Here is a 122,045-nt window from a genome sequence, read left to right on the forward strand (position 1 = left end):
CATATTTTAAGAGTGAAAGGCCAAAGCCCCGACCACTGCCCGCAGTGACCTTCTCCCAAGGCAAGCGGGTGGGGTTAAGTCAGGGCACCCAGGGGGGCTTGTCCAGGTGCAGGCTAGTAGGAGTCAGAACAGGGGGCGTGTCTCTGGCTGTGGAGCAAAGCCATTGGATTGTTTTTCTGCTTTGTTTCTGTTAAGCTACATGTGCAGTGCCCCCAGGAGGGGGACTGCTTTGCTGTCACTCCCCACTGCACAGCGCCAGACATGAGTCTGTGCAGAGTGAAAGGGACAGAGAGTCTGGAGGCAATTTGTCCCAAAGCCTGTGGTGAACGTCCTGCTTGAGGGGCCACTTCACGAGGACAAGGACTTGGTTCTGTCTGCTTACAGCAGAATCTCTGACTCCTAGAACGACTCCTGGCACCTAGAAGATTCACAGCAAGTATGTGCTCAGTGAATGGACCTGTCCTATTCATACTTCTCCAGGCCTGGGGAAGGCCTCCCAGATGTCAGAATTCCTGGGAACTCTGCCCAGCGTTTGGCCTCAGAGGACTTCCTTGGCCTCCTTCGGGGAAGAGTGTCCATTAATCCAGCACCTCCTCTGGTGAGGCGCTATGGGGAAGAATGCCTTGGGGTCCATAGGCAGGCTTGCTTGCTTTTTTAAAGAAAATTATTTACTTATTTATGGCTGCATTGGGTCTTCGTTGCTGTGTGCGGGCTTTCTCTTCGTTGAGGTGCTTGGACTTCTCATTGCAGTGGCTTCTCTTGGTGTGGAACACGGGCTCTAGAGTGCAGGCTCAGTAGTTGTGGCTCATGGGCTCCAGAGCGCAGGCTCAGTCGTTGCGGCGCATGGGCTTAGTTGCTCCGCGGCATGTGGGATCTTCCCGGACCAGGGATCGAACCCGTGTCCCCTGCACTGGCAGGCGGATTCTTAACCACTGCACCACCAGGGAAGCCCCACAGGGAGGCTTTCTGATGATGATTTCACAGCAGCAGAAGCAGCAGCAAACACCAGGCAGAGGAGTGAGACAGCGGGCACTCAAATCTGTTTCCTCCATCTCTCAGCCACTCAGCCCAAGTGAGGCTGTGTGAGAACTTCTCAGTGCACATTGTAAATACCATCTGTCACACTGCCTGCCCAGACGCGGCTTTCCTCCCTGGAAGGGAAGCATTCTTTATTATTTATGCAGAACGCACCCTACTTAAGTGCTGTGCCACCAGGAGAGGGAGAGAAAAGCCCAGAAGAGTCGAAGACTCCAGGGACCCGCCCCTCGGACAGCAGCTGGTCATGGGGGCTTGGTCATCCTCTTTCTGGGGTGGGGGTGGGAGGTGAGCTCTCAAGTCTCCTGGGAATTAGGAAGTCTGCATTCTCGTCCTAGTTCTGCCACCAGCTGCTGTGCGACCTTGGGCAAAGCGCTCAACCCCGTGGGGCCTCTATTTTCTCATCTATAAATGCAGAGGTCAGATTAGATGACTTGTGACACCTCTTCCAGCAGCTCTGCCGTTCAAGTGTTCTCACTCTAATCCTTTGCTCTCCTGCTGTTTGCTCAGAAGCCTGTTCATTTTCAATCATCCCTTCCACCCAGGCTGGCCAGGGCAAATACAGATCAGGATGTGATTCCTCCGCACTTGCGAGCAGGCCCAGGAGTCAGCAGACCTGGGTTCTTGTCCAAGCTCTGCCACTATTTAGCCATGTCACCCTGGGGAAGGCACAGTTTCCTAACCTCAGTTTTGTCTTCTGTGAAACATGTGGGTGGGACTAGGAGATTTCAGTAGGAGAATCCACCTTGAAATTCCGTGATCTCTGATTTCCCCTCCCAAAACACTGCTGATAAACATCTTGACAGCCTGAGGCTCCAGACACAGAGATGAATTAGACCCTCATTGAGGTCTAAGACAGGTGGAGAAGACATGCTAAAATGCTAGGAAAAAAAAAAAAAAAAACTGCAGGTACAATGTGATGGGTACTGAGTAGAGATATATACAAAGCATGTGGCGGCAGAAAGAGGGTCCAAGTAAATGATGCCAGAGCTGAATCTTAAAAGACCAAGTAGGAGTTGGCCAGGTGGATGAGGCTTGACGCGTTCAAGACAGAGGGAACTGCATGTACTAAGGCAGGAAGGTGTGAATCTGCATAGAAACTGCCCGCTTGTTGTTACGGTGATGGAGACATTCTGGGAGTCTTTGCATTGACTGCTTCCTCTCCCACCCCTTTGGAACAATCCAGTACTCCCTGGATGGGGGTGAAGGGGCTTATGGTTGATGGCTCAGCTTGGCCTCCCTGTCCATAAAGCATATCACCAAGGAGATGAGAGACTCATAAGTCTCCGCTTCCATCTCCTGCCTTTATCAGTTCTCTGAATTAGAATCAGTAAAGTAGGCTGGAAATAGGGGGCTGGCTCCAGGGGCTCCAAGGTGACCCACAGTTCTCCAGCCTTGTACACCATCAGGCTGGGTCAGAGGAGGAACGTGGCTTTGTGCAAAATGGGGGCCAGCGGCTGGCTGGCATGGGCAGTCTGGGTTTGCTGGGCAGCCTCCCACGTGCGGCCAGAGCATGTGATCTGTCCTACAGCTGTGGCGGCCTGTTGTGGCTCCTTGGGGAGCTGTCCAAGTCCTCTGCAGAGAGATGGAGTTGACCTGTCCCTTCTCCGTGAAGGACGTCCTGCAACAGAAATGTGCTTTCCCCCCCCCCGCCGGCCTCTCAATCTGGCTGCTGCGGCTCCAGTCTGCAGCTTGTATGCCTGCTCTGCATACTCCCATAGACACAAGAACAGCAGAGAGGAGAAACGCACGCATCCAAGGCATCCATTAGCTGTGAACAGCCTCACAGGCTGTGAGCCATGGGGTTAACCAGGCTCGGGGAAAGCCTGTGAAGCACCAGTAAGCATTCTGCTGGCTTGGCTTGCTGCAACAATTTATATCCAAGAGAAAAGGGCTGCAAGTCAGGGAAATACCAGAACCGCTGAAGGAACGGGCACATTTGCCAGATGGTTCCTTGGAGCACAATTGTATCTGCAGAGTGACGGTCTGCAGGGGGTGGGGTCCTTCCATTGGAGAGCAAAGACACCGGCTGATGGCTCATTCATTATCCTAGGCCTCATCTGGAGGAGCTCTGATTGCCTGAGGTTGAGGTGGTGATGGGGACTGGGCCTCTCCAAGTACTCCTAGCTCTGTTTCTTTAGATACCTGCCACCTGTATCTTCTTTCCCAGCTTAAGCCACTCAGTCCATTCTCCTAACTGCCAGCTGTCATTCTCTCTCCTTAATGTAACTGTCGGCATTTAGTCAATTATACAGCTTGGGCACCTGTGATGTGAGTTTGGTTGTGCCGCCAGGGCTGAACTGTGAGGTAATGGGGACTTGTCTTCCCCTGCTAACACATGTGTCTGCCTTTGTCTTCCTCCGTGAAACTAGATTGTGAGCGGTATGTGCTATGTCTGTCTTGGCTTTGCTACATATTCCAGGTGGAGCGGTCATAGCCTGAATCCCACAGATGCTCCTGAAAGCCTTGGTTGCTAGGCAGATGGGGGGAGGGTGAGTGGGCAGTCAACACAAAGGCATCCCTACCGCAGAGCCCGGTGTTGCCCTTTTACTTGTGGTCAGTGGCCTCCCCCTGCATAAGGACAGCAGCAAAGCAGCGGCGTCTGTATGTCGTGAGGATGACCACTTATTGGGGAACCTGTAACTGTCCATTCGCTGTAACTTCCGTGCTAGATCATGACCTCCACAATGACAGGATGCTTTTGGAATCCGCTCCCTTTCTCCACCTCTTAGAACAATGCCTGTCGGCGTGGTAACTAGGGGGCTTAGTGGAAACCACATATCTTTATTCATACAGATCTCTGTTTGCCTCCAGCGGGTTAGTTCACTTAGGCTCAATGAGCCTCAGTTTCCGTGGATATGAACGAGGCTAATAAGACACAGCTTGCCATAGTGTGGGTAAAAAGGATGAGACAGTGCTGACACACAGTACCTCTCAGTCAGCACCAGTGCCCCTCCCTTTTCCCCCTGGATACTCAATACGTGGTGCTGGTGCTGAATAAATGAATACATTATTTCAGAGATGAATATACTTTGGCATCTTTCTTGGATACATTCACATTCCAAAAAGCCCATATATTGCAGTTTTTGTTTTTGTTTTTTCCCCCAAACCAACACCAAGGCACCAAATTTGCAGTTTACAGCAGGAGGCAGCCACCTTGTGGAGGTCTAAAGCGGTTTCCAACAGATGGAGAACTACCTAGGGTCGTTTATTTTTAAAAGAGAATACAAAGAAACTAGCTCGGGAAACAATGCCACAAGACTGTGTTTGACCTCTTCTCACCTTGATACAGGAGGCACACAGTTGGTGCCTAATAAATGCACACCAAAGCCTTGGCCTTCTGAGAGGCATGGGAGTTGCAAGACTGGTGGGGAACCACATGAAGTCCTGGAGTCAGAGTGTCCTCTAGTGGGGAAAAATAGCCAGAGCACCCCGAGACCCAACCGAGACATACAAAGCCCAAGGCTGGTGGTTCCCTAAAGGGCTCCAGATCAGCCCCAGGGTGCAGCCTCCAGGACTTCCAGGGCTGTCTTCATGACTGGGAGATACCAAAGAAACGGACAACACATTTTCCAGGAAATGCCTTTCTGATTGTATTACTCAGAGACAGACATTGCAGCCACGCTTGTTCCTTAAAATGACTAGGCATTAGTCAGTGAATGGGGTCTAGGCAATGATTCTAGGCTGCCAACATCACAAAAAGAAACCAGTCATTCGCTGCCTCTGAGGGAAGTACACAGCACCACCTGTGAAATATTCTTGCCATAGAACTGAACCTGAGTCTGACCCAGTCTCTAGATTTAACCGCCAATTTACAGGAAACAAATTGGTAGTTAACAAATAAATTTACAGAGGAATATGTTGAAAACCACCACGGAGATGCAGTCAGAAAAATTCAGACTGTGGAAAACTCTACAGGACAAATGACCTCCTTTCTTCAGCAATAAATTGCAAAGAAAGAGGGAAAGAGATGAATCTTTTCTTCGATCCTGATTTAAACAAAATGGGAAAAAAAACACAAAAACTTTAGAAATAAGACTGGCCACACTGATAATTGTTGAAGGTGGCTGATGGGTACATGAGGATTCATTACGCTGTTTGCTTTATTTCTGTTTTTATTTGAACATTTTCATAATTAATTGTAAGAAAAATCCCTACTAGAAAACGTTTCCACCATGATTACCCTCAGGAGAGCCCGTAGAAGACTCCTTTAAAGCTTTATTCTCTCCCTCTATGAGGAAACAGGAGCCCACTGTTGGACAACTTCTGTAGGATGGGGTGTTAGGGATTGCTTTCCCCTGAAACATCAGAAACATGCTCAGAATCAGACGAGCTGCCGTGCTTTACAGCTGTACCATTTGAATGAGCTTCTGTTCTTTTATTTACTCCTGGATAATAGGGTGGGAAGAGGCCAAGAACCAGTGGACACATCTTCTAAGAGACCACTTCGACAATGCTCTGACATGTGGGCCGGGGGGACCGTTGCTCCCATGCTCTCTGCAATCTCCAAATTATCTGCACAACCCTCTCTCCTCAGTGATAACTCTTGACCCCTAACTTCCCCCAAAAAAGGCACTGGGCATCAGAGCATCAGCAAGTGTAGAGGTGGATTCAGCACCTCCTGCCTCCTTTCTAACCCTCACACACTCCTCTGTCGCTGGCTTACATAAACACAGCTGTATCAGCAGCCCGCCAGTTGCCAACTCTCCTAGAAGATATTCGGCTTTTTTCCTATTCTGGCTAAAAATAAGTCGCAGGCTCTCCTGGGCATCTGCAGGTGGTGTGCTCACTCTGTCATGCTGGAGTTTTCTTAGGATGCTGTAACTCAGAAATGTGGTGTTGCTTGTACGAAGTGCATGTCAGAAGCTCTGCTCCTTCTTTTGGGAAATGGTCATACGCAAAATCAAAGCTGAAAGGAGCTTAAGGTCTGTCCCATAGGGCCTTTGCTAACTGGGTACTAATCTCAATCAAGGCATCTGACAGAGGGCATTTGTTCAAGTCCCAGTCCTGCTACTTAACTGGGTCTGTGACTGGTTACCCAAATTCCTTTAGCCACAGTTATATATATATTTTTTCTGTTATATTTTTAATGGGGATGATGATACCATACCTCTTGGTTTTGAGAATCAAATGATATGTGAAAAGGACTTTGGAAACAGCTCTATAAAATGTGTTAATTTTCCCTCCTTTTTATTACACTCTCCCATCCACCCCCAGCAGGCTCTCTTTATGCATTCACTAAACAAGTATCTGAGTGTTTGCTATGTGCCAGGCACTGTGCTGGAGCTGAGAGTAAAGCAGTGAATAAAACAGACAAAAATTCTGCCCTCACAGAGCTTACAGTGTTGGGGAGACTAACAACTAACAAAATTAATTATAAAAAAAGTACAGTATGGGGGCTTCCCTGGTGGCACAGTGGTTGAGAGTCCGCCTGCCGATGTAGGGGACACGGGTTAGCGTCCCGCTCCGGGAGGATCCCACGTGCCGCTGAGCAGCTGGGCCCGTGAGCCATGGCCACTGAGCCTGCGCGTCCGGAGCCTGTGCTCCGCAATGGGAAAGGCCACAGCAGTGAGAGGCCCGCGTACCGCAAAAAAAAAAAAATAAAAGTACAGTATGTAAAATGGTGGTAAGAGCTATAGAGAAAAACAAAGCAAGAATTCAGGCTAGGAGAGCTACTATATGATCTAGCAATCCCACCCCTGGGCACATATCCAGAAAAGATGAAAACTCTAATTCAAAAAGATACATGCACCTCAATGTTCACAGCAGCACTATTTACAAGAACCAAGACATGGAAGTAACCTAAGTGCCCATCAACAGATGACTGGCTTAAGAAGATGTGGTGTGTGTGTGTGTGTGTGTGTGTGTGTGTGTGTGTGTGTATGTGTGTGTATGTATATATATGTATATACATACACAACACATACAATGGAATATTACTCAGCCATAAAAAAGAATGACATATTGCCATTTGCAGCAATATGGATGGACCTAGAGAAGACTATTCAATAGGAAAAGAATAGTTTTTTCAACAAATGGTGCTGGGACAACTGAATATCCACATGCAAGAGACAGTAGCTGGCTCACTAGCTCACATAATATACAAAATTAGCTCAAAATGGACCAAAGGTCTAAATGTAACAGCTAAAACTCTTAGAAGAAAACATGGGTATAAATTTTGGTCACCTTGGGTTAGGCAACAGTTTCTTCAATATGTTACTGAAAGCACAAAAAACACAATAAATAAATAAATTGGACTTCTTTAAAATGAAAACTTATGTGTTTCAAAGGTCACTATCGAGAAAATTAAAAGACAACTCACAGAATGAGAGAAAATAACAAACTTTTACAACCTGACAATAAAAAGATAAATAACTCAATTTTTATATAGGCAAAGAACTCAGAGACATTTCTCTAAAGAGGACATACTAATGACCAATAAGCACATGAAAAGATGCTCAATATCACTAGTAGTTAGAGAATGCAAATCAAAACCACAATGACATATCACTTCACACTTACCAGGACGGCTATAATAAAAAGATGGACAATAACAAGTGTAACGTCAGGAAAGGATGATGGGAATGTAAAAATGTTGCAGCCACTTTGGAAAACGGTCTGGCAGTTACTCAACATGTTAAAAATGAGTTACCGTGGACTTCCCTCGTGGCGCAGTGGTCGAAAGTCCTCCTGCCAGTGCAGGGGACATGGGTTCGATCCCTGGTCCGGGAAGATCCCACATGCCGCGGAGCAACTAAGCCCTTGTGCCACAACTACTGAGCCTGCGTGCCACAACTACTGAAGCCCATGCGCCTAGAGTCTGTGCTCCGCAACAAGAGAAGCCACCACGATGAGAAGCCTGTGTGCTGCAACGAAGAGTAGCCACTGCTCACTGCAACTAGAGAAAGCCCGCACACAGCAAAGAAGACCCAATGTAGCCAAAAATAAATAAAATTAAAAATAAATTAAAAAAAATTGTTCTGTGAATTCAGAACACCATGATAAAAAAAAAAAAGGTACCATATGATCCAGCAATTCCACGCTTAGGTATATACACAAGAAAACTGAAAACATGTCCATCCAAAAACTTGCATACAAATGTTCATAGCAACATTATTCATAATAACCAAAAGGTGGAAACAACTCCAAAATCCATCAATTAATGAACGGATAAATGAAATGTAGTATATCCATGCAATGGAATATTTTTTGGCCATAAAAAGAAGTGATATACATGCAATAACATGGATGAATCTTGAAAAAAAGAAGTGATATACATGCAATAACATGGATGAATCTTGAAAACATGCTAAGTGAAAGAAGCCAGACACAAAAGGCCACATACTGCATGATCCCATCTATGTGAAAGATCCAGAATAGGCAGATTCATAGACAGAAAGTAGATTAATGTCTGCCAGGGCCTGGAGGGGAAGTGACTGCTAATGTATATGGGGGACGGTCTAATATATATTAGACTGCTAATGTATATGCTAATGGATATGGGGGGCGGTGATGAAATGTTCTTGAATTAGATAGTGGTGATAGTTATACAACTTTGTGAATATATTAAACACCACTGAATCCTACACTTTAAACAGGTGAATATTATGGTGGGTGAATTATATCTCAAGTTTTTAAGTGACAGAATAGGAGAAGACATTGGAGAAGCTTTCAAGAAATGCTACTGTAAAGGGGAACAGAAGAATGAGGACAAGATAATTTTTTCAGAAGGTAGAAATAACAATATGTTTGTATAAGAACATCCAGGAAGGGGAATTCCCTGGCAGTCCAGTGGTTAGGACTCCATGCTCTTACTGCCAAGGACCCGGGTTCAGTTCCTGGTCAGGAAACTAAGATCCCGAGAGCCGCGGAGTGCGGCCAAAAAAAAAAAAAAACATCCAGCAGAAAGTGGAGAGAGAGAGAATTGCTGGAAGATGCAGATGAGAGAGGATGGAATCTAACGCTGAAGTAATTGGGCTGCCTTGTGGACAGTTTATCTATAGTAACAGAAGAGAAAGGACAACAGATACATACAAATGCAGGTACAGGTATATATGGTGTGGGAGCTTGAGGAAGTTCTCTTCCAAGTGCCTTCCTTCAGAGAGCTCAGTCTATTTTCCTTGAACTTCTTGCTTATAGCCTCCTGTCTCAACACATGCCTTCAAAGAAAGCAAACTAGCTTCAAAGAAAATTAGCAAGCAAGCAAGCAAACCAATCCCCAGAAATCATCTACCCCAGTAGCTGTTTAAAATTCATTCCACCCAAACTGGTCATTCTTTTACTCTGAATTCTTGCAATGATGTTATTTATTTCTGTTATTTTAATCTATTTTTAAATTAAATTTTATTTTATTATTGAAGAGTAATAGTTGCACAAATAAAATTCAAAAGGTACAGAAGCAAATCTCTCTCCTACCTCGAGGCTAGTTTATTGCATATCCTCTAAGAGATAATCTATGTATATGAGACCATATGTGTGTATATTTGCATATGTATCCCTCATTGCTTTTTTAAACTACAAATGGTATCCAAACTTACTGTTCTGCATCTTGCTGTTTTCACTGAATATATCTTGGAGATTGCCTCATATCAGTACATATAGCACTGCCTCCTTCTTTTGCATAACTACTATGATGTGATGGTTTTAGATTATGTTCACAAGTCTTTGATAGTCCTACCTTCAAGAAGTAGAGCTTGATTCCCTTCCCCTTAAGTGTGGGCTGGATTAGTGACTCACTTCTGATAGATAGAATATGGCAGAAGCAATGTGTGTCCTCTGAGACTAGGTCATGAAAGAAAATGCAGCTTCTCCTTGTTCTCTAGCTCTTCACTCACTTGCGCTGTGGTGAAGCGAGCTGCCAAGTCACTCAAGTAACCTTACAGGAAGAGGCCCATGTGGTGAGGAACTGAGGCCTCCTGCCAACAGCCCCCTGCCAACAGCGAGCCATCTTGGAAGGGGATCCTCAAGCCCTAGTCAAGCCTTCAGACGACGGCGACTAATTACAGACTCTGAACCAGAACCACCCAACTAAACTGCTCCTAAGTTTCTGACCCATCAAAACAGGGAGACAACAAATATACATGTTTAAAACAAATGTGTCCTGTCTCTTGCATCATCCTATTTCAATCTGAAAATCCCTTGTCAACCATAAAGCCTGCCGTGAATATAAAGCGTAACCCTCTCCCGTCCCACTGCCTCTCGCTGCGTCTCCAATGACAATCAGCACATACATCTGAATTTGCTCAAACCACACTGCTCTGTGGTAAAACAGTGCGGCGTGTGGGGCTTTGAACCATGTCTGTGCTGGCCCCTCTCATGTGTTCTCAGGTGATGATTTCCCCCAAGGAAGTCGGTATTTTCATCAGTGCTTCCACCAGCAATTCTCTGGGTCAGTGTGAGAGCCATATAATTTTAAGTTTTTGAAATGGTTCTACTTTGTTCAGAAAGTGAAGTTAGCTAAGAAACAAGTCTGACTTTCTGGGCTTTCCGGTCTCTACCCCTGACCTGGGCAGGCCTCCCTGCAGTGTAGAGAGGAACTGTCAACTGTTCTCTGAAGATGAAGAAGGAAAAAAAAGAATCTAGTCTTTTTCCTGGAGTGGGAAAGCAGCTAATAGCATTCAGATATTTTGAGATGAAACTGTTACCATGGGAATGTTTCCATATCTCTCCCTTAACAATGATGGGTAGAAACAATGAACAGTACAGCTCTCAGAATTCTAGAAATAAAGGAAACAAGGGAAGGAAGATGAAGCTGGAAGAACAGGTTCCCAAAGAAAGGACTGATGAGGAGTTCAGTCAAAACTCTGCTCTGGGTGCATTTGAGGAGAATGGGGGGAGTTCATAGGTCAGCATTTTTTCCTCAAGGGTCAGGGTTCCCATACAGGCTAGAGGTGGGTGATCTGGAGGTGGGTGGGGGTGACTGTTCAGTATTGCTGGTAGGGGGGCTAAGCTGCTCTTTCCTTCTGGGGCTTTATGTGGGAGGCAGGGAGTGGGGGAGGAAAACGAGACCTACCAATTCCTGACACTTCTGGCCACTTTTCCATTTCTGTCCTGGCAAGAGGTCAAAGCGCTTTGAGGATCCCTCCATCCCCAGGTCCTCAGACTGGACCCTGAAGGCAGAAGCCTGCTGGTGCACACATTCTCATCTTGCAATCCAGAATTTCCTATTCTGTACTGCCCTGTACAAGGGCTCAGGAGTTATTTCTTAACCAAAAAGGGACCGCTACCTTGCCGTCCATCCCAAACTACCCACCTCTTGAAGCACATGTAGGGGTCCCAACTAGCTCACAGCCAGCTGAGCTCCTGTTTCTCCAGGACCTTGAGAAGTCAAAGGACAGATGAGTTATTGATGAGCAAAACAGGTTATCTTTTGTGACAGGCATTTTACCCTTGTCTGCTATAACCCCATACCCGCTTCTCAGGATTCGTTGCCTTTTTTGTTGTTTCTATTTTTTTGAGAAGAGGCACCCTAACAGAGCCATCCTACCGACAAGATGAATGGGAATCCAACCTGCTAGTGGGGAATTTAAGAACTCATATCGATAAGTGGGTAAAGATACATGCAGATTGGGTGCCCCCTTAATGTAAGCACCTTTTAAATATCACACAAAGAGGAAAGAAACGGATACCACCCCACCACGCACCCCTGCACACGTGAACTGACCTAAGGTGAGGTGGGATGACAATGAACTGTCTGCTCACCTAAATGCTTATCTGTCAACTACCCCAGGCCCAGGTTTGCTTAGAGTATCGGAATCTATATTTTCCATTTTTGTTGTTGTTGTTTGTTTGTCTTTGGCCACGCCGCACCTCACCTCACGGCTTGAGGGATCTTAGTTTCCCCACCCAGGGATTGAACCTGGGCCCTCAGCAGTGAAAGTGTGGAGTCCTAACCACTGGACCACCAGGGAATTCCCTCCATTTTGTTCTTGAGATATTTAGTTAAAATACAACATAAGCAGCACTTGAACTGTTGCTTGGAGGTAGCAGGTAGAAGTTAATCCTTACCAGAATGCAGCATAAAGACCAGAAACCATATGGGGCTGGGTGAACAACCAGAGGACACCGTCTTCCATCTCTAAACGAGCACCCAGTGAAGCAACACATACAGCTGTCCCTGTTTCTCACACCTTCCAGAACCACACGTTTTCTGTTGCAGAATTTGTTTCACAAAGTGAAAATCAGCTGAAAATTTTGGTTTAGCATAAATGTAAGCCGAGCAGAGAGAGTGCAGCAGGGAGCTCTAAAGACAGGTGGCTCCACTGGCACAAAGAAGCCAGCCAGGAGACACCCTAAAGCAGGCTTCCTTGCCCGACTCCCAGAATCCTTGGCTTTGGGAGCTCCATAGTCCTGGCCACATGAGGAGGGCTCTCCCTGGCAGGTGACATGCCTCTCAATTCTTTCCCACTGACTGCTGGGCAGGCAGAGCTTCTTCATTTGGGCTTTGAAGTTCATTTCTGATAAACAGTAACTCTCACTTCCAAAACATGAATTCTAAAATGTGGCAGAATCCTGACTGCAATGTAAGATGGTACATCTGCACCTGGCTTATAACCTGGTCATGTTTCAGCTGCCACTGACACCTAACAGGTGACCAAAGCTTTCCTGTTGCTTGAGATGAACACCTATGTTGTTTCAAGTGCATTATTATTATTATTTTTTTGCGGTATGCGAGCCTCTCACTATTGTGGCCTCTCCTGTTGCGGGGCACAGGCTCCGGACGCGCAGGCTCAGCGGCCATGGCTCACGGGCCCAGCCGCTCCGCGGCATGTGGGATCTTCCCGGACCGGGGCACGAACCCGTGTCCCCTGCATCGGCAGGCGGACTCTCAACCACTGCGCCACCAAGGAAGCCCAAGTGCATTATTTTAAAAATGTATTTATTTATTTATATAGTTTTTATTTTGGCTGCTCTGGGTCTTAGTTTCAGCATGTGGGATTTTCGTTGCGGCATGTGGGAGCTTTAGCTGTGGCATGCAGGCTCTTAGTTGCAGCATGCAGACTTCTTAGTTGCAGCACGCAGACTCTTAGTTGCGGCATGCATGCAGGATCTAGTTCCCCGACTAGGGATCGAACCCAGGCCCCCTGCATTGGGAGCACAGAGTCTTACCCACTGGACGCCCCAGGGAAGTCCCTCAAGTGCATTATTATACAGTATATTTTTCAAACTCAGCAGCTACCTTGACATTTTTTAATAGAAATGTGTGTCAAAAATGTTTTTTACATACCACACTGAAGGAAATTCCTTTAAAGAGGTGATTGCTGATCTCCAGCCCCAGAAGCAGGAGGTACACAGGAACTTGAACTCCTTCAGCCTGAGTGAAACTAACTAAATACTTTTTATATATGAATTGTTCAAGGTCCAAATGGAACACGACCTCCTCCATAAAGCTTTTTGGGAGCTCCTCAACTTCAGAAAATTCCCACTTTGCTTGAATCCCCACTGCACTTGATTTTATCTCTTACAGTTCTTATTATTTTCCTACTTGTAGTAGACACTTATTTACATATTACCTCTTGGAAGATAAAAATCGATCTCACTATAGCTATCTTATCTTTAGTTCTCACAACACCCAGCTCAGCACTTTATTCACTCACGCTTCTGAATGAATGAATGACCAAGCAGTACGGAATCCCTTGTGATAAAACTAAGTGCAGGGACTTCCCTGGTGGTCCAGTGGTAAAGAATCCACCTTCCAATGCAGAAGACACAGGTTCAATCCCTGTTCAGGGAACTAAGATCCCACATGCCACGGGGCAACTAAGCCCGCGCGCCACAACTACTGAGCTTGCGCGTCTTAACTAACACTTGCATGCCACAACTACAGAGCCCACACGCCCTGGAACCTGCGCTCCACAACTACAGAGTCCATGCGCCCTGGAGCCTGCGCGCCACAGCTAGAGAAGAGAAAACCTGCAGGCCACAACTAGAGAGAAGCCCGCACACCACAATGAAGAGCCCATGTGCTGCAATGAAAGATCCTTCATACCTCAAACGAAGATCCTGCGTGCCTCAACTAAGGCCCAATGCAGCCAAACAAACAAACAAAACAAAACAAAACAACAACACTAAGTGCAGCAGGAGAGACATTGTTGAGCTCAGGCTAAGGAGGATAGTTGACCAGATGACTCGAAGAAAAGCTTAGACCCCAACTCTGAGGCCCGTGACCACTATACCTGAGTTATCTGAGTCCCTGTCATTCTGTAGTTGATTTTGCTGAGGCCCCTCCCCACAGCGTCTCAGCTGCCAGAGCTATCTCAGCAGAAAGTATTTGGGTTTCCCTTTAGTTTTACTTCCTCACTCAGTCCAATAAGCTGCACTGACTTCTGAAGAGTTTTAAGGCAAGTAACCTTAAGTTCGTTTATTTGCCTGCTCATTCATTCATTCATTCAAAAAATATTTACTGAGGGACTTCCCTGGCAGTCCAGTGGTTAAGACTCCGCATTTCCACTGCAGGGGGCACGAGTTCGATCCCTGGTGTGGTCGGGGGACTAAGATCCTGCATGCTGCACAGCATGGCCAAAAAAAAAATTTATTGAGTATCAACTATGTGCCAAGTATTGATTGTTCTAGGCTCTGAGTATACAGTGGTGATTAAGACACCCTGACATCAGTCTTGGTGATGATTTTTTGGATCTGGTTCCAAAAGCAAAACGAACAAGTGGAACTACATCAAACTAAAAAGCTTCTGCACAGCAAAGGAAATCATCAACAAAATGAAAAGGCAACCTACTGAATGGGAGAAAATATTTGCAAGTCACATATTTGATAAGGAATTAATAGCCAAAATGCATAAAGTACTCGTAAAACTCAACAGCAAAACAACAATTTAAAACTGATTAAAAATGGGCAGAAGATCTGGATAGACATTTTTCCAAAGAAGATATACAGGTGGTCAACAGGTACCCGGAAAGATGCTCAAAATCACAAATTAGGGAAATGAAAATCAAACCACAGTTAAGATATCACTTCACACCTGTTAGAATATCAAAAACACAAGACATAAATGTTGGCAAGGATATGGAGAAAAGGAAATCCTTGTGCACTCTTGGTGGAAATATAAACTGGTGCAGCCACTATGGAAAACAGTAGGAAGGTTCCTCAGAAAATTAAAAATAGAACAACCTACAATCCGTCAGTTCAACTTCTGGGTATCTATCTGAAGAAAACAAAAACACTAACTTGAAAAGAATATGTACCCCCATGTTCATTACATTGTTACTTGCAATAGCCAAGATATGGAAACAACCCAAGTGTCCATCAATGGATGGATAAAGAAGATGTGGTGTGTGTATACACACACACACACACACACACACACACACACATATAAACAATGGAACATTATTCAGCAATAAAAAAGAATGAAATCTTGCCATTTGTGACAAACATGCATAGAACTTGAGGGAATTATGCTAAGCAAAATAAGCCAGAGAAAGACAAATATACAATTTCACTAAAAAACAGCCCCCCACCATCAAGCTCATAGACACCGAACAGATTGGTAGTTCCCAGAGTTGAGGGGTGGGGGTGGGTGAAATGAGGGAAGGGGGTCAAAAGGTACAAACTTCAAGTTGTAAAATAAATAAGTCATAGGGATGTAATGTACAGCATGGTGACAATAGTTAATAATACTGTATTGCATATTTGAAAGTTGCTAAGACAATAGATCTTAAAAGTCCTCATCACAAGAAAAAAATTTCGTAACTATGTATATGATGGATGTTAACTAGACTTATTGTAATGATCATTTCACAATATATACAGATATTGAATCATGTCGTGCACCTGATACTAATATAATGTTATATGTCAATTTTAAAGAAAGAAAAATCGCTACTCTCACAAAGTTTATATGCAAGCACAGGGGAGACACTCAACAAATGAAGGAATACACGAGGAAAAAAAGGGATGAAACACAGATGGTGAGATGCTAAGAATTCGGGGTGATGTTTCTGTGAGCTTTTTTTTTTTAGATTAGATGGTCTAGAAAGGTTCCTCTCTGGGGAGGTGACATTTAAACTGAGATATGAGAGAAGAGCATTCCAAGCAGAAAATAGTCAGTGCACAGGCTATGAAGTAGGTACACAATAGGTCTAGGAACAGGGTAAGGTCAGGAAGCAGGCAAGGAGCAGCTCAGGTAGACTTTATAAGGCAGGGCAAGGAGTCTAGGTTTTATTTAAGTGTGATTAGACATCAAAAGAACTTAAGCATAGTCATGGCAACATAAGAGAATGGATTTTAGAAGGAAAAGAACGGGAGTGGGAAGCCAACAGTTAGTTAGTGAACTTGCATTTAGTCCAGGTGGGAAGTCACGGCGGCCTGAACTTAGGTGGTCATGGCGGAGATGGAGATAAGAGGACAGTTACGTCTTTTGGAAGCACAGTCAACAGGACTTGTTGACGGATTGCAGGGGTGGGGAGAGCAGAAGATAACTCCCAGATTTTTGCTTTGAGAATGTACTCAGCTAAAGTGGGAAAACTGGGAAGGGGGTGGTTAGTGCTGGATACCAAGGGCTCTGTTTAAGGGGCCTCAGATATCCAAGAGGTAATTACAGGCAAGAAACAACAGAAGCGTGGATTTCTGGAATGAGGTCAAGGCTGGTAATACTGATTTGGGAGTCACTGGATGAATGAATGAATGAATGTATGTATGTATGTATGTATGTATTTGGCAGCACCGTGTGGCTTGTGGGATCTTAGTTCCCTGACAAGGGACTGAACCCGGGCCATCAGCAATGAAAGCACGGAGTCCTAACCACTAGACCGCCAGGGAATTCCCTGGAGGACTGAATTTAAAGTCAAGGGGCTGCTAGTTGCAATGAGCTATACCTAGTTCCGAGATCTTGGTTTCTAATAGAATAATAAAAGGACCAGTGTTCCTTGGAGAAATGGTTGGTGTCAGCACCAGGACAGGGAAAGTACAGGATGATGCCTGGGAAGTACGTAAGTACAAAGGTTGCCTGGAACTTTTTACAAGGCCAGAAAGTAAGGAGGGCTCAGAAATAATGGGCACAGGCTGAAACGGCACATGAACCAAGCTGAAGGCGCTGCCACTGGCCAAACCTGAGAAAAGAACAATGAGCAACACTGAGCAACGGAATAAATGATAGTAATGGACTATGATGCAAAGAACAAAGTAAATATTCACAAGCCCATATACTGATACACATAAATCACTGAATAAATATATGGGGGAAAGGCACTGTTCTCTCTCACAGTATAATTCCAATTAATAAATGTAGAAGAAATGATAGAAGTAGAAAAGCTGGCAAATATTACAGTAATAACTGTTCGGGGCAAGATCAGCAATAGTCAAAATCACAACGAAGGTACCACTTCACACTCACTAGAATGGTGACAGTAAAAAGGACAGATAATAATAACAAGTGTCAGCAAGGATGTGGAGAACAAGAACCCTTAGATGCTGCTGGTGAGAATGTAAAACGGTGCAGCCACTTTGGGAAACAGTTTGGCAGTTCCTCAAAGTATTAAAACTGAGTTACCAAATGACCCCACAGTTCCACTCCCAGGTATATACCCAAAGGAAATGAGAACATATGTTCACATAAAAACTTGTACACTGGGAGTTCCCTGGTGGTCGAGTGGTTAGGACCTGGCACTTTCACTGCCGTGGCCCAGGTTTGATCCCTGGGCGGGTAACTAAGATACCTCAAGCTGTGAGATGCAGCAACCGCCCCCCCACAAAAAAAACAAAACAAAAAAGAAACACCTTGTATACAAACATTCATAGAAGCATTATTCATAATAGTCAAAAAGTAGAAACAGGGGCTTCCCTGGTGGTACAGTGGTTAAGAATCCACCTGCTAATGCAGGGGACACGGGTTCGAGCCCTGGTTCGTGAACATCCTACATGCCACGGAGCAACTAAGCTCGCAAGCCACAACTACTGAGCCCATGCGCCACAACTACTGAAGCCCACACACCTAGAGCCCGTGCTCCGCAACAAGAGAAGCCACCTCAATGAGAAGCCCGCACACCACAAGGAAGAGTAGCCCTCGGTGGCCACAACTAGAGGAAGCCCACGTGCAGCAATGAAGACCCAACGCAGCCAAAAATAAATAAATAAATAATTTATTTATTTTTTAAAAAAGTAGAAACAATCCAAATGTCCATAAACTGATGAATAAACAAAATATGGTACAGACATTTCACGGATACTGCATTTTTTTTTGTTTGTGGCAACCCTGTGTTGAGCAACTCTATCCGTGCCATTTTTCCCAATAGCATTTGCTCACTATGTATCTCTGTGTCACATTTTGGTAATTCTTGCAGTATTTCAAACTTCTTCATTATTATCGTATTTGTTATAGTGATCTGTGATCAGTGATCTTCGATGTTACTATTTTAATTGTTTTGGGGCACCATGAACTGTACCAATATAAGAAAGCAAACACAATCGATAAATGTGTGTTCCGGCTGCTCCACCAACCAGCTTCTCCCATCTCTCCCTCTCTTTAGGCCTCGCTACTCCCGAGACACAACAATATTGAAATTAGGCCAATTAATAACCCTACGCTGGCCTCTAAGTGTTCAAGTGAAAGGAAGAGTCACACGTCTCTCACTTTAAATCAAAAGCTAGACATGATTAAACTCAGTGAGGAAGGCATGTCAAAAGCTGAAACAGGCTTTTGCCAAACCGCCAAGTTGTGAGCGCAAAGGAAAAACTCCTGTAGGAAATTAAAAATGCTACTTCAGTGAACACATGAGTGATAAGAAAGCAAAGCAGCCTATTGCTGACATGGAGAAAGTTTGAGTGGTCTGGATAGAAGATCAAACCAGCCACCACATTCCCTTAAGCCGGAGCCTAATTCAGAGCAAGGCCCTAACTCTCTTCAGTTCTGTGAAGGCTGAGAGAGGTGAGGAAGCTGCAGAAGAAAAGTGTGAAGCCAGCAGAGGTTGGTTCATGAGGTTTAAGGAAAGAAGCCGTCTCTACAACATCAAAGTACAAGGTGAAGCAGCAAGTGCCGATGGAAAAGCTGCAACAAGTTACTCAGAAGACCTAGCTAAGGTCATTAATGGAGGTGGCTACACTAAACAACAGATTTTCAGTGTAGACGAAACAGTATTTTGGAAGAAGGTGCCATCTAGGACTTTAATAGCTAGAGAGTCGTCAATGCCTGGCTTCAAACCATCAAAGGACAAGCTAACTCTCGTTAGGGGCTAATGCAGCTGGTGACTTACAATGAGATTAATGTTGTTTTCATGTCTGCTAATGCAACAGCCATTCTACAGACCATGGATCAAGGAGTAATTCTAACTTTCAAGTCTTATTATTTAAGAAATCTATCTTGTAAGGCTATAGCTGCCATAGATAGTGATTCCCCTCGTGGATCTGGGCAAATAAATTGAAAACTTTCTGGAAAGGATTCTAGATGCCACTAAGAACATTCATGATTAATGGGAAAGGGTCAAATTATCAACATTAACAGAAACTTAGAAGTTTATTCCAGCCCTTATGGATGACCTTGAGAGGTTCAAGACTTCAGGGGAGGAGGTAACTGCAGATATGGCAGGAACACCAAGAGAACTAGAATTAGAAGTGGAGCCTGAAGATGTGATGAATTGCTGCAATCCCATGAAAAAACTCTCATGGGTGAGAAGCTGCTTCTCATGGATGAGCAAAGAAAGTGGTTTCTTGAGATGGAACCTACTCCTGGTGAAGACGCTGTGAAGACTGTTGAAATGACAACAAAGGATTTAGAATATTACATAAACTTAGTTGATAAAGCAATGGCAGGGTCTGAGAAGATTGATGCCAATTTTGAAAGAAGTCCTATGGTGGGTAAAATGCTATTAAACAGCATTGCCTGCTACAGAGAAATCATTTGTGAAAGGAAAAGTCAACTGATGTGGCAAACATCATTGTTGTTTTGTTTTAAGAAACTGTCACAGCCCCACCCCCTCCACCTTCAGCAGCCAACACCCTGATCAGCCAGCAGCCAGCAGCCATCAACATCAAGTCAAGACCCTCCACCAGCAAAAAGATTACGACTCACTGAAGGCTCAGGTGATGGTTAGCATTTTTCAGTAATAAAGTATTTTTAAATTAAGGTACACACATTGTTTTTTTAGACATAATGCTATTACACACTTAATGGACTACAGTATAGCGTAAACATAGCTTTTATATGCACTGGGAAACCAAAAAGTTCAAGTGACTCACTTTATTGCAATATTTACTTTGTTGTGGTGGTCTGGTACCAAACTCACAATACAGTATCATCGTGGTCTGCCTGTATAGCCATACAATGAAATATTATTCAGCCCCCTCTCCAAAAAAAAAAAGGAATGAAGTACTGACACATGCTACAATATGGATGAACCCTGAAAACATTATGCTAAAAAGAAGCCAGTCACAAAAGACCACATATTGTATGACTCCATTTATATGAAATGCCCAGAATAGACAAACCCTATTATTTTTACAACTTTTAAAATGTTTCAAATTATTCCAAAATAAAAATTTAGAAAAATAAAATCAGGGCACTCGATGAGATCACCTAGAGACAGTATAGGCAGAGAGGATAAGGAAACTCAGGACAGAACCCTGGGATATGCTAACACTTTAAAGGTTGAAGACAGGTTGAAGAGTCAGCAGGAGACTGAGAAAGAGAAAGCAGCCAGCAAGATAGGCAAGTCAGCTATTTGTGCCGCCTGCCAAGACAACAGGGGTGAGGGACATTTTACTGGCCCCAATACTCAAGAGAGCTTAATCAAGACATTTGTCAGATACACGTAGAAAAAAAAATCTGGCTGCCACCCAAGCGTAGGAGGGGCAGAGCCTTGCCCCCCAGTGGTGCTTGCTGTGGGGATGAAGATCTATTCTCCTGGGGAAGGAGGAAGATGAAATACCACCAGAGCCCTGGTCCGAGAAGATCCCACATGTTGCAGAGCAACTAAGAAATAAAAAAAAAAAAAAAAAAAAAAAGAAAGGGTTGGATAAATCAAGAAAATTAAGTTAGACACAAGCAGATTGACGTGTATTCCCCTGGGTACTTTAAGGTTAGGTAGGCACACAATAGTGGGGGGCTGGGAGGGCTGCAGTGCAAAGATTTGGGACTCAGTTCACTGCCAATACGGCAGGACGGAGACTGGTCAGCTACCCCAGGTTCAGTTCCCCAGGGACAGGGGAACAGGCAATTTGTCAAGACCTGCCTAGTACATCACTCCCCTGCTTAAACCCCTTTAATGGAATCTTTAGAGAGGGTAAAAGAGACAGTAAGTGGACAAAGCACAGGTGAGGGCAGGGGTGTCAATGCCACGAACAGGAGGATGAAGTGGACACGTATCTTAAACACCAAGACTCAGCTCCTGGACACTGGCATCCTGGCCTTGACCCTCTGGGACCCAAAAGATGAGAAGCTGGGAGGACAGGGTTTTAGATAGAGGGAGCATCTGGCAAAGCACTCCACAGAGGCAAAGCACTCCACAGAGAGCAAGGTGCATTCTTAGAACCGAAAGATGATCTCTTTGACTAGAGGGTAGTCACGTGGGACAGTGTACATTTGGCTGCAAAGAAGGTCTGGGGCCGGGTCTTTAGGGCTTTGTAAACTACCTTAGGATTTGAATTTTATCATAAGAGGAAAGGGAAGATGTTAAGTTTATTCCCTTTTTTAATTAAAATTATACTTACACATAATTAAATTGTCTTTAAAAAAATTTAACCACTGTTAACTTAGTTATCCAAACAGACTATAACCTCTTTGAGGGCAAAGCCATTGGATTGAACTACTTCTACCTCCTTAGTATCTAGTGCAGTGGTTCTCAAACTTTAGCAGAATCATGGGATGGGGCCGTGGGTGGTTAACACAGATTTTGCTGGGCCCCAACCTTCAAGTTTCTGATTCACTAGGTCTGGGGTGGGACCTGATAACTGTATTCCTTACAAGTTCCCAGGTGTTGTGACCGCACTTTAAGAATCTGGGGGGAAAGTAAAAGATCCTAGAGGGAATCAGTAGAAAGAGTAAGAGAGTATATGAAGACACACTGAGTTCCTGATGCTCTTCTAGACCGTATACAAAACAAGCTGGGATAAAAGAGGCTGGAACTATAGAAATCCCAGAGGCAGACTGGAAAAGTAGAGATAAAAACAGTTAATGACAAAACTTTAGCCTAAGGAGGTTTCCCCTCCATTAAAGCCCCTGTCCCAAGATACTCTTCCATTTATAAATAAAAAGCAAAACAGTAATTTTTTCAAAATTAACAATTTTAGAACAATTAAACAAAAACCACAGAGAATGCTCTTAAAAGAGTAGTTATACATCCTTACCTTCCCTCAATTATCTATACCTGAAATAAACCTAACCGCCAAGACTGCACTCCTCTAAATAGACATCATCAATTGCCTGGTGACAGCTACAAGAAGGGAAGGCAAAATGCCTCGGAGGAACTGAAAAGCATCCAGAAAATTCGCTTTGCCAACTTTAACCTTTCTTAGTAATAGAAATGTCAAACTCTTTATTGGTTTATTTTTTTCTTTCTCTCTCTCTCCTCTTTTTCTTGCCTGCGTTTTTAAACTGAACACACAGCATATTTACTAAAGGTATAAAATCAAGGCAAGTTGTTAAGGCTGGCTCCTACAGTGGAAGGAGTGCTGAACTGGGAATCAGGACATCTAGTCCTAGCCCAGGCACACACTAATTGTATGGCTTTGTGCTCAGTTTATGCTATAAATGTACAGAGTTGGACAGATGGTCTTTGTGGTCTATTTAAGCTCTGATATTTTGACTTTCAAATCTAAAGAAATAAGAAGCATTATCACACTGTCAGGCACACAAGGGGACAGTCCCCAGATAAGGAGAGTTCAAACGAAACATTCTTGTGGGATTCCTTCACCTTCCACCTATGTCAATTACGCAACTGGACAAAGGGAAAGCAAACATGGATCAAGTATCAAAAGAACAGCTCCAGATGAGTGCTCAGAGGAAGTGGAATTGACGCTCCCTTTACCTTCTGAGTGCCACGCTGCGAGGTGGGTGCCAGCTCAGCCAGAGCACCATGTTCTGGTGAACAACAGGACCATCAGTAAGAGTGAAAGAAATCAAACACTTTCTGCAGGTCCAATCTTGGTTTCCCTATAAATAAAACATGACTACAGTAGTTTTAAGTTCTTCCTAGTACTGTACCTTTTCAAATTCCGAAACAATCAGGTGAATTTTTTTAACCTGCTATGCATTTACTACTTGTACTTTCATCAATTACACAAAGGAGTTGGTCAAATCTGGCCCACAGCCTGTTTTCCTGCAGTCCATGAGCCAAGAATAGTTTCTACATTTTTAAGTGGTTACAATAATCAAAGTAAGAATACTTTTTGACAAGTGAAAATTATGCAAAATTCAAATTTCGGTGCCTATAAATAAAGTTTTATTGGGATGCAGTCATGCTTATTTGTTTATGTAATGTCTGTGGCTACTTTCTTGCTATGACATAGTTGAGCAGCTGCAAAAATCTCGAATATTTACTATCTGACCTTTTACAGAAAAAGTTTACGACCCCTAAGTTACACCACAGCCTATATACCCATGTCATTTTAATAACAAACACTTCCAAGGGTTATTTAGATCATAAAAGACATGGGTAAAGTATGAATAGGAAAACACTGAAAGAGGAAAAGTGTTCGTACAGAACTTGAATTTTTCAACAGATGAGGATAATACTGGCAAGGCCTCCTTGTTTGTGTGTCTCTGACATGCAGCTTTCAAACCCAGAAGGAATGACAATCTCTCAATTTTACTGTCTTTCTGCAGCTCTCTATGCTAAAGGAGAAGAGAAAACGACAGAGTAAAACATTATCACTGGAAAATACAGCTAGGAACCAGAATGGCACTACGAAGTTAGGAAGTTTCCTAATGATGTCAAAATCTCACCTTTTAGTAAGGTGTCTGTGCTTTCTGAACCAAAAATAACTGAGACAAATGGTATGACAAGTGTAAACATGCCACAGGGAGGCAAGGGGACATCGTTTTTGAATTGGGGATGCACTAGAGAGATCTGAGACACATTAACTGTGATACTCACAGGTCAGAGACTTCCAAAGAGCTGAGAGCCAAACAGGTTAACAGACATTCACTCTTACTGATGGAGCCTTTTGATAAATAGAGTTTAAAAGACAAGAAGTACTTGTAAGATTAGAGGTTTTAACAAATGGGTTATTGGGACTGTGAATCTGGGGATCAAGGTTTTTGGTTCAGGCTACCTGCATGGAGCATTCTCATCCTACAAACATTAAATAAATTTAGAATCTTGACATGGGGTATTTCTCAAAAAGCATCTAGTCCCGAATCAGCTTCCTAAAATCACATGGACTATTAAAAATTCGAGGATTATGCCAAATAAATGTGCTAATGAAAATTAGGTCACATATTCATTTTTAAGATTTGCACATGTATTTTAAAGACACTTTTACACTGATGTTTACTAGTACAATTGAGACAAAAGGGGCATCAAAGTTAACACCAGTTGCATTGTGAGGGTCTGTTTAGGAAAGGTTTATGCCCTATACAGAGTTTGAGCACTTACCTCTGTTTCCCCTCTGCTAGTCATTATTCAGTTGCCTTCCCTCAGGTCAGAAAAGTTCTCCTTTCAATCAGGACTGGCTCAGCAGTATACCTCCTCTTTGGTGCCTTCCTCTGACAGAGGTGATGTACAGATCTGCACAAACAGATATCCACAACCCTCCTACCTCTTCTCACAGGCCATTTCAGAATGGTGATGTGCTTCCCAAACTCCTAACACCAGCCCACTCCTACTATAACACTCATAAGCTCTGCCAGTGTGGGACATGGCCCATTTTTTGGTCAAATGTGAAAGAGAAAGACAGATGAATGGCAAGAAGCAACAGACCACTGATGTGCTAATTAAGGCTAAGTTACTACATTATGCCAAGGGACTACAAACCTTCAAAGTGATGTTTCTTCACGGGACCGCCTCGAAAATTCGTTAAAATACTGTAGCAGTTTCAGAATTGTCCATTTAAAATATAATGCAGTTGGTGCAAAGTGAAAGGTTTCCTTTCAACCCTCAAAGTCCTATTTTCCTCATTTTTCCTTAGTACTCTTACAGCTTGCACCTTCGAGTAAACTGTAAAAGCCAGAAGAGGCCTATTACTGTACTGATTCATATATTTCCCCACATTAACTAGTCCCTAACGTGGATATGAAACAAGGAGAAAGATCCACATGAGCCTGTACATTAAAGAGCAGAAAACAGTGAGCATTTCCTCTGCAAACCCACCCTGCCTGGACTGAGAGTGGAGGAAGGCTTCTTCCAGGGAGGGAGACGTGTCAAGAGCAGGTAAAGAAATAGGGCAGGTGCCTTCTTGTGAATCAGACACTTAGGCCTCAAGCGAAAAGATTAAGAGAGAAAAATCTAAATATGTAAACATACTACTTTTCACCTTTGGGCATACTCATTGAAAATAATATTTCAGTCTGAACAGGGAAGAACTTGGAAGGAAAGAATTAACTGTCATTGGAAGCTGTGTAACTGAAATTTATTTGGTAAATGAGAAACTCTCAGAAAATAATGAAAATGAGGAGCCACCAGATTTTTTGCTCAATTTTCCTTTTCCTCAAATTCAGAATGGAAATGGGAGGGGGGAGGGAGACATGGAATTATGAAGTGAACGTGACACACATTAGTTTACAAGCTTATAGCTAATAAATCACGTTGTTCCTAGCTGCTCAAGGGGTGTGATCTTAGGGAGAAAACACCCCTCAGAAGAACAGAGGGGAAAAAAAATCCATGTTAAAGGAGAAAATAAACATGTAAATCATAGCAAAAACCACATTAGTTAGGTATGTGTAGGGGAAAACAATTGCCTTTTTCTAAGAATAGATTTCCCCACAGCTTTAAAATAGGTTTCCTCTGATACATACAAATCATACTTGTCTTCTTTCCTAATAAGTATTATCTTTTTATATAAAAAATAATTTTCAAGACAGGAAAGACAGAAACCAGAGGATTTCATTCACATCTGTACAGAAATATTTACTTTTGTTAGACAAAAAACTCAAGATCACAGTACACAGTGCTTATTTATTTAAATACTTGAAAAGGTCAATGATGGAAAAAATAGGTTCATAATGAGAGTTTTATTCATTAGATTTATTTTACCATTTAAAAAAGTGCTGCTTCTAGGTTATCCTAGCCAGATATAGAACACTTCATGACACATGCAGCTACTGTAATATACTATAATAGACACAGCCATTATAGAATGATTTACACTTTGGGAGGAAACTCAATAGTAGTAATGGTGACTATTTATTTAAACTAAAAACACTGATAATATACAAATCTTTTTTCTCATTTGATTGAAAGGGCTATAAAATTCAACATACTGACAAAGGAAACAGAATAATCACACAGGTGACACCTGTGCTAATCGCCTTGAGCTTACTCCTTCCTTAAAGGAGAGCATCACACTCAGCTATACAATTTTCTAGACTGAACGATGGCTTCAAGGCTGGCCTACCATGAAGGATGGGACTGAAAGAAAGTCATGTTTTTAAAAACGGAGAGAAAAAGGCAAATTGTGCCTCGTGTACTTAAAGTACCCAAAGAGCATTCTGAGTAAATGTGAAATAAATAAGTGATCAATGAGTAAATAAAGTCTCTGAGCTGACTTCAACCTAGGAGAGTGAGCCAACTGAGCACTAATAATACCATGTAGAAACGTCTAGAAACATCATTTCTTGAACTCAGTCTGGGAGACCATATCTTGCCTGAATATGTACATTATTTACAAAATATTCCCTTTCGGCCTCTGAAAGTTAGTCATTTTAGTTTGGCTGTAAAGCTGTCTCCTTCCATATGCTAGCCAATACTGCAGTTATAACTATCATTAAAATACTCTTACGCATGAATTACAAATATTAACAAAGTAACTCTGCATGTATAAATATCTCAATATTTCTAGCGGAATTTAAAGCATTCAGAATGTACATAAAAGTATTTGTTTTTGGTAGGGCCAGTATTTTTTTTTTTTTGAAATCATCGCTGTTTCAATAATGCTTTGTACATAGCAAAGCCCAAAACTGCAAAAACAGTAGCACCAAAACTTGCTCGAAGCCAAAATGTGGAGCTCTTGAGGTCAGCTTGTGTCACGTGCCTGTAGTCAAAAAATATAATTAATGTTTAAAACATGATTAGTATGAAAAAAACAGTTATATGAACAATCTACTTTTAGGGAAGTATTAGCACACTTGTCAGGCTAATTGCATACAGTAATGGTCACCAAAAACATTTATCAATGAAGCCACATGTACATTGCTTAGATAATCATTATCTTAAGACATACTGTAGACATTAATAAAGAAATATCTATAATTAGTTACTATTTGGGAGTAAACAACATCCAAAATGTTATAAATTTTCTTCACATGGGAAACGGAGAACTTAGACAAATCAACCTGCCACTTTTTAAAACCAGTAGGGTCCTTCAAAATGAGAGGTAAGACTGAGACCTCACAATTTTAAGAGTCAATTTCATGGAACTTAATGTGCAATCTCCTGTCCCCAGGAACCAAAAGCTATCTTGTAAGCAGTTAAGTGACAAGTGACAATACTTTTCTAAGAGCAATGCTTAAAATCAACTTTGGAAACACTGAGTCCCATAAAAATTTACCAAAAAAATCCCAAAGGGGTGGGGGAAGATTTACAAGTTTGCATTAATTTGGTTACTGCTGATTAAAGAAAGAAGAAGAAAAAAACAAACAGACGAACCAAACCCTGGTATCAGACAGGCAGTGACATTGGTACCAACTAAAGGACATGATGTAACATGATGGACTGAAAGGTAAATGACATAAAAGAAGCCATATTATGCATGACAAGAACAGGGACAGCCTGTATCACAAACTGAGTTTGTGAGCATGCTCAGTTAATAACACTGCTAAGCACCCCCAAGGGTCTCAAGTATGACAGCTTACCATGAAGAGGATACAGCTTTAAAGCAAAGGTTGGAACATTTTATTCAGCGTCACTGAAGTTTTAGTTAAGTGAACACAATTGAGGTGATGCAGAAAACTTACAGAATTAAGAGCTTAGAGAGACTGTCTAGTTTAGGTTATTTCACAACTAAATTAAACAAACAGAGTTGAAGCAAGAGTCAGACATCATTAAAAGACCAAGACACTGACATATGCAAAAGAGTTAAGAGCCAAAAATCTATAAATTATACAAAACTACTGTCTCAGTAATAGTCAAAGAGAGAACAATCAGATTAGTTATCACAAAATGCAATCTGTACATCCCTAAGAAACAAGTTTACAATACAAGCAAAGTGCTCCATGCTTATCACTATGGTAAAACAACACAAAGCACTCCAACTTATCTTACCCAGTTTCAATTAAAAAAAAAAAGTCACTCCTTAAATAATTATTATTTTACAAAGCAAAGTGATAACACAGGTTCATGCCACCTTGCAAGTTAGTTCTTCCAACAGGTAATGTTTCATTTTTTTAAAAAACAGTTAGGGAAGAAAATACTTAGGTGTTTAGTTTTTCCACTTGGAAAAACTCCAACAAAGGCAACCCACTGGTTGTGGGAAATGTTACCTGGCTTCAAGAAAAAGTGGACCATGAGATGACTCCACGAAGATGGAATCTTCTACAGAGCTGATGGCATGCACCTGGTGAATAATACTGCCTTCGTCGTCTGCTAACAGCACGGCACCCCACTCAGCTACCCGGGCTCTTAACCTTTTATACACATGCACACAGTTTGCAGTTCACAGCACAGCTCACAAAAGAAGGGGACTGAAAGTAATATCTCTCAATTAAACATCCCACACATAAACTGAGTTGCCACCCTACACGATGCATCTCATGCTTTCTATATTTAAAATAAAGTTATTCTATAGAAAATTGCCAAACTTAAAAAAATCTATCTATATATACTCTTTTAAAACACTCACATACCAGGCAGGAAACCTAAGGCTGTTATATACGTTCTCTATGTATCCCCCAGAGGCTGGTCTTGGTATATCTGAAACACTAAGAGAAGCCCTTGAAACCAATACTATAAGCAGTACCTGACAATATGCGGTGACTGTAAGTATTTACTCAAAATGAGGCTAACAACTATTAGTCATGAAGTTTAGAAATGCTTCTAGTTTCTGACTACTAAAAACTACAAACATACATCTGTAAAAAAAAAAAAAAATTGAGTAAAGCATCCCAAACTCAGAGGCTGTCATGGCCCTATGATGAGAGTTTCAAAGTTTACAACTCCAAGTCAGCAGAGATGTACAGAACTTAAAGTGAGAACACAGGCTAAAAGTGCATTAGAGTTTTGCTTCAGATTTGGTCTCTGTGATTTTCATGCATCTTCACTAATGGAGAATATTTTTACACTTATTTTTTAATTTAGGGGAAAAGGGGGTTAGGATTAATATTAGCTATAATGACATTAAAATCAGTCAAAATGATTTCTCATCAATATTCGTCACATATGGAAACTGTTAACACAGCTTAGCTCCCTTTGTTGAATTTTGAGAAAGTTATTACCATTCATGAAATAATATATTCTAACTGACGTTATTGCTTAGTTTTCTTTTGCATTTCAAGACAGTAATTATTACTTTCCCTAAGCTATAGTATAGTCTTCAATAGGCAAAACAGTGGTTCATATATATAGATGGAAAACAATACAGATACATGTTCAATATACAGCTAGTTTAAAACTCAAGGCAACCATAGACTCATAAAATATATTTCAATGACTCTATCGATGTTATAGTAGTTGTTTAACATACTTTTAGACATGGAAAACTACTTTTAGACAGAAAGCTACTTAGAGAATTATTTTATGTCTTTACCATATGCATTTAAAAGCTACATCATCAGGCTCTATTTACAAAAGAGAACGCATTTATAACAGATGGCACATTTGCAGTGCCTGCCTAACTGACAACACCTGAATGGAGAACAGTGCAATCTTAATTGTAAGTATTAAGAACTGAGCCATGTTTGTCATTTCGGATCTCAAGCAGAAGCAGAGTAACAGTTTCATAAGGCTGCTTCCTAGTTCATGCCTATAAACTCAAGCAAAAGGAATGCTTCCACAATTCAAGCTTAATTCTTGCCAAATGATTCACATAAAACACCTCAGAATAAATTTTAATATCTTACTGCATATTTTTTCTTAAGTTTTTTTTGACTATTAAAAAAGTAATACAGGGAGTTCCCTGGTGGCACAGAGGTTAAAATCCCGCTTGCCAATGCAGGGGACACAGGTTCGAGCCCTGGTCTGGAAAGATCCCACATGCTGCGGAGCAACTAAGCCCACAAGCCACAACTACTGAGCCTGAGTGCCACAACTACTGAAGCCCGTGTGCCTAGAGCCCGTGCTCTGCAACAAAGAGAATCCACTGCAATGAGAAGCCTGTGCACCGCAAGGAAGAGTAGCCCCCGCTTGCCGCAACCAGAGATAGCCTGCGTGCAGCAATGAAGACCCAACGCAGCCAAAAATAAATAAATACATAAATTTATATTAAAAAAGTTATACAGGCACACTATATGAGGAAAATAAAAGAAGGAAGGAACAAAATCACCTAGAATCACCTGAGGCAACTAATTAAAATTTGGGGTATTTCCTTTTAAACTTTTTCTATGTATTTCTAACATAGCTACAAATACAATGTGTATAATTTATATACTTTTATATCTTTTAAAAATATTATACAGGCACTTTTACATAAATTATAGAGACATCATTTTAAATAGCTGCTTTATATTCCTACTGGTGGCTATCACCATTTACAGGTGACTGTAACTAAAGTGATGAATACCTTTCTACATTAAGATTTTTCGCTATATTTAAAATAGTTTCCTTAAGATAGACTACCCCAAAATGAATATTACAGGGTCAAAAATGTGTGTGTGTGTGTGTATGTATAAAAAGGTTCTTTTTTTCCAATCTACTGATATATCAGAATCACACATTTACCTACTCTACGCAGAATAAAATAATTTAGGTTCAGCAGTATCTCTTTTTAGAACATAAGAAAGAACGACTAAATGCTAAAATATAACCTTAAAAAATCGTGTGAAGCTTGTCACAGCTTTCGAGTTCTTAGGTAGAAAATTCCTGTGGACTGGATGCTGGCTTCCTGTCTTAGAAGTGCTGAGGGCCCAGATGTCGATTAGATGACAAGTGCTTTTTTTTTTTTTTTTTTGCGGTACGCGGGCCTCTCACTGCTGTGGCCTCTCCCGTTGCGGAGCACAGGCTCCGGACGCGCAGGCCCAGTGGCCATGGCTCATGGGCCCAGCCGCTCCGCGGCATGTGGGATCTTCCCGGACCAGGGAACGAACCCGTGTCCCCTGCATCGGCAGGCGGACTCTCAACCACTGCGCCACCAGGGAAGCCCAACAAGCGCTTTGTGACACAAGTGTGGGAGCAAACCAACAGGTTTGGACCTGGGTATTACTAAGGCTGCTACTTAACAAGGCAGAGAGAAGATAATGTTTCAAAATTCAGGCAATAAAGAGGCACATTAAAAACTGTTTGTGTGAAGGTCACATAGGCATATAACAACGGACAAAAATTCCTATGTACCTTTGCACAGAATGCCTTAAAGAAGGCATACAAAATGCTTTGATTAACTCTACAATTTATGGTAAATATAAGAACATGAACTAAAATCTTTATTGGTTCAGTGTATTTAACCAATAATAAAGGGAATGTTATCCTCTCCCTGCTTTTTGTTTCTACCACCTGGTGAAGTATTTTTTCATATCTACCTCCAATAATAATGCCATTACTGCTAATAATAATTTTAACAATGACAATTCTCCTAATTGAACTAGTAGGCATGAAACATTTTAATAAGCTATTTCTCGAAATAGGTTAAGAAATAAAACCATAGTGTCCAACAAAGATGAACTATAACACAAATCATACGAAAGCTGTTAACTGAGCATGCCTAAACAGTAACATACTTAGGAAAAGGACATAGGTGTGCATCAATGTCAAGAAATGCTTCACCAAGCATTAGAAGAATAAAAATTCATGGATGATTGTAGATACATGGGAAACACATAATGTCTTCTACATGTTAACTACAGATACTTAAAGGTCAGAATAGGCAAACTCCATCCTGTTTTGTCCTTTAATATACTAAACCAAACGGCAAAAATTTTTTAATTTACAAGCAGCAGCAGCTTACTTGAAGAGAATCTATAACACAAGCTCTCATATAATTTTAAACGTATGACTATGTCTATGTATCCAAATTCAAAGAAAAGTCTTGTAAGGACCTTTCATATGAACACAGAAGTTTCATATGAAATTAAAACAGAGGATGCACTTCCTTAAAATACAATATTTTACTGTAACATAATATCCTGAGAACTCTTACATTCCCTACAGAATCGCTATAGCATTAAGATTTCTAGGAAACTATCCTCTTCATAAAGCAATCCTGTGAAAAGACAGTTCATTTTAGCGTGACAACAGTGAAGTCCTTTCTTCAAAAACAGGGCTCATATATTAAGTAACATGATTTCAAACAATGTGAAGGAGGAACTTAGGTGATTTTTAAAGTAATACGGGCAAATGAAGTGAGTAATTAAAGAACAGATTAAAATAAATGTCACATATATCCAATTTTTAAAAATACATTAATAAACAGGATAAAAAATACAATGGGTATGATGACTTGTCCATCATACCTTTGCGTCTCGGTAAATACTCAGTGTGAACTACGCATTTTGTTGCTAAAGTAAGATGCTGTTACCAAACTTAAGAAGTAACATGAACAAATAACCTATACGGCTAATCCAAGTACTAAAATGTGGTGAAAGAAATACTAAAACCAAGATATGCATCAGAGAAAACCACACCAAAATAATAAATCGTAAAATAAACAATTTGATTAAATTATAGGTTAGGAAAAATGGGAGGATTATACACTGAAACACAGCTGGGAAACGGCTCAAGAGGAGTTAAAAAATGACTAAGTGGCACAGGCAAACAAATGAAAATGAACACCTAAAGGAAGGGACAAATTAAAGTGCACACACACTACAGTACAGTGACATCCTCATGCAAAGCAGGAGTGTTCTAAAGTCAGAATAATAAATACTTAATAAACTAAAATCCTGGGTAGTTCAAACCAACAATCAAGCCCACTCCTACATAATCATTTTAACACCTTCAGATTTAAGAGGTATTTATAATTAAAATATAATCAAAAGGTATTTTTCTCCAATAACATGATTTTCACTATTTGAAATGAAAGCATTGCCAGAGACTAAAATCACCTGGCCACAGGTTAATAATCTTCCAAATGTATTTAAATTCAAATAATTCCAGCTATTCATAAATTATTCCAAAGAAAAACATAAACCTATCCAGATCTAAAGGCTGAGAGCATAATTACCAAAGAACAAAGTCACACGTCAGCTATGTAGTTAAACACTTCTCTCACATGTTGAATATACATTCAATTAAACTGGAAAGAAAAAAATTTTTATTACTACTTTCTACTTAAAATACATAGTGTCAGTAAATAAGCTAAAAAAATAAAGACAATCTTTTCTGGTCAAAAACAGATGGGGAAAAATGGACAATTTCAGAAATGTTGGAACTGTTGAAATTGCGTGAGTATAAATTAATTAATTTGGCATAGATCCTCTCATGATCAGGTTACAGCACTTCCTTTGCTAGCATAAGGCACTAAGGTCACTGAAAATATAACCAAAAGTTAAAAAAAAAATTTAACACAATATTTAGAAAGGTATTTAAACACAGGTCTGTATCTTCTTCATCTTGATATTTTGCCCCCGCTCACAGCAGGATCCTATGTAAAGCAGGTACTTAAGTATTTGGATGAATAAATCAAAGTGGTAGGAGGATGACATAAGGGGAGAGCGTGGCACCAAACATGTATTATCTCTGGAAGTAGTTTCTACTTTGGTGATCAAAATTTTTACAAGCATGCTAAAACAATGTACTAATTTGAGACCAACATGTATGTACCAATATTTGTCTATTAATTTCTTTGCAGACATTTAACAAAACTTTTCGGTTAAATAAAAAAATTTAAACTGCTCATTTATACTTCTAAATCAAACGCTAGGCACAGCAGATTTCTAAAATGAGAAGACTTAAGACTTACTGTTGAGTGAGAACCGTCCCTATTGAATTACAGTGAAAAATTCTTATATGACTTTTACTCAATTAGTGAATCCTTTTTCTGTTTATGTAACATTAAGATACACCTAGCACAGCAAACCAGTGGTGACCAACCACCAAAAGGTTGCCAAAACCCAAGACACGGTAGGGAAAGTGGTTCCATTCTCACCCCACCAACCCCATTACTTTTTCAAGTTATTAAAGATAAAGGAGTAAAACTGTATGTGGAGGTGTTTGTAAGAGACATTTTCCTTCCTCAGGTGCACCTTTTTCTGGCCTGCATTTTCACAACTTTAGGCTATGTCTTAAGACTGAAGTTGCAAACTGGTGGCCTGTAAACATGCTTTCTTTGTTCTGATTAGTACTTCAGATTTTTAAAATTTAATTGCCTTTACTTAAATATCAGGAAATTTTACCTAAAAAATCCTGACTTCTAGTGTCTCAGAGAATCAGAAGTCCTGGCAATACCACGCTTGCACAATAACCAACAGCCAGAGCTGAGTGGTGGCTGCCTCTTGCAGACAGGACCTGTCGTAGCTCCCACCTCTCTTATTTCTCCTCCTTGGCCACCTTCATTCATTAACATTATCCATCCAGACCCTGTAGGTACTTAAGTTTTTGGCCTCCATCCTCACCTACCTCATCTATAATCCTTTTGTGAATTAGAAGAAACTTCAATATAGAGCTCCTAAATTTCCACTGGACTTCTATAAAATAATTTATTGAAATACTACCAGGGAAGAGGAAGGAGTTCTCTGAAAAGTATGCTGGTTTTCCTCCTCATCTTTTTCATTCTTTCCTTCTTGATTACCAGACATCAGTGATGTATGCTGACATTACCATTAAATTATTTCTAGCTTATAATTAGATATGACAAAATGTACTGATTTCTCTTCGAGGATCACTGTACAGAGTAATTTATGATGAGCAATCTCATCCATTAATGCACACCCAACCTATTTCATTGGGAAGCTGACTAAACCAACCTAAAACTAATATTGGCACTAAAGATGCAGACAACGAATCAATCTGCAATTATGGACGATCAAGAGCTTCTAGAATAAAACTGATGGTTTGCGATCAGCAATTACTAGGAGCCAAGGTGAGTTCACCAAGAATAAGACACCAAATAGATGTCACTTTCTATTTAGATAAAATTAATACATTGGTGGATCAGAGGAATGTGGTAGAAATTATATTGATTTCAAAAGAGCCCTCCAGGAAATCTCTTATAAGACAGTAAGATACAACATGGGCTGGATAATAAAATATTTTTAATTGACAGAATAATCTTTCCCCAAGAATTCTGAATCTGTGTCACTGGGAAGAGTTCTCTAGTGGAGCACTAAAGGGCTTGCTTGCTTGAGCAATCTCGCTCTCTAATCTCTGGGTATTCAACATTATTTTTTAATCAATAACTTGAAAGATAAAGAAGACACAGCTACCAAATTTGCAAATAACACAATGCCGAGAAATATATATAATGGGACAAATGACAGAAATAATGTTTGAAATGACTGAGCTAGAACAATGGATCAAAAAGCAGAATATGACACTCAATAGAGATATATATGTATCCGCATTTAGATACAAAGAGCCAACTAAAACTGTCAAATACACAGAGAGGAGGGCACACTGCCTTAATAGCATTTTGTATGAAAAAATCTGACTTCAACCCCAAGATTAATATGCATCAACAGTGGGCTGGGGCTGCTAAAAAGTTAATTCATGCAGTAGACAGGTGCTGTCCTAACTGTGGAATATGACCGCCCACCGTTATGGACTAGTCAGACCACACCGGGAGCACTGTTCTCCATTCTCAGTGGCACTTTTTAAGAGGTACTCTGAACAACTAAGGGGCTTTCAGATGAGGAAAACCAGGAATGATGAAGTCACTAAACCATTTAAGAAAAGGCTGAAAGAAATGGGGATGTTCTACCTGGAGAAGAGAAATTTAGGGGAGACATGATGGCCGTCTTCAAATGTCTGAAGGCTATGTTGAAGAGGGAGTAGAATAGTCGTATGTTGTTCTAAAGGGCAGAACTAAAGCTAAAGGAGAGAAAGTTATAGGGAAATAATTTTAGTCCAAAAAAAAAAAAAAGGCAAAAGCAAAAACCTTCTCCAATGAGGAAAGCCATCAGCAGATAAACAGTATCTCTAAACTCTATCAGGAAGGCTCACAGGAAGGCAATCTAATGGGAGGTCAGGCCAGATGAATTCTAGAATCTCTTCCAACTCTACCATTTCCAACACCGGAGCTCCTGAATGTTGTCTGGTTTGAACTAGCCTTGCACTTTCTCAGACAGTTGTCATGAGCAAATCTGTCTGTGTTACTCTTTATAAGATGCCATTCAAAAGACAGAGGCAGAACTTCACCACCAAGTGAGCGCGGTGATCCCTTCAAAGCAATCACCTATGATGGCTGCATTCTTATTCCAGAGCTACTAGTGCTCAAAGCATCACTGAAACTCTTTTAGAATGCCTTCAGAGTCAGTTTCTGACTCACATAAGATACAGCCTCACTGTTTAATAGCCATGTCTACACTGCTGGTGGACACAAACTATCCTACTCATTTGGTACAGTTGGAGCCTAGCCCTCAGTAAGAGTCCAACAGGAACCCAAATAAGATCCATTTCTAACCAAAATCTGTTTAGCTTGATCATCTGTCTTAATCAAGCCCTGGTCCCAATGACATCTGAATGACTTCAAAAACTTAATTCATTCATAGACACATAAAAATTTGACATTAGATACAAATTAATATTACACAGGCTCTTAAATGTTCACAAAATGTAAAATCGATTTGAACAAAGAAAGGTAGCATGACCAGAATAAGAACATAACCTTCCAAGTTTATTGCTCTGAGGGAATGTATACAACCTATTTTTTTGTTGTTGTTTCTCTTTCTTTTTTAAAAGCATATTACTTTCTAGGCATACTTTATGTTTCGGGTTCAACTGTAAAGACCTCAAAAACTAGTACTATAGATCTTTTTCTTTTCCATATTCCTTTGAATCCTTAAAGTTGGTTATGATCTTCATTTCAAAAAAACATTCCAGGTACTTAAAAGTAAAAGTACATTATAACTATAAATAATTTCAATAGGGAAGTTGTTCAAACCCAAGATAAAGCTCATATAAGTATGGTTTTAATAAGCTGTACTATTTGAATGCAAGCTGAGTACAGTATAACATGTGGAATCAATGTGTCTTTTCCTTACTAAAGCCCTAATCTATTTCTACAACTCTCAGCCAAAAGATTTTTAATCTCCCTACATATATTATCCCCTAATATAAAAAATACTTTAACTTCCTTAATAAAAAAAAGCTAAAATCTTACTTTATAGTCCCCTAAATATATCTATTAATTTTTAAACATTAAGGATGATTCCAGAACTAAACATTGTCACCATAGTGAGAATTTTAGTGGAAGTTAGTTGGGCATCAGTCAGCTTGTTGTCTTTGTAGTACTTGTATAATAAATAGTTAACCACTTTTTTCTTTTGTATTTTAACAGAATGCCTGGTACCCAGTAAAGAAAGTTAAGAACCTGTTAAGAACTGCAGTGAAGATTTTGTTCTTTACAGATTGCAGCAAGTCTGAGTTGAGGAAGTTCTGACAGATGCAAAATGTACACCTGTTGCAGGTGCACATACAGCGTAACCGGGCATGGCTGCGAAAACACACAGAAGGACAGGAGTTGAGTTCTTACTTACAAATATGGCACAAGTCAGAGTGTGCCAACTTAAAAAAAAAAGATTTAGGCATAAGCAACACTAAGGAAAAGGACAGTGTGGGGCATGCTAAAGTTGTGCAGAATTCCACATTTACCAAAAATATAATGAACAGCAATAGCTCCCTCCTCCCTCCCTATAGAAAATCTAAGGAAAATTAGCTAACACTTTTGCTTTTTTGGAGGGAGGATAGAATTATTAGTACAAGGGTTTTAGTGGAATAAATATGCACAGCAATAGATGGCACCCTCATCTAAATTAATAAAAGAAAAACTGGGTAAGCCACAGCACCCACCAAAAGGTCAGAGTTTGCTAGCATTTAAATAACCATCCCCTCCTCCTCCCTCAGTATATACACATGCCTGAAAACCAGGAAGGAGAAGAGTGACAAATACACAAAAGAGTCAAAAGACGAGTATGTTCAACCCTGAGGAGATATGAACAACATCGTCTTTAATTCATCAAGCACCATGGCTCCCAAAGGAAATCAAAGTGCTTCATAAATTTCTACTTGAACCCAAAATATAGGGTTAATTTCGTCTGCTAGCAAAACACACCAGCTAAGTATGATAATATGAAACTCTGGGTAAGGGTGTAAAAAATCAACAATGGATCCAATTGATATTAGATATGAAATTTAGGGAGGCTTTCTGACTCCTTTCTGGTTGAGTGAGTTGCACTAGTTGGTACAGGCACGTGGGGCAGCCCATTTCACCTCCAATCTAACAACCAAAGTAGGGGGTCTCCAATGACTGCTCAGTGGTCAGAGCCACTCAGACATACAAGGCCATCACACCACCCCTGGAGAGGTACTGGCGCAGAACCCACTCAGAAGAGCGCCACCTGAAGAATCAATTACATCACTTCCTGTAACACCTGAACATTTTTTAGAGGCTTCTCAGTCAATGGACTGGCCCAATCTGACTTGGCTTAGCTTGTGAGATCTGATGAGACCACAGCACACGGTGGCATGGTTGTGGAGATTAGCAGCATCCCAATAACGCCTAATTCCCAACATGAAGAAAAACAAGAATTAATTTTTTAAAAGACTCTTACAGGCTCAAGACATTCCATTTTAAAATCTGACTTGTGATGATGAACATATCACTGCTACTAAGTCACTGCCAGCTGTCATACTGGAATCCATCTGTTATTTTATAAGTTGAATCTGACTCTTCAACATATACAGGCTCCACCCACCAAAAAGGAGGGATGCAAAGTATGCTTAGCAACAGGGAGATGCTTCATGAGAAGTAGTTTCGGATTAACCATAAAAACAAGTGTCCATGTATGTACATTTATCATATACACACACACACACTCACACATATTGCAGTAAAAGTTTAAAGATGCAGATCTAAAAACACAGTTGCAGTCATTTACAAGATTAAGACAGTGCGTTTACATATTAAAAAGAAAGACACCATAGTATACAGTTAGGCAGTAAGCCTGACCAAGCAGTGCGTTTCTGGATAATTACTAAATGTGAATTATGGAGAAAAAGATTTGGTCATCTATAAGAGAATGTCAACAAAATGCCATAGAAGCCATAAAGAAAAAGTAACTTACAAAGCAGTTTTTAGAAAGACCCAGATTTTTCTCAAATTCTCTATTCTATCAGTGTTGCCCATGTCTCGGGAGAGTCTGTCTCTGTAATGATCCTCTCTGTAGATAACATACACGAAAGTTTTAAAGCAAAGGTAAACATAAAAAGTAAGGTTTTGCTTATCTAACAGTAATAGGAAGGAATGACTTCTCTTCCAATACAAATAGAATTTCAAGGGTTTGCTGCATTTTTTTTAAAGTACTAGTTAATGGAACAGCAATAAAGTTAACTGATTTGAAAAATCTGTACAAATTAACAACCTTTTGAAAAACCTTAGCTTGTAGCAATTTTTGAGTATTACTCTATGCTATACTGTACTTTTCATAAGAAGAAAAATAATTTAGAGAATAACATAATAATAAATAGAATAAACTGTAAAGTCCTGAGAAACGCACTGCCTGAAAAACTATCTTATCACAAAACAGAATTTATACAAACACCGTACTTGAGGAGAATGCCATTAAGAACCATGCAATTTTAAGGCAGTTAGTAAACTACAAACATGACCACAGTTATGTGCTTGTGCATATGCATGTAGAGATATACAATAAATGTACATAAAGTTTGTGGCTCATAACACTTAACATAAAACATTTATATAGAAGGAATCCCAATTACAACTACTTTTTATAGCACTAAAAAAAGCCATTATATCCTGAACTCAAACATACCCATAATTTAAACATAAATTCATAAAAGATTTTAGAATCCTTCACATACTCAAGGTCAATTAATCAGCAGAAAAAATATAAAAGTTAACTTTTTGTTCATATGGAAATGCCTTATTAGCATGATGTCAATTCCATTTTACTGCAGTAAGACTATCTTTTTAATGATGGGTGAGAGGCTGAGTGTTATTGCACTATCCTATTAAGATAGTTACAGCCTGCTCAAATATAGTCAAATAGTATCAGAAGCACCATTGATATAATTTTCTTCTGGTACCCAAACCAAACCTGCATTTACTCAAACTTGTCCCTTCTCATTACAAAGTCTCTTTCTGTTGCTGAACAACTTCTATGTGACAGAGATTCCACCCTCATGGCTAATAAAGGCATGCAATGTTACCACAAACCATGCAAAATGAAAATCATGGCAGAGCAGGTACTTACGGGTACATGGCCATTGTTGTCAATTTAACAAAGATGTCTTTACTGGGTGCATCAGCAGTATTGCAAGTGAAGGCTTGTGGTGGAGGCATTTTGTGTTTCCTGCAGAAATCAGTAGGTGAAATGCTATATTCTTGTTTGACTTCATGCAGGTCTGACTTTGCAGCTACGATTAAGCAAGGTATTCTGCTGTCCATAAAGTGTTGCTACAGAATAAAAAGTGAAATCAAAATCTGATGACAAGTTCAAAAATTACTAAACTTAATTAAATGGGCACTAAAAATTTCCTCTAGATAGGCAAAGCATCAACAGTTTCAGGGAGAAAGTAAACTAAGAGGCAAAGACCGGCAGTTGTCTAGGTCAGTAGCATAATAAGACCAGGGCCACTTTTCTAATGCTGGTAACAATATAACAATTCTTCAAATTCACTACAATTTGAAAAAAAAATTTTTTTTCAAAAAGAAACAATACTTTGAAATAAAAAGAAATCTACCTAAATTCTCCCTCCTAGAGCACACTATTTTCATTTTTTAATATTACCTCTAGTCCTTAAGTACGTGTATCTATATATGTTTACATAGTTGTAGTCATGCTGGACATAACCATTTAAAAATATAATACTGAATTTTCCATGTTTTCAGAATTCAAAACCATTATTTTTAATGGCTACATAAATTTCATAGGATCATTTTGTCTCAATTCGGTAAACTATCCTCCTCTTGTTAGACATTTGGATTATTTCCAGGTTTTTGCTATTAAAAACAATGCTAGAGTAAATTCCTTCGTACATACAGTTTTTTTACTCTTATTGAATCTTGTTGATAATCTCAAAGTAACTGATAACTTTTCAAGCCTCTGGTTTATCCCCTTGCTCTATTATTATTCTTGGTATAACGGGCAACATATAATCCATGTGCATTCCTAAGACCTTCCATTAATGCAGAGGTTCTTAACCAGGAACGCACATCAGAGTCACATGTGGAAAAAAGTACTTTTAAAAATACAGATGTCTGCGACTCTACCACCTCAGAATGAAACCAGAACCTTTAGGGATAGGACACAAATGTATGTATTTTTGAAAAGCTCCACAAATAATTTTCTTGCAATTCCCTGGTTAGAAAACACCACATTACAATTCCATTAAACTCCTTATAAAGTTAAACTTGGTTTTAGACCAAAAGAGCAACAAACCTTAAAAATCCTGGCACAGTATTCAAAGGATTTAGGGTTACTGACATCATATACCAGGCACACAACATCACAAAGGATCTCAGCCTCAGTTAGAAATTCCGATTCTGAGATATCATGCAACTTGTAAAAAGAAAAAGACAGAAACATAAGTATCATAACACTGATGTAAAATTAAAGTCATGATGTTTTATTATTTGCTTAACTTGACTTCCTAATTTAAAAATGCTAGTTAAGCATAAATTTTCAGACTATTTTTGGAAGTAAGACATATAGATAAACAAGTAGTTTCTGATTTTTGAAGATGAAAAATGGTGATTAAGGTCCTACAGAAACTAACATTTAGTGAGTGACTAAAGTGTGCTAGGCAGGCCCTTTACATGCATTCTCTATATACTATAGATAAGAAAACAGGCTAAAGAGATTAGGTCAACTGCCAAAGATAGCACAACTAACTAGCCATCAGACCAAAAATTGAACTCAGATATGATTCCCAAGTCTTTTTTCTTTTTACCACACCACCTTTCCTCCCCAATCAAAAACACAAAGCAAAAAAAAAAAAAAAAAAAAAAAAAAAAAAAAACCCACAAAGCAAAGGACGGTACATTAAGGTTATTTTGTTCTACTTCACTGCCTTCTCTTTTTCAATGTTTATTATAAAATCTCTAAAGAAACATCCCATCTGTGATATGATAATGATCCAACAAGCGTAAAATTCAGTACTGAGCTATATAAGATAGTGCTTCTTTGTTGAGGAGAAGAAAAGGGAAGAGTAAAGTCAGATGTGACTCAATATATTCCAAATAAAACACTAATAGAGCATGGATATTCAGAGACATGAAAGACATCAATTTGCAATGAATGGTTGTAACAATAAAACCGGAAAGTTAACAATCAGCAAGATTTACTGAGTACCCAATATACAGAATTATACTTAGGAGAAGAATGAGAGATAAACAGGTTTAACAAGAAACTGACAAAGAACTTTTATCATAAAGAGCAAAATATGCATAAAATTCAACGTGATTATCTGTCTAGCAGAATAAACTACTTCCAAAAAGAAAAAAAAAAAGGGAACGAACTTTCTTTAGTATCTATTATTTGTCAGGAGCTTCTCATATTAGTTAACTTAATAAGAAACTCAGGCTCAGAGAGAATAAGCAATTTGCCTGAGGTCACACAGCTGATTAGTGGTGGACCAGCATTCAAACCAAAATCAGACTGGATCCAAAAAGAACATAAAACCTGAGGGAGGGAGACGCAAGAGGGAAGACATATGGGAACATATGTATATGTATAGCTGATTCACTTTGTTATAAAGCAGAAACTAACACACCATTGTAAAGCAATTATACCCCAATAAAGATGTTTAAAAAAAAAAAAGAACATAAAACCTCTTTTTACTATTTCATATTATCTTTTCAGTCATACCATTCTTTCAATCATTTTTTAGGCTACCACACTTGTTAAATACACTCTTCCCTGCTAAATAGATACAACCTGATTCAATTACAGATTAAACTACCCCACACCTGCACAAAGGTCTTCAAACTAATTTCTAGTCAACAATAGAGGACATAATTTTTAAAATAAAAGTGGAAGAAAGAGCAAAGAGGATTTAATTTTTTTTTTTTTTTACTTTCTTATGGTGGTATAACATACAATTAAGCACACAGATAGATGAATTTTTACTTATATCTACACCCATGTAATCACCACATGGATCAAGGGAATTAAAATTAATTCTAATGAATAAACCAGGTAAAAAAATAAATCACACAAAAACCATTAAATTAAATCTAATTATGTTTTCAAAGTGTCATTTAAAATGTACCCAATAATTAATAATCTTTATATGCCAGAAAATTTCTTACCAACAAGTATTTCTCTTGTCCATATACATAAACAGTGTTAATTGCATAGTATGATTTATGGTCATCATGAATTTTCTTCTGCCTCTGAAAACAACCGAAAACATCTCAGTATTTATAGTAAGAAATTACAGGAACTAGTTTTCATCAACACATGTGCTCTGCATGTACGGTGTGTTACCAAAAAAAGGACATTCTTCCCTACACTATGTATTATTTATCAATACAAAGGGGATATTGATTTTGTTTCTTAGTTCTTGAGGCCTAAAATAAAAGATGCATTTGTTCTGCATACAGGGAAAGCAGTAGCTGAAAAGGAAGTAAACAATATCACTGAAAGTGTATTCCAGAGCCACCTGCTGGCAATTGTCCTTACACTATAATTTGGCCTGCTATTTAATCTACAAATATGTCAATCTCCTTACTCAAGTCAGTAGTCAGAATTAGGTATCAGTATTCGGTTCAAAATATTCACTGTACATTTACTTCATGCCAAGCACTGTGTCTGATGCTTTCATATGTGTATGTATTTAACCCCCATCTAAAAACTGTTTAAAAAAAAAAGGCAAATGATAGCTAACATCAATGAAGCAAAGATAAAGCTAGTTCAGTGAGATTATTGTTACACTTTAGTTGTACCTTACTATTATACATAGGTCACTCAGTTCTACTAATCATCTAAAAGGGTAAATGGTTATGAAAAAATTATGTAAACTCAGTGACTATAAAAATCTGTTGAGTATAGTTCTATTTCTTGAGAACTCTCACCATTAAGTTTCTTCCAAGAAGAGCCTGAAGAACTCCACTTTTCCCACAGTTTTTCATCCCAATTACATTACATCTGAACACATTTCTTTGAGTCTGTTTTTTCTGAAGGTCTATCTTTTTATCTCTTGTTACTAAAAAGAAAAAAAAAGCTAATTATGTACTGCTTAGATTTACTGAGCCTTCATTTCACATTCTGCAAAATAGCGTATTGCTATTTATCCTTTTTACAAAGTGTTCGATCAATAAACATACTGTACAGTAGTCAAGCGGTATGTGAAATAAAGTACAAAATATAATAAGAAGGGCCCCACTTAGTGAAAATGATGCATTTCTGAAAGTCGGCTGTAAACTTCTAGTAACCAAATGATATTCATTTCATCATAAAATAAGTAGTACGTTTACATAACAAAATGATATCTGAAAAATGAATGAAAATTACAATGAATACAGCCAATACTATATCCCATCTTTTTTTCTGTTATAAATTATTGTCATAACAAATTATAAACTAAAAGATGCTATCTCAAAACTGCACTCTCTTGGGTCTATAAATGGAAAGAGGATATGCACGCTAGGGCTAACTGGCCTTTCTAAGGTAAATCTGTAAAAGAGGCAGCCCTGAAAACAATGTTGTATCAGCAGAACAATGAGGCATGTCTTCTTTTTTTTTTTTTTTGCGGTATGCGGGCCTCTCACTGTTGTGGCCTCTCCCGTTGCGGAGCACAGGCTCCGGACGCGCAGGCTCAGCGGCCACGGCTCACAGGCCCAGCCACTCCGCGGCATGTGGGATCTTCCCGGACCGGGGCACGAACCCGTGTCCCCTGCATCAGCAGGCGGACTCTCAACCACTGCGCCACCAGGGAAGCCCGAGGCATCTCTTCTTGAGGTAAAGAGACCTCCTTTAACTATACCCAAAGATTCAACTACAAGAAAGCTCACCAAGAGGCACTATTTATAGCAAAAAAACCTGAAAGTGATAAAAAACAGATAATAATTATGGGGTAGTTAAGTTATAGAATATCCATATGATGATACTTTATCTAATATTAAAGATATAATATTATAAATATTATAGATATATTAGTATACTTATTGATTATAGAAATATGGCCACAATATTTTGTTGAGTAAAAGAACCTCATGCTGGCTAATTAGTTCCTTAGTCTTTGGTGCTGCATTAAATACTGTCTAACTGGTTAAGTACTTTGAAGGGTACTTGCTCTGTCAATTTCACAAAGGCTGTCTTCCTGTAATGGGGCTTCCTGTAAGATATGGCATTTTCCCCCGCAAATCAGGATATAAGAACTTCTTGAAATGATCAGTTCCCTAATTTGTTATTTCATATTATATCTATGGGTTTTCTTTAAGTGGAGCACATTGCCTGGCAAGAATGCCTGGTTAACATTACAAGATATGTGAAAGATTTTTTAATGTGGAAAAAGGTTATAAAACCGAGAGATGTACAATCAGCTGAATACCAGGATCATGTGTTAATAGGCACTGTTTTTAATGTTTAAAGAAAATTAAAACACAAGATAGACTGGTAAATACTTTTCATGCCCATAGCCCTCCCTGATTTTCATCAATGAAGTACCCTCAGGGGGAGACTAGAGGTAAAACCTCTACTCTTTCCTTTTTGATAAACAATTAAATCAAGCAGCTTACCTCAAAAGTGATTACCAAATCAAGGGAAAACAAATAGTATAGACATGGAAGACTAATGAAGATGCATTTATTTTTACTCTTTTTACATATGAAACTGGAATCCTAAAAAAATTTTTTTCTAATTAAATAGCATTCAGATACTTACCTGTGATGGCTGAAGCTTGAGACTCTTGCTCAGTCAATATTGAATAGCCTAGATAACCCAAATACTCCAGGCACCGCTGCACATCTAAATAGGTCGTGAGCCTAGGAAAGGGAAGAGTTTAAAATGTGAAAAGTTCCTAAATGAATATTTATTTAAAAAAAAATTACAACAGCTCAAATAATTTTACCACTAGACCCAGATAATTTTTGTCAGACTGCTTTAATTTCCCATGTGCCCAACAATGGCTTTTCCTACAGTGACATCCTTAGGGCAGAAATGAAAGGGAGGAGAATGCAAGATGGGGGGTGGAAGGGGCTCCTGTATCTATTCCACCTGCCCGGAGAGAGCAAGGCCACACAGATGAGCAGTGAGCAGCTGGTAAGATCTAGAGCAGGGATATTTTATATTATTTGCTTCCCAAGTTACATATTGTACTGCAAACACTGGCTAGTTAAGGACTTAATGATAATTAAATCTGAAAAGGTTTGCAAAAGGTGCAAAAAATAACTGAAAGGCTAAAAGACACTTGAAAATAGTTAGCCTTTCGTATGATCTGAAAAAAGAACAGATCCTGGTGTTGAGAAAGTTATTTTCGCCAAGGCTAAAGTAATTATGTCATTATGCACAACCAGAGAATTTTTTTAGCACCCTAGACAATAGGTCAACAAGACTGCAGACACCCTCACTAAGTCTAAGAGTTCACTGAAAACAAACAACAACAACAAAAAAACCCTCCAAGTAAGAATTCAGTGTCAAGTAAAATATGCTCTCCCCGTATTCTGAAAATACAAGATTTGTACAATAACAATGATGTTTCCCTTAATCAAAAGTATTAAAACACACTGTAAATCAACTATACTCCAATAAAAAATTTTTAAGTATTAAAATTTACTTCCATTTTTATATGACTTATTACTGTTTCCCTGTACCTCATCCAAAAGCAAACACATCCCTTCCTGATAAATTTATAGAACATCTATAGTTCATCTCAGAGGTAGCAGCAGCACTATAAATCCTGCTCACAGGCAGCTATCATTGAAGCACCTCACAAGATCTGACAAATATACAAAACGATGAATGTAATGCACCATAATTTCAAACTAGCTGTAACTCTAGAGGAAAGAAGCGAGCTCTATACTCACGTCCACTGGGAAAGGAATCCCTGGTAGGTTATCCAGCCTTTTTCATTCGTACAAACTGTGTTATTCACATCTGGCCCCCAAGGTATGTAAGGGAAAACTTTAAACAAGTCTTTAAGCTCATCAGGTGACAAAGCACAGTCTCTATCCTGAAGATACACAAGAAAGTATACATAACATTTAGATATCTAAGAGGATAATTCCCAAATGCAAGAGCCCCCTAATCAAGTAAAGCTATGTTTCTAAAAACTAACAAATGAAAAGAAATTTTACATTTTATCAAGAAAACTCCTTACACACATATAAGGAAACCTATGCAAGGGTCTATCAGAAACTAGACTTTTTCATCTTGAGAAAGTAATAAAGTAAATAATATGAGAAAGTATCTTTGCTAGTTTAAGAAGTTTGGGTAATTTTTGGCTATGTGACAGGAATACCCAATAGCTCAGGGATCAGAGTTACATCATTCACAGGAAAATATTTTATCATATATCATGGAAAACTGCAGCTAAAAGCTTACCAAATCATGCTTGTCAAAAGTACTTTGGAGAAACAAATATGCATGATGATTTAATTCAGTAGTGCAATCAGGAGGTATTTTTAGCCTGTTGATGAAAAAAAAAAGTAAAATAAATCATTAACCAAATATTAAAATTTAACTGGAGAAATGAACATGAAATTGCAACAAGTATTTTTGTAGGATGACAGCATTTACAGAACATGTTTTCTGTAGCCATTTAGACTTGCCCAGGGAAAGTCACTGCAGTGGTATGGCAATTCTCAGAAGAGTCATAATAGTGCTCATTCCAAGGTGACAGTTTTCTTAACTATCTGAAGGGCAGGTTGTATTAAAAAATTTACAGACAATACTGATTAAACTGTAATGGGTTGTTCTTCCTACAAACCAATTATAAGTCAAAATTATGAGCTTTAAACAATGTCAACATTGTAATGAATTGAAAATGATGTGAAGAGATGTTATTTCTGCCTGATTTGACCTTTGACACACCCTAAATTCGAGTCAATAAACATTTATCAAATGCAGAGAGGTACTGGGGACATAAAAACAAGACAGGCTCCCTACCTCTAAGGAACCACATTCAAGCTGGAGACAGACCACAAGTAGATAACCTCACTATCTCAACAGAATGAGGCAACTGTTGAGTAGGGTAAATTACAGATGCTAGGGGAACCCCTGTGAAAGGGAACACCTTGGCCTGGGGATGGGAAGGTGTCAGCACTGCTGAGACACACTGTCACCTGTATTGAGACTTGAAGGATAACAGACATGAATTAGGTTGGGGAGAGAGGGAGGAAGAGAGTAAAAATACCATGGGCAAAAGCCTGGAGTGGGAAACAATATCTGATTGGTGGACCAGAAATAGTTTAGTATTTACTTCTAGAATGAAGGCAGGGAGTGAGCCGGAGTGAGCAGATCATGAATGACCTCCTACGCCAGGTTAAGAAGCTTAGGCTTTATCCTGTCTTGAAGGGTAAGTGACATGGCAAAATCCATGTTGTATATCTATTAATCTAGCAGCAGTGTGAAGGACAGGGGCAGAGAGTTTAATAAGAAGACTCAAGTGGTGGCTTTGAAGGGGCTCTTTACAGAAAATTAAAGGTAGAGCGCAGAAAGAAATTAAAAGAGATCTTAGTGTAAGTCACAAAGCCATAAAAGATGGAGTTTCCTTATTGTCATACTTTAGAAAGCAATAAGCAACCTCCCGTAGAATTTATCTACCCACATAAATGGCACAGAAAAGAAAACTTGACAAAAAAAGTCCTGGGACAAATGCATTCATTCAATATATATCTACTGAAAAACCTGGGAAATTACTTGAGCCAAGATTTAATAACTTTGACAAGGGAAGTTTTAACTTAGAACTGATTAATGGACCAGGAATCCAGCTAGAAATTTTGCTTCCTTAATGATGGGGAAGGAAAAACAACAACAAAGTTTTTCTGAACCCTTACATGGATAGCTAGCAGTGCTATGCTAAAATTAAAAAGGAGAACATGAAGATAATGTGCTACTGAAAAAGCGAAGAAAAAAGGCGAAAGGCTCAAAGGCCAGATCTTGGCAAGTCACTTCCCTGAAAAGCCTACTTCCCTTGGGTATGGGAGAGGCATCCTATAGCAAGGCAGTCTCCTATTTCAGGGTGATGCTGGGTTCATCATTAAACATACAAAACTTAAACATATCATTATCTAAAGAAAAACAACCACAAAGAGACTGGTCGTTTAGGAAAAATACTTATTTTATCCTGAGCTGAGAACAGGCTATAAAACTTAGGGAGGAGCAGGACTAAAGAAAAGAAAAATGCTAACCAATATATTTCTGATCCCTTGACTCTAAAAACAAGTTCGTCTAACATCTTTTATCTCCTTCCTCAATAAAATGAATAAAAAAAGATACTTGTATTCTTCATTAGAAGAAGAGGAAGAGTTTGAGCCACGCTATAAATCAGTGGCTCTCAATTGGGGATGATTTCACTCCTGAGGGGACATTTTTGGCTGTCACGACTGGGGGAAGAGGTGCTACTGGCATCTAAGGATGTGCTAATAAACATCCTATAACTCGTAGAACAGGCTCTACAATAAAGAATTATCTAGTCCAAAATGTCAATAGTGCCGAGTTTGAGAAACCCTGCTATAAACGGCTCTATAAATGTATAAATTATTCTTGAGTAGCTCAGAGCTTACCTACCAATGTGCTAAATAAAACTTTAAAATACTGGCAAGTGAAATCAATTAGAAGCCAAAGGTACATACAAGGGAAATAAATATTCGGGTGTCAAATCCAGATCGTCATCATAACCAAATCGTCGAAGCACAGTCCAAGTAGTTTCATGTCTCCCTCTCTGAATAAAAAGTGTGTGTAAAAAAAGAAAACCTGAAATAAAATAAATTAGTAAATACAGCTGATGTGAAAATGGGTAGAGTCACAAGGAAGAAAAGCATGTAACACATAACGGCAAGAGCTAGACTCCTGAACATATGTGTACTAGTTTTGCATATGGAAGGTCAAACCAAAACAATGTTCACAAGTGTCTCAAAGAGTTGATTTCAGAATCATTTCACAGATACACCCAGGTCAGCAAGAGATGGCACTACATGAAAGGACCAAAAACATATCCCAAGGAATATGTTTCATACCTATATGTTTACTGACATTCACATGGTTATATGATAAAAACAAATGAAATCATTTTAATTTTAAGATAAATTTGTTTCTGAAATCTCTTACCCTCAGATGGACCTCTGCACTCCTGAGATCCAATCAATTTCCCTACCTCTAATTTATACTCACAGTAAATTATCCCCACCAATGCCTGCCTCTTCCAACTCTTAAACATCCAGGTTAGATTTTAGGTATATTAGTAAATACAAACATTTCCCTAAATATAGATAATATAGACTTTTGCCTTCTGCTAAATTTTGAAAATATTAAATTCAAAAGGGGGAAAAAGCACCATTCACCCACCTTTCAGTGTCAATCCACTATCAGCCACACCATCACTTATATGTTTTCTGACTACATTTTTGACATCTTCTAGAGCTTGAGGAGCTAACGGAGTGTTGAAACAAATTCTCTAGCAAAAAACATAAAAATAAAGTTAAAAACAAATCAGCATTAAAACCACAAATAATACAAATATTAATACACAAAGCAACATTAAATCAAAGAGTTGCAACCAAAGGAAACATATTCTGAATTAGCAGAGCCTCTACTTTGTATTAAGTAAAACATGTCATACTTAGGACATGTTTTCCCTACTCTCCCCATCATGTTCCTAAAACACAGAGCTCTTTGTGTAGCTATGTTATACAAAACCGAGAAAGAAAAATTATTCAGAGTTCAGACATCAAGTCATCCTTAATAAACCCACTGTACACCATGAAATGACACTCTCAGAGTCCCCTCAATTCCTAAGCATAAGAGAGTTTTATCCCCTAGGTAAAGATTAAATAGCCTGATGTGAAAGAGAGTTTTTACATGAAAGAGATGTATGTTTATCAAAATACCATTGTTCAAGCCAATAAATTTTTTCTCTTCTCAGCAAAAAAAGACCAAGATACACAAATATCTGAAATAAAAGGCTACCTGAAAGAAGTTGAGTTCAGCATCATTGAGAGTACCATCATTATCTTGATCAGATATTTTAAATATACGAGTAAGGGCTTTTATACAGGCTGGTTTCATCTATAAATCATTGAGAAAAGAAACAATCGTTTTAATGTAAATAGCTGGGATTTTAAAACATGATTTTCATAAATATGCTGAGAAGAATTCTGAACGTTTTCACTGCCAAATACATAACATCAAATACAACTAACATGAAAAATGAACTAAAGCAAAGCCATTTCCTTTTATACCCAAGCCACTTTAAGTAAATGAGGCAATATTTACTTGGACCGATCTGGAATGGTTAAACTCTCCCTTCGTGACCACACACCCTCTGAAGATGGGCAAGAGAGAAATTCATCTTTAGGGAAGATTCATTCTTCCAGTCATATAAAGAAGAAATGCCCTCTCTCATTCCATAAAGAATTTGAGCTGACATAAAACTACAGTAAAGGCTTTTCCCCCCCAACTTCTCTGATTTTTGACCTTCTAGCAGCAAAATGGGACTAAATGTTTTGGTCTGTCACGTGTGTGTGTATATATCAAAGCTGGGATATAAAATGTAATGATTCGCAAGCAGGTGACAAAATAGCACTGGTCGATAAGTGTACAAGTCTTTTACTAACTTCCTATTACGAGATAAGAATTACATTTAAAAAATTACATTTTTGACACTACAACTTTTATAAGAAAAGCTGCTGGAAGTGTACTTTGACAACTTTTATTTTAGGATTTATAATGGATAGAACAAATATTTGACTATTTAAAAATAAGCCCCAGGGGCTTCCCTGGTGGCGCAGTCGTTAAGAGTCCGCCTGCCGATGCAGGGGACACGGGTTCGTGCCCCGGTCTGGGAAGATCCCACATGCCGCAGAGCAGCTAGGCCCGTGAGCCATGGCCGCTGAGCCTGCGCATCCGGAGCCTGTGCTCCGCAACGGGAGAGGCCACAACAGTGAGAGGCCCGCGTACCGCAAAAAAAAAAAAAAAAAAAAGTAATTGAAGAAAAACAGTGATGCATTTTTCATTAAAGCTTGAAATGCATCAGAAGCAAAAGTGCTCTAAGGTACTAGCTCAATACAATATTTAAATATTAACCTCTTAAAATATAACACCAAAAAATGACTACTTTTTAAAAGTATTAAAAATTATACTTTAATAAAACTAAAATATTTTGGCAGTAATAAACTAAACTCATTTTGCATATAAAGTAATCTAAACCCTCACACAGATCTTTTTCATTGTTAGGTAAACAGAGGACTCCATGAGTCATACAGAGTCCGTCATCACTGGAAACATTTCGAATTCAGGCTTTAATTTAGAATATGATCTTTTTGATGATCCTACCTCAAATCTGTGTTAAAAGCTTATTAATGTTGTCTAAATAAAAGATTCTGTTATAAGCTTAGACTCAAGGCTTGTATTTGTATAAATCAAGGCATATAGTCTCTAAAAGTTACAGATTTTACCTTAAGCAGGTCCACCTAAGAAATGACTAACAGATGGTAGTAGGTGTTTTACAGGGAAGGGAGGATTAGCAGATTAGCAGAACTAATAATAGGCCTAAGAAAAAAGTAGCAATTAGAGAATTGAGAACAAACTAACAGTGGGGATTTAATGTACTGCTAGGCTAAGCTGAGAAGTAAATCTCTCCAGTATGAGACTGTTTCCCAAATTTTCTTGATCATAAGATATAGCACCTGGCTGAATCAGAATGGAATCTGTATTTTTTTTTTTTTTTTTTTTGCAGTACGCAGGCCTCTCACCACTGCGGCCTCTCCCGTTGCGGCGCAAAGGCTCCGGACGCACAGGCCCAGCGGCCATGGCCCACGGGCCCAGCCGCTCCGCGGCATGTGGGATCCTCCCAGACCGGGGCACGAATCCACATCCCCTGCATCAGCAGGCGGACTCTCAACTACTGCGCCACCAGGGAAGCCCCTGGAATCTGTATTTTTAACAAGTATACCTAGTGACTATTATGAGGTGAATTTGGGAAATACTGAATTAAGAGCAAGTTAGAAGTAAACACTCCAATTAAGGAACAGTAAACCAGGATTAAGGAAGAGTAAATCAGGGTCAGATTAAGGGATAACTCAGATTAATATTTATACCAGGGGTCAGCACTTTTTTGGTAAAGAGCTACATAGCAAATACTTTAGGCTTTGGGGGTCAACAGGCAAAATCAAGGATATCATGTAGATACTTACATAGCAAGAGATAATCAAATTTTTATTAATGAAATGATAATTAATAATTTATTAATGAAATTAAATAATTAATAATTTATTAACGAAATTTAAAATATAGTAATAACTGAGTATACCTTTACTATACAGGTCTACTAATGAGAAGGATGGAATTCCTCTTAGAGGGATAACATTTGGCTTAATTAGGGTTCAAAGTTAATGTTCCCTATCTTGTAATAACCTATAATGGAATATAATCTGCAAAAAAACCCCACAAAAACAAAAAAAAAAACAAATCACTATGCTATACACCCGAAACTAACACAATATTGTAAATCAACTATACTTCAATTAAAAAAAAAAAGTCAGCATTCCCTATCATGAAAATCAATTGCAAGTGTTCGGCTGTTAATGCTGATCTGTAATGAGATTTTACATATTTCATCTTTGAAAATGTCTTTTTGCACAGATACACACTGCCAATAGTGACACATATCTGTAAACATATAACTTTAATGGAGCACATTCATCACTTGGAAGGCATTTACAGAATCATATTTGATTTTTTTCTTGATATTGCCTGTTAACACATCATTACACTGCAGATTGATCAGTTCCAGCTGAAGGCTGCGTGGAAGCTCCTCAACTGCATGGTCAAATGGATTAGGAAATTTCCTTTCGGCGTGCATTTAGGTACAAAAAAACCAATGCTGAAATTAGAGCTCAGAATATATATCTGTTTTGCCATCTGAAAACCCACTTTTTTCTTTTCTTCTTTTGGCATGATAGGTATATACTGATAATAAAAAAATAAAATGCCGCAGTACAGTGGTACTACATGGTACATGAAATGCTGCCGCATTTGAACCGTGTCAGTCCAGTTAGCAGTGCACTGAGCAGCAGTGTTATGACAGTTACCATATATAAGCTCTGTTGCAACTATGCAACTCTGCCTTTGTAACAGGAAAGTATAGACAAATATAAAGGAATGAAGGTGGTTGTGGTACAATAAAACTTATCAATGGTGAAAATCTGAATGTCATATAACTTTCCCATATTTCAAAATATTATTCCTTTTGATTTTTTTCCCCAATCATTGAAGAATGTAAAATGTATCTTAGCTCATAGGCTGTATAAAAACAGGTGGCAGGCCAAATTTGGCCTGTGGGTCAGTTCTACAACCACTCACCTACACTAGAAATAAATGCTTTCAGGAAACTTTCTTCCCCCCAGCAAACTGTCATTTCTTAAAAACTCAAATACAACAACAAAAGAAACAAATAACTCCAATAAGAAATGGGCAAAATACTCAAATAGACCTTTCTCCAAATAAGATATACAAATGGCCAATAAGCACATGAAAAGATGTCCAACATCATTAGCCATCAAAGAAATGCAGTTCAAACAACAATGAGAGCTTCCCTGGTGGCACAGTGGTCGAGAGTCCGCCTGCCGATGCAGAGGACACGGGTCCGTGCCCCGGTCCGGGAAGATCCCACATGCCGCGGAGCGGCTGGGCCCATGAGCCATGGCCGCTGGGCCTGCGCATCCGGAGCCTGTGCTCCGCAGCAGAAGAAGGCCGCAGCAGTGAGAGGCCTGCATACCGCAAAAAACAACAACAACAACAACAACAACAACAAAAAAGAGATACCACTCACATCTACCAGGATAGCTATAAACAGACAAACAGACGTGGGGGCTGGGGAATAACAAGTGTTGGAAAAGATGTGGAGAAATTGGGACTTTCATATAGTTTAGTGGTTCCTCGGTAAGTAAAACAAAATTACCATGTGACCTAGCAATTCCACTGCTAAATAGACACTCAAAACAGGGGTTCAAACATATGTGCGAATGTTCTTAGCAGCTCTTTTACGATAGCCAAAAAGTGGAAGCAACCCAAATATCCAACAACAGATGAATGGATAAACAAAATGTGGTATATCCATAAAATGAAGTATCATTTGACCATAAAAAGGAATGAAGTACTAATAATGCTACAACGTGGATGGATGTATCTTGAAAACGTTACACTAAGTGAAAGAAGCCAGACACAGGGACTTCCCTGGTGGCGCAGTAGTTAAGCATCTGCCTGCCATTATGCAGGGGACATGGGTTCAAGCCCTGGTCTAGGAAGATCCCACATGCCACAGAGCAACTAAGCCCGTGCACCACAGCTACTGAGCCTGTGCTCTACAGCCCACAAGCCACAACTACTGAGCCTGCGTGCCACAACTACTGAAGCCCGCATGCCTAGAGCCCGTGCTCCACAAGAAAAGGCACCACCATGAGAAACCCATGCACCACAACAAAGAGTAGCCCCCATTCGCCACAACTAGAGAAAGCCATGTGCAGCAACAAAAACCCAATGCAGCCAAAAATTAATTAACTAATTAATTAATTTAAAAAAATAAATAGGCACAAGACTCTTAGATAGCCTCATCCACCAGAGGGCAGACAGCAGAAGCAAGAAGAACTACAATTTTGCAGCCTGTGGAAGGAAAACCACATTCACAGGAAGACAGACAAAATGAAAAGGCAGAGGACTTTGTACCCGATGAAGGAACAAGATAAAACCCCAGAAAAACAACTAAATGAAGTGGAGATAGGCAACCTTCCAGAAAAAGAATTCAGAATAATAACAGTGAAGATGATCCAGGACCTCGGAAAAAGAACTGGAGGCAAAGATCGAGAAGATGCAAGAAATGTTTAACAAAGACTGGGAAGAATTAAAGAACAAACACCTAGAAGAATTAAAGAATGAACAAACAGAAATGAACAATACAATAACTGAAATGAAAAATATACTAGAAGCAATCAATAGCAGAATAACTGAGGCAGAAGAACGGATAAGTGACCTGGAAGACAGAATGGTGGAATTCACTGTTGTGGAACAGAACAAAGAAAAAAGAATGAAAAGAAATGAAGACAGCCTAAGAGACTTCTGGGACAACATGAAACACAACAACATTCGCATTATAGGGGTCCCAGAAGGAGAAGAGAGGAAGAAAGGACCAGAGAAAATATCTGAAGAGATTATAGTCAAAAACTTCCCTAACATGGGAAAGGAAATAGCCACCCAAGTCCAGGAAGCGCAGAGTCCCAGGCAAGATAAACCCAAGGAGAAACATGCCGAGACACACAGTAATCAAATTGACAAAAATTAAAGACAAAGAAAAATTATTGAAAACAAGGGAAAAATGACAAATAACATACAAGGGAACTGCCATAAGGTTAAGAGCTGATTTCTCAGCAGAAACATTACAAGCCAGAAGGGAGTGGCACGATATATTTAAAGTGATGAAAGGGAAGAACCTACAACCAAGATTACTCTACCCAGCAAGGATCTCGTTCAGATTCGATGGAGAAATCAAAAGCTTTACAGACAAGGAAAAGCTAAGAGAATTCAGCACCACCAAACCAGCTCTGCAACAAATGCTAAAGGAACTTCTCTAGGTAGGAAACACAAGAGATGAAAAGGACCTACAAAAACAAACCCATAACAATTAAGAAAATGGTAACAGGAACATACATATTGATAATTACCTTAAACGTGAATGGATTAAATGCTCCAACCAAAAGACACAGGCTCGCTGAATGAATACAAAAACAAGACCCATATATATGCTGGTTACCAGAGACCCACTTCAGACCTAGGGACACATACAGACTGAAAGTGAGGGGATGGAAAAAGATATTCCATGCAAATGGAAATCAAAAGAAAGCTGGAGTAGCAATACTCACATCAGGTAAAATAGACTTTAAAATAAAGAATGTTACAAGAGACAAGGAAGGACACTACATAATGATAAAGGGATCAATCCAAGAAGAAGATATAACAATTATAAATATATATGCATGCAACAAAGGAGCACCTCAATACATAAGGCAACTGCTAACAGCTGTAAAAGAGGAAATCAACACTAACACAACAACAGTGGGGGACTTTAAACCTCACTTACGCCAATGGACAGATCATCCAGACAGAAAATTAATAAGGAAACACAAGCTTTAAATGACACAATAGACCAGATAGATTTAATTGATATTTATAGGACATTCCATCCAAAAACAACAGATTACACTTTCTTTTCAAGTGCACACAGAAAATTCTCCAGGATAGATCACATCTTGGGTCACAAATCAAGCCTCAGTAAATTTAAGAAAATTGAAATCATATAAAGCATCTTTTCTGACCACAACGCTATGAGATTAGAAATCAATTGCAGGGAATAAAACGTAAAAAACACAAACACGTGGAGGCTAAATAATACGTTACTAAACAACCAAGAGATCACTGAAGAAGTCAAAGGGGAAATCAAAAAATACCTAGAGGGCTTCCCTGGTGGCGCAGTGGTTGAGTCCGCCTGCCGATGCAGGGGACACGGGTTCGTGCCCCGGTCGGGGAAGATCCCACGTGCCGCGGAGCGGCTGGGCCCGTGAGCCATGGCTGCTGAGCCTGCGCGTCCGGAGCCTGTGTTCCGCAACGGGAGAGGCCACAGCAGTGAGAGACCCGCGTACCGCAAAAAAAAAAAACAAAAAAAAAACCTAGAGACAAATGACAATGAAAACACGATGATCCAAAACCTATGGGATGCAGCAAAAGCAGTTCTAAGAGAGAAGTTTATGGCAATACAAGCCTACCTCAGGAAACAAGAAAAATCTCAAATAATCAATCTAAACTTACACCTAAAGGAACTAGAGAAAGAAGAACAAACAAAACCCCAAGTTAACAGAAGGAAAGAAATGATAAAGATCAGAGCAGAAATAAATGAAATGCAAACAAAGAAAACAACAGCAAAGATCAATAAAACTAAAAGCTGGTTCTTTGAGAAGATAAACAAAATGGTAAACCTTTAGCCAGACTCATCAAGAAAAAGAGGGAGAGGACTCAAATCAATAAAATCAGAAATGAGGACTTCCCTGGTGGCGCAGTGGTTGAGAGTCCGCCTGCCAATGCAGGGGACATGGGTTCGTGCCCTGGTCCGGGAAGACCCACATGCCGCAGAACAGCTAGGCCTGTAAGCCACGGCCGCTGAGCCTGCGCGTCTGGAGCCTGTGCTCCGCAACGGGAGAGGCCACAACAGGGAGAGGCCAGCGTACCACAAAAAAAAAAAAAAAAAAAAAAAAAAAAGAAATGAAAAAGGAGAAGTCACAATGGACACCAGAGAAATACAAAGCATCATAAGAGACTACTACAAGCAACTCTATGCCAATAAAATGGACAACCTGGAAGAAATGGACCAATTCTTAGAAAGGTATAACCTTCCAAGACTGAACCAGGAAGAAATAGAAAATATGAACAGACCAATCACAAGTAATGAAATTGAAACTGTGATTAAAAATCTTCCAACAAACAAAAGTCCAGGACCAAATGGCTTCACAGGTGAATTCTATCAAACTTGTAGAGAAGAGCTAACACCCGTCCTTCTCAAACTCTTCCAAGAAATTACAGAGGAAGGAACACTCCAAAACTCATTCTATAAGGCCACCATCACCCTGATACCAAAACCAGACAAAGATACTACAAAAAAAGAAAATTACAGACCAATATCACTGATAAATATACATGCAAAAATCCTCAACAAAATACTAGCAAACAGAATCCATCAGCACATTAAAAGGATCATACACCATGATCAAGTGGGATCTATCCCAGGGATGCAAGGATTCTTCAATATATGCAAATCAATCAATGTGATACACCATATTAACAAATTGAAGAATAAAAACCATGTGATCATCTCAATAGATGCAGAAAAAGCTTTTGACAAAATTCAACACCCATTTATGATAAAAACTCTCCAAAAAGTGGGCACACAGGGAACCTACCTCAACATAGTAAAGGCCATATACGACAAACCCACAGCAAACATCACTGTCAATGGTGAAAAACTGAAAGCATTTCCTCTAAGAACAGGAACAAGACAAAGATGTCCACTGTCACCACTATTATTCAACATAGTTTCGGAAGTCCTAGCCACGGCAATCAGAGAAGAAAAAGAAATACAAGGAAACAAATTGGAAAAGAAGAAGTAAAACTGTCACTGTTTGCAGATAACATGATACTATACATAGAGAGTCCTAAAGATGCCACCAGAAAACTACTAGAGCTAATCAACGAATTTGGTAAAGTTGCAGGATACAAAATTAATGCACAGAAATCTCTTGCATTCCTATACACTAACAACAAAAGATCAGAAAAAGAAATTAAGGAAATAATCCCATTCACCATTGTAACAAAAAGAATAAAACACCTAGGAATAAACCTACCTAAGGAGGTAAAAGACCTGTATGCAGAAAACTATAAGACACTGATGAAAGACATCAAAGATGACACAAACAGATGGAGAGATATACCATGTTCTTGGATTGGAAGAATCAATACTGTGAAAATGACTATACCACCCAAAGCAATCTACAGATTCAATGCAATCCCTATCAAATTACCAGTGGCATTTTCTAAAGAACTAGAACAAAAAATCTTAAAATTTGTATGGAGACACAAAAGACCCTGAATAGCCAAAGTAGTCTTGAGGTGAAAAAAAAGAGCTGGAGGAATCAGACTCCCAGACTTCAGACTATACTACAAAGCTACAGTAATCAAGACAATAGGGTACTGGCACAAAAACAGAAATATAGGTCAATGTAACAGGATAGAAAGCCCAGAGATAAAGCCACGCACCTATGGTCAATTAATCTATGACAAAGGAGGCAACAATATACAATGGAGAAGAGACAGTCTCTTCAATAAGTGGTCCTGGGAAAACTGGACAGCTACATGTAAAAGAATGAAATTAGAACACTCCCTAACACCATATACAAAAATAAACTCAAAATGGATTAGAGACCTAAATGTAAGACCAGACACTATAAACCTCTTAGAGGAAAACATAGGAAGAACACTCTTTGACATAAATCACAGCAAGATCTTTTTTGATCCACCTCCTAGAGTAATGGAAATAAAAACAAAAATAAACAAGTGGGACCTAATGAAACTTAAAAGCTTTTGCACAGAAAGGAAACTACAAACAAGACAAAAAGACAACCCTCAGAATGGGAGAAAATATTTACAAACAAATCAACTGACAAAGGATTAATCTCCAAAATATATAAACAGCTCATGCAGCTCAATATTAAAAAAACAAACAACCCAATCCAAAAATGGGCAGAAGACCTAAATAGACATTTCTCCAAAGAAGACATACAGATGGCCAAGAGGCACATGAAAAGCTGCTCAACATCACTAATCATTAGAGAAATGCAAATCAAAACTACTATGAGGTATCACCTCACACCAGTTAGAATGGGCATCATCAGAAAATCTACAAACAACAAAGGCTGGAGAGGGTGTGGAGAAAAGGGAACCCTCTTGCACTGTTGGTGGGAATGTAAATTGATACAGCCACTATGGAGAACAGTATGGAGGTTCCTTAAAAAACTAAAAATAGAATTACCATAGGACCCAGCAATCCCACTACTGGGCATATACCCAGAGAAAACCGTAATTCAAAAAGACACATGGACCCCAATGTTCATTGCAGCAGTATTTACAATAGCCAGGTCATGGAAGCAACCTAAATGCCCATTGACAGATGAATGGATACAGAAGATGTGGTACATATATACAATGGAATATTACTCAGCCATAAAAAGGAATGAAATTGGGTCATTTGCCAAGATGTGGATGGATCTAGAGACTGTCATACAGAGTAAAGTAAGTCAGAAAGAGAAAAACAAATATCGTATATTAACGCATACATGTGGAACCTAGAAAAATGGTACAGATGAACTGGTCTGCAGGGCAGAAATAGAGACACAGATGTAGAGAACAAACGTATGGACACCAAGGGGGGAAGTGGGGGTGGGGGTGGTAGTAGGATGAATTGGGAGATTGGGATTGACATGTACACACTGATGTGTATAAAATGGATGACTAATAAGAACCTGTTGTATAAAAAATAAAATCCAAAAATAAATAAATAAATAAAAGAAGCCAGACACAGAAGACCACATATTGTATGATTCCATTTATATGAAATGTCCAGAATATGCAAATCCATAGAGACAGAAAGAAGATTACTGGTTGCCAAAAGCTGGGGTAAGGAAGAAGAGGGGAATGGGAGTGACTGCTAGTGGGTAAAAGGTTTCTTTTGAAACGCTCTGGAGTCAGACAGTGAGGATGGACACACAATTTTGTGAATACATTAGAAATCACTGAAGAGAACACTTCAAAAGGGTGAACTTTATGGTATGTGAGTTACATCTCAATTTAAAAATTAATTTTAAAAGTCTATGGTAGGGCCTCCCTGGTGGCGCAGTGGTTGAGAGTCCACCTGCCAATGCAGGGGATGTGGGTTCGTGCCCCGGTCCGGGAGGATCCCACATACCGCGGAGCAACTAAGCCTGTGAGCCATGGCCGCTGAGCCTGCACATTGGAACAGGAGAGGCCACAACAGTGAGAGGCCTGTGTACCGCAAAAAAACAAACAAAAAAAGTCTACGGTAAAATATTGTTAAATTTTAAATATTTCATTAAGGAATTACTGTGTTTCTAAGCTATGGAACAAAAGGGATTATTCAAATTGTATTACATATTGTACCCATTTCAAATAATTACACAAGTTTTTTGCTTGTATGTGTTTTTAAGTTTGTGGATTTTTTTTGATTTGAATATTATTTTATTTATTTATGTTTTATACAGCACTTTCTTATTAGTTATCTATTTTATACATATTAGTGGATATATGTCAATCCCAATCTCCCAATTCATCCCACAGATTTGTGGATTTAATTGTAGCAAAGCAAGTAGACCATTAGTTAAGTCTTTGGACTTTTTGTTGTTACAATTGCCAATTCTTCTGTTTGTTTTAATGGCACTTCCTGAAATAATATTTGATCTGGAATATTATTCTGACTATTTAACATGAATGTCTTTGAAGAAAAGTACCTAGAAAATATAACAGTATAGTAAGCAATAAATTTTAATTTTAGCAGTTCAGATGAATACTTCAGAGTTACTAAAAATCGTTTTCATAACGGAGTTACTACCTACACATTCCAGCCCCTACTAACACAGCCTGATGGGATGGAGGGTTTACCTCTTTCTCCTCTGGGCAGTACAGGGGCCCTGTAGGATGAAGAACAGCTTTCTGTGCATAATAGAAAAGCTCCGATATGTTCTTCAGATTTTTTGCTGAACACTGAAAAGAAAGTTTAAAATTTTTCACTCTGAAAGCAATTATGAAATCTAAAAATATTTTTTAAACTATCAACATTCCTTGAAGAAACTGAAAAAAGTGCATTTTTCTTACTGGATATCACAATATGACTGTTTACAAAGAGCTCAGAGGCCATCTCCAAGTTCTCTGTTTTATTTGGTTTACAAGACTTCACAAACAAATTTATTCCACCCCACATCTTCCCTCCCTCCTATTCTGAACCTCAATTTAGTGAGAATTCACCAACTGTAAATTTCAAAATCCAATGATAAGGCATACCTCCACACAGGTTTCTATTTCTGTGTACTGGTTCATAATAGGAAGGATGGTCTCCATACTACTGTATTCCACCAGATCAGATTTGTTCCCAACCAATATCAAAGGCAGCCTGAAATAAACAGGGCACATTGTAATAATAAGGAAGGCAAAAGACATTAGATTTATATTTTAATGTACATTGTAACCTAGTCTAACTAATAAGATTTACTTAATCTCCTCAATATGAACCCTCTATCTTAGTCAGCCCAAGCACCCTGGAAAGCATGTTCATAATCAGCAAATATTTACTGAGTTCCTATTATAAGCCAGGGACTGTTCTAAGCATTACAGACACAAGACAGAAAAGGTCCCTGCTCACTCTCATAGTGAAAATCAGAAAATGGACAATAAGCAAATAAACAGACAAGACACTTTCCAATTCTGTAAGTGCAATGAAGGAAATAAACAGGGATATATGGGATAAAGTAATGGGAGGGGGCTAACTCTACATGGTAATCAGGGAAAATCTCTCTGACAAGGTGGCATTTGAGCCAAGGAGTGAAGGATGAAATGGAATCTGTTATGTGAAAATCCAAGAAAGAGCTGGTTGGGAAGAAGGGACAGCATGTGCAAAAGCCCCAAACTGAGAAAACATTCCCATGAGTCCAAAGAACAGAAAAATGCCAGAGTGGCTGAAGAGTACTGGTCCAAGGGGAAGAGGTATGAAATGGAGTTGGAGAGAGGAGCAAAGGCCAGACACAAAAGGAATTACAGCTGCAGTAAATAGTGTGTGGTTTATTTTAAGTGTAAAAAGGGAAGCCACAGAAGGGTTATAAGTAGGTGAATGATATGATCCAAATGATATTTTTAAATGCAGTCATTTGTTATCTTTGAGAGATACATACTGAAATATTTACAGTACAATATGGTATCTGATTTGTTCAAAATGATCCCAAGGGGAGGGGTAATAAATGAAACAACACTGGCCATGAGTTGTTAATTACTGAAGCTGGATGACTGATACAGAGGGATTCGTTATACTATTCTCTCTACTTCTGTATATGTTTGATTTTTTTTCAATAATAAAAAAGTTTTTTATGTGATATCTTGAATTAGGGCAATGAAGGTGAAGAGGAAATATTCAGATTTGAGATATATTTTAGAAGTAGAACAAACAGGAGCAATGGGTAGATTAGAGATGGAGATTGAAGGAAAGCAGAAATCAAGAAAAGTAAACAGATTTTTTGTCTGGACAAAATGCGTAGAGCTTCTGAGACAGAAAAGACTTAGAAATCTGCGGGGGTGGGCAGTGGGGAGTAGGCAGGGAATTAAGGATTTTGTTTTAAACAAATTAAATCTGACAGGCCTATCAGAAATCTGAATGGGGATTACCAAGGAGTACTAGCCCAGTGGAGAACAATTATTTGTACATCCCACAAGAGAGCTTAAAGGGAAAGCAAATCATCTTGCTGGAACTCCAGATTGCAAAAGAAATACTTGCAAGCATTTATTTAACCACCTAGTGTGGTTATTATGTGTAAAAGGACTGTCCCACTTCATAACCCAAATATAGATTGTTAATAGAGCCAGAAGGGTTTCCAAAAATGTGGTGCTTTACAACCAAACGTGGCTCAGAATAATTTATGGATCTTAAAAAAAAAAATACACATGTCCAAGCCCTACTCCAAACCTACTGATTCTAAAACTCAAAGGGTGGAGCAAAGGCATCTATATTGTTTTAAAGTACTTCAGGCGACAGTGATGGGCACATCTGACTAAGGAGCACTGTGATAATGGTACAAGGAAGTCCTAAGTAAGAACATATGTGTAACAAGTATAAACTTAAGGTATGAGGCCCACGAAAGAGGGTATTGGGAAAATGTGAAGTCCATACACTAAAGAAATAGATCACCTTGGAACAAATCAACCACAAGAGAAATAAATATGCTCACATGATTCAGGGAGGGGTAAAAGTATAGCCACCCCTGAGAAAGCACAATTAGAGATCTCCAAATATTGAAAGCCACCTTCAGATGGCATACTAAAAGGGCCACAAGACTAGCCATCTAGTTTCTAAAGAGCAGTTTAGGAAGCTGTCGTAGTAGAGCCCATTTTAAAAATTCAGTTGTTCAAACTAGTGCTTGATAGATCCTGGCAAAACTGACTCCTCTGAAGAGTCCCTCCTGGAAACAGTTCAAGTAATCAGCAAGAAAAACAAGTGTCAGGAGCATACAGGCATCGTTTCCTCCAAGGCAGTCCTGTCCAATACAACCTTCTGTGATGACAGAAATGATCTTTATCTGTACTGTCCATTCCTGTAACCTCTAGCCACAAGTGGCTATCAAGCACTTGAAATGTGGCTGTGTCCAAGAAACTGAATTTTTCATTTTATTTCATTTTACTCAAATTGCCACAACTGACTAGAAGCTACTGCCTTGGACAGTATAGCTCTAGAGAGCTCCTTTCAGCTTTGTCAGTAAGTCACTACAAAGTGACTTTAAAACAATGCTAATGATAAAACAATGATAAAGAGAAGCCATCAGAGATGCAAGATGTAGCACATACAATGCCATCTCAGTCACAAAGTAAATACGTGAGAGGGTGAATCACCATGTTCATCTGTTTAGAAACAGATCTTTAGAGTTTCAAGGCATGAAAATGCCCAACTAAAAAAGAAATCTAAAAAATGAAGTAAAGGGCCAGATGTGAATAATATATAGATATTAGCCTGGTTTTCCTAACATTTAAAAAGACTCAAAGAACAAGACAAGAATGCCCACTCTCCCCACTTTTTTTCAACAAAATATTGGAAATACTTGCCAGAAAAATTAGGCAAGAAAAAGAAATAAAAGGCACCTAAAACTGTCACTATTTGCAAAGGACATGATTTTATATATAGAAAACCCTAAAGACTTCATCAAAAAACTGTTAGAACAGACAAATTCAGTAAAGTGGTGGGGTACAAAATCAATACACAAAATTTGGTTGCATTTCTATACACTAACAACAAACTATGAGAAAGAGAAATTAGGAAAACAATGCCATTTACAATTGCATCAAAAAGAATGAAATACCTAGGAATAAATTTAACCAAGGAGGTGAAAGACACTGAAAACTGTATGTTATTGATGAAAGAAACTGAAGAAGACACAAAGAAACAGAAAAATATTCTGTGCTCATGGACTGGAAGAATTAATATTGTGAAAATGTCCATATTACCCAAAGCAATATACAGATTCAATGCAATCCTTATCAAAATTCCAATGACATTTTTCACAGAAATACAGCAAATAATCCTATTGGATGAAACTACAAAAGACCCTGAATAGCCAAAGCAATTTTGAAAAAGAACAAAAAATCTGTAGGCACCATGTGCCCTGATTTCAAACTACATAACAAAGCTATAGTAATCAAAACAGTATGGTATTCACATTAAAACAAATACATAGATCAATGGAACCCAAACAATACGGTCAATTAATTTATGACAAAGGAGGCAGGAATATATAATAGGGAAAGGATGGTCTTTTCCACAAATGGTATTGGGAAAAGTGGACAGCCGCATGCAAAAGAATGAAACTAGACCACTATCTTACACCATACACAAAAACTAACTCAAAATGGATGTAAGACCATTTTGATCAAAGACCTGAACGTAAGACCTGAAACCATAAAACTTCAAGAAGAAAATACAGGCATAAGTTACTTGACATTGGTCTTGGTGATGAATTTTTGGATCTGGCAACAAGAGCAAAAATAAACAAGTGGGACTATATCAAACTAAAAATTTCTATTTCTACACAGCAAATGAAATCATCTACAAAATTAAAAGACAACCTACTGAATGGGGGAAAATTATTTGTAAATCATATGTCAGATAAGAAGTTAATATCCAAATTATACAAAGAACTCATAAAACTCAACAGCAAAAAAAAACCCCAAAAATCTGATTTAAAAATGGGCAGAGGATCTGAATACAGATTTTTCCCAAAATATGTCATACAGATGGCCAAAAGGCACCTGAAAAGATGCTCAACATCACTAATCATCAGGGGAATGCAAATCAAAACTACAATGACATATCACCTCATACCTGGTAGAATGGCTATTATCAAAAAGATAAGAAATAAGAAGTGTTGGTGAGGATGTGGAGAAAACGGAACCCTCATATACCTCTGCGCACTGCTGGTAGGAATGTAAATTGGTGCAATCACTATGGAGGTTCCTCAAAAAATTAAAAATAGAACTACCACACAATCCATCAATTCCATTTCTGGGTATTTATCTAAAGAAAACAAAAACACTAATTTGAAAAGATATATGTACCCCCATGTTCATTTACAGCACTATTTACAATAGCCAAGATATGGAAACAACCTAGGTGTCCATCAATGGATAAATAGATAAAGAAGATGTGGTGAATATATATACAATGGAATATTATTCAGCAATAAAAAAGAATGGAATCTTGCCGTTTTCAACAACATGGATGGACCTTGAGGGAATTAGGCTAAGCACAGTTAAGTCAGACAGAGAAAAACAAATACCGTATGATTTCACTTATATGTGGAATCTAAAAAAAAAACCAAAATCATAGGTACAGAGAACAGAATGGTGCTTGCCAGAGAAGTGGGTGGGAGGTGGGAGTTGGTAAAACAGGTGAAGGGGGTCAATAGGTACAAACTTTCAGTTACAAGATGAATAAGCCACAGGGATGTAAAGCTCAGCATGGTGACTATAGTCAATAATATTGTGGAGCATACTTGAAAGTAGCCAAGAGAGTAAATACTAAAAGTTAACTGTGGGAGCTTCCCTGGTGGCGCAGTGGTCAGGAGTCCGCCTGCCAATGCAGGGGACACAGGTCCGTGCCCCGGTCCGGGAGGATCCCACATGCCACGGAGTGGCTGGGCCCGTGAGCCATGGCTGCTGAGCCTGCGCGTCCGGAGCCTGTGCTCCGCAACGGGAGAGGCCACAACAGTGAGAGGCCCGCATACCACAAAAAAAAAAAAAAATTTTAAAGTTAACTGTGTATGATGACAGATAGTAACTAGATTTATTGTGGTGACCATTTCACAACGTATACAAATACTGAATCATGATGTTATACACCTGAAACCAACATAATTTTATGTCAATTATATCTCAATAAAAATTTTTTGGAAAAAGACTCAAATGCTTCACAAATAACATGTTCAATTAAACAATACCACAAGAATGTTTTGTTTCCATTTAAAGCTCAAAACATTTATACCTAGGACCACCAATCTGCTTAGAAGAAAACAGAATTTGCTTTTTCCCTATCATACATATATCTTCCAAAGAATTTCAAAGAAATCTCCCTGCATGAATTCCTAAATGAAAATCTCTATAAAGATTTTTAGAGAACTTATAAAGCACTTATACATGCATTATATTTCACTGGATTCTCAAAATAACCACATGTAGCCAAGAGAAGTATTACCCACTTACAGATGAGGAAACTAAGGCTCAATGAAGTTTTAGAGCTCATAAGAGGCCAAGCCAGATTTCCAAGGTCACTCATTTTCCTCCAAGTCCTGTGCTCTTACATATACCACATGGTGAGCAATCAATGACTTAGGGTATTGCCAATCCTCAAAAGGGCAGCTCAAGAGAGAGGGCACATTATAGTACCAGAGCTCTATTTTCTGCTTTGCTCTCAAATATATGCGCTGCCTCGAATAATTCCTCCCAAAAAAAGCTGTGAGTGTGTAAACAGACAGACCTATAGATAAAGCACATATGGCAAACTGTTAACAAGTGGATCTAAGTGAATAGTTTACAGATGTTCATTGTACTATTTCTTGCAACTTTCCTCTAAGTTTGAAAATTTTCAATATACGAAGTTTGAGAGAAAAAAACTACCTGCTGTCTTTGTCTGTTCTTTCATTTATGAGAGGAATCCATCGACTGGTTACCTAAAATGAAAATTAACAAGAAGTAAGCCACAATGATGATCTTCTTTGAAAAATACTCTACTTTGACCCCTAAAATTCTAAATTGAGGATCAATTTTAAAAGTGCCCCCACTGAAATTTAACAAAATATAGTGAAAAAATGTCACACATTCATACCTTATCAATAGAATGCTTGTTGTTAACAGCATAAACTATGCAGATAACATTAGCCTACAAGAAAAATTAAATTGATGTCATTTTAAAATAACACAAAAGTAGCATTTAATTACCAACTAGCTAATATAGTTGGGCCAAAGAAAGAACAAAATTGGAAAACTAAAACACTTAGCATGCCTCTAAGAGGAAAAGGTTCCAAAGGATTTACAGCAAAAATACATTCTCAAAGTCAGCAGTAACAATAAAGAACTGAAAAAGTCCTCTTGGTTAGTGAGAGAATGAAATGGTAGATACAGAATCATCACTGTTTTCCCACAAGAAAACTTAGAACTATTTTTTTTAACTTACCTGTGATATTTCTTGATGAAGTTGTTCATCACTCTGTTCTGCTTCTACAAATGACAAAGTCAAAAATTTCTTTTCATATTTTAAACACTTTCATAAAAACAAATGGCCAAGCTAAAACCCATATGACACCCATCTAACATCCCACAAAACATCTCTCACCCCTCGTGTCATTTACATGGTGTAGTGCCAGACAAGTGGCAAAGACAAGGGCAAGCCAGAGAAAGCAGAATTGAACTATGATAAGGAAGCTGGCTGGCACTGAGAGACAAGTCTACATGAAGATAACTCAGGCAAGGAAGAGCAGAAGGCATTGTGTGATAAACCTGGGCCGGCATCTGATCTAGAGTTGAGAAGGGACTGGGAAAAGAGATCAGAAACCCAAGTGAGAGTCAGAAGCCCAAAGAGTCTATACACACAGGGTCAAAAAGCCAGGTGAGAATCTGGGCAATATAAGCTTAAGATCTAGACAGCAGACAGAAGTAATCTTAACCAGGCCTCAGAAGCAAAACTGGAGCATGATAATGAGTCAAGAATTCCCTGGGGACTTCCCTGGTGGTCCACTGAGTAAGACTCAGCACTCCCAATGCAGGGGGCCCAGGTTCGATCCCTGGTTGGGGAACTAGATCCCGCATGCATGCCCCAACTAAGAGTTCACCTGCCGCAACTAAGAAGCCCTCATGCCTCAACTAAAAGATCCCAAGTGCCACAACTAAGATCCCAAGTGCCACAACTAAGACCCGGCGCAGCCAAAATAAATTAAAAAAAAAAAAAATTCCCTCACTGGCCCATATCTCTGGCTAGAACGGATCTCAATGGGTGGATATGCCTATAATCCCACAGGTGCAGGGGATAGGTGCAATATATAGCTAGAATGGAGAAGTAAACAAATGAAGACCAAAGCAATTATTGACATATTAATTTAGATCACTTTACTTTAACTGTTTCCCCCAAAATGCATGTTATTTCTGACATACAAACTAATATCACAAATGAATACATGGTATTTCAATTTCTGCTAAAAAATTGGCCATATTTTAAATATCTTCTCAAATGTTGAGTAATCAACGGGTTAAGGCCTCAATTCTAATACTAAAGTGAATCTAAGTATGTGGCTACACATATTGAAAAAGAATAATTCTGTAAATAAAGCTAGTTATGAGACTGATTGTAGCAGAAAACATCCAACTCCCCTCAGCTTCTAGTGCTGTCCAACAGAAATATGATACAAGCCACACATGAAATTTTTAATTTTCTAGTAGTCACCTTAAACAAAGTAAAAAGGAACAGGTAAAATGACTTTTTAATTTAACCCAAAATAACAAAAATATTAAAATTTCAATATGTAATCAATAGAAAAATTATTAATGAGATATCGTACATTCCTTTTTTCATTTTCTAAATCCACTTATATTTTATACTTAGAGCACATTTCAATTTAGACCAGACACATTTTAAGTGTTCAACAGTCATATGTATCAGACTGCAAAGTATTTCACTTTTGGAATATATGGAATACCAGCTCAGCAAAACGAAGTATTACTAATGTAGTTATACGCATTTTAAAAAATAGATTTCATTTTTTAGAGCAGTTTTAGGTTCACTGCAAAACTGAGTGGAAGGTACAGAGATTTCCCATATACCTCCTGCCTTCATATATAGCTTCCCCCAGTATCAACACCTCTCATCAGAGTGGTACACCTGTTACAACTTCCCTTTCTTTCCAAAAGAAGTCCCAGAACAAAGTAAAATAATTTAATGACTAAAAAGTAAAGTAGTAGTAAAAAACTTTACATTATTAAAAGCAATATAGATGTGCTTCCATTATCATATACTGTAAGCAAGATGATAACTGTTTTAGCTTTTTTTTTTTTTTTAAGGACAAAGTCTGACAAATTAAAAAACAAATTTAGAACTCAAAAAATTTTCAAATTAGAACCTTTCTACATCATCAGAGCATGCCTGAATGTCTGATAACAAAATTAACACAGAACTTCTCTCTGCAAACATGCAAATTCAAGGAGGGTATCATTTGTCTGGTCATTTGCCATCCCTCCTTCTTTTTCGTTATTACAGAACCCAACTTGGTAAATTAGGGACAGAGAACTGCTTTTCGTGGGGTATGGGGTAACACAAAAATAGTAAATGATCATTTACTGTTAGAGAAAAGGAACACCCCTCTTAAAACGTTTTTAAAAGCTCATTTAAGTACCTTTTTAAGGACTATTAAATTAACTCTACAGCTTCACCTACAAGAAGCATTCACTACCTGAGTAATCTACAATGTGCGTTGGAACTCTCTCGGGGGTGACATCAGCTGGAATGGTGATTTCTTCTGCCCGGGGAGGAACCTTCATTTGCAAACAAATATAAAAAAGGAAAAACCTTTGAATATTATTAATCAAACTTGTTAACAGATTATGTAAATTTATCCATATATTAGCCTCTTTTGCCAATACTTATCTTTACAAGTATTTATTGTTCTTTTAAATGCTTATTTTTATGCTTTACCACAAATGCAAATATATATGAAAACTATATAATAAAACACTTTTTAAAAAAAAATGCACATTTATACCTATGTGGGCACAGGACATATTAAGGATACTTCAGCTCCTAAATTAATTTGGTGTTTAAAAATTAGATTTTTTAAATGTAGTTTTCATTCTATTTTGTTGAAGGCTTAAGATACTCTGCAAATGAAGACTTATGTTAATCTAAAATAATCCTCAAATAAATTAATAAATTATCAAAATTCATTTCTTCTAGAAGATAACTGGCTACACAAGCCTTATGCTTAATGACCCTATTACTTAGAAAAACTCCTTATCCACGCCCCAAAGGACTATGCTAAAATGACAATTCTGGACTTCCTTGGTGGCGCAGTGGTTAAGAATCTGTCTGCCAATGCAGGGGACACGGGTTCAAGCCCTGGTCTGGGAAGATCCCACATGCCATGGAACAACTTAGCCCGTGCACCACAACTACTGAGCCTGAGCTCTAGAACCCGTTAGTCACAACTACTGAGCCTGCGTGTCACAACTGCTGAAGCCCGCGTGCCTAGAGCCTGTGCTCCACAACAAGAGAAGCCACCACAATGAGAAACCCACGCATCACAACAAAGAGTAGCCCCCATTGGCCGCAACTAGAGAAAAGCCTGCGCACAGCAACAAAGACCCAACACAGCCAAAAATATAAATAAATAAACTTATAAAAGAATTAAATAAAAAAATAAAATAAATAAAATAAAAAGACAATTTAAACTAAATTAAACTATCATAGAAAACTTTTAGGTATTATAACCTGAGTGATCCTAATTAACGTTACTGATTCCACACACCACATATGAAAATACACTCCATTTTACAAATTAAGCTATGATTTATTTAACTATCTTATTTAAGAGAAAAAAAAGCAAAAGAAACAATGAGTGGGACTTCCCTGGTGGCGCAGTGGTTAAGAATCCGCCTGCCAGTGCAGGGGACACAGGTTCGAGCCCTGATCTGGGAAGATCCCACATGCCGTGGAGCAACTAAGCCCGTGTGCCACAACTACTGAACCTATGCTCTAGAGCCCACGAGCCACAACTACTGAGCCCGAGTTCCACAACTACTGAAGCCTGCGTGCCTAGAGCCCATGCTCTGAAACAAGAGAAGCCACCCAATGAGAAGCCCGTGAACCGCAATGAAGAGTAGCCCCTGCTCGCCACAACCAGAGAAAGCCCGCACACAGCAACAAAGACCCAAGGCAGCCAAAAATAAAAATAAATTAAAAAAAAAAAAAAGGAAACAATGAGTGGTCACATGGCAGTTGTAATTTTTGAAATAACTACCATGTAATACATCAAATTCCTCTCTAAACAGCAAAATTGAACAGATATTCCTAATTAAACAAGAGTAAAGAAATGATAAATGTAAACCGTAGCACTAATAATACCTACTATGTGAAGAAAGAAAATAAAAAGAAATAATTTTCATCCCTTTTGCATTGATCCCATTCCTCATAACAATATCTTAACATTACATAAGGCCTTAGCCAACAGTCCCCCATACTGGAACTTCCAAAATGTAATAAATAAATACATTGCCAGCAATAACAAAACCACCTAACTTTTGGTGGCACTCTATTATTACTAAGCTTATCTCATTTGAGATCCATAACAATCCTTTGAGGTAGGCAAAGGTGGAATGCATTATATTTTTTATTTGTAAAATGATGCAGGTGCATAATATTTGAGGTTTTCAAATATGTGTGTCAGAATTCTAGTGGTTCTAATGCCTCAAAGACTGGGGAGTGTCAGATGGAAGGCAAGCGGGGAGCCAGACCTTTTACCCTTACTTCAACTAAAGGAATACTCCATCTGTTCTATATTTGGGGCTTATGAAAAACATTAAGAGAGGATGATACAGCTTAGATATCTCTAACATCCCTTTCAGCTCCCATTTTACAGATGAGACAACTAAGGCACAGAAATGACAAATGTCCTAGCCAAGATCAAAAGTAAGAAACACAAAGGCCTTACTTAGTGAACTCAGAACTAGTTTGACTCTTTCTCCTACACTATATTTCAAAGATGTCTTGTAAAAACTACCACAAGCCTTTCTAAAAGTCATATCAGAACGAAACCACATGCAAAAATATATTCTATTTAACTCAATTTTGATAAAATTTAAAAATTTTTAAATATAGTTAAGAAATCAAAATGTTTACCTCTTCTGGGAATTCTTCACTGACCAGAGACATAATCAGTGATGTCTTCCCAACTCTAGCTGTGAAAAGAAAGAATTACTTTAATAAAGTATTTAGATTCTACATAACCTCAAATTTAGCAACCACACGGGGAAGTCTGTTATTTGTTACCTAAAATCAGAGGCATCCAAATTAGCATGTTTTAGTACAATACTTAAATTATATCTTTTTCTTCTGCTTAGTAAAGTTACACATATTCATTGTTTAAAACAAAAAATTACCAAAATATATAAAAGTAAAAATCTCCCATAGTATCCTCCATTGTTTAACATATGTAGTCTCCCAGATTTTCCTACACTTATATTTAACATAATAATAATTTACCACAGTAGAATCAGAGTATTTATTCTATTTTGCAATCTTCCTTTATCACTTAATTATGTATTTGGACAGTATTCCACGTCAATATTTTTAAATCTCCTGGGACGGGGAAAGGGAAGGTTATTATTTAATAAATATAGCATTTTCGTAGAGGATGAAGAAAAAGTTTTAGATGTAGAAAGTGGTGATGGTTATACAACACTGTGAACACATTTAATGCCCCTGAACTGTACACTTACAAAAGGTTAAAATGTTTAACATTGTCTTGTATAGTTTATCACAATTTTTAAAAATGGCAATAGTGCACTTTATATTAACATTTAAAAAGCTTCCTACATTATTTTTGATAGCTGTATAAGAATCCATCGTATGATGTCATAATTTATTAACGTAATTTCCTAACAATGAACAGTATTCAGATTTTCACTTTTATAAACAATGGTGCAATGAGTATTTTTACAGGATAAATTCCTAGAAGTAGAACTCAAGTTAGCATGCATGATCTTTTTTGTTTTAATAGACATTGTTAAATTAGCTCCAAAAAAGAATAAACTAATTTACATCCTCACCAATAGAAGAGCAGAGTGTCTATTTCTTTATATCTTTACCTCATTTCTTTTTTAGGGTATCATATTTAAAGGGTTAGTAAGAGCAAAGATACTTTCCTGTTACATTTTCTAACCTAGAAATTTTTTTTAATGCACAAACTTAAATTCTTAATCTTCTTGCTAAAAATTGACTTTCATTCCCATCATTTTCTGATAATATAATTACTATTGCTAGATATTCAAATGTTTATCAACTAAAATCCTCTTGTGATTCTAGAGGAAAACAGTCCACCTGCCTGTTAATCTCTGCCGTAATAGAAAATTATAGATTTCAAAAGTCAAGTCTAGGGTTTCCCTGGTGGCGCAGTGGTTGAGAGTCCGCCTGCCGATGCAGGAGACACGGGTTCGTGCCCCGGTCCGGGAAGATCCCACATGCTGCGGAGTGGCTGGGCCCGTGAGCCATGGCTGCTGAGCCTGTGCTCCGCAACGGGAGAGGCCACAACAGTGAGAGGCCCGTGTACCGCAAAAAAAAAAAAAAAAAAGTCAAGTCTAAATATAAAAGAACTGGAAAATGTTAAAGTTAAGGAAAGTCACATTCCTTTTCTAAATGACTAAAAGAAAGGGTGACTAAAAATACCAGTCAAAGGACTTCCCTGGTGGCGCAGTGGTTATGAATCCGCCTGCCAATGCAGGGGACCCGGGTTTGAGCCCTGGTCCGGGAAGATCCCACATGCTGCGGAGCAACTAAGCCTGTGTGCCACAACTACTGAGCCTGTGCTCTAGAGCTCGCGAGCCACAACTACTGAGCCCGCATGCCACAACTACTGAAGTCCACGCACCTAGAGCCCGTACTCTGCAACAAGAGAAGCCACCGCAATGAGAAGCCTGCGCACTGCAACGAAGAGTAGCCTCCGATTACCGCAACTAGAGAAAGCCTAAGCGCAGCAACGAAGACCCAACATAGCCAAAAGATAAATAAATAAAATAAATTTATTTAAAAAAAATACAAGTTAAGTCTGGAAAAATGATGACTGGCTAGAAGAGAGCACTGGTCAAAACAACTTAGAGGGTGTGCTGCAAACAAGCGGGTGCTGCAGATGGAGGGCAGATCAGATGGTTAACAGGTGTCTTCTAGCTCTGACTTCTTCCATCTTTACAATTTACATGTGTAAGAAGGCTTGGGCCTTCTTCAAGTGGCTGACAATAACATAACATCTCCCTGAGTCAAGGAATCAGGAGCCCATCATCACAGAACTGCTATAACCTAGTTATTGAAGGCAGTTTACCCAGCTCCCCACAAAAATTTTAGATGAAGAGCTAAGGGACCCAGCCACAGTGATTTTCTCATGGTCTCACTAAGAGAATAATCCATCTCCTGATAGCTAAGCAGTATTCTTTCTCTTTCTTATGCCAGACATTAACAATTATTGTTAACACAAGTTAGTGATACAGAAAAGGAATGGTGACCACAAAAGTCAGGAAGCACCCCATACACAAATACTGCGTAAGTTAATCAAAATATTCAGGTTCATTGGTGACTAATCCAGCAACTCTGTCTCAATTTTTTTTTAAATTTATATTCAGAAAATTTCAGACTTACAGAAAAATTGCAAAAATAATTCAAAGGAGTCAGGTCTATCCTTCAATCAAATTCCCCACACGTTGAACAACACAGGTGTGAACTGTGCAGGTCCACTTTGACACAGATTTTGTTTTTTCAATTGCAAATACTACACAATCTGCAGATCTTTGATGTGGAATCACAGATACAGAGGAACACAGTAAACAGTGGGCCAGCTATAAGTTATACAGAGATTTTCAACTGCACAGAAGGTCAGTACCCCTAACCCCTGCTTTGTTCAAAGGTCAAATGTAGTTATCTTAAAATGGGCCAAGCCACCGTCCTCTTATTCCAGATACTTAAAACAACAAACCTTTTAGAAGATCCAATGCCTGTACAATACCTGTGACCTTTGACCTTCTGGGCCTTTCTGGCCCTAGGAGAGATGTCTGCTTTTTCCCTGGTTATCTCCAAAATCCTACAACTATCACCAGCACAGATGTTCCCAGAAACTTTTCCATTTCTGAAGAACTCTCCTGGATATCTTATACAGCTGACCCTTGAACAATGAGGGGGTTAGGAGTGCTAACACACGCACAGTTGAAAATAGTGTTACTTATAGTCGGCCTTCTGCATCAGTGATTCATCTGTATCCTCATCCCTGGATTCAAGCAACTGCGGATTGTGTAGTACTGTAGTATTTACTATTGAAAAAGATCAGCAGATAAGTGGACCTGCAAAGTTCCAACCCATGTTGTTCAAAGGTCAACTGTACCTGTCTACAATGTTATCCTTGATCTACTAAGTCCGGAATGGGAAAAAATGAATCAGATACTCAATAATCAGATACTCAGTCGGATACTCAATAACTCAGATGCTCCTTGGTAACTAAAACAAGTCCCATTGTTGGTCCTGAGAAATGTGCCTACCTTAATACCCTGATTCTTCTTCTGATACCCTGATAATCCCCTTTTTAGAATTACCTTTTAAAAATTTTATTTGTATCCTACCACTCAAAGGCCCTCATCAGTTTCAGAAGAAACCTACCTACCTTTGAATCCTTAACTCAAAATGTTAAACAAAATCTTCAAAATTAAATCAATCAACAATATCAAAAAGCCTATTAGTTTCCAAGACAGCAAAGGACTTGTTTCTCCTTAATCACCATCACTCAGGATCCCTTAGCAAAATGCAGGTCTTCAACAGGTGTTCTGTGTTACCTTTAAAGTTCCCCCTCACCGTAATCTTTAAAATGCATCCATTCTTCCTCATCTCTCTTCTTAAAACTCATTACGACAACCCTTTTCTTGGTCATAGTCCCTTTTCTGCTTTTCTCATGGACCCTCTGTATCCCCAGTGATATTTTCAGAAGAGAAAACCAACATTCTGGGGAAATTTAGATTTCTCCGCAGCTCAGCTCCTCAGGGCAGTTCTGGCTACCTGCAGCAACTCCTGCCAAAGCACAGACCTGTCACCATGTCCATTCCAACAGGGCAGGCCTCAGAGACAGGAAAGGAAATGGCTTGGAGACGAGGCACCGTAAAGACGGCAACAATTAAAGAGCTTTACTTATGCTTGATCATACAGACTTACAAGACAGCAATACCAAAGAGTGGGGATAATTAATTTATTTGTATGATACTACCTTTCAAAGTGTGACATTTCTACTCATTCGTATCCTGCCTCATTTGTTAAAGAATCTGAGGGAATTTAGCACTCACTACAATAAAACAATCCCATGTAGTTTCTGAAGTAATTGTATAATAAAAGGCCTTTTAAAAAAATCAAAGAACATGAATCTCTCCCACATAAAAATCCAAGAGTGATTTCCTTTTTTAAAGCAAGTTCAAAATTAGAGCAAGAGAGAGAGATTACAGTGAATTTGGGAAAAAATGAATGAGCATGTTTTCATTAGTACCATTTTGGGTTTCCTTTTGGAACAGCAGTGAAATGACAGCTGCTTTAACTAATAAAGGATTATACAGATGTGATTTAGTTTCAAAATGCTTTGGTGAGGAACTTCCCTGGTGGCTCAGTGGTTAAGAATCCACCTGCCAATGCAGGGGACACGGGTTCGAGCCCTGGTCCGGGAAGATCCCACATGCCGTGGAACAACTAAGCCCATGCGCCACAACTACTAAGCCTGCGCTCTAGAGCTCGTGAGCCACAACTACTGAGCCTACGTGCTGCAACTACTGAAGCCCACGCAGCCAGAGCCCATGCTCCGCAACAAGAGAAGCCACCGCAATAAGAAGCCCACGCACTGCAACAAAGAATAGGCCCCTGCTCACCACAACTAGAGAAAGCCCACGCGCAGCAAGGAAGACCCAACAGATCCAAAAATAAAAAAATAAAAACATTTAACCAAAAAAAAAAAAAATGCTTTGGTGAATCTAAAATAGGGCTTTTTTGCTTCTCTTAAGACCTACCCACCTAACCTTGAGTGAGACTATCAAAGAAATAATGAAGCAGCAAGTTTAAAATTAAAGTTAAAATAGGCCACTTTCAAGCTAATTTTAATTGAGAAAATAAATGAATGTCTTGAAGGAAAAAATTTTAGAATATTAAAATTTTAAGACTCTTTAAATAAGCCTATAATCAAAAAGGTTACTTATGGGAATCCCCTGGCAGTCCAGTGGTTAGGACTCCACGCTTTCACTGCCGAGGGCCCAGGTTCGATCTCTGGTCAGGGAGCTAAGATCCTGAAACCCGCGCAGCACAGCCAAAAAAAACATCCCTTATGACAATGGCAGATGAGTATAAACATTGCATATTTTTAACTACTCCAGAAAATAGAAATTATTTCCATAAGGAACAATATGCCAAGCTCTTCTCTAATTACTGTACCAATTAAATTTTATATTTAATATAATATATACTACAAATATTTTATATAGTACAATTTTATGATAAATATAATTAAATATAATAATTATATACAATATAAACATTTTAATATAAATATTAATATGGAGGACAAAAAAATTATCCTTTGTTAGCCAGACATCTGATGGTCTCTATTTCCTCTATTTTGCCTGAGAAATATTAAAGTGATCTATAAAAATTAAAAGCATGGCCACAACTATCCCCAAGGACAGAAGGCCTTCTGATTCAGTTCAACACAACATGCTACAGTTCTGTCTGAAACCCCATGCTTCTAAGTAGGTCATCCATGGGAAGCATAATTCATCACTATAGAACAAATTATCTAGATTTATCCCGGCTAAAAATTTGTCTTTTCATCACATCTTTTGAACATCTACTTCTAAATGACAGCAAATTCTTAATATTCATGAAGTGGAAGTAATATTCCCTGGTTCCAATTGCCATCCTACCAGCCATATTGACTATTTTTCTTGATAACAAACACCCCATGCTTCAAGTAGCAAAGGGATCTACCTACTCCTCATTTTTATCTGCTTCTTTATTAAGAAGCCTTGCTGGCTCTTCTTTTTTTTTTTTGGCTCTTCTTAATTTATTGTAATTAGAATACACAGGGAGGAGGAGAGTAGCTACGAAGTTGTATTTTTAACTGGAAAATTTTAGCATTTGGGGAAATAGCTGAGCATTGTTCCAAAGGACAATTTCATCAACCACATGCAGACAACGTGGGCTGCAGAAGGACAAATGCTATGGTCTATCCCTCTCCTTCAAACTACATCAACACTAGTGCCCAACTGGTGCCGGCAGAGCAGAAAAGACAGCAGAGAACAGGTCTCAGTACATATGTAAGGATGATGTAGAAGAGACTCTCTATATGAATAGAATAGGCTATGTAGAATGGACTTTCTACGGCCAATCACCCAGGTACTATCACCCAGGTGATAGTAGGTACCATACTGCGTTGTGTTATCACCAGACACAGTATAATTGAAACTGGAGCAGTTTAATCTTCAAATATCATTCTAACAAAGACCAGAATGGAGAGCAATATGGCTTTAAAAAGAGCATAGAAAGTTTTTCTCCAAAATAAATGCTAGCTTATTCCTGAAGTGTCTTTGACTCTTATACCTAAAGAATCTTTCTCTAACTCCTTTAAACCTCCAAGATGGCCTCTGGTGGTTCAAGGAGAAGCTGACCTCTTTTGGCAAGGACTATGATTCCTGGCAGCCAAGACATGAACTAGACATGGCATTGCCATTATAAGTCACTGGTCTACTTCATTGCCAGAACACAGGAATCTCCCCAACAAAATAAAGCTAAGAACATGGACAAGAGACTGGATGAATGCTGCCCCTTCAAATCCTAACAATAACCACATCAGACCAGATTTTAAGAAAGGAGAATGATCACATTTTTATGACTAAGACAAGTGGTTTGGAAAACAAGGAAAGTCTAAATAAACTAAATAAACTAAACTAGCTTGAACTCGTTCATTCTTTCAACAACTATTTGAGTGCCTACTTTGTGCCTGGCCTACTCTAGGCCTGGGGAAATGGCAATAAACAAGACCAATCCCCTACAAAGCTTACCTTCTAGCCCAAGTAACGACAGAAAAAAGTGAACAAATATGCAGGGAAGTAGGGATAATGCCTGGGTCAGGGCCCTCTTATAGAGAAAGCAAAGTAAAGGAGAGAGTAGTACAAGAACAAAGCAAGGGCCAGATTGTGAAGGACTCTGCAGGACTGCATTAAAAAGTTTAATGGCCTTGGGACTTCCCTGGTGGTCCAGGGGTTAAGACTCTGCACCTCCAGTGCAGGGGGCATGGGTTCGATCCCTGGTTGGGGAACTAAGATCCCACATGCCTCACTGTGCAGCCAAAAGTTAAAAAAAAAAAACTGAATGGTCTTTAAGTGAAAGTAGAAATATCAGAGAATTAAATGGGTAACACGATCTGGGATATTTTTTAAAGATGACTCTGTCTGCTACATGGAGAACGGACGAAATTAGAAGCAGGGATACCAGTTAAGGAGATATTACAAAAGCCTAGGCCAGAGCCAACCGAAGTGTGAGCTAGTTTGGCAGAAGTTTCGATGATAAACCAAGCAGTTAGACAAACTGCGTAAGAGATACCGGACTCATTTAAAAAGAGGATAACAGTTCCACTTTCTTAATTAATTTGACCAGAAGACAAATATATCTCAATTTAATTTAAAAACAAGACTTCACTAAAACTAAGACTATCTTGTGTACTTTTTTTTTTTTTTTTTTGCAGTACGCGCGGGCCTGTGCCACCAGGGAAGCCCCTATCTTGTGTACTTTTAATGCAGCTACAGGATTTAGATAAAAGGTTAATAAGGCTCATTCCTCATATTATATCAAGGACATCTGTTAAGCATACTAATGCAAATCTAGTTAAATGCAAATTCTGGCCAATGAAATTGACCATGGAAAGTTATAACCTGAAGAAGTAAGTTTCATGTGGTTGAATTTTTTTAAATTTTTTATTTTTTGTTTTGTTTAAAGAATGGTAATTAACTTTTAATTTGGCCTGAATAGCATTCAATATGTTCAATAATTAAGGTAAGGTGAAGAAGATACTTAAAATACTTTGGCTTTCTCTGCAAATAAACACCTTAAAATTTATAGACAGCCTAACTTTTCTGATCTAAGCAGTCAACAGACATTCAGCAACCAGTTAGCATTAAAGCCTGGCTGGCTCAGAATCCAAATTCTGGATGGGTCAAGAAAAGATCCATTTCACCTCCAGAGTACAGTATAGGTTAAGCCAACAGAATGTTGAAACTGCTCACAACTGTTTGGGAGCCTCAGTGAATGAAGCTGCTGCTGTGTGGTTCAGGGACGGACACTAACAGCAATAAAATGTACTGAAGTGATTGAGAAAGAACAGGCTTTACAACAACTCCAGAGACGATGCTCCTTTTTCCTTTCGTTTCCTATTTCCCTTAGTTAACCATCTTAAAACTACAAATGAATTATTATGACTTCTTCCTTAAAAAGTGGTTTGCTGGGCTTCCCTGATGGCACTGTGGTTAAGAATCTGCCTGCCAATGCAAGGTAAACGAGTTCGAGCCCTGGTCTGGGAAGATCCCACATGCTGCGGAGCAACTAAGCCCGTGTGCCACAACTACTGAGCCTGCGCTCTAGAGCCCGTGAGCCACAACTGCTGAACCCACGTGCCACAACTACTGAAGCCCACGTGCCTAGAGCCCATGCTCCACAACAAGAGAAGCCACCGCAATGAGAAGTCCGCGCACCACAAGGAAGAGTAGCCCCCGCTCACAGCAACTAGAGAATGCCCGCGCGCAGCAACGAAGACGCAATGCAGCCAAAACTAAATAAATAAAATTTTAAAAAGTGGTTTTCCTGATAAATCTGTGTATCAGACCAGTATCAAAATAGTTTTGGTCACACTTATTGTTTACCTAGCATTTAAAGTACTACAGCTAGGCTAAGTAGCTGTCAGATGCTTACATTAAATCTCAAAAAGTAATGCTTCAGTCATTTCCCCCCAGAATACAACCCTTTACTATAACTAATTAAAATTATATATTCCAAATAAGTGTCGCTCTTCCCCATATATATATATATATATATATATATATATATATTTTTTTTTTTTTTTTTTTTGCCGTACGCGGGCCTCTCACTGTTGCGGCCTCGCCCGTTGCGGAGCACCGGCTCCGAACACGCAGGCTCCGCGGCATGTGGGATCTTCCCGGACCGGGGCATGAACCCGCGTCCCCTGCATCGGCAGGCGACTCTCAGCCACTGCGCCACCAGGGAAGCCCTTCCTCATATATTTTAAAAATTTATTTTATTAATTTATTTATTTTTGGCTGCGTTGTGTCTTCGCTGCGCGCACGGGCTTTTCTCCGGTTGCGGTGAGCGGGGGCTACTCTTTGTTGAGGTGTGCAGGCTTCTCATTGCAGTGGCTTCTCTTGTTGCGGAGCATGGGCTCTAGGCACACAGGCTTCAGTGGTTGTGGCTCGCGAGCTCTAGAGCACAGGCTCAGTAGTTGCGGCACACGGGCTCAACTGCTCCGCGGCACGTGGGATATTCCCGGACCAGGGCTCGAACCGTGTCCCCTGCATTGGCAGGCAGATTCCCAACCACTGCGCCACCAGAGAAGCCCATTTCTCATACTTTTAAATGTGGGGAAAAAATCACGTATATAAACTTGGCCTAAAGTTTTCGGTACCATCCTCTTTAAGAAAAATGTCTTCCTCAAAAACGAAGGCTTTCTCTTGTGTCAGGTTTCTCCCGATCTAAAAACTCTCACATATACACTCTAACCAATTCTATTATTTGCTTTCAATTCATCAGAATATGGCTCGTAATTTTTCTAACAAATTTTTAAGTCTTTTATGTATTTCAAAATAAGTAATACTGTTAACCTTTTAGCTTAAATGTCCTAAGGCTGACAATATATCTCACATATGTATAGCACTTCAATTCAGATGTTTTACAGACTACTGATTATATGTAATTGCTCCCTATATTCAAAACTAAAACCAAAACAAAGAATTTTTGTTTTAAAAAATTTTTTTTATCCATCAGTTTTTTAAGTGGGACATCTACTCACTTTCCCTACCTTGCTCCAAATGCATCAACAAGAATCATATTCCTGAACTTTGTCAAGAAGTCCATGCAAAACACAGATTGATACATGTGCTGTTATAAATTAAAACTAAAATTCACAACTGCAAACCAAAAAGTAAACTGTGTCTGGCTAAGCTTACTTCTAAATTCTGATTCTAAAGGAAGATTTCTACAATAGCAGGTGAACAGAGGTTTCTATGAACAGCAAAGAACACTACAGAAGAGGGTAAAAATGTGTTCACTTCCTTCATTGGGAGTGCATCACAGTGACCTGGAGGGGCTACTCTAGGATGAAACGGGGTTTAGAATAGAAAGCTTCAAAACAGCAAAGTCAGGTCATTAACTAATGTACTTTTAAAACAAACGGTCCAGTCCTCCCCAGCCCACTTTCTTATTTTAGTCCTACCAATTGAGTCATGTAACTTGAACAATATCAAGAAGTCCCTGCTGTTCTGTCCCCAAGTCAGTGAACAGAAGACATGTCTCCTTTATTACATCTTCAAAAAGTGAAATCTAAGAATCTCCGCGGGGGAGGGGGGGTCTCACGTGTGCCCGTCATTTTTAAATTAATTACCAAGTAGTTATGAAATAATGTTTTAAAAGATGGGGGAAACTAGGCTTTAGGATAATAATAATTCTCTCAACTTAAGGACCCTCCCCATTTAAGTATTCATTCATTGAGCACTTGTATAACTTGAAGTTGAGAGTAAATTTTTGAGGAAACATCAAGTGTACCTGGAGTTATTCCAATGCAAAGAGCAAATACCGCTTAAAATGCTCTGTGCCTTACAGTCAATGCCTAGAGCGAGGGAACACCGCGAGCGCAAAAACATGCAGACACCTGACCTTGCCCACAAGTCGAACAGTTCTGCACCCCTCCCCCTAGCTTCCCCGGGAGCCAGTTCACGCCATCCCAATTGGTCAGTCTGCCTGTTCCAGCACCTGCCTGGCAGAGACAAGGGAATCTCCACGGAAGACGAAAGGGTCTGAGAGGAGGCGGCCTCGGAAACGCGGAGGCCCGGGAGGAGAGCATTCCAAGAGAAAAAGGAGAGGACCTTCGGAGGGATGAGGCCGGGCGGTCAGAGGCTAATGGCGACACGGCTTGAGGGTGATGACGGGGGGACAGAGGACGGGAGGGCTCAGGAGGGCCCAGCTGAGGTGAGAGATCGAGGGCCGCCTGCGGGCAGCTGAAAGGGAAGAGCGGAGGGGCTGGGAGGCCTGGGGGCGCGGAGGTAGGGCAGTGGGGCGGCAGGGGCTGCGGTGGCCGCGGCCAGTCCCGGCCAGCCCGGGCGCGCGGACTCACGTTCTCCCACCAGAAGGATCCGCACGTCTTTCTTCATGTCTGCGGCTCGCAGGGGCCGGCCTCGGCCCGCACGCATGGAGCGGACTCTTCTCGCCCGGAGCGCCCAGCCCGCGGCGCCGCTCTCCCCACGCTGCCGGCGCCGCCTGCCAGCCTCTCCCGCCGCCCCGCCCGAACCTCGGCCTCCCGGGCCCGCCGCACCACCTCCTCAGCAGCTACCCTGCTCAAGAGCCGGGACAGCGCCTGCTCCGCCTCCTCCGGCTCCGCGAGTCGCGGCGGCGGCGGCGGGGCGACGGGGCGCCGCGAGGGACAAGCGCTTTCGGAACGCGAACGCTCTCTGTCCCGGACCTACGCCCCCGCCATCAGGTTCGCCGCAGAGCATCGAGCGGGAGTCTCGCCCGCTCTCCTCCGGGAACAGCGGCCAGGGATACGCTTTGGGCCGGGAATTTGAGTGGCAGGGTCGCTAGTCTGACCCCATTTCTTTTACGAAATAGCGGCAGGAGTTTTTCGTCCAAGGTCGTATAGCTAGACCTTGGCAGTGTGACTCAGGGTAAGAATATTCTTACCCGACTGACTATAAACTCCAGAAGAGCAGCGACGTGTCCACCTGGTTTTCAGAAGTATTCCCCACCTTATTGGACAAAGCCCTTAGAAAGCGCTTGATTGAGTAAAGGATGACTACCTCCCAGAATCAAGTCCTTTCCACTACCAAAGCCCACCACCCTATCTGCTTTTTATCTGTGATGCTTATAAAATACGATTCTAAATAATGAGATTAGTTTCTACACTATCTGTGTAAACAGATCCGTTTCTTTGTAACCAAACCAAGTGATTTTCCTCTCTCTGTGTGGTTTACTTTAGGCAGGGTCTGCTGGTACATCTCTTTACATAGGTTTGCCCAGCGCAGTGCCGGACACATAGGTGGCACAGAATAATAACCTTGTACTAATTTTTCTAACATTGTCTTAATTTCCTCCTGACTCTCTCCATCCGGAGGAATTTGTTGCTATCTCTCTCTATATATGCTTATATGTTTGAACAGTGCTTGGCAGACAGTGGGAGATAGATGGACAGATGGTTGGAGAGAGAGAGAGAATAAAGGAGGAAACACTATCTGTGCATAATGTGCCTTTTTTCTATCTTAAGTATTACAAAATGAATTTTTTGTAAGGGAATAAAAGGCACATGTGTATAATACCAGTCCCCTTTTCTCCTAGGAGAAGCCTTGTGGTCTGGTGCAGCATTTAACAGCTGCTGACAAACTACATTAGTTTGAATCCAGAGCCCATCACCTGATAGTTATGTGATCCTGAGTAAGTTCTTTTACTTCTCCAAGCCCGCCCCTTCTTCTGTAACATGGCAATAATGATAATAATACCTGCCTTCTTAGGTGGTTGTGAAGAATATATAATACATGTCAAGCATTTGTCAGAGGCACAGCACTTGCTCTACTGATCTCAGCTGTCATTACTGTTGTAGAGCTCACTGAAAAGTTGAAATCCACAGGTTTTGAAGCAAATTCATTGTTATGTTTATAACAGTATTTCACCATCTAAACTATATGATACCTGTAAGGAGTATAAGGGTGGAAGCCCTTCCAAAAAACACTCTCTCTGTGATATAAGGAGGAAGACAGGAAAGACACACTCCCTGCTCACTGGGAGATAATGAAGTCATATTCCAGGATGGAGGCAAATAAGATGAACTTCAGAAGGCTTGATGGCCTGATCTTTCAGGGGAAAGTATTCCTCAGAATTTTAGTATTACAAAATGTTTGCGTTGGAAAGACCCTTATAGAGCACCTATTCTAATCCCATTATTCTATAGGTAAGACAAACAACGTCCAGAGAGATACCATAACTTGCCAAAAGGCATGACAGCTGAGACTGAGCCTGGGCTCTGCCATCCTGAGCATATGATGCTAGGCAAGTCACATGACCTCTCTGTGCCTCAGTTTCCTCTCAACCAAAGACTATCATCTTTTCCCAGCCTTCTACCTCACAGAGTAGTTTGGAGGATCCCATGAAACAATGTCTGTGAAAAAGGCTTTTTCTTTAAAAAAATAAATTGCACAAATATCAGATCACAAAGGACGAAGACCCTTTACAGAGGAGCAAGTTCTCTAGGGCACAGCTCCCTCCGAGCAAGACTTTGTAGAGAATCTTGACCCTGGGAGCCCTGCATCAGCATCGCCAGTGGATGCCGGTGTTAATTCTGTGGACATCAGGAGCGTTAGAAGAGACAAGGCCTTCGTGACGTTGCACATGCATGCTGGGTAGAGGCTTTGCAGGGGGAATCTCTGGAAGGCAGAGGGCTAGGAAGAAGAGTTTATTTAGGGGGAACATTGCAAAGATAATACTCCAAACTCTTTTGTAGAAAAAACTTACTTAAAAATCCAGACCCAAGGGCTGCAGAAAGGAGTCACCCAGCAAGCACTTACAGCCAGCGATGACTAACAGTTTGGTACAGAAGAAGACCAAAACTAAAGTGGGAGTGGGGAGCCGGACAAGCCAGAGTGTGCCTCACAGGCAATGTATCAATAAGTTTCTTTTTACAGCCCCTTCCCATCTCCCAATCAGCTATACTTCTGAAGCTCTGGCCTCCTGTCTTGCCTTGAGCTCTATGCCCCTCTCTTACGTTAACAGACATCCATCAGGGGTCACTCTGAAGTTCTCTTGGAGACAGCATAGCTCAGTGATTAAAAGCAGTGACTCTGGGGCCTTCCCTGGTGGTCCAGTGAGTAAGACTCCACGCTCCCAAAGCAGGGGGCCTGGGATCAATCCCTGGTTGGGGAGCTGGATCCCGCATGCCTGCCGCAACTAAGAGTCCACAATGCCTCAACTAAGACCCGGTGCAGCCTAAATCAATAAATTAATTAATTAAATAAAAGCAGGGACTCTGGAGTCTGCCTGCCTAAGTCTGAACCTCAGCTTTACCAATTACTAGCTGTGCATCACCAGGCAAATTTCTTAACTTCTCTAAGCCTCATCTGCCAAATGGGAATAACACCTCATGGGATTGTTATGAAGATTAAACGAGTTAATATAATAGGAAAATGCTTTGAATAGTGCCTGGTACATGGTCTGTAATATACAAACGTTGGATAAATAAAATAAACTGTGAGAGAAGTGACTTTTGTACATCTTTCTGAGCCAGAAGATAGAGCCACACAATGACACACACGCCAGCAACACAGAAGCCAGAGAATGGAGTTGTTGGCAGTGGAATTTACTGTTGGGATATTACAGATAGATGACTGTATGTATATTAAGTACATTGGATAAAGCCAAGAGGACAGATTAGTATCTAGAAAGCCCTGATGGAATTTCCCTCTAGAATGCTGGGAAGGAGCTCTACCTTCACAAGACAAACTTCATGGCTTCTCAATTGTGAAGGGGACACTGGGGGTCTGAACAAAGTACCTTTGCCAGGATTTAAGAGGATCCATCTTTCACACCTATCAAAGAAGGAACTTGCAACACAGCCTCTCTCTGAGTCTTAGGACAGTGGAACACCCCAGGGCTGGTGGGCAGGCCTGCTGGGGAGAAGATATAGTGTGTGTTAAATGACTGACATTGGGTGGAACAAGAGGCTTGTCTCTGACTGGTGAGTTAGACACAGTCCTGGGCAGGAGTCCAAATTAGATGGGTTGGCATTGGTCCCACTCTTCAGACCCATCTATCTTTGGTCTCTCAAATTAAACCCAAAGTGGCATCCATCTTCACTCTGGTCTCCCATTCCTTCCAGGAAGACTTCCTCCTTTTCCTGCCGAGCCTGATCTAGTGGAGAAGAAAAGTCCAATGCTTTGGTACAGAGTAAATCTTTTTTTTTTTTTTTTTTTTTTGTGGTACGCGGGCCTCTCACTGTTGTGGCCTCTCCCGTTGCGGAGCACGGGCTCCAGACGCGCAGGCTCAGTGGCCATGGCTCACGGGCGCAGCCGCTCCGTGGCATGTGGGATCTTCCCGGACTGGGGCACGAACCCGTGTCCCCTGCATCGGCAGGCGGACTCTCAACCACTGCGCCACCAGGGAAGCCCATAATGTAAATCTTTCTACCTCCTCTCTCCCCACCCCACCCCTAGCCAAAACCAGCCAGACTTGTGTGATTGTGTCCCACTCCTTCCAGTAATCTGCTCTCCCTGTCTGGCTGTGTTCACAGACAACCTCCCAGGCAAAACAATGCCTTAACCCAGCAAAACTGAAAATATCCCCAGAAAGCTCCTAGGAAAATGACCATGATTTTAGCCTGAGTGGCCTTCCAGTACCTGCTTCTACAATTAGTGAGTCAGCTTTGGTCTGATCAAAATTCATTGTGCACATGTTGCCACGTTAGACACAGTGACAGTGAAAGACTCCAGTCCTCTTGGTGGAAACCAGATCCACTCTGGGTAAACAGTTTTCAACTATGGACAAGGGGGGTTGGGGGGACACTCCAGGCAAAGCAAACTGGAATTGAAAAAGTACATAGTGTGACACAAAGCAGGGAGGCTGGGGTGGAGGGTGTATGTCGGGGGATGACAGCAAATGGGGGCTAGAGGTAGGTAAGAGCAGAAACAGGAAGCAGAACTTCCTGTTGTAGGTGGGGAGCACTGGGGAGTTTTAAGCAGGGGAGTGACATGATCTGACTTCCATTTTGGAAAGTTCACATTAGCAGACTGAGAATGGATGGGAAGGGGGCTTCTGACTAGAGATAGAGGAGCTCTCATTAAAATGATCCGGGAGAGGGCTTCCCTGGTGGCACAGTGGTTAAGAATCCACCTGCCAATGCAGGGGACACGGGTTTGAGCCCTGGTCCGGGGAGATCCCACATGCCGCGGAGCAGGTGGGCCTGTGCACCACAACTACTGATCCTGCGCTTTAGAGCCACGAGCCACAACTACTGAAGCCCACGCACCCAGAGCCCATGCTCCACAACAGGAGAAGCCACCGCAATGAGAAGCCCGCGCACCGCAATGAAGAGTAGCCCCCACTCGCCACAACTAGAGAAAGCCCATGCACAGCAATGAAGATCCAACTCAGACAAAAATAAATAAATGAAAATAACCTGGGAGAGATGTGATGGGAGTCTGAACCAGAGAGCAGATGAAGGGGGGGGTGCAGATTTGAAATGATTTGAGAAAGCAGAATCGAGGGTCAGAACTTGGTGACTAATTGTACAGAAAGTGGTATCAGAAAAGCTCCTATGGTAACTCCAAGACATTGTGTCCTGGAGATTGTCACTGACCAAAGCCATAAGTTTTTCTCCCCCAGGGTGTATTTATTTTGAAGAATAAAGGTGAAACAATTTCCCTTCACACGGAAGGAAGACACAGTCTTCCATATTGCACCAGACCAATCTCTTAGAATCACGTTTCGCAAAGTGGTGGAATAAGAGGTGTAAAAGTTGTGCAGGGACGTCAGAAACAGTGACTCTTGTGGACAGAAAGGTTTCCTTTTTCTATTTTCTTTCCATCCTGATTAAGTCAAGGTGAAATCCTCAGTAAATCTTAAATACCTGATAATCTTCTTTTGAGCCAGAGAGAGAAAGAAAGAGGGAGAGGGCAAGCCCACTTCAGGTTCAGAAACTTAGACAGACAACGGTACCAAGCTAGTCATTGTTTTGTTTTTCTTGAAACATACATTTAGGCTTATCCCTCTAATTAAGATACATGATTCTGGTTTTCATTTATATAAATATTTTAAAGTTTCCTTTTGAAATACATGTACCTAAAAGGGGAGATGTGAGTTGATTTAGGAAAAATATTAAGTAAAACATGGTACACGAGATGGAAATTCCCTGCTGGTCCAGTGGTTAGGACTCCGCACTTCCACTGCAGGGGGCCCGGGTTCGATCCCTTGTCCGGGAACTAAGATCCCACAAGCCAGGCTGCCCTGCCAAAAAAAAAAAAAAAGTACAGGGGATATGCAGATGTAACAAGAATCATGGCACATGAAAGGCTGAAGCTTAAGAAACCCTGTCCTTAAAAAACCTATGGCTGTAAAAAGAAACGAAATTGAGCTATTTGTAATGAGGTGGATAGACCTAGAGTCTGTCATACAGAGTGAAGTAAGTCAGAAAGAAAAAGACAAATACCGTATGCTAACACATATATATGGAATTTAAGGGAAAAAAATGTCATGAAGAACCTAGGGGTAAGACAGGAATAAAGACACAGACCTACTGGAGAACGGACTTGAGGATATGGGGAGGGGGAAGGATGAGCTGTGACAGGGCGAGAGAGAGGCATGGACATATATACACTAATAAACGTAAGGTAGATAGCTAGTGGGAAGCAGCCACATGGCACAGGGATATCAGCTAGGTGCTTTGTGACCGCCTGGAGCGGTGGGATAGGGAGGGTGGGAGGGAGGGAGACGCAAGAGGGAGAGATATGGGAACATATGTATATGTATAACTGATTCACTTTGTTATAAAGCAGAAACTAACACACCATTGTAAAGCAATTATACCCCAATAAAGATGTTAAAAAAAAAAACCCTATGGCTGGTTAGGAAGATAAATCCCAAATCAAAACAAATCTTCAGGGACTTCCCTGGTGGTCCAGTGGGTAGGACTCCACGTTCCCAATGCAGAGCTCCCAGGTTTGATCCCTCGTGCATGCGGCAACTAAGAAGCCCGCATGCCACAGCTGAGACCCGGCACAGTCTAAATAAATATATTTTTAAAATCTTTAGCATAACCTCAGTATGTATAATTAAAGAAGACTGCAGTTGTCTGGAAGGACCCAGTGATTAGGGTTTTGAGCAATTATGAATGAGGATGAATTTGGGGCTAAGGGCTCAGCAAGAGTAGGGGGTGATGGAGCTGAACATATACCAGGGAAGAGTCCCCTTTTCCTGTCAAAATCCCCAAGTGCCCCCCGGGGAAGGGACTTCTCCCTTGAACTGCGCAAGGCAGCCTGAGAGGTCTCCCCAGAGAGCAGCACTGTTTCATTTTGTGGTTTGTTTCTGCAATCAGCTAGGAAGTAAAGTCTTCAAATTAAACTCTTCCGGAAAAAAAAAAAAATGTACTTCAGGGAGAAGCAAGGGACAGATAGGTATAACTCTATTAGAGGTTGTTGTGAGCCTTAAGAAGGTGGTGGCTTCCTGCTTAGCAGGTGGTTCTTCCAGGAACCCAAAGCCCTAGACTCCAAAAATGGGTACAACCACTTAGATGTTTGAGAGAAACATCTCCAGATGGGGTGAGCGGCTGCCCCAGGAGCCCCTGATGGGACGTCTGGCTTGGTCCACGGTGGATGACTTCGTCCCACACACGGTGTGGACCCCAGTGAGAGGTACCTTCATCCACTGGCATTTCAGCTTCAGTTCTTCTCCTTGGGAGCATTTTCTGTTTTGTTTGAGTGAAGGGTGCTATTTTCCACAGTGTACTGGAAGGGATATGCTGACAGAAAACGTGAGACAAAAGCAAGGAAGCCAGAAATGATAACCTTTGTTCCCCACCTCTATGATTCTTGTGCTTTGGCTGCAGCTTGGGGAAATCACGTGGCCAGCCAATAAACCCCACGCGGACAGAGGCCCCATTATCCAAACCACCTGAAAGGATGGTATTTAATCAAAGGACCTAAGAAGCTAAAACCCTGGCCTCTAAATTCTTGGCACTTTCAAAAGGCAAACATCAAGGTGACTCTGGGTGAGAAGATAAAGGCTCCATAATGCACAAAGTGAGAACAGAGAGCCTTTTAATGGTCACCTGGCACAGAGAGGCCCTGTCCCTGCTTAGGCAACTCAAGGCCACTACGCTGAGAACTGCCACCAACAACAAGAAAAAAAGAGCACCTTGTGGCTTTAGAGCTGTGTCCTATCAAAGTGGATGCCCAGGTTCTGGTCTCAACTGGGACCTTATCAGAGGGTATTAAGGTTAAGAGACTTGACAGTGGGAACACTGGGCCAGCTCCCAGCTCTGCCACGCTCAGCTGACTGGCCCTGCACAAAGCCCTCAACCGGTCCAGGACCCCCACCCTTCCCTCGTATGTTAACAGAAAGATAATAACACTCATCACGCAGGGTGGTCATGAGGCTCAGAGAGTAAATGAGTAGATCACAGGGGAAGACTTCTGCTTGCTCCTGTTTTCGAGGATCCCTATGGAAATTAGATGTGAATCTACAGATGTTAGAGATCAAGGTGTGTGATATGAAAATATAGTTATGTCATTTTTGCTGTGGTTATAATCACCCTGGCATTCTTCCAGTGTCCTCATCTATTACATCAATTCTTTCAGCAACCCTTTAAGGAAGGTAAGGAAGGGCGAATAATAATTATTTCCATTTTACAGGGGAAAGAGAGGCAAAGAAGTGAAATGCACCGTCAAAGATTGTCTGGCTGGTTTGTGTGGCAAAGCTTTCTGCTCAACCCCATCCAACAGAGCTGGAGTTCCACCTCTCCAACAGGTGCTAATAGAGCCTGACAGCCTACAGATGAATCGTAAGGAGAAGAAAGGGAGGGGAAGGCTGTAGATCAGGAGACTTCAGAGACATATCAACTGTTGATAGGTATGAGGGTTCTTCCTGTGCGTGATGAAGATGTTCTAAAATTAGATTATGGTGATGGTTTCACAACTCTGTAAACATACTAAAACACATTGATTTGTACACTTTAAATAGGTGAATTTTATAGTATGTAAACTATATCTCAACAAAGCCGTTAAGAAAAAGATATATCAGGGTTTTTTAGGGTTTATGCTAGGGATGCATGTTTGGGTGCTAAAACTCTAAAGAAATGCAAGTAAGTGATTACTATAAAAGTCAGGATGCCTTTCAGGTAGACGGAGGGTTTTGTGATTGGAATGGGGCACACGAAAGAGCTTCTGGGGTGGGCAGCAAGGTTTTCTTTCTTTTTTTTTTTTTTATAAATTTATTTATTTATTTATTTTTGGGCTGCATTGGGTCTTTGTTGCTGTGTGTGGGCTTTCTCTAGTTGCGGCGAGCGGGGGCTACTCTTTGTTGCGGTGCGCGGGCTTCTCATTGCGGTGGCTTCTCTTGTGGAGCACGGGCTCTAGGCATGCGGGCTTCAGTAGTTGTGGCACGTGGACTCAGTAGTTGTGGCTCATGGGCTCTAGAGCGCAGGTCAGTAGTTGTGGCGCACGGGCTTAGTTGCTCTGAGGCATGTGGGATCTTCCCAGACCAGGACTCGAACCTGTATTCCCTGCATTGGCAGGCGGATTCTCAACCACTGGGCAACCAGGGAAGCCCAAGGCTTTATTTCTTGACCTGAAAGGTAGTTACAAGTGTGTTTAATAATAATAATAATAATTATTATTCCTTACACTGCACATGTGTTTTGTGTAGTTTTCTCTGTCCATTCTGTTAATATAATTAAATGATTCTAAAAAATAGGGGAAATCAAGTATGAGATGATACCATGTGCCAGCCAGACTGTAAGGACCACCCCACCTCCTGGTATTCATGCCCTTGTGAACCCCACCCCCTTAAATGTGGGCGGGACCTGTGACTTACTTCTAACCAATAGAATAAGGCAAAGGCGATGGCATACGTGTGATTATATGTCCCTGTGGTTACATTATATAAGATTTAATGTCCACCTTGCTAGGAAACTTGATCTCCCTTGTTGGCTTTGAAGAAGTAAGCAGCCATGTTGCAGAGGCCCACCAAGTAAGGAACTGAGGGGGGTCCTCAGTCTGACAACTCACAAGGAACTGAATCCTGCCGACAACCACGTGAGCTTGGAAGCAGATCCTTCCCCAGTGGAGCCTCAGATGTCACCCGGCCCCAGTTCACACCCTGACTGCAGCTTGTGAGACTCCAAAACAGAGGCCTCAGCTAAGCTGTATCCTGACTCCTGGCCCACAGAAGCTGCGAGAGAATAAATATGTGTTGTTTGAAACCACTGAATGTGTGATAATGGTATTACACAGCAATTGATACCATGCCCCTTGCGTGTGTGTAGGGGGGGGTCCCCTAAAATCAATCTCATTTTCAGTGATGCACTAGAAGGACTCACAGAACTCAGCAAAGCTGTTATACTTACGGTTACAGGTGGTTACAGTGAAAGGATACAGGTTAAAACCAGCAACAGAAAAAGGCACATAGGGCAGGGGCCAAGAGAGCCCACTCACTCCTCTCTCAGTGGAGTTATGGGGACAATGTTTAATTCTCCCAGGATGACGTATGACAACACCCACGGAATACTGCCAACCAGGGAAGCACATTCAAGTCTTGGTGCCCAAGGCTTTGACTGGCAGTCGGTCATGTAGGCAGACTCACTGCCCAAGTGGCTGACCTTAGTTTCCAGCCCTTCCAGAAATCAAGCTGATACTGTGTGGCCCAAGGCCCTCAGATAAATACACTCTTATCAGGCAGGATATTCCAAGGGCTTAGATACTATCTCCCACTCAAGAGCCTGTCCTTTCTTGTAACCGGACTGTGCAGGGTTTGAACAATGCAAGCCTGCTGGGTTAAACATTTACTTTGCATCCCTTAACTTTGGAAGCGGAATGTTAACTTAAGTCAACTTGACTCCCTGCTTGAAGGCAGAGAGACCAGGAAATCAACATGTTTTAACACCCAGGGAATGTTTATATGTTTATTTGCCTTATAGTCAGCGAGCTTCCAGGGAATAAGCCATACAGCCAGAGGCAGGGTGCAGAGGAAAGGCAACAGAGACTGGGCACTCATAGAGGAGCGTCACCTGATCAGCCACAGAATAGAAGGCAAGCTTTCCCTCCTCAAGGTCCAGCCAGATGCCCACCACACTAGGTCTGTTTGAGCCAAGGACAGTTTTCTTGACCATGTCCCATGCAGAGAGCTGGCTAGTCCCTTTCCACTCTACACACCAGAAGTCCCTGGTCCTTCCCAGGATCTGGTCATGCCTCATCCCCCGGGAAGCCACCCCAACTGCCCAGTGGCTACATCGCTGAGTGTCCACTTCCCAGTACTGCTGCCCAGAAGAGAGAGCCTGGGAACATAAGGCCTGGCAGGAGGCAAACCTCTCATGACTCCAGGGATAGGGCTGTGGGCGGTGAGATACAGTGATCCTTGGACACCTCCAGGCTACAGGAGAGGCTCCCTAGGTCAAAGGTTGGATTGATGACCCCTGGGGAAAAAAACCAGAACAGGACTAGCCACCTCTGATGGTTCATGCTAAGAGGTCTTCAAATAGCAAAAAGCAGCTTTGTGTCTTTGAGTGTGAAAAAGTTTTACACATACTGGCATTAAAACTGGTGCATCAAGGGACTTTCCTGGTGGCAAAGTGGTTAAGAATCTGCCTGCCAATGCAGGGAACACAGGTTCAAGCCCTGGTCCGGGAAGATCCCACATGCTATGGAGAAACTAAGCCCGTGCGCCACAACTACTGAAGCCTCTGCGCCACAATTACTGAAGCCCGTGCGCCTAGAGCCCGTGCTCTGCAACGAGAGAAGCTACTGCAATGAGAAGCCCGTGCACTGCAACGAACAGCAGCCCCCGCTCGCCGCAACTAGAGAAAGCCCGCGTATAGTAATGAATATCCAACACAGCAAAAAAAAAAAAAAAAAAAAAAAATATTGGTGCATCAACTTGCAGTAGGACCTTGTTATACATACCCCTGATGTTGTTCTAGTAACAATACCCTCCTTTCCCACCTTAATTTCTACTTACCCATCAGCCCTCTTTCAGGAAGCCTTCTGCGAAGCCCCCTGCCCCAGCAAAAGTCACGTCTTGGGGCTTCCCTGGTGGCGTAGTGGTTGGGAGTCCACCTGCCGATGCAGGGGATGCGGATCCGTGCCCCGGTCCAGGAAGAACCCACATGCGGCGGAGCGGCTGGGCCCGTGAGCCATGGCCGCTGAGCCTGCGCGTCCGGAGCCTGTGCTCCGCAACGGGAGAGGCCACAACAGTGAGAGGCCCGCGTACCGCAAAAAAAAGTCACATCTTGCTTTTCCCCGAATACTTTACCTGATCTCTAATGATACTTACCATCTTCTACCTGTAGTACAGTGATTGATGACCATGGCTGTTTATATCTCTCCACTTACACATGATCTTCCTGATTAAGGATCATGTCATTCATTTTGTATATTTCATAATGTTTTCTTTTAAGGGAGTAAATAATTACTAATGCACAGCATTCCTACTCTAGGCTCATACTTACACACATTCATTCATTCAGATATTGAATATAGTTGCCTGTGCTACACAGTAGAACCTTGTTGTTTATCCATTCTATATGTAACAGTTTGCATCGGCTAATCCCAAACTGTACTGAAGTTTAATTGTTACCTTAAAACTACTATGTGCTTGCAATGACCATAGTTAGGTAGAATAAGGGACAGTAAGGGAAATGTCAGAGTATGGACTGTGAAGGTGAAATTTTCCCCTATTTGTACCTTGAGGTGACAGCAGCATAAAGTGAATCCAAGAGTCAGACTGAGAAGAGACAAAAGGCCCTATCTAGGGTGTGGGCTGTGGACACTTAGGTCATGAGAGCAGGAGAGCTGCCCTTCAAGAAGCCATGCTCAGAATCTGCGTGGGGTACCAACTCTTCTTTCTATTGAGCTGATAGGATTTTACTTATCGTTAATCACAGTTTTAAAAATGTTTGTAAGAACTGCTAGCTACTTCTTTTATTTTTTAGCTAACACAAGTTTTTCCCCTATTGATAGAGAAAATAATCTACACTTGACTGGTTGGTTCTTAAAAATACTTAGAAAAAAGAAACGAAATTGAGTTATTTGTAGTGAGGTGGATGGACCTAGAGTCTGTCATACAGAGTGAAGTAAGTCAGAAAGAGAAAAACAAATACTGTATGCTAACACATATATATGGAATCTAAGGGAAAAAAAAAGTCATTAAGAACCTATGGGTAAGAACAGATACTACACTTGATCTTAGCCAAAAGGCCGAGAAGCGACACATGAGAGCATATGTATATGTATGGCTGATTCACTTTGTTATAAAGCAGAAACTAACACACCATTGTAAAGCAATTATACCCCAATAAAGATGTTAAAAAAAAAAAAAAAGAACCTACGGGTAAGACGGGAATAAAGACACAGACCTACTAGAGAACGGACCTGAGGATATGGGGAGGGGGAAGGGTAAGCTGTGACAAAGTGAGAGAGTTGCATGGACATATATACACTACTAAACGTAAAATAGATGGCTGGTGGGAAGCAGCCGCATAGCACGGAGATCAGCTCGGTGGTTTGTGACCACCTAGAGGGGTGGGATAGGGAGGGTGGGAGGGAGGGAGACGCAAGAGGGAAGAGATATGGGGATATATGTATATGTATAACTGATTCACTTTGTGATAAAGCAGAAACTAACACACCATTGTAAAGCAATTATACTCCAATAAAGATGTTAAAAAAATACTTAGAAAAAAAGAAACATGATGTACATTCATAAATATTGAGTAGCTATTAGACACTGGTAACTATTACAGAAATGAAGTATTTTGATATGTTAATCTCTCTGGGTATAAACTCAACTGCTTACCCACTGATTATGATAGGTTTCATAAAAGAACAAAAAATGATGGTTTATTAAACAATTGATTTGCCAGAAATATTTGTTATATAAACTTAATTGCTGAGAAATTTCTTTAAAATAGAATCTAAAGAATCTCATTTCTCTACTAAGAGAATAAGCTACAGGCTTTTTTTTTTTTTTTTTAAAGTAGCCAGGATCCCTTGGATCCCTTGGGAATTTAAAATAATAATTTCAGGAACAAACCATTCTAAGTAGAATTGTTCTGCATAAAATTACAGTTGACCCTTGAATGGCACAGGTCTGAACTGCGAAGGTCCACTTATCTTTTTCAATAAATATACAAAAATATATGTGGATCAATAAATACACAAAAATGTATGTGTAGAACGTCACATGCAAGACTTGTATTGAAGTGGATAGCCTTTCCTTACATAAGCATAAGGTGAGTGATATTTAATATAAAATTAGTGGTGTGTTAGTTTTCCTTCTCTCCAGTTTTCTTTCTCTCCCTCTCTATCAGCCTATCATCATAGGTGACTGTTTTTTTAAAAAAAATAACAATGTTTCTAATATTGTGTTATGAATATGACTGTAATATTGTATGCCATAAAAATTTTATAATGATTAATTCATTAGCGTATAGGCTAGGCTACCCCAAAGCAAGCATACTGTTGCTTCTTTGTTATCAATGCATGAATAGTTACACCTGTAAATAAATGTGAATTTCTTTTTTGCATTATCTTTTCATTTTTGATGTCTAGTGTTAGTAATATGTATAACATCCTCAAGGCTTTTTATCATATAAGACAATGTGTATGTACTGACAGACAGACGATTCATCTCATAAACAGATGATGTAAACTTACAGTATAGATAGCTACAGTAGAGTACTGTAAATGTATTTTCTCTTCTTTATGCTTTTCTTAATAAAAATGTTTTTCTGGCTTACTTTATTGTAAGAATACAGTATATAATACATAAAACATACAAAATATGTGTTAATCAACTGTTTATGTTATCTGTAAGGCTTCCAGTCAGCAGTAGGCTATTGGTAGTTAAGTTTTGGGGCAGTCAAAAGTTGTAGTGAAGACTTCCCTGGTGGCACAGTGGTTAAGAATCCCCCTGCCAATGCAGGGGACACGGGTTCGAGCCCTGGTCTGGGAAGATCCCACATGCCACAGAGCAACTAAGCCCGTGCGCCACAACTACTGAGCCTGCGCTCTAGAGCCCGCAAGCCACAACTACTGAAGCGTGCGCACCTAGAGCCCGAGCTCCGCAACAAGAGAAGCCACCGCAATGAGACGTCCACGCACCACAACGAAGAGTAGCCCCTGCTCGACGCAACTAGAGAAAGCCCACATGCAGCAACGAAGACCCAACGCAGCCAAAGATTAATTAATTAAAAATATAAATAGGGCTTCCCTGGTGGCGCAGTGGTTGAGAGTCTGCCTGCCGATGCAGGGGATGCGGGTTCGTGCCCCGGTCTGGGAAGATCCCACATGCCGTGGAGCGGCTGGGCCCGTGAGCCATGGCCGCTGAGCCTGTGCGTCCGGAGTCTGTGCTCCGCAACGGGAGAGGCCACAACAGTGAGAGGCCCGCGTACCGCAAAAAAAAAAAAAAAAAAAAAAAAAAAAAAATATAAATAAATAAAATAGGACTCCTGTTTACAAAAAAAGAAAAAAGTTATAGTCAGATTTTTGGCTGTATAGGCGTTTGGTGCCCCTAACCCCCATGTTGTTCAAGGGTCAACTGTATTCCCCAGTAATTAAATTTGTATTACAAATAATCACCCCTGCTGGGTAAGCTGCACCAAAATACTTATCAAAACTTTAGTGTGGGGCTTCCCTGGTGGCGCAGTGGTTGAGAGTCCGCCTGCCGATGCAGGGGACACGGGTTCGTGCCCCGGTCTGGGAAGATCCCACATGCCGCGGAGCGGCTGGGCCCGTGAGCCATGGCCGCTGAGCCTGCGCGTCCGGAGCCTGTCCTCCGCAACGGGAGAGGCTACAACAGTGAGAGGTCCGCGTAACGCATAAAAAAAAAAAAAAAAAAAAAAAAAAACTTTAGTGTGCATGAAAATCCCCTGCAAAGTTGTCAAAAATGCAAATCCTTGGGGCTTACTCCCAGAGATGCTAACTCAATAGTCTGGCCATGGGCCTTGGATTCTGCTTTTTTTTTTAAGGGTAGAAAGATTTTTAATTAATATTATGAAGTTATCATAATACAGGTATCAAAGCCACAAAAAGAACATATAAGGAAAAAAAAAAAAACATAGGCCAACAAACCTGGAGATTATCTGCATTCTTATTAGTGTTACAGAGAGTCCCGGGTTATACTCAAGAGACACTGTGCCCTTTAGGCTGCGTGATTTCCGTGGCAGCTCATGGTGTGTTTACACAGGGTCAAAGGAAATCATTGTGATGAGGCAGTCAAATTGTTTAGCAGCTGTTAGAGTGCTGACTTGAAGAATAACTAATCTATTGTCTTAAAAACAATCTTGTGAGAACTTCAGGAAATGACGTTTCAGGAAATAGGGATATATTCAGATCTTATGTCTTAAAAGTGTCCTGGACTGGTCCAAATAATCAAAATCAAAATAATCAACGTTGTACTTGCTAAGGCATACTTGAATTTTCTAAGTTAAATTTTAAAAATACTTAATATGTATACTTAATTCCTCAAAAAATTAAAAATAGAATTACCATATGATCCAGTAATTCCACTTGTAGGCATACATACAAAAGAATTGAAAGCAAGGTCTCAAAGAGATGTTCATACACCCATGTCCACGGCAGCATTATTCACAGTAGCCAATGGGTGGAAGCAACCCAAATATCCATCGATAGATGGATGGATGGATGGGTAAACAAAATGTGGTATATATATATGTGTATAATACAATGGAATATTATTCAGCCCTTAAGAGGATGGAAATTCTGACACAGTCAACAATATGGATGAAACTTGGATCCAGCAACATGGATGCTAAGTGAAATAAGTCAGTCACAAAAAGATAAACACTTCACGATTCCACTTATATACGCTATTTGGAGTAATCAAACTCATAGAAACAGACAGTGGAATGGCGGTTGCTAGGGGCTGGGGAAGGAGGGTATGAGGAGTGACTGTTTAATGGGTATAGAGTTTCAGTGTTGCAAGATGAAAACGTTCTGGAACTTGGTTGCACACAATATGAATATACTTAACACTATTCAACTGTAAACTTAAAAATGGTTAAGATGGTGCATTTGTTATATGTATTTTACCACAATTAAAAATTAAAATTAAAAATGCACACTTAAATAACCATAGAAAGTCATAATTTTTTCCAAAGATATCATGTTTCTCCAGTTAAATAAGGAGAAACATTTCAACCAGAGCAACAGCATTAAATATTATAAATGTTCTAAAACATTTACATTATTATTTAAAAATTCACTAGGACACACGCTAGGATAAATTTCAAATGGGTGAAAGATTTATATGTGAAACCAAAGATTTAATATAAAAATGTACATACACACACACACACACACACACACACACACACACACCACTTGAGGTGGTGAAGTTTTCTAACTAAAATTTAAAATCTAGAAGCCACAAAAGAAAACACTGATAAAATGTACTACTTGAAAATATAAAAATGCCTATACGACATTCTAAAACCCACACTAAACAGAATCAAAAGATAAATGACAGGGCTTCCCTGGTGGCGCAGTGGTTGGGAGTCCGCCTGCCGATGCAGGGGACGCGGGTTCGTACCCCGGTCCGGGAGGATCCCGCATGCCGCGGAGTGGCTGGGTCCGGGGGTCGCTGAGCCTGCGCGTGCGGAGCCTGTGCTCTGCATCGGGAGAGGCCACGGCAGTGAGAGGCCCGCGTACCGCAAAAAAAAAAAAAAAGATAAATGACAAATTGGGGAACAAAATCTGCAATTCACATCACAGACAAAAGGCTAATCTCCCTAATTTATGATGAGTTCCTAAAAATCAAATTTTTAAAGGACCAACAACACAAGATATAAACAGACAATTCATGGAGAAATGCAAATTAAAAGTACAGTACACAAATATATCACTTTTTTTAAACCCATTGGATTGGCAAAAAAAATACAAAAGTTTGACAGCACATTGTGTTGGCAGGCTTGGGGGATAAACATTTCTTCTGTAAGAGTGTCAACTGATATAACCCAACTGGAGAGCAGTTAGTCAACGTTATCAAAATTGCAAAATTTACTCTATGACCCAGCAATCCTTACTGGTAATTTAACCTACAATTATATCTGCACTCATATAAAATGATGTATATACAGTAATTGACTTCAGCATTGTTTGCAATTATAAATACTTGGGAATAATCATGCATACATCAGTAAAGGGTTGAGTAAATAAATGTTGGCATATCCATAAATTGGAATGTTATGCAGCTTTAAAGAGAAAATGCTTGAGGTACTGATTTGTAAAGGTATCAAGATATATTAAGTAAAAAAAGAAAAGCAAAATGCAGAACAGTGTATACAGTATGCTAACTTTTGTGTAAAAAGAAAAGATTGGGGGAGATAAGAATATAAACTTGTGTTTGCTTGTACTTACAAAAGTAAATTCTGAATGGACACTTAAGAAAACTAGTAAAGGCGGTTAACTGGGGGAATAAGAGGAATTGGACGAGAGTAGGAACACAACATTTTTGTTGTGTCTTTTTATATTTCTTGATTTTTGAATTAAAATTTTAAAATTTAATCCTCCAGTTTAAAGCTCGAGTTTAGATTTTAAATTAGGAACCCATCCTAAATTTAGGAGCACACAGGAGCTAAGAGATCACTTTATTTCTCAGATCGTTTTTGGAACAATTAATAAACTGTACTCTAACTGGTTTCCTTAAGAAACATTTCCCAAGGAATCATGCTTCTCCACTTAAATAAGAAACTTTTTAACAGAGCAAGATGATTTAAATATCTAAAAGCTCTAAGAGATACGTCTCTAAAGCATACAAAGCCTGCCGTGGCCGAGTCAGGAGGCAGAGGCAAGGGAGACTAGAGCACTTGTCTAAGGGGCAGGTGTGAATTGTTTTTCAATCCTGAGCCACTGAACAACAGCGAACCTAAAAGTCGGGACAGAAAGGTTGTTTTCTACATTGTTACCCTTTATTATTAAACACACTGGCCAGAGATTACAGTTGAGTAGAATTTTTTTTTTTTTTTTTGCGGTACGCGGGCCTCTCACTGTTGTGGCCTCTCCGGTTGCGGAGCACAGGCTCCGGATACGCAGGCTCAGCGGCCATGGCTCACGGGCCCAGCCGCTCCGCAGCATGTGGGATCTTCCCGGACCGGGGCACGAACCCGTGTCCCCTGCATCGGCAGGCAGACTCTCAACCACTGCGCCACCAGGGAAGCCCAGTTGAGTAGAATTTATGAAGAACTATATAACAAAGTTGCATGCTTCATTAATAAGGACATTTACTAGTGAAAAATAAAAAGCGCCTATTTCTGAATCTCCTCAGGTAGGTAACACAGATGCACGGCGAGCAAGCAAAATCAGGTCTAGGTTCTGGATTTATAGGTCTTAGAAAACGAGTTTCTATCTATGAAGGGCCTGTGATACATCACACCTCCAGTCAGGTCCAAAAACACATCCAGTCACAAAAATAGCTCAGCCCACTCCTTCCTCATTCACACCACAGGGATAACACAGCTGGGCTCTCAGATCCTGTCCCCAAAAAACAAAGCCACGGAACGCTGCCCCAACTTCCATAATTAAACCTCCTTTACCAAATAAAATCAACTCACCCTTAATTTGTTCTTCAAGGGCCTCTTTCCACATGAAGTTTTCTTGTAATTTTTCTTGGATCTCTTCTAGGTCATGGAGATGTCTCTCATTTTCTCCTCAGGTGTGTTGGAAGTCACTAGTTTTGGAGAAGCCAAGGAAAGGTCCACCCCATCTGACAAAGCCTATTGATGAATCATTTTTTAAAAAAAAAAAAAGAAGAAGAAGGAGAATAATAATAATAGGAAGAAGACAGAAAGGAAGGAAGGAAGGAAAAAAGGAAATCTCTTAAGGAATGCATCAAATATATCCCAGTTCGGGGCTTCCCTGGTGGCGCAGTGGTTAGGAGTCCGCCTGCCGATGCAGGGGACACGGGTTCGTGCCCTGGTCCGGGAAGATCCCACATGCCGCAGAGCGGCTAGGCTCATGAGCCATGGCCACTGAGCCTGCGCGTCCGGAGCCTGTGCTCCGCAACCGGAGAGGCCACAGCAGTGAGAGGCCTGTGTACAGCAAAAAAAATATATATAAAAAAAAATATATATATATATATATATTCCAGTTCTACCAACCATCTATAATTTTCTACTTACCTCCTAACGGGTTTTTCAAAACATAGTTAGGTCCTCAAAGTATGCGCCTTGAAAACAATCTGGAATGATACATAGTATGGCAAAAATATTAGAGAATGGCGATTTCTTGGTGATGGGGTTATGGATGATTTTCATTTGTTTTTTCAACTGCAATATATTTTCTAGTATTTTGTACAACAGATATGGAGTTCTTAGCTCATACCCCCAAAAAGTTTGAAAATTTTAGGCCCATCTTATAGGGGCTTTACAAAATAAATAATACAGATAGTCACTAAGATAAGCTACAGAAGCTGAAATAATCTTCCCCAGACTGCTATCATAACTCTTCCTAAGGGCCAAGACAAACATGTTGCCTGCATACAGGCCCTGCTCTCTGGGGCCTCTAACACACACTCCCTGATTTACTTTAACTTCGGGTCCTGTTATTCCCCAGCACAGCCTCTCATCTGCTCACCACCTTCCCACCTTCAGCACCTGACTTTCCTTCCCAACTTTGCAAAATCCATTTCCCATTCTTTTTGCCAATCATAACAGGGGTAGGTACCACCTGCTGAATATTTTCCACTGCTCACCTCTAATTTGCCTAACAACTTTCCAAGACAGGTTTATTATCCCCATTTTACAAAAGAGGGAGTTCATGGAGGTTAACTATATTGTCATAGCTAATTTGATTGTCCCATATTTTCACATTGCTCAAGCACTTTTTAAAGTAAGATCTTTAAAACAAAAAATCTCCACATTAAACCAATGAGGTGCAGGCCATGGATCATTTTTGTTTGTTTTACAGATAGAAATCTGAGACTCAGAAAGGTGAAATGACTTGTCCAAGGTCATAATACTAGTGAATGGCAATGTCAGGAATTATGGACAGACTCTCAGACCTTCTACCCCAACACACTGCATCCCTGAGGACCCATTTATTCACTCACTCAAATACACTGGGTGTTTGTTGAACGCTTACTATGTGCCAAGCACTGTGTTAGGCTTGGGGATACAAGAGTGAACAAAGGAACAAAAGCCATTAAGGTCACTGCCCTCATAGAGCTTAGAGTCCAGTGTAAGGGAAGAGGGATGAAAGACATTAATAAATTATGGTGCCAATCATTATCAAGTCACAACTGTAACAACTGCTACAAATGAAAGGTACATGGAATCATACATAAGAGCCTCTAATAAGGGGATTTGACTTGTTCAAGGAAATCAGTGAAGGCTTCTCCAAGGAAGTGATAATCTAGCTGAGGTCTGAAGGATGAGCAGGTACTACCTACATGACAGAGTAAAAGACGAACACTCCATGGTGTGGGCCCTGTGATGGGAAGAAGTGTGACACTCTGGAGGGAACAGATCAGAGCAATTAAAAGACTTTGGTAGAAATCCAGGCAAGAAATAGACATAGGATTGGATTAGAGTCACCTTTAAGGAGCTGAAGAATAGTAAATAGGGGGCTTCCCTGGTGGCACAGCAGATAAGAATCCGCCTGCCAATGCAGGGGACACACGTTCGAGCCCTGGTCCAGGAAGATCCGACATGTTGCAGAGCAATTAAACCCATGCACCACAACTACTGAGCCTGCCCTGTAGAGCCCGCGAGCCACAACTACTGAAGCCCGTGAGCCACAACTACTGAAGCCCGTGTGCCACACTACTGAAGCCTGCACACCTAGAGCCCATGCTGGGCAACAAGAGAAGCCACCACAATGAGAAGCCGGCGCACTGCAACAAAGAGTAGCCCCCGCTCTCAGCAACTAGAGAAAACCCGCGTGCAGCAGCGAAGACCCAACGCAGCCAAAAATTAAATAAATAAATAAATATTTTTTTTAAAAAAAAGAATAGTAAATAGATTCAAGAGATGTTTAGGCAGATGATGGAAGAGGTGACAGGATTCCCAGGTTTCTGGCTTGTGCACTTGGAAGGGCTACAGGGTCAGTTGCTGAGACGGGGTATTCCAGAGGAGAAACAGTGCAGGACGGATTAAGTGCGATGTGTCTTTGAGATGCTAAGAGAAGACGAGAAGGAAGACACCAGACCAGAACTCAGAGAAGGGTCCAGGCTGAAGCTATATTTGTGCCCAGAGGTGGTAGTTAAAGCCACAGGCATGCAGAGGACCATGTAGGGGGAACAGACAGCGACCTACAACTCAGCCTTGAAGAATCCCAGCATTTCCCTGCTTAGTGGTGGAGAGTAAACCTGCAAAACAGACTGAAAAGGAGCAGCTGGAGAAAAATGCAGAAAGGCTGGAAGACTCGTGTCCCAGAGCTAAGGGAAAAGAAAGCTTCAGGAATGAAGTTGTGAAAAGAAGCAGACTCACAGATATAGAAAATAAATTAGTGGTTACCAGTGGGTAGAGGGGAGGGAGGGGCAATATAGAGATACGGCAGTGGGAGGAACAAACTGTTGGGTGTAAGATAGGCTACAGGGATATATTGTACATACAGGAAATATAACCAGTATTTTCTAATAACTGTAAATGGACCGTAACCTTTCAAAATTATACAAAAATTTTTTAAAATTAAAAAAAAAAGAAGAATGAAGTTGTGGTTGACTGTGTCAAAGGCTGCTGAAAGGCCAACGAGGATAAGAGCTAGAACGTCTACAGGATTTGCGTAGAGGTCACAGGTGATCTTAGAGCTGGTTAGGTGGAGTGATAAGGATAGAACCTAGCCCACTTGAAGCCTTCTTACCTCACCTCAAGCATTCCAAACTCCCGATCATCCATGTTTGGTAGTGAAGAGCATGGTAAAAGACTGGGACTTAGCGCATCCTTCAACTGCAAACCGATTCAGGTTGCTCCCGAGCTGTCCCAGGGAGCTGTCCCTAGCGCCACCCCCTGGCACATCCTTTCTTCTCCCAGATGAGCCTACCACAGCCGGGATGCTCATTTCATTGTCTGGTTCAGATTCTGGGAGATGTCTCTGACTCTGAAGGCTCCTGACAGTATCTATAAGCCGTTCCACCAGCTCTGCGAGCCCCCAGCCAACTTCTGTGAGGCTCTTCTGCGCCACCACCTTTAAAAAAGCAAAGCAGAACACAAAGCTGGACCCAGGAACCAGTTCTAGACAGAGGGAGCTGTAAACACTGGATAAAGGAGGCAGGCAAGGAAGTGACAAAAAATGTCTAGAGGGCAAGGAGGTAAGCTCCCTGGACCTTTGGCATGCCCATTTCCCCCTACTGGTGGTCCAGTGGCCGTAACAGAGAACCAGAGTTCATCCATAGGATGGGGGAGGGGGAGGGGGTGAGGCATGAAGGGAAGCCTAGGGGTCATTTTGAACAGGGGAAGTCAGAGATGAAATAGGGTGAGAGCCTGGAGATTTGGCAGCACTGGTGGCAGCTGATGAGGTGAGTGGAAGGCATTTGGCTCGGGTTTCAGCTCCACTCTCAACTCTGACTGACTCGTCCTGTGTCTTCATCACTCCTTTCATAAATAAAAGCGACCGTCCCTCCTTCTCTTCAACAGTGAAAAGGATCCACTATGAAAAGATCTTGGAGACTTTAAAGTGATGTGCAGATGCAAACTCTTTTTGTTTACTGACATCCTTCACATTTAAAGAAATATTCAGATGAGAATGCTAAACCACTCCACGTCCAGAGCTTCATCTGCTCAGCTGCCTGGCTGGGAATGGGAGGAAGTTTTGCAGCCAACACATTCTGGCAACACCCTCAAGACCTGGTCACAGTCATGTGAGGCAGGCGGGGCCCAGACTTCAATGGAGAAATTTGCATTACCTCCAAAAGAGGTCCTACGGAGAGCCACAGAAATACAAGATGTTCATCATCTTACTCTAAATAAACCAGAGTTTTTAGAACTTTGGAGGGACATTTTTCACTTTTTAAATTATGCTGGAACCTCAAAAACTGGAGAACCAGTTTTTCATCTCTAAGAAGCACTGATGTCCCTCAAAATAGCATGTGTTTTGGAAGCCATATGCAGACTATTTTATAGAGGAGGTGGCTGACCACGGGTAACATTGTCTGCTCTTAAATTTCCAGGTCTCACTCTTAAATATTCAGGCAGCTGGAATTCTGGAATGGAGCCCTTATCTAGACACCTGAACAAATTAAAAACTTTAAAAAATAAGTGTGTTGCTTTTTCCATCCATAAAAGAACTGCACACTCATTGTGGTGAATTTAGAAAATGCAGAGAATGCGAAAGAAGAAATGTTTTAAATTATCCGATATCCTACCATCCACAGGCAATCATTTTAATTTAAAAGCCAATGGAAAGTATATTCAGTCACTATAAGCTATACTAACAAAGGCTTTTAAGGACCTGAGAAATAATGCCATATTTATTTATTTACTGGCTGCACCACTTGGTTTATAGGATCTCAGTTCCCCGACCAGGGATTGAACCCAGGCCACAGCAGTGAAAGCGCCCAGTCCTAACCACTAGGCGCTTTCCACCAGTCCTAACCACTAGGGAGTTCCACCAGGGAACTCCCAATGCTGTATTTATAACCAAAAAGAAGAGAACAGCTTTATTCATAATTGCAAAAAAAAAAAAAAGGAAATAACCAATATGTCCATCAAAAGGTGAACAGATAAACTGTGGGACATCTACGCAATGGAATATTATTTGACAATAAAAAGAAATGAGCTATCAAGCCACAAACCTTAATTTTGTTTAATGAAAGAAGCTAGCCTGAAAAAGCTAGATACTGTATGATTCCGAAGATACGACATTCTAGAAAGCGCAAAACTAAAGAGATAGCAAAAAGTCAGTGGCTGCCAGGGGTTGGGGAGAGGGAGGGGGTACAAAGAGGCAGAGTGCAGGGGATTTTCAAGGCATAAAACTGTTAACTACAGATACGTGACTTCATGCATTTGTCAAAATCCATAGAACGGTACAACACAGAGAGTGAACCCTGATGTAAACTGTGGATTTTAATTAATAACGACGTGTCAATATTGGTTCATAAATTGTAACAAGTGTACCAAACTAATGCAAGATATTAAAAATAAGGGTAACGATGAGGGGTATATGGGAATTTTCTGTACTATCTGCTCAATTTTCTGTAAGCCTAGAGCTGCTCTAAAAAATAAAGTCTATTAATTAATTTTTTTTAAAAAAGAGGAGTGGATAGCTCCAAGCTCTTTTACCCTCCACCAACCCCGCTCCCCCAACACACACACACACACACACACACACACAAACGTCGCAAGACAAGCAGAAACTGTCAGAACCAACTTTGTCAGAACTCTGGCAGTCACTGACTCAACAAAGCACAACCTGGCAGTAGGAAAGCTTTGTGGCATTTTGACTTGCTCTTGCCCCGTTCCCTTCCTGGCTCAGTGATGGTATTGAAAATTCCCAGCGTGAAACTCTGGTCCTGGTTCCCAAAGGAGCAGAGCAGATCTTATTCACAAACCACTGTGTCTGTCTGTTCTAACCTGGCTGGCGGCTGCCTGAAGGAATCCACAGGGTGCTCATCTTTGTTTCACCTAACCCAGAGCTCAGACCAGAAAGGTGGTGAATATTGCTCAGAAGTTCTGCAAGCGGAGTTAAACTTGCAGGTATCTGGGACAAAAGACTGTGGTGGAAACAGACAATAACCTAAGTCCCAGAAGCAAATAGACCAGGAGCAAATAGACCTAAGTCCCAGGAGCAAAAGTTGGGGAAAATTGGAATCCTACTTTGTTAATGGGAATGCAAAGTATTGTTGTTGCTGTGGAATGCAGTCTGGCTGTTCCTCAATACATTAAACACAGAATTACCATATGATCCAACAATTCTACTCCTACCCAGAATAATTGAAAATAGGAACTCGGATATTTGTACATCAACGTTCACTGCAACATTACTTGCAATAACCCAAAGGTGGAAACAATCCAAATGTCCATCGATGTTTGAATGGATTCAAAAATAAAAAAGCGGTATAATCATACAAGGGAATTATTATTCAGCCACAAAAAGGAATGAAGTTCGGATACGTGCTATGACATGAATGAACCTTGAAAACATTATAGCAAGTGAAAGAAGCCAAAGCCAGAAACAAAGTGACAAACATTGTATGATTCCACTTCTATGAAATATCTAGAGTAGGCAAAGTCACAGAGACAGAAAGTAGAATAGAGGTTACCAGGGGCTGGAGGGCAGGGGAGGGAGAAATTATTGCTTCATGGGTACAAAGCTTGTTTGTGGTGATGAAAAAGTTTTGGAACTAGGTAGTGGTGACGGTTGCACAGCACTGTAAATATAATGCCACCGAATTGTACATTTTAAAATGGTTAAATGGCAAATTTTATGTTATATAATGTAAACATATTTTAGCACAATTAAAAATTGTCAGAGAGACAGAGTGGGTGCAGAAAGACTGGAAATAAGTGGAAAGAGGCCAGGGTGGATAGCGCCTAGGTTGATAGAATTTTTGATTTTTTTTTTTTTCTGCTTCTTCATATTTTTCTGAACTTTCCAAAGAACTTTCCAAAGTTCAGACTGAGAAAAGTAACGTGGAAATACAATCAGGAGGAGAGGAAGAGCCGTGGGGATAATGGGATGCAGTCGGCGCGCGCGGGCGGATGGAGGTCAGAGGGCAGTCTCTGGTCCCGCCTTCCTACCGGCAGCTGCGCGGTGCGGCGCGGGGGTCCGGGCGCTGGGTTCGGGCCCTCCAGCTCGCGCGCCTTCCGACTGTTCTTGTCCTCCAGGTCCTGCAGCATCGTGTTCTTCCGCTCGGCGCCCTCGCGGCAGGTGGGGCAGGACCCGTGGCGCCCTGCGCCCCACAGACCCATCAGGCAGTTGTGACAGAAGCTGTGGCCGCAGGAGAGCGTGGCGGGCCGGGCCAGCAGCTCGTGACAGACGATGCAGCCCAGGTCGTCCTCGGCCAGTCACATGGGGACGGCCGGGCAGGCGTCCAGGCCCGCCCTGGTCCCCAGACCGCTGCCGCTCCGCCCACCCCCGGGGTTGGCGCGCGGAAGTCAAGGCTACGCCGGGGGCTGCCAGCCCTGCGGCTACGTCTCCTCCTGCTCCTCCCTCGCTCTCCCCGTCCCCTCCTCCTTCGCTGCAGCTTGGGTCCACCCTTGTTTCCTTTTTTCCAGTCCTTTTGCAAGCTGATTTATGCGCTGGGAAATGCGCTCGCCCCAGGCCGTTAGAAACCCGCTGATGTCCCAAAGATTTTCTTTAGCTTGATGTCCCCCACTCCCATCAAAGTGCAACCCTGGGACTTCCCTGGCGGTCCAGTGGTTGGGACCCCCGCTAACACTGCAGGGGGCGCGGGTTCGACCGCTGGTCGGGGAACTGAGATCCCACATGCCCCCCGGTGTGGCCAAAAGATATAGATAGATAGATAGATGATAGATAGATAGATAGATATAGATAGGTAGATAATAAATAGGTAGACAGATAATAGATTAGATAGATAATAGGTAAGTAGATAGATTAGATAGGTTAGATAGATAATAGATTAGATAGGTAGATTAAATAGATAATAGGTAGATAGATAATAGATTAGATAGGTAGATACTAGATTAGATAGATAATAGATAGATAGGTAAAGATAGATCGATAGATAATAGATAGAAAATAGATAGATTAGATAGATAGGTAGGTAGATTAGATAGGTAGATAATAGATTAGATAGATAGGTAGATAGATAATAGATTAGATAGATTAGATAGATAATAGATAGGTAAAGATAGATTGATAGATAATAGATAGATAATGGATAGATAGGTAGATGGATTAGATAGATAATAGATTAGATAGAGCGATAGATGATAGATAGATGGATAAATTAGATCGGATAGATAGGTAGATAGATAATAGATAGATAAATAGGTAGATAGATAGGTAGATAGATAATAGATAGGTAGATAGATTAGATAGAAGGGGCTTCCCTGGTGGCGCAGTGGTTGAGAGTCCACCTGCCGATGCAGGGGACACGGGTTCGTGCCCCAGTCCGGGAAGATCCCACATGCCGCGGAGCGGCTGGGCCCGTGAGCCATGGCTGCTGAGCCTGCGCGTCCGGAGCCTGTGCTCCGCAACAGTAGAGGCCACAACAGTGAGAGGCCCGCGTACCACAAAAAAAAAAAAAAAAAAAAAAAAAGATTAGATAGATAATAGATAAGATAGATTAGATTAAATAGATAGATTAGATAGATAGATAGATACCTACCCCAAGAACTCTTGGGAGGAGGAAAAGGAGTGGATTCGATTTAAGAACTCTTTTCTGAGAATGCGTCCACTAGGTGTCATCCAACCACTCCAACAAGTAGTGAGGGGTTGAAGAATACTCGGTGCAGAGAGCTGTGAAACTCTTTAAAAATACCGATTTTGTTCGGCCTCCACTCCCAGAGAGTCTGATTTCATTGTCTGGGGTGGAGCCCCAGCGGAGTATTTGTAAAAACCTCCCCCAGATGATTCTTTTAAAATCGCTATTACAATGCAGAAGGGAGCCACTGTTTCCTTACTGCTCTCTGCTGACTGAAAGCACATTACCCGATAGACTTCAGGACAAAATTACTAAAGTTTGTTTTCTTTTTTTCTTATAATTTAATTTTTAAAAATTTTTATTCATTTATTTGTTTATATATTGGCTGCGTTGGGTCTTCGTTGCCGTGCCTGGGCTTTCTCTAGTTGCAGTAAGCAGGGGCTGCTCCGGGCTTCTCATTGCGAGTGGCTTTTCTTGTGGAACACAGGGCTCTAGGTGCGCAGGCTTCAGTAGTTGTGGCTCTCGGGCTCTAGAGTGCCAGCTTAGTAGTTGTGGCACTCGGGCTTAGTTGCTCCATGGCATGTGGGATCTTCCTGGACCAGGGCTTGAACCTGTGTCCCCTGCATTGGCAGGCAGATTCTTAACCACTGTGCCACCAGGAAAGTCCCAAAGTGTGTTTTCTTCAGGTAACAGGCCTGGCTCTGGTGGGGCTTGCTCTCTTCCTCCTCTCTTATTCCAGTCCCAAGTGCATTACAAGTAGAAAATGGAAGAGCTGGAAGAGCTGGAAAAGCAAAATCCCCAAGAGACAAAGGAACTTACAGGCTTACACAGCAATAACTGAATGGCAGAGAACAGGGCCTGTATCTCCGTGATCTGTTGAAATGAACTAAAAATGTCTTATATTTTATTTTACCCCATATTGCCTGGTGTCAATGTAGGTACCAGATAATACAAATTTGTGTCTATTTCCAATACGGGAAATGACCAGAAGTAGTCCTTAGCGCTGCTCATCCAAGTTTCCAGCTCTTTCCCCATCTAGGCACTTGGTAGGATTGGCACTTCTCTGACAGTCTTGAAACACATAGAAGTAATACTTCAACTTCACATCAGCTTAAAAAGCTAGTAAGTCGTTGCATCTTTTTCTGCCAGCTGCCCTAACTATAGAGATGAAATCATAATTTGGTGGCCCCTGCTGGCCCACACTAGGACATGCAGTAAAGGAGAGAAATAAACCTGAGATATGTTTAAGTTACTGAGATTTAGTGGGTGCTTGTTACTGCAGCATAACCTAGCCTATCCTGACTGATAGATTGCCTGGATTTTGTTCCAGAGACTTCTCATTTGAAGTAAACTCATAGCTTCTCGGCGCCTGTCTTTTCTGGAAAAGAAGCACAATTCCAGGCACATTTGCTAAAATCTTCCATCTTAACAAATAAAATTTCCTTTGATATAAGCCTCCTTCTAGCCACCCCTCCTTCTCTTCTCCATTACACCCCAAATTTCTTGAAAGAGTAGATTAACCAGTGGTCTTCAAACTTTTTTTTTCTTGGACACCTCCTAAAAGTTTTATGCAAAAACATGCAGTGGTTACAAGAAAGGAGGGAGGGGTAGGAGGGGTCAGCCCTAGCTGGAAAAATACATGAACAATTTCTTCCTTTACATCAGAAATTTTATCATTCTTTCATCTTGAACTTGTATTTCCATACCACTTTCCTCACAGAACTCTATTCTAAGGAGTATATTTTATGACGAAAGTCTTTTATAACTTTGTGATCACTTTCGTCACTTTGTTATAATTTTCTGCAACAAAAATATGTATATATATTGAATTTTCAACCTTTTTTACTTCTTTGGCCCTGCTTCCCCTGACCAGGGGTCGAACCCTCAGGGAGTCTTAACCACTGGAACTCCAGGGAAGTCCCTCTTGTTTACTCCCTGTGACCAAAAGGCTCTTGTTAACTTTTTCTCCTGGATTGAATTATCATTGCAATTATTACTATCAATCAAAACAAAAAATATTGTAAATTTATATAAATAATTGTTAAACAAAAAGTAAATTTTTATTGGAATTAAAGCTCTTAATGAGATGGATGGTCCATCTTCTTTTTTTTTTTTTTTTTTTTTTTTTTCAGTATGCGGGCCTCTCACTGTTGTGGCCTCTCCCGTTGTGGAGCACAGGCGCCGGACGCGCAGCCTCAGCGGCCATGGCTCACGGGCCTAGCCGCTCCGCGGCACGTGGGATCTTCCCGGACCAGGGCATGAACCCGTGTCCCCTGCATCACGGGCCTAGCCGCTCCGCGGCACGTGGGATCTTCCCGGACCAGGGCATGAACCCGTGTCCCCTGCATCACGGGCCTAGCCGCTCCGCGGCACGTGGGATCTGCCCGGACCAGGGCATGAACCCGTGTCCCCTGCATCGGCAGGCGGACTCTCAACCACTGCGCCACCAGGGAAGCCCGGTCCATCTTCTTTTAAAAACACATTTATCTGTGGATGAACATTACTTGCCCACTGCAGCTTTATTGAGATATAACTGACATTTAACATTGTGTATGATCTGATGATTTGATGTATGTGTATTTTGCAAAATGCTTAGCACAATAAGGTGAGTTAACATCTCCATCATGTCACATGATTCCTTTTGTTTTTTACAGTGAGAACACTTAAGAGTTACTTTCTTAGCAACTTGCAAGTATACAATACAGTATTGTTAACTATAGTCACCATGTTTTACATTAGCTCCCCAGAATTTATTCATTATATAACTGGAAGTTTTTACCCTTTGACTAACATCTCCCCATATCCCCTACCCCCAGCCCATGGCTACCACCATTCTACCCTCTATTTCTATGAGCTCAACTTTTTTAGATTCCACACTTAAGTGAGATCATACAGTATTTGTCTTTCCCTGTCTGACTTACTTCCCTTAGCGTAATGCCCTCAAGCTCCATCCATGTTGTCACAAAAGGTAGGATTTTCTTCTTTTTTTTTCTTTTTTTGGCAGAATAACATTCATATATATATATATATATATATATATATATATATATATATATATAGGTCTTCTGCCCATTTTTTAATTGGATTATTTGTGGGAGGTTTTGCTATTGAGTTACATGAGTGATGAACATTACTTAACACTAGAATTAGACAAGGTTCAACAATAAATTCTATTTCTATTTTTTTAATAAATGCTAATGCTGAAAAACCTTGTTCACATATATAAATAGATGACAAAATGCCACACACTTTATTGAACACTTTCTGAAATATAGTCAGCCCTCTGTATCAGCAGGTTCCATATCCATAAATTCAACCTACCTTGCATGGAATGCCATTTTATATCAGGAAGTTGAGCATCCAAGGATTTTGTTATCCACGGGGGTCCTGGAACTCATCCCATGCAGATACTGAGGAATGACTGTATCTATATATGCAAAAAAAATAACAGCGATTCATCACCAGAAATTATTTTTAATAATCTCTCAGCTGACAACTTGATTAGATTTTCCTTTATTTTTGTTGAAAGCAGAGAATTTGAAACCACCTGTGTTGCAAAAGTCATTAGAATTATCCACTTTCTTATTTTCTGTGAGGTAGGCTAAAAAGACTTTACCAAGGTTTATCAAACTACTATCAGTTATACCAGTTACTCTTACTTAGAGGCATTTTGTTTAACCTGATATACTCAGAAAGGGCTAGGAAAATTAGAATATTGTTCATTTAAATACACCTTTGTTAAAAATAAATAAATAAATAAATAAATAAATACACCTTTGTTAATTTAATTTTTTTTGGAAAGGTACTTTTGTCTTAAGTGCTTGAAATATATTTCCTTCAAAAGTTTGGAGCTGCAAATTTAGCTCATTCAATACATGCAAAATATGGGCGACAGAATCTAACTGGAGGTGCCAGTTCTCATAGTCAAACCCATCAAATCAGACTCATTTTCTATCAGAGAATCTGACATCATTGTTAAATTCAAGTAGATGTGTTAATACACGTTCCTGTGATGCTGAGTTCTAATGCTAAGTTAGATGGGAAAGGAGTTTGTGTGCAACTGCCATTAATATATTCTACGAGTGCTCCTTTCTTTGCTTTGCTCTCATTGGATTCCTTAAGGGACAAAGCATATTTTGTCAGGGGAAGACAGAAGTCAGTAAACTGCTAGCCTAAAATAATTGAACAACCAGTTAATTTTACCAGGAAAACGGGTTTATTTGGGAGCAGCAAAGAATTGCAATTCAGGACATGGAACCATGGTGAACCACATGCGAGTCCAGTTAAGCAAAGGACAGGAAACTCTTTTATAGAGAAGAAGGGGACGTTGGGAGGGGCTTCTAGAAACAAAAGGTCCTTTGGAGGAAATTGGGAGTTTGAAGTACAGTGGCTTTTTATTGGCTGAGCTATTGTCAGGCAAGGAAAAAATTTTTTCTTCCTCCTGCTGGCAGAAGTAATGTAGTGTCACTTCCTGCTGGAGATGCAATGTACTTCTCTTCCTATTAGGATCTGTATTGATGTGGAGTGGTATGTATATGATAGAGCTTCCCCCTTCTGGCCTCCTGACTCCAGTTTAGTGAGGTTTCCCTTTATTAATTTTCACAAGACATACTTCACCCTTATTTCCACTCTACTTTATATGAACTCAAAACACCCAAATATAAGCCAAAACATGTTTTTAATGCCAAACCTTGTCACCAACAAAAATCATCATTAAACGAAGGAAGTCACAAACCCTGACCTCAATGCCTTGACTTAAAAAAGGCTACACTGGCACTGTTAAAAGAATGAAAAGCTACAGATTGGAGGAAAATATTTGCAAATCCTATATCTGTCAAAGGACTAGTATCCAGATCCACAAAGAACTCTCAAAACTCAACAGTAAGAAAACAAACCATTTAATATCACATTGTATTGACAAAACTGTTTCATCTTTTGGGGAAAATTGATTTAACTCTTTTAAAGCAAAAGCATATTAGTTTGAAAACTGTGCCTCTCCAAGTTGAATAAATTCATGAAGTCTAGTGTAAACTCAGTATTATTTCAAAGGGGTAGTGCATAAATTTAAAAGCAACTTCAATATCAATAAAGTGTCCTACAAATTTTTCTTATAGTATTTTTGGACAATTTACATGTTACTACTGATTATAATTAAAGTGTTCTGCATATTGATTCATGTTAGAAAAGTGTATAAAATTGTTACTACTGATTTGTATTATTAAATGTTTTCATCGCAACATAAATTCTTTTTTTTTTTTTGTGGTACGCGGGCCTCTCACTGTTGTGGCCTCTCCCGCTGCGGAGCGCAGGCTCTGGACGCGCAGGCTCAGTGGCCATGGCTCACGGGCCCAGCCGCTCCGTGGCATGTGGGATTCTCCCGGACCGGGGCACGAACCCGTGTCCCCTGCATCAGCAGGCAGACTCTCAACCACTGCACCACCAGGGAAGCCCAACATAAATTCTTGTAACTGCTTAGCTAAGTCACAAATTAACCTTTCCTTAGAGTTTCAAAATTAGCTCATTCATATGCAGTGGGATATCAGTGAGAAAACATAATCACACTGCCTTAGGTCTTTGATTATTGACTATTTTGCAAGCATTCCTTTGGTTTCAAGAAAATCTTGAGTTGAAATTAAGAGTACACTAAATAATTGTAAAACTTGTCCAGAACTCAACCAAAAGCGTTGGCAAAGAATATGAGATCACTGAATTGTCTTCCATTTCTTGCAACAGTTCTATAGACTGGCATTTTCGTGTACATGCTGAACAATTTTAACGACTGTATCCATGACAGTTTTCATAGTCTGTTTCAGAAAACTGAACATAAATATTTTGACTTCGTGTCATACAATGGAACAAAATCATAAGAGAATCATCAGCCTCTTATTTTAAAATGTCAGTATTTGAATTTTTGACCTAACATAGCTAAAGAGCCATCTGTCACAATAAAAATTAGGTTTTCCATATCTACCTGAAATTCTTCTCTTACAGATGTAAAAGACTCAAAAATATCTACACCATCAGTTTGATTTTTAGGCAGTGGATTGATATTTCCTCATAAATTTAAAAGTCCTTTGAAACAAAACTTACCCAAATTATTCATTGTTAGTCTTGTATTACACAACTCACCTAAAACTAAAGAAAAGTGCCTGCATTTTTTCAAATTTTGAATCAGCTGATCTTTGACATTATTAGGAAAAAACATCATATTCTACAGGCAATTGTTTGGCAGCTTAACTGAAGATACTTCACTTTTTATAAAATTTAGTTTTTAGTCTTTTCCTCATCATTAAATTTTTTTCCACAACTGAAATAATATCTTATGCACTGCAATGGTTAAATTAAAATATAAGTCTTACCAAAACAACTAAGTTGTGTTTGAAGAAAAAGTATCTTACACTGCTCCAGTTTTTAATTTTATTTTTTACTTTTTTTTTTTTTTTTTAAAATTTTGGCCGCACAACGCAGCTTGCAGGATCTCAGTTCCCTGACCAGGGATTGAACCTGGGCCATGGCAGTGAAAGTGCAGAATCCTAACCACTAGACACCAGGGAACTCCCTCAGTTTTTTATTTCAAATTTAAATTATTTTAAATTTTTCTTTGTTTCTGATAAGAAACAACATTTCCTTGTACGTAATGTATCACTTTTCTCTGGCTGCTTTCAAAATCTGTTCTTTATCTTTGGTTTTCAGCAGGTTGGCAGTAATGTACCTGAATGTAGTTTTCTTTGTATTTATTCTAAACACTTTAAGTTTGCCAAGCTTCTTGAGTCTCTACATGTTTTTCACCAAAGTTAAAAACATTTCAATCAATATATTTTCGAATATTTTCTTCTGCCCCAATACCTCTCTCTTCTCTCTTTCTGGGACTCCAATAACATGTAAATTAGAGCTTTTGAGGTTTTCTTTTTACTTTTTTTAAAATTTTCGGCCATGCCACATGGCATGTGGGATCTTAGTTCCCTGACAAGGGATCAAACCCACATCTCCTACAGTGGAAGCTCAGAGTCCCAACCACTGCACTGCCAGGGAAGTCCTCTCTTTTTACTTCTTCAATCCTTTACTTCCCCCTGTTTTTCAGAATGGATAATTACCATAGATATATTTTCAAGTTCACTGACTCTCAGTCATTTCCAATTTACTGTTGAGCTGAACTTTTTTTTCACATATTGTATTTTTTAGTTCTAGAATTTCCATTTGGTTCTTTTTTATAGTTTCTATTTCTCCATTGAAATTTCATATCCATATATTCATTATGATCATATTTTCCTTTACTTGTTGAGCATAGGTATAATAGCTGCTTTAAAATTCTTGCCTAATTCCAATATCTGGGGCATCTTGGAATCAGTTTCCACTGATTTTTTTTTCTCTTGAGTACAATTCATATTTTCTTTTTTCTTCATATGTCTACTAATTTAGGGTTGCATCCTGATATTATGAATGTCAAACATCTGGATTCTGTTATGTTCCTCCAGAGAGCAGGCAGATAATAGAATTCAGGGCTCCCCTTCTCCCTCTTCTCCAAGACTTCCCTGCTGCTAAAGTTGCCCTAAACTCTGTCCTCTATTTTTGAACCAGTAAGACTGCAGGTTTCCATCAGAATTTTAGTGCCCCCTGAGGCACTGACTGGGGCCTGCCATCAGGTGAAAAGCGAAAAAATGAGAAACTCACCCCTGCCATTCCTTGCTTCCTAGTGCCAACTCCTCTCTGCATGCTTTAGGTTATTTTCCAAGGCCTCCAGATAATTTTCATTATAATCTGTACAGAGTTTCTAATTGTTATCTGTGGAATGGATGTTCTGATATGAGCTCCTCCATCATTATTGGAAGCTGACCCCCCTCCTGCCCCCAACAATCTGTGCTCTAGCCATATTCAATTATTTGTAATTTCCAGAACAGGCCATGTTCTCTCTTGTCTCTGGGCCTTTGTACACACTCTGTCTCCCCCACCACCACCCCAACCCAAGTACCTTCTACAGGACTCAGCATAGATATGACCTCTTTTGGAGAACTTCATTAGTCAGGACCGATTCAAGTAACAGAAATCTCCTTGTACTAATAAGTCAAAAGGGAGAAGAGGATTTAATGTAAGAGTACAGAAGTATCCTTGGGCAACCCAAAGACAGATTCAACTAGGCCTCAGAAACCAACCAAAACCAGACATTCCATTTCACTGGGACTTTGTCTCCATCTCTTGTGTCTGTTCTCCGCCCCGCTGAGGGACTCCTAAGAATGCCAATTTGCCTCTTCAAATTGTATTGTTATTGCCTGTTTACTTCTCTTTCTTCCGCTCTGGACTATAAGTTCCTTGAAGGTGGAACTGTGCCTTTACTGATTCTGTCATTCTCAGAACTTAACAGAGTACAGTCAACAGAGCTCATGGGTCATGTTAAAAAAAAAAAAAAAGGCAGACAAGTAGAGCGACCCTTAATATACAACCCAGCAGGTGCTGAAAAACATTTTCAAGGTGCTTTAGGAGCCAGAAGAGAAAGCAACCATGTCTTCATCT

General features: G+C 40.3%; 2 protein-coding genes and 1 pseudogene across 5 annotated transcripts; all 3 read right to left on the bottom strand.

The window, feature by feature from the left end:
* Positions 1 to 26,075: 26,075 nt before the first annotated feature.
* RHOT1 (ras homolog family member T1) lies at positions 26,076 to 85,730 on the bottom strand. 4 transcript variants are annotated; one of them, XM_065897523.1, is made up of 20 exons: positions 85,627 to 85,702; positions 74,352 to 74,410; positions 71,911 to 71,992; positions 69,645 to 69,688; positions 69,297 to 69,350; positions 69,089 to 69,141; positions 63,227 to 63,335; positions 62,828 to 62,929; positions 51,527 to 51,625; positions 50,906 to 51,014; positions 50,194 to 50,314; positions 47,942 to 48,026; positions 47,425 to 47,570; positions 46,283 to 46,383; positions 44,473 to 44,603; positions 43,708 to 43,791; positions 41,837 to 41,956; positions 40,649 to 40,851; positions 37,747 to 37,869; positions 27,051 to 27,168 (listed from the first exon to the last, which is right to left on the bottom strand). In XM_065897523.1, exons 1-20 carry the CDS (start codon positions 85,700 to 85,702, stop codon positions 27,051 to 27,053), a joined length of 2,019 nt encoding a protein of 672 aa, XP_065753595.1. The 4 variants fall into 4 exon arrangements, with proteins under 4 accessions (XP_065753597.1, XP_065753595.1, XP_065753596.1 ...); XM_065897524.1 differs by lacking the exon at positions 37,747 to 37,869 and adding an exon at positions 39,500 to 39,595; XM_065897526.1 differs by lacking the exon at positions 85,627 to 85,702 and adding an exon at positions 39,500 to 39,595 and having other exon boundaries at positions 74,352 to 74,405.
* Positions 85,731 to 96,154: 10,424 nt separating this feature from the next.
* On the bottom strand, positions 96,155 to 112,638 carry RNF135 (ring finger protein 135). The gene is given in 10 exon segments (XM_065898030.1): positions 96,155 to 96,213; positions 96,216 to 96,610; positions 96,612 to 96,672; positions 100,284 to 100,315; positions 104,349 to 104,388; positions 104,809 to 104,907; positions 104,910 to 104,988; positions 108,254 to 108,397; positions 111,949 to 112,252; positions 112,343 to 112,638. Coding segments are annotated over 10 exon segments (1,509 nt in total).
* On the bottom strand, positions 98,305 to 98,464 carry LOC136139531 (U2 spliceosomal RNA; annotated as a pseudogene).
* Positions 112,639 to 122,045: the final 9,407 nt, after the last annotated feature.

Source organism: Phocoena phocoena, chromosome 19, assembly GCF_963924675.1.
Source record: "Phocoena phocoena chromosome 19, mPhoPho1.1, whole genome shotgun sequence".
NCBI classification, from domain to species: Eukaryota; Metazoa; Chordata; class Mammalia; order Artiodactyla; family Phocoenidae; genus Phocoena; species Phocoena phocoena.

Coding starts and splice junctions, on each gene's coding strand:
- RHOT1 (XM_065897523.1), bottom strand. CDS start 85,702: ATGCGTGCGGGCCGAGGCCGGCCCCTGCGAGCCGCAGACATGAAGAAA. Junction 48,027..50,193: donor CCCGAATATTTATTTCCCTT/GTATGTACCTTT, acceptor TTTCATCAACAG/GCTAAAAATACCTCCTGATT. Junction 43,792..44,472: donor TTCTTGGAAGAAACTTAATG/GTGAGAGTTCTC, acceptor GGTTGTTTTCAG/AGGCAGAAGAAAATTCATGA.